General features: G+C 40.7%; 1 long non-coding RNA gene across 1 annotated transcript; it reads right to left on the bottom strand.

Moving 5' to 3' along the window:
- Nucleotides 1–47,488: 47,488 nt before the first annotated feature.
- Nucleotides 47,489–129,237, bottom strand: LOC311514832. Its single transcript, XR_014709948.1, has 3 exons — nucleotides 129,133–129,237; nucleotides 72,807–72,909; nucleotides 47,489–48,064 (listed from the first exon to the last, which is right to left on the bottom strand). It is a non-coding gene; the product is annotated as an uncharacterized lncRNA (long non-coding RNA).
- Between the last annotated feature and the right edge of the window lie 14,942 nt (nucleotides 129,238–144,179).

Raw genomic sequence — 144,179 nt, 5'->3', positions numbered from 1 at the left:
GAGGAACATAATTACAGGTTAAAGAAAGCAGTGGACAGAGCTAGAGCAGTGGGTCTGAAGCTAAATAAATAAAAATGTAAACTCAGGCTCAGAGAAATTACCTGGTTAGGAGAAAAGTTAACTGAAGAAAAAATTAACTGGCTGTATTGATCCTAGCAGAACACAAGCTATAACAAATATGCCATACACAGAAAATAAAAAGGGAGTACAGAGGTTCACAGGAGTGGTTAATTTTGTTGGTAAATTTATGCCTAATTTGGCTTCACAAACCAGCAACCTCCATGCATTCATGCAAAAGAATAGTCAATGGACATGGATTGCTAACCAAAAAGAAACAGTTGATTCAGAATGCTCCTGTCCTAAGGTATTTTGACAAGAAGAAGCAGACCAAATTGTTCACTGATGCCTCCAAAGAAGCACAGAGGCTGCATTGCTACAAAAATATGACCGCCCTTGGAGACCAGCGATGTATGCATCCAGGGCTCTTACGAAAACAGGATGCCACTCTGCCCAAATTGAAACAGAACAGTCAGAAACAGACTATAATCCTCTGATACCATTTGCAAAGAAAGGGGTGGAGGCTACAATGACTGTTTCTCAGCTCCAGTTGTATGATTTATCAATAATATATAAACCAGGAAAAGAGTTAGTGGTAGCAGACACATTGTCCAAAGCATTGGATAAAACAGTAGTAGAAACAGAGGAGGAATCAGACATAGTGAATGTCCACCTGATACTGTCAAACGGTCTGGAGTAGTTCACGACCATGAGTACCAACATCAAGGCAGACTGTCAAAAAGCAGGGCAGAGACTCCAAACTGGTGGTGTGTTCTATAATTAGATTTCACCAATCCAATCATAAATGTGAACTCCTGAAGCATTATAACAGTCTTACCACAGAGTCACAGATAGTCTCCTTGGGCATTCCAATCTATCTGGCCACCCAGGCAAGCTGCACTGAGTAATAAATGGTCATTTACACTAAAGATCACAAAATAGTCAGGTTGCTCCCAGTCTCAAAGGACCAGATCAATCTATACCTTAGATTTCACACCAAAGAGAACACTTGTAGCCAGTCCTAAAGTAAACTAGCTAAGGATTTATTAACTAGGAAAAAGAAATGAAAGAGTTATTTACAGGTTAAAGCAGGTGACATATATACACAAATGAATTGCAGTATATATTTCCAGGTGACAGAATTGTAGTAATCTGTCAGCACTGAATGTCTTTTAGGGCTAACCCATCTTGACCTAGGGGAGCTCTGCTTTCGTTTCCTAGTTCCAGCTCTGTGAGAGTCCAAACAGCAAAGAGATGAAGAGTTTTCACGTCAGCTATCTTTATTTACTTTCAGAATTCAATCTGATGGGACGAGCTTTCTTGCACATAATAGCACCTTTGTGGGTGTAAGAGGGCCATCCACCCAGTGTTTGCAGCTTGATGGTGTATCACCCTGACAGTGGGCTCTCAGATGATCAAATAAAAGGTTCTACAAGAGTTGACTGGTCTTGTCATTTTTTTCTTATTTCTGTACAGCGTCCCCTGGAGTGCATGCACATGTGCGTTTGCACACACACACGCATGCTCGCACACACAGAGAGTCATGTACAAACACACAGAGTCACATACAAATGACAGCCAGATGCAAATTTAGACTCCCAAGGCACTTAGCACCTGCCACACACACACATACCCCCATCTCTGGCATTCTTTTCCACTCTAGCCATTATTAGTCAACCAGGCACACTGCAGATAGTGGCTTTCCATCGCAAAGACATTTATAGTCACCAATTTCTACATTCTTAGGCAAATAAATAACTTCAAGTAACACATTACCTGTCTATGGCATTCAGGTCCCAACAGTGCAACATTCACTATTTGTAAATTTTTACTTGAGAACTGATGAACAAATTAAGTAACTTTACATGGTCAGTACAAGAGGGTAAAACATATTTCACAGAATATGAACATAAGCAATGTTATAGATAGTAGAAGGTCATCTGATCCGTATTTTTACAATCTTTCTAATTTTACAGAGGTAAAATAGTGTCTCCCAAACCACAATACCAAATAACCTCAGCTTCTGGAAGGGCAATATTGTGTTTTAGCACCTACGTTTCAGTAACAGGCTGTCAAGGTTCCTTCCCCACTCTGAACTCTAGGGTACAGATGTGGGGACCTGCATGAAAGACCCCCTAAGCTTATTCTTACCAGCTTATGTTAAACACTGCCACCACCAATAATAACAGGGGAAATGCCCACTTGGAAACGTCTCCCCCTCCAAAATCCCCCCAAGCCCTACACCCCCTTTCCTGGAAAAGGCTTGATAAAAATCCTCACCAATTTGCATAGCTGAACACAGACCCAAACCCTTGGATCTTCAGAACAATGAAAAGCAATCAGGTTCTTAAAAGAATAATTTTAATTAAAGAAAAAGTAAAAGAATCACCTCTGTAAAATTGGGATGGTAAATACCTTACCGGGTAATCATATTCAAAACATAGAGAATCCCTCTAGGCAAAACCTTAAGTTACAAAAAGACACAAAAGCAGGAATATACATTCCATTCAGCACAACTTATTTTATCAGCCATTTATACAAAACAGAATCTAACGTATATCTAACTAGATTGCTTACTTACTTTTTACAGGAGTTCAGACCTGCATTCCTGCTCTGTTCCCAGCAAAAGCATCACACAGACAGAGAGAACCTTTGTTTCTCCTCCCCCCGGCCCCCCCAGCTTTGGTATCTTGTCTCCTCATTGGTCATTTTGGTCAGGTGCCAGCAAGGTTATCTTAGCTTCTTAACCCTTTACAAGTGAAAGGGGTTTTCCTCTGGCCAGCAGGGATTTAAAGGTGTTTACCCTTCCCTTTATATTCATGACACAGGCACAAAACAACAAAGAAGGACAAAGATGGCTTTACTCCTTTGGGAAACCTCTAGGCTGATTGGAGGCCAGTACAACCTCCAGCACAATTTAGAGCACCATCCAGAGGTGCTGACTTTCTGATTTGCCGGGGGGTGCTTGACCCTGTCTCCGCCCCAGGCCATGCCCCCACTCCATCCCATTCCCCAAAGATCCACCCCTGCTCCACCTCTTCCCACCCCTGCTCCACCCCAGAGCTCACCCAGCCCTTGGTTTGCCTCTTCCTGCCCCCATTCCTCTCCCTCCCCCCGAGTGCCTACTGCTAAACAGCTGATCCTCAGAGGGCAGGAGGCATTGCGCGGGGGGTGGGGGGAAGAGAGGAGCTGACCGGCGGGGCCCGTCGGTGGGGGGAGGGGGGAAGGGGAGGAGCTGATTGGCAGGGCCCGCTGGTGGTTGCTGAGCACCCACTATTTTTTTCTGTGCCCCGGAGCTCCCACAGAGTCAGCACCTATGGCAACATCAGAAATAGCTCTAAGTCACCTGGCAGACTCTTGGAGAGACTGGGTTTCCAGGGTCTGTGGCTCTGGGCAGACTGCCCTATGCTCAGTGACACCAGGGCTTGATGACTCTCTGCTGTGGAGCTAGGTGCCCAGAAGCCCTGGGAGCCCTGGCTTGAGATCCGGCTTGCAAGGCTTCTAGGCTCCACCTCAACTCCATGTTAGCAAGCCGCGCTGTCTCCAGCTCTGGGAGGGTAGTACTGGGCAGTCATGACTGCTGGCTGCTCCATCGGATTTTTTGGGGGGGGAATCAAATGGAAACATTTTATTTTTTCCAAAATGAAATTGTTTTGGAATTTTCCTTCTATGGGAAGTTTTGAAATTACTAGCTTTCATTCTAGTTCAGAACAAAATCTTTTTCAAAATGTCCTAATTTCCTGTGGAGCAGAAAATCCAAGTTTTGACTAGCTCTGCTTGTGAGTGTGCGCTCATGTCCTTTAGTCTTTGCAGCTTTGGGCCCTAATTCATATAACTCATAGATGAGGGCTCCAACATTTCAATGCAATCTGTTTGCACTAAATAACGCCTGCATCCTTTTAGAGGACTTTGAGAGTATTTATTTGAATTACAGTAGTGCCCAAAAAACCCAGGCAGAATTAGGGCACCATTGGGCTAGGTGCTATAAAAACATATAGTAAAATAGTGTCTCTACACTTACAGCATAAAAAGGGATTTATGGTGGGACTTGACTCAGAGGTTTCATCTCGGAGTTTTTTTGCAGGACTTGATCCAAGTGGCATTGGGAAGCAATACATGATTTAAAAAAACAGTTTTTAAAATTTATTTGACCCTTTATCTAATTGTCACTAGGTAACTGATGAACAAATTAAGTAACCTTACATGGTCAGTACAAGACCCAGTGCCTTTACTACTGCTATTTGTAATGTTTCTTGTGTTAAAACCTTGCCTATTAAGTTTCTTTTTGCTATTTAAAACCTAGCCAATTTTCTTTGTTTATTAGCTCTGTGTGACCCTATACCTCATTGCGGTTTAATATTTATGAACCGACATCTACTTGTTTCTATTCCTTTTCTTTTTAGTTACTAATTTATTAATTTTTCCCAGTTTTGTTTTTAACTTTTAGCCCTAGCCTACCTTTTGCACCCTCTCCAAGGCAACAATACCCTGCTAGATAGTTCATTTCCCCAGTAAAACCCAATGGTCTGTGTGTGTGTGTGTGTGTGTGTGTGTGTGTATGTGTGATTTTTTTTATCATACATTATTATTGCACAAAAATGTAAACTTTTTCTACAGAATTCACCGAGACCTAAATAATGAAAATAAACAAATACATAAAAAAACAGGAAGCAATTTTTGTCAGTCAGACTTTGTGAATTGAAAATTTTGACCCACTCTACTGTTAAGGGAAGAAAAACCAAAGAGTTCTTTTGGTAGCATTTCCCTTACATAGTTTTGTCACATAGGTGGCCTTTTTCCTTCCACAAAACAGACCATGGATCTGCCCCATCACTCAGTGGATTCTGGGGGACCTACAAAATGCCAGAGAAGTCCAAGAAGAGACTCTTTGCCTCTGGACTGGCTGCAGGTCCTCTGACAGTAATGCTCTAATTGAGACCTGGTATCATGGACCCCCAGGATCATGACTGTTTCCAGCATCTTCTTTGAGAGAGGTTCCCAGCACAAAAGTCAGTGGGATAAGTAGTGCTGTTTGAAGCAGTATTCTCTTTCTTGGGAAGCTGAGGTGCCAGTGAGATATGGGGGACAATGTGCACCTGCCACTCACTCTGAAATCCATGTAAGCCACACCCACTGTCTGCTCTTGTCTCTAACCAGTGCCCATCCTCTCCCCACATGAAATCACAACCTGGCAGAGGTCTCAGTCCCGGTGAGGAGGGTCAGGGGAACAGGACCACAAATTCAGCCAGCACCTTCCTCCCACCACCTTCCATGGAGTCGGGGATGAGAGCTGCACACAGAGGGTCACTTCAGAGGGGTATGATCTGGCCCATCCTTCCTGTTGTGTGGTATCCAATAATGTACACTATACCAGAAAGGGCCGAACATACTCACTAAAGAAGTGGATCTAATAAGACCCAATAGTCCATTTTTCTTGGTTTCTTCTTTACAGTTTATACTTAACCTTAGGGGTACCCTTTTCCTTTTGTCCATATAGCTCCATCACACTCCTAACATCATGTGAATAGTCAGTTACGATGATGATTGGTACAAAACCAATATGTAGATAGTCTGATAGCCCAATATGCAGATAGTTCCTGTAGTGAAAATATCCCTAGATGTACCCAATGATCCTTTTTCAGAGGGTTCATCAGAATAGCAGCCATGTTAGTCTGTAGCCGCAAAAAGAAAAGGAGTACTTGTGGCACCTTAGAGACTAACAAATTGATTTGAGCATAAGCTTTCGTGAGCTGCAGCTCACTTCATCGGATGCATTCAGTGGAAAATACAGTGGGGAGATTTTATATATACAGAGAACTTGAAACAATGGGTGTTACCATACACACTGTAACAAGAGTGATCAGGTAAGGTGAGCTATTACCAGCAGGAGAAGGAAAAAACAAACAAACCCTTTTGCAGTGATAATCAAGGTGGACCATTGCCAGCAGTTGACAAGAACGTGTGAGAAACAGCTTGGGGAGGGGGGATATAAACATGAGGAAACAGTTTTACTTTGTGTAATGACACATCCACTCCCAGTCTTTATTCAAGCCTAAGTTAATGGTGTCCAGTTTGCAAATTAATTCCAATTCAGCAGTCTCTCGTTTTTGAAGTTTTCTTGTTGAAGAATTGCCACGTTTAGGTCTGTAATCGAGTGACCAAAGAGATTGAAGTGATCTCTGACTGGTTTTTGAATGTTATAATTCTTGACATCTGATTTGTGTCCATTTATTCTTTTACGTAGAGACTGTCCAATTTGGCCAATGTACATGGCAGAGGGGCACTGCTGGCACATGATGGCATATATCACATTAGTGGATGTGCAGGTGAATGAGCCTCTGATAGTGTGGCTGATGTGATTAGGCCCTATCATGGTGTTCCCTGTGGACACAGTTGGCAATGGGCTTTGTTGCAAGGATAGGTTCCTGGGTTAGTGTTTTTGTTGTGTGGTGTGTGGCTGCTAGTGAGTATTTGCTTCAGGTTGGGGGTCTGTCTGTAAGCAAGGACTGGCCTGTCTCCCAAGATCTGTGAGAGTGATGGGTCATCCTTCAGGATAGGTTGTAGATCCTTGATGATGCATTGGAGAGGTTTTAGTTGGGGGCTGAAGGTGATGGCTAGTGGCGTTCTGTTATTTTCTTTGTTGGGCCTGTCCTGTAGTAGGTAACTTCTGGGTACTCTTCTGGCTCTTTCAATCTGTTTCTTCAATTCAGCAGATGGGTATTGTAGTTGTAAGAACGCTTGATAGAGATCTTGTCGGTGTTTGTCTCTGTCTGAGGGGTGGAGCAAATGCGGTTGTATTGTAGAGCTTGACTGTAGACAATGGATCGTGTGGTGTGGTCTGGATGAAAGCTGGAGGCATGTAGGTAAGTATAGCGGTCAGTAGGTTTCTGGTATAAGGTGGTGTTTATGTGACCATCGCTTATTAGCACCGTAGTGTCCAGGAAGTGGATCTCTTATGTGGACTGGTCCAGGCTGAGGTTTATGGTGGGATGGAAATTGTTGAAATCATGGTGGAATGAGAAGTGGCCCCCCAGGATCATGACTGTTGTGTGTACAGGTCTATCGTGTGGCTTGATTCTCCTTATCACTTCTGAGATAAACTCCTTTATACATTCTGAACATTTCTGAAAATGAGGTGTTAGTCATTTTCTGTTACCTCTTTTTCCCCCACTCATGATTTTTTTAATGTATGCAAAAACTATCAGAGAACTAAACCTGTTGTTAGAAAACCAGGCAAGATTAGAGCTCTGCCTAATCATTCATAGCAAAATCCTGTGTAGGTCTGCATTCAGAACCCAACACTTGGCCCAGGTTCGCTAAGGTCTGCAGGACGAAATCCTACCCTGTACTGATGTCAGTGGGGTTAGGGTATCACCCAAAAATGTTTTGACAAACCTGTGGCAACGTTTCAGGCAAACATGTCTCTGCAGAAGACATAATTTCTGGATCAAACCTTAAATTCTGTGAAAACAGCCTTTTTTCCTTCAAATCAGGCATGACTCAACAGTTTCACTCTGAATTTTTGGGTTCATTCTAGCTGGCAGTCTAACTGAAAATCAGGAGGTGCGAACAAAGATAAGGATTTAAAAAAAATACATTTTTGCATTGACAGTGTGCCTTTAAAATAAGCCTGCTATTTTGGGCTTTATTTCCATGCTCTAAAGCTCTGCACCCAGGCTCTTATTTACACTGACAGCCCGATTATTGTTTAGACATTTAAATGGGTGCTACAGTATGCCTTTTTGTCTTCAAACCTGTTCAGTGCTGGTATAAGTGTTTTCTTGATTTGTACTTGACCAAGTTTATATGAGGACGAAGGGTATGACTAAGCTGGAAAAAAAAAAGAGGCAGCTAGCCGAATTGTATAGACACGAAAAATTGTTGTTTGTGAAGTGACATGAAAAATCTCAGTATACAATGCTGTCATCTCTCATCATTTTTTCTGCTCTACCAGGACTAACTTTGGGATTTTTTTTTGTCTTTCTAAATTTGAGGATTTGACAACTCAAATTAATACAATCCCTTGAAGATTACCCATCCCTGGTCTGCTGTTGTGGGCTGCAGTAACTCTTTACAATGCCAAGAGTTCACATCCTTTCTGTGGTGTGAATCCTCTTTCACTTCAGCATGTGTCTTCAGACACTGGTGCTCTTGAAAACACATCAGGATAACTTTAATTGCAAAAACATTCATAGTGAAGAAAAGTAAACCTACTGTAGCTTTTCATGCCAAAAGGCTTGAGAAAGCCACCTTCATATTAATGGAATGGTACTGTCAAGAAACCGTCAAACAGGATTTCTGATGCGGTTAATGTATTCCTTTTGTGTTAAGGAAAAACTTGTAACTATGCATCTTAAAGAAAAGTACTTACTAATTCTGCTCAGCACTTTATTGAGAATTAGTTCTGTTAATTGCCAAAAGCTCTTCAGGTCAGGACTTTTCTACCTTGGTCTGATAGGAAACTATGGAATGTAGTGATGGACTGGAAAGTATGGGCCAAATTCTGATCTGATTTACATCCTCATGCAATACCACCGATGTCAATGGGACTGCTCAAGTTTTAAGACAGTCTAAAGTTTGGTCTTATGTATCCTATCTGTTAATCAGATACCTTTCAATATTTACATGGATATTAAAGGGAAGAAACAGTGAAAGTAGCTTAATAAAATACTGAATATTGTCTCACTAGGCTGATAATAACTGGGTTTATTGAAATAGCAATATAAATGATACTTGCTTAAAAATTAGCTATTCACATGTGGAACTTATCTGAACTGAATATGTCATGCTTGAATTCCAGTATTTATGAGAATTATTGGAATGTATAATATCTCATAAAAGTGTCTTTGGATTCAAAATGCTCTCACTCAGAATCCTATTTTCTTTTGCACAACCTGCATACATTTTCCCCACATATTTTATTAATATCCATAGATCTCTAATGAAGGAAAACAGAGAAGAGGTTGTGCTTAAAGGGACACTGTCAACTTAAGAATCATACTTCTTTCTGAAAGCTTTTTATCTTTTATGTCTACAAGTAACATCTCATATTATTATAACCGAAAGAGAGAGAAAAATAAAATATTGCCCCTTAAGTCCTCCCCCTCCCCAACAATTTTTTATTTTACCCTCTGTATTTAATAGCGCTCTGGGCCTGATCCATAGTCCCTTGAAGCCAATGGAAAGTCTTCAATTGATTTCAGTGGGGTTCGGATCAGGTCCTTTGTGTGTAGCCCATTTCATCCTTTCCTTCCATTGATTCAGTCATCTTCTCCTGTTTGAGAATCTTTCACAAAGCTACTGGAAAGATCCTTTTTTTAAATAGGAAAATGTGAGTGTAAAAAGAAAACACTTCACAATAATTAGCACGAGGGACTCTGAAGCAGGTGTAATATCCAGTACAACTAAACATTTTTAATTGAACAGATTTGTTGTCAATGACCGTTTGCTTTCCTCCTATACTACTGAGTGCTGTTTTTTTGTTTGTTTGTTTTTTTCTATGAGAATGAGCTAAAACATAGACTGTCCTGGAAAGAAGCATATCCCACCACACTCACACAGTGTGGCCTGACACTGTTGCTAAAACACAACTCCTCCAACAGTGGTAGCATCAGCAGGAGGGCTCCTGTAGACAAAGGACTGGTGACCTCCAGCCTTTGACCACCACATCTAAACCTGCTTTAAGGGCTAGATGACTTGCTGGTTAAAAAGCTGCGGGATCCTCATCTACACTTTGCTATCACCTTGTGAGACCTTTGCTGAGTTCCACTGAAAGGTTAATGGAACATTATGGCTCAGATTATCTGAAACTAATTTAGTTCATTTTACCTTTAAGTATGTTTTTAAATGGCAATTTAGAGTAAATGAAGGCAAGCCCCAGCACCCTTGTACAGCCCCATTGATTTCAAGCTGTGAAGAATGCATTTCTGGCAGAACTCTAGATTGAATAAACTTTGTGTTATGATTTGAGAAACTTACAGGATTTGAGAAGATTTTTACATTACCCGGCAGCTGTCTGAATACTAATGAATAATATCAGCCTTCAAATCATGGTGAACTAAACTGGGCGCATTCAAAGAGCCATAAGAATCCATTTATTTAATGTTTGCCCAGCTCTACTGAGGAAGCTTGAATATATGCCTGGTTCCTGTTACCAGTTTAAATGATAATATACTGTTTGTAATTATGCATGGTGTCAAGGTTCCTCCCCCACTCTGAACGCTAGGGTACAGATGTGGGGACCTGCATGAAAAACCTCCTAAGCTTATCTTTACCAGCTTAGGTCAAAACTTCCCCAAGGTACAAACGATTCCACCCTTTGTCCTTGGATTGGCCGCTACCACCACCAAACAAATACTGGTTACTGGGGAAGAGCTGTTTGGAAACGTCTTTCCCCCCAAATACTTCCCAAAACCTTGTACCCCACTTCCTGGACAAGGTTTGGTAAAAAAGCCTCACCAATTTGCCTAGGTGACTGCAGATCCAGACCCTTGGATCTTAAGAACAATGAACAATCCTCCCAACACTTGCACCCCCCTTTCCTGGGAAATGTTGGATAAAAAGCCTCACCAATTTGCATAGGTGACCACAGGCCCAAATCCTTGGATCTGAGAACAATGAAAAAGCATTCTGTTTTCTTACAAGAAGACTTTTAATAGAAATAGGAGTAAATAGAAGTAAAGAAATCCCCTCTGTAAAATCAGGATGGTAGATACGTTACAGGGTAATTAGATTCAAAACATAGAGAATCCCTCTAGGCAAACCTTAAGTTACAAAAATGATACACAGACAGAAATAGTTATTCTATTCAGCACAATCCTTTTCTCAGCCATTTAAAGAAATCATAATCTAACACAATCTAGCTAGATTACTTACTAAAAGTTCTAAGACTCCATTCCTGGTCTATCCCCGACAAAAGCAGCATATAGACAGACCCACAGACCCTTTGTTTCTCTCCCTCCTCCCAGCTTTTGAAAGTATCTTGTCTCCTCATTGGTCATTTTGGTGAGGTGCCAGCGAGGTTACCTTTAGCTTCTTAACCCTTTACAGGTGAGAGGAGTTTTCCTCTGGCCAGGAGGGATTTTAAAGGGGTTTACCCTTCCCTTTATAGTTATGGCACATGGTAAGATGGGCATAATCAGATCTCAGGCTTCAGGTCACTGGAGGGGTCAAGTAGGAATTTTATGCCTCACATATAGCATTGCACAACTACATGCGTGCATTATAATTTCTCTTCACCTTTCCCAGAAGCATTAGTCATCGGCCTTTGTTGAAGGGAAGATACTTGAGTGATGAACTAATGGTCTGATCTACTATGGCAAATCCTATGTTTCTAATATAAACTCAGGGGAAGGATTATGCTAAGATAAAATTAACAGGTGTTTCTCACATTTGTCCACATGTGAAACAAAGAAAAGCAGAAATGTTTATTTCTCCTCTTCAATTGTATATTGCAAAAGGGAGAGTAATGAACGGTTGTGAAATAAAAGAAGAACAAACCTCATATTTCATCTCCTACTTTAACTCTATTTTGTACCAAGTGATAAAGACAAGAGAACAGAGAAATAAAACATTTTATAAGAAGTATATTTGTTTTAAAATTCAGTTACTGCTTAAAGGTTTGCTGTGACCATTGGGAAACTGATATAAAAGCAACAGCACTTTTGCTATTTCCCCCCCCTGTGTTTTTGAGGCACCGTAAAAGATTTTCCAGTTGTGAGAGACCCAGCATATTAAAATGAAATCTGTGGCCCCTGCAGATGCCCGCCCATAGCACACATGCAGAATCACAGCTATAGGTTTGTCTGAGATACAGTTTTCTTTTTTGAAACTATGTAGAATAGAGAAGAAAGAGTCATTCTAACACTCTGAGTGTGGGATTGTCAGCCATGAATTTCTAGTTCTAATGCTAGTTCTCATACTAACTATAGCTGTGGTCTAGTACAAATAATTTATTCTCTCTGCCTCAGTATCTCCATTTGTAAAATGATGATAACATTTACTTACTTGTCTAGCATGTTGTGACTGAGATTCGGATTCTACGTCTTCAGAGATTTGTGACTAAGTATTGTTCCTGGGTCAGATTTTGGTCTTTCTCCCCTCTCTCTATATCAGAGGCCTGAACAGCCCAGTGGAGAACTCACCTACTGCAGAATCTGCACAGGGCATTCACATCCCTACACCATTCCCCTCACAGCCCCTCATATAGGGCATGCCAAAGGGAGGGGGAGGCCAGAAGGGTAAGCTCACAGAATTACACTCCCTTTGAACTGTGCTCCAAAGAAACATTCTGTCCATTTCTGCTAAAGTACTTTTATGAAACCAAGTCCACTTGGCAAAATATAATCCAAGGTGAATACATAAAGACTTACATCCTTGTAAGATGGAGAAACCACGGGAATGTGTGTAAGATTGCTAATCAAAGCTATGATAGAACACTGCACAGAGACTCATAGATTCTACTGTCAGAAGGGATCGGTGTGATCATCTACTCTGACCTCCTGTACAGTAATGACTGTAGAACTGTCCCAAAATAATTCTTAGAACATATCCTTTTGAAAAAACATCCAATCTTGAAAATTACTCTCACTGTTAAAAATTTACACTTTATGTCTAGTCCGAATTTATCCAGTTTCAGCTTCCAGACACTGGATCATGTTACACCTTACTCTGCTAGACTGAAGAACCCATTATTAAACATTGTTCCCCATATACTTATAGACTGTAATCAAGTCACCCCTTAACCTTTGTTAATAGATTGAGCTATTAAGCTTATAGATTGAGTTCCTTGAATCTATCACTAGATTCAGCCTGTTTTTTCATCCTGTAATCATTCTTGTGTCTTTTATCTGAACCCTCTCCAGCTTATCAACGTCCTTCTTGAGTTGTCGGCACCAGAACTGGACTCAGTGTTCCAGCAGCGGTCACAGCAGTGCCAAATACAGAGATAAAATAACCTCTCTGCTCCTACTTGAGAGGCCCCTGTTTATGCATCGCAGGATCCCATTAGCTCTCTTAGCCACAGCATCACACTGGGAGCTCATGTTCAACTGGTTATCCACCATGATACCCAAATGTTTGTCACAGTCACTGCTTCCTGGGATAGTTCCCCATCTTGTAAGTATGGCTTACATTCTGTGTTCCCAGATCCATACATTTACATTTAACTTTCTTAATATGCATTGGTTTGCTTGTGCCCAGTTTACCAAACAATTTAGATCGATCTGAATCAGTGTCCTGTACTCTTCATTATTTACCACTTTCACCATTTTTGTGCCATTTGGGTCATAAATACTTCTGTAACTGCTTGCACAGTTTATTTAACTTAGGAAATTTGAAGTACTTTAAAGAGAACCAAACATCTCTGCAGGAAATCTCCTCTGTGTTAGAACCCTCCAAGGCACCACAGAAAAGAGAGATCAATATTTTTCCTATTTCTACAAAATGATTTTCATAACTCACTGTGTTGATGATAGCTGACTTAAACTTTTTCCCATTCAGCTTCTTTTGCTTCTCCTTGACTTGTTGTCCTAGAGTAAGAACCCAATTGTTACTAACCCTTAACCAAACACTAACTTCAATAGTCTTTACAGCCTTTGCCAATAGGGCAAGAAATAGAAGTGAGTTAGGTAGAACCTTCCTCTCCTTGTCAGACATAAGCATCTGTAGCCCTCAGATTGTTAGGTTAGGCCACTGCCTTTGAGTCTTTTTAGACTCTTCAATACTACTGATTGCCCTAAGAGCCTTGGCAGCAAAACTTACTTATTTCCAAGTGTGACTTACCAAGGATTATACCCTTCCTATGGAGCACAAATCTGGTCACAGTAACCCAGAACTAGGAATGCAGCCACACACCTTGAAAAAAACAGGTACAAAATGCAGCAGCTCATTTCTCTTAGTGTCACCTTTACTCTTGGTATTGTTTCCTCACTCACTACTGAGTTTGGCTCAAGGTCTCTCCTGAATTTGTGTCCCAAATCAGGCTAACAGCCCATCTATTCCTTTACCCTGCTTCTGGCAATGTCAATCACCAGGCACTTAGGGGGCTGGTATAGAGACATTATAATAGAGAAGAATGTACTAATCTGTCCATAAACAGATCTTCTCTACCCCCTGTCAGTTAGTGGCTTCTGTATGTACTGAAGCATGAGAGTTTATTGCTCATTTTTTATAAATTCGGTAACTGTGGATGTTCTTAGAACTGGTCAGAAAATGTTTTTTTTCTCAACCTTAGAAAATTTAAATGAAAACAACAACAAAATTGCTTTCAGTGAAAACTCCCCCCCCCCCCCAATTTTTAACTTTTTAGTGAAAAATTGAAAACCAAATAGTTCAGATTGGAAATGCCACTATGATGCTTCATGGGAATTGTAGTTGGGGTGCCTCATAAGTCTTCTATGGGCCATGTTCCTAGTTGGACTACATTGTCATCTCCCTTCTCAATGCATTATGGAAGTATCATGGCTGTGGTGCATCATGGGAGATGAAGTCTGATTGGCAGCATGGCCCATAGAGAGAATGAGGATAGGAGGCAATTGAATTATAGCTCTCATGAAACACCACAGTGACAAAGTTGTTTCTAAACATTTCAGTTTTCAGCAATATATTTTAGCTGAAAGACACTTAGGATTTTAAATAAAAAAAAATGAAAAAAAATCCATGAAAAGCAGACTTATTTGTAAATCCAATTTTTGTTAAAAGACAGTTTTGACATAAACATTTCACCCAGCACTACTTATTACCCATACAAATATATAAACTTTTTTCCCAATTTTGCTAAGTTTTTGACATGAATAACATTATGTGGCAGTGGGTTCCAGAGGTTCATCTTGCAATACCTTGCAAGAAAAACTGTCTTCTTGTTTAGGAAGTGCCTGTTAAAAAGTCATCTTTCTTTAAGCCAGAAGGTTAACATTAATTCATTTTTAGTTTTCCATGCAGACCTTGGCTGCCCTTATAATCTTGCATGTTTCCACATGTTTAAAATGTATTTTTTCCAGAATAAAATTGTAAAGTGGCCAATGAGTATGCATTCATTTAACATTCTAACAATATAAATTGTTATGAGCTAATTTTCTATATGAAAGAACAAGTGTTCCTCTACTGTAATTCTATTGTTATTTATTATTTCATATACAGCAAATGCACCATTACACTGAACATACTGTCCTTAATTGAAGTGTTTGTAAATGTCACCATTTACTAAGGGCATGCCAGGAGCTAAAGGTGAACCCATGATAGATGTGCTAATATAAAGGTATTTAATTCCCTGTCAAACTGTACTGAAAAGTTCGTGTAAGTCTTTTCCACTCACTCACCACCATCTCTGAATGTACAGTATTGGACGTTTAAAGGTCTATATCCCTATTCAAAAATGTAACTGCCCCCTTAATCTTCTTCATCCCCTGTTCCCAGCTAGCTGGTGTCAGGTCACCAGATCAATCTTTTCCAGGCTTGCTGCTCCCACAATCATTCCATATCCACTTCATCTCCTGCTACACAGTCTAGCCACTCTTTTCTTGTCCATTCTCCTGTTCTCTGCCAACCAACTGTAGTCTCAAATGCCTCCTGAATAGGATTCTCTTCCTCCATCCTTCATACATGCCTATACCATCTCAGCTTTCTCTCTTGCATCTTCTCTTTGATACGATACTGCAGACCTTGGTCTCACTACTGATGATATTATTCCACCTGTGGTCCAGAAATGTCACCCCCTCACTTCCCTAAAACATGTCATTTCAATGGCTTCCAGCCTTCTCAAGTGCCTCTCTTTGGTTGCCCATCTCTCTGATCCATACCAAAGATGTGGTTTACCATCATTTTATGTAGTTGTCTCTTAAATAGTCCAGGCACCACTTATCATAAATCACTCCACTTATCTTGCAACAGACGTCCCCCATGTTTAGCAGCATTGCTTGCATTTCTTTGCTGTTTTCTCCCTTTGCTGCTAACCAGTCCTCAAGGTATTTAAAAGCAGAAACCTGATTTAGATGCTGACCCTTGACATTGCCTTCTAAAGGCTTGCAATGGCCTGGGTGTGAGGATGAGCAATAAGTCTCTATAAAAATGATCCAGATGGCCAATGTAACACATAGCCTGTGAAAACTAAATTCTTACCACTTGCCTTCTCATGGCAGAGGTGTTCCAATGAAAAAGTGTGGGTGTGAAAGGCAAGTGTCTCTCACCATAAAAGAAGGCTGCTCAGGGCAGGTGGGGCTTTTTAGTCGAGGCAGACAACTCACTTAGGAGAAGCAAATCTCTGATTTTGAAACCCTCTGGAGATGGGAGAAATGTTCTTTTAGAGTACTGGGCAGCAGCAGGAGCTCTGAAGACACAAGCAGTAGCTGCATATACATGCCAGAGAACCTACTGGATTGTGCTGTGCCCCACAAAAGTGAGAAGTTGCTGCCAGGCCATGGGTCTTGTCAGGCCTTCCAGCTGAACACCTAATCATGGTGCTTTGTGACATGCTGGATCTTTGTTCTTTCTCAATTTGCACTTAAAGGATGAGAGTAGTTACTGATTTTAAGGGGTAGCTAGTCCAGCCTACATATTGACCCACCAGGAACTCTTGTAAATGGTGGGTAGGAGGGCTGTTTAGCTATAGACCAGAAGTTCACCCACCTCAAGCCAGACAGCCCTGGGCCAATAGGATTACCAGTGGCAGCGTCTGGTAGAACAGCCCCAAAAAGTGAATTACCAGATGAAAAATCTGATTCATAAAACAAATGCCTAGGAAATCTTTGCAAGTTGCCACTCTCAATTTGTTGTTCTTAACAGGTACTTTGCACTGAGAAAGGTATGACAAAATTGTCCTTTCTACTGTTCACAAACAGATCATAATTTTCTCAAATGTATTTGAAATTATTCACCACATTTCTGCAAATGACTCTTGATCCATAATTTCATTATTATTATTATTATTCATATTCCAATAGCACAGAGAGGAACCAACTAGAAGCATGTGGGAAATTTTATGATATAATAGTTTTTCATCCAAAACACGCTTGTTCATTGAAATTTTGACAGAAACCTGCCTGATTTCTTGCCAGCTCATCTGCCTACATGCCTGCCACCCTTCCCAGGCTTTCTGGCTCCTTAGCACTCTACCTGGTCGGCTATCTGGGCATTGTGAGCTTCCAGGTTCCAGGCTCTTCAGCAGCCCATCTGGAATACTCCTGGGAGACCCACAATTTTCACATTGCTGATTTTTTATAAAAATAAAAATCTTGTAATTTTTCATGGCTAAGGAGTTCCATTTTCTGGTCCACTCTAACCCCAACCAAGATTGAGGCCCCATTACACTAGACACTGTATAAGTATGTAAGGGAAATTGACCTATGTGAGTGAGGCCTGCTATAAACTTCAATTCAATTTAGAATGTATAAACTATACTTCTATTTCACTTAAGTGGGATTTAAGTTAATAGAAACAGAAGCAGCTCCGTCTCCTAGCTTTGCTGTTGAGAACAAGGTGACCCTTTACTCAGTCAAGCAACAAACTGCTGGTACTCCTGTTCTTTACTGGTAAATGGACCCTAGGAATATTTTAAGAAATGTTGAGAGGGTTAAATGTATAAGAAGTACGTGTGGATGAGGGATAGTGACAATTCTTATGAGGTCATAATCATATCCAGAAAGTGTGTGGGCGCTGAGCAATTGGGTACCAGTTGCCCCTCCAACTGAACTAAAAGGAGGAAGGGTTGAAAATGCATCTGTGAAGTCATCTCCTGTTAATACCATGATTTTTATATTTTTAAAATATGTGCTAACCCTGGGTGCTTTTCCTTTGCTTGTAACATTTAAGCTGGACCTCAAGAAAGTTATTTTGATACTTAATCCTTATAAGTGGTTCTTTTTAACATCTAGCAGTAGTCTGAGTTTTTTAGATGCATTTTCTTTCTTTTTTGTTTTTAATAAAATTTATCTTTTTAAAGAAGAGGATTGGATTTTATGTCCTAAAGATGTTTGTGCATGTTGTTTAATTAGCTGGTGGCAACAGCTGATTTCCTTTGTTTTCATTCTCAGCTCTTCCCTGGAAGGGGGGTGGGGTGAAAGGGCTTGAGGGTACTCTGTAGGGAGGAATTCCCAAGTGTGCCTTCTTGGGTTTAAAGGGTTTTGTCTGTTTGTTTGTTTGTTTGTTTTGCATTTGGGTGGTAGCAGCATCTACCCATCCAAGATCAGAGAGAAGCGGTAACCTTGGAAGTTTAATACAAGCCTGGAGTGGCCAGTATTAATTTTTACAATCTTTGTGGGCCTCCACCTTCTGCACTCAAAGTGCCAGAGTGGGGAATCAGCCTTGAAAGGGGCTCTGTCAGGGGTAATTCAACTGCAAGATTGCAAACTATGTGGATAAGAGCTGGGAGAAAGGAAGTATTATTTCATTTTCCTAGATGGAGAGCTTAGGCACAGAGAACTCAAACATCTTGCCAAAGTCATAGAGGAAGTTTGTTGCAATATTGCAAGCCAGGGATTGAACTCAGTTCTTTTAATGCCCAGGCCAGTGCTGTATCCACCATCCTTTCTCTCATGAGTAGTTTATTGCAAGTATTGGATAGTCAAAGTTAGAGCTGTTTCAACTGAAGAAGCAGTTTATGGTGGATATGTTTCTCTTTCTGATTAGATTAACATAATTTGCAGCACAAATATTTGCAAGTATCTGTTTGAAATTCACCTTCTGTGAGTTTTCTGCAGTGTTTGCAGAAAATATATGATATTAGCAAACATTCCCAGTTGTACGCCCAATTGATAGAGTATTCACAAAAAGTGAACACAAATAGTGTGAGCACAGTTTAAGCAAATTCATTTACAAGTTTGAATATTCATGCAACTTTTCAATTTATGAGTTAATCCTTGATTAATTTAAAATGTATATACACCTTTAAAATATATTTAATTTCAGAATAGAACATATTGTTTGTGGCATGAAATCACATGAATTTTATATATCACATTTATACATGTACAAACATTGAACTAAATATGACTGAACCATTTCCTCATCCCAACCCCCATAATTTGGATAAGAATTAGGGTCAACCTGCTCTCCATGTCCTAAATTTTCAAAAATGGAGGTTCAGAGCGTTATGTACACAAAAATGCACCCAAGATTGCACAATCATAATAGTGTGGGGGAATTTGGGTGATTATATATGCAGCCTACTAGTCAGGTGGCTAACTAGCCTTTTGCTCGTGCTTTACCTTATGTTTTGTATGCATGGATATTTGCTTGTAGAAACGTGTGTAAGATCTCCTGGGTGGATATTTTAATGAGTGGTAAGCATAGCAAGTTTAATGTTTGGTTTGTAATACAGATTGTACCCAATATCGATATGAAGCTCAAAGGGGCCAGCTCCCAGAAGTAAAGTTAAGAAAGAGAGCTGGTGGACTAGTTAATCTATAGGGAGAAAATGAGCCCTGAAGTCTTCACAGACTCAAGAACCCTTCCTGTGTATCGTCAATCTCCCTTGCATGGGAGAAATTGATAAGATTAAGAGGTGAGCCAAATCCTAGAGGTTAGATGTGAGGGATTTAACTTTGAATACTAGCTATTTTGCATGAGGCCATTTAACACTGTACTGGACCCAAGTAGATGCCTAGTATTTTGGAAGTAGGGTTTAGCCTCCACCCCATTAAAATTGATTTCATAGTTATGGCTTTCTACCTTGAATCCATCCCACTGCCTATGTCTCATTCTTATGGTGGCATGATCAATCCCAATTTCAGTTCTTTACTGTTTGTACATTCATAACCTTAACATTGTATTCACATAATTTTTTGTATTTAATATGCTATGTACCTGTCATATAGTTTAAGCAATGCTCTCATTTAAATAGAATGATAAAATGGGAACTAATTTAGCCTAATATATTTCTATATCTGTTCATAATAGATGAATAGCAAATTTTATTCAGGAGAACCTGTTTAAAGCTTCTCATTTGGCAAACCTTTTAATCTAAAATGTGCAGATGTTAGTTATATCTAATTGTTTGACTCCTCCATCACAGGGCACTCCAGAGCCTGATCACTGTCTGCTGCTTGCCTGCATGCCTTGTGATGGCTTCAGCATGAGTTACTGTATTATGTGTGGGAAAATGTAATTGCTTTCTCTCATCACAGAAGTGCAGCCACTTCTAGGGTGCAATACGGTTGCTGTTCAGGAGCACACATATAATTGCTAAATGATAATTTAGATTAAAAAGTGGAACCTTCTCTGCACTCGCCTCTCCCCACATTGTACACAATTGAAACTGTAGGGGAAATTTAGGTGGGTACAATGTTATTCAAATTTGAAGTTGATGAGGTAGCAAGACCTATATATAGACTCCAGCAAAGAATGATATGGCATTTTTAATATTGAAAGTGGTCAGGGCCTCTGTTTTGTATCATACTTGAAAGACTAGATGTATAAAACAATCTATCGTCCCTCTATAGTCATTGAAATATATTTCAATTCAATTCTGATAAATTAGAATATTTTATTTTCCAGCAGCATCCATGCAAATGTATTGATTCTAATACATTTATAACTTCATAAATTAGTATCTCAAGTCACAAATGTTTCTTTATAAGTAATCCATTAGGGGTTAATTGTCTTCTGTTACAGAGATTGTGCATAAATAAGAGTAAATGGAGACATTTCCGCTATATCTACTGAAGAAATACTACAGTTATTTTCTGTTTGCATACATTCCTTAAAGGTGGAATAGTGAGAAAGAGGCTGAGAAGTCAGGGGAGATATGCAGGATTTACACCAGCTGAATATTGGTTCCGTAATGTTTAGGAGACACATGAGCTTGTGAAAAGTTCAAACCAGAACCAAATAGCCAGGCCCCCCATATACTCTATGGGATCAAGTACCTTCTCAACTCCTTACCCCCACCCTTCTTTTATGGCAAGATCTCCTAAATTCTGCCGCAGTGTTAGTTTATTGTATCGCCATGAAATATCCTTCATTCCAATCCTGCTCACATCTAAACACAGCCATCCCCTACCAAAGGCGCATAGCTGAAAATACTCGTTGGTGTACAATTTGTCAAGATAACCTCAAAAGGGCAAATGGAATGTTACTGATGCCTGAGCTTGCCAAGGGCCTGAAGCAATCGCTCTGAAAAGTGTGAATTGCTTCAATAATCTAACGAAGGGACCCAGGGACTCTGATTCTGCAGCTGCAGAATTTGCCGTTTTCCCAAGTTACCACAGACTTCAGCATTTTTACGGCATAGGTCATTATTGTGCGGCAGCCAGGCAGCCAGCATTTTGTTTTCTGTCTACCTGCCTCATTAGGACCCCCAACACACAACCACCCTCCCATAGTTACTTGTTTCTTTGTGTCTTTCCCCACAAGAGGTCATTACAGTACATGCTTTCTTCAATGCTGTGCAGAATCAGGGAGGCAGAACTAGAGACCAGCTTGAAGTGAGGGAATGGGGGGAGCTAGAAGTATAGGCTGGGCAGGTAGGCTGCCTAGAAAAGAGAGCAATAGCCAAGGCCTAAGGAACTGAAAGATAATAAAACTCTCTTCTTCCTTTCCTGAATGAGGTGGCAGAAAAAGATTTTGAGCTGGATTATCCAGAAAACACTGTAACTGCTGAATTTTACACAATTGGTCCATTTGGAAAACATAGGGAAAAAATCCAGTGTTGAAAATCATGATTCACAACTATCAAAAATTATAATTTTTTTCAAATAAAACTGGAACATGCTCCTGCAGCAAGGGGAAAATTCTGTGGCAAATTCTGTCTCAGAATACATAAGGCCCTGCATACAGCAGATCTTGCTGGTATTCTCTCGAACCTTTTAAATAATGCCCAGAGTCCAAGGCACACACTGATCCCTCTAAACAGATGTTTGTAGATCTTATAATTGAGAAGGAATTTGAAAGAACTGATGGGGTTTGAATCTCTCAGGGAGATGGATCAAATAAGCAGGATAAGGAATTTTAGAAAACATGTTAAAACTTTTCCTTTTTGGGCCACACTAGTCTGGCCAAAGTCCTGTTCCTAGGAAAATAAGTCTTCTTCAGGATTATATGGATGCAGATATTGCATTTAATTTTTTCTTTGCATGTTCATACAATGTAATTGCGGGTGCATGTGAAGTTTTAATTGTGAAGGGGGCATTCAGATCCGTTTGGGTTATTTAACTGCTTCTTTGCAGGGCCATGGTATGGGACTTGGGGGGTTGCAGCCAATTGCTTTTCCAAGAATTCTCCCATCCCAAGAAAATAGACCAATTGTATTTCATTTACTGGTGTGTCATTTTCTGTCATCATCACAAACACTACCAGAGTAATTGCACAGGTGCTATTAGCTGTATAGTTTGCAGTCGGATTCTTGTCTAGCTTGTCTCTGTGAGAGGACTCTGGTGAATGGTTTTAGAAATTTGAGTCATCTCCTGTGGAAAACAGTGTTCCATCCCATAAAATTAACATTTCTGGTACCAATAAAAGTTAGGTTTAAAATCTATTCACTTTCAATGCAAAGATGTCACAGGGTACCTGGCCCCTTTTGGGGAGATGAGCCTCAGTCCTACCTATGACAAGATCTGCTCACCTCTCCAAATGGGAAAAATGGAGAAGGCCATGTGACCAGTCAAGCCTGGGGTATATATCAAAAAAGGCCAGTGGAGAATGCCTGGGGTCCTTTCCAGGACAAGAAAGCCAAATTCCAGGGCAGGAAGGCCTGGGAATGCCTGGGAGGAGAACAGGAAGACACTCTCAAGAAAGACAGGCTGTGCCCAGAAGAACAGTGCACAAACTGTGAACGGAAGACAGCATCTCAGGGAGGAGAGGTTGGGCCCAGCCTGATACTGGGGTGAAGACTCTTTTGTTTTGATTTTCATCTGTTTTATGCCACCGCATTGGCAGGAGGTAACAAATTGGACTTTAGATGTGGAGTCTTTTAAATATTGTTGGAATGTGGTGTGGAGGGTTTAAGAAGCCCTGAAAAAAGGGAAACTGAAGCAGGGGTCTGCAGAGCCACCACAGGTCACAAGGGGGTGCATGTTACATGGCAACCCATTTACAAAGGGCAAAAACTTCAATTCACTTTTCATAGCTACTTATGTAAGTTAGACATATTGTTGCAATGTTCAGAGAGAACAGAAAAGAGGCACCCAAACAACATAAACAAGTTCATTTTAAAATTCAAATAAGTACTTACAGAACAATTTTTTCAATATTCATCTAGTTGTAGTTGCATAAGCAATTTTAAGCACAGTGTTTGGAAATGTACCACTCAAACACAGTTTGCTTTAAGGCTCTTAAACCTACCAGTACTGAATTTCTGCCAAACCCATATGTTTGGCCCTAATAAATATGGTATTAAGAAGGCAAGTATTTGGTTGTGATTGAAAACTATACACTGGGTAAATCCTTCAGCTGTTTCTTCACTTAGTATTTCATATTCATATACAATGTGACAAAACCAGTATTCAAATATAAACATATTTATTATGCATTCAAATTAACTTCTACTTCAGTTTTCCTGAAATACAGGAAGGCTAAAAGAATTATATTGAGACTATTACTGCTGAAATGCAAGTGTGAAGTCTTTTCATGTTGCTAGTTTACTATCAACAGCATTCAGATGGTTTTTGCAGCTTAATTCATTTTGCAGTGAGTGCACTCAAAGTAATAAAGGAAACATCTAAATAATGCTCCTTCTAGGCTTTACACAGTCACTTTCTGGTTTGTCTTAATAACAAATGTTTTTATTATTAATGCATATGATAAATATTAAGGGCCACATTCAACAGCCTTCGAAGTAGATGGAAGAACAGCCCCCGTATGAACAGAGTACCTAAGTCTATAAAAGATTATAACACTGGGCTCCTTTGTCTTCGAATATGGCTTCTTTTCCCCTGTGCCAATCAATCGGTAATTTGCTTGTCCATTATGAGCAAAGTCTAAGCTTGTATCATATGAATGATCTCACTTATCCATTGATTCAGCATTTCTTTTCCCATGCTAACAAAATTCTACTACTATTGGTGGGTTTGCACACGTTTATGGTCAGCATTATGCCAAACAAGCAGGATTTTGAATCCTGAAGGATGACTGTGTTGGATCAAGATTTTCAGAAATGGGTAGCTTAGGTTAGGCTCTAAGACCTCACTTAGAAACATGAATAGGTAGCCTGATTTTCAATGACCTGAGCACCTACAGCTCCCTGTTAAATCAATGGGAGCTGCTGGATGCTCAGCATGTTTGAAGAAACAGGCAACTTATTTAGGTGCTTAAAAATGGATTTAGGGTTTATTTTTATGTATTGAGCCAAATTTACCCTTAGCGGAAAATGAGCATTTTTTTAATGTCATCCTGCAGTGGGTTAGACAATGCACTTCTTCCAATATCTCTGATTTGGACCAGATATCTATAAATTGTGGAATAGCTTCCAAAGGAACTCAATTCATTGATTTGTTTAAAACTGGACAGTACAAATACACAAGACTTCCTAAGGTGCTGTAGTGAACCATCTTTCTTTGGCTGGGGTTGGACTAGATGACTTAACTAATCTTTTCTTAACTTTCATTTCTGTTATTACCTCAACAATAATTTGCAATATTGTATTGAATGGATTTGTGTTTTAACACCTCCCAGCAATGCTGAAATAAAGTACAAATATCTGGAATTTGCCATCTTGCACTGAGTGTTAGATTTGAGTTTCCAATATAGTTGTTTCAGAGTAGCAGCCATGTTAGTCTGTATCTGTAAAAAGAAAAGGATGCATACAGTGGAAAATATAGTGGGGAGATTTTATATACACAGAGAACATGAAACAACCCCCCCCCCCCCGCTCTTCTGCTGGTAATAGATTACCTTTCATAGAATCATAGAATATCAGGGTTGGAAGGGACCCCAGAAGGTCATCTAGTCCAACCCCCTGCTCAAAGCAGGACCAATTCCCAGTTAAATCATCCCAGCCAGGGCTTTGTCAAGCCTGACCTTAAAAACCTCTAAGGAAGGAGATTCTACCACCTCCCTAGGTAACACATTCCAGTGTTTCACCACCCTCTTAGTGAAAAAGTTTTTCCTAATATCCAATCTAAACCTCCCCCACTGCAACTTGAGACCATTACTCCTCGTTCTGTCATCTGCTACCATTGAGAACAGTCTAGAGCCATCCTCTTTGGAACCCCCTTTCAGGTAGTTGAAAGCAGCTATCAAATCCCCCCTCATTCTTCTCTTCTGCAGGCTAAACAATCCCAGCTCCCTCAGCCTCTCCTCATAAGTCATGTGTTCCAGTCCCCTAATCATTTTTGTTGCCCTTCGCTGGACTCTCTCCAATTTATCCACATCCTTCTTGTAGTGTGGGGCCCAAAACTGGACACAGTACTCCAGATGAGGCCTCACCAATGTCGAATAGAGGGGAACGATCACGTCCCTTGATCTGCTCGCTATGCCCCTACTTATACATCCCAAAATGCCATTGGCCTTCTTGGCAACAAGGGCACACTGCTGACTCATATCCAGCTTCTCGTCCACTGTCACCCCTAGGTCCTTTTCCGCAGAACTGCTGCCTAGCCATTTGGTCCCTAGTCTGTAGCTGTGCATTGGGTTCTTCCGTCCTAAGTGCAGGACCCTGCACTTATCCTTATTGAACCTCATCAGATTTCTTTTGGCCCAATGCTCCAATTTGTCTAGGTCCTTCTGTATCCTATCCCTCCCCTTCAGCGTATTTACCACTCCTCCCAGTTTAGTATCATCCGCAAATTTGCTGAGAGTGCAATCCACACCATCCTCCAGATCATTTATGAAGATATTGAACAAAACCGGCCCCAGGACCGACCCTTGGGGCACTCCACTTGATACCTTTCCTGATCACTCTCGTTACAGTGTGTATGGTAACACCCATTGTTTCTTGTTCTCTGTGTATATAAATCTCCCCACTGTATTTTCCACTGAATACATCTGATGAAGTGAGCTGTAGCTCACAAAAGCTTATGCTCTAATAAATTTGTTAGTCTCTAAGGTGCCACAAGTCCTCATTTTCTTTTTTCAATATAATTGTGACTGGCATTAAGTTTTATATTATAGTTGTCTTTGAAAGTTGGGAGGAGTTAATCAACTGAAGAAAGCTAGGATAGAAGACACTAGATGATAAAAGGACAGGATGATAACAACCATTAGATTAGAACCAATAAAAGCGGTTGGGTCTAATTTACCGATAACAGTTAAGGCTGGCTATAATTGGTCTGTCATTTTTTATCACTGCAAAATACATTCCATTCTCATTACAAGACTTGTTGTTACAAGGCAGTTCTGAGCTGCCTTACCTTGATTCATTACTCTGTTGAATTCTATTAAAACCATAACCTTCATCTTCAGCAGAAGAAAAACATAATGGGACAAACGTATCCATGATGTAACTCCTCAGAAGTAAACAGCTGTACCATGGATGCATATGGCCCAGTGTTTCTTAACTACATAGTATCTTCAGAGGATGTAGCTGCATGCCATTCAAGATTAAGAATTGCATTAAGGTTCAAATACTAAAGTCACATACCCATGTTGGAAAACTAATTCTTGAGGAAAGTGTGAGGGGTGGATGAGGTAAGAGAGGGATGGGGTAAGAGAGGGCTTTGAAACGCTTCTGCTTCAATTCTTTCTTTGCTAACAGACATAGCCACTAATTGAACCATTTTTCTCACATCAACCCATGATTTTTTTAAACTTGGCTCCTGTTATGTTTCAGTAACGTGCCAGGCACAGAGAAGACAGCAGAAGCTTTCAGAAAATACAATACAAAGGGAAGGCAGCTGATGTGCTGGAGCAGAGAAACACGATATGTTTCCATCCTGACAATCACCACCTCACCTCTTCATTTAAACAAAAACAGCTTTACTATGAGGCTGTATTCTAATTAAAGCTTTCTGAGAATAACTCACACGGTTGATAGGTACTAAATATTCCCAGTGTTGCAGGTAATTAACAAAGATGCCGTACTGTACAGCAAGAAAGTCAAGAAATCAGGGCAGCACTTGAACTAAAATAGGAATAAAGGGAGTAAAGCAGGTTATCCTGGGCTGGAATTTGAGTCTTTAGGCAAACTTTGCTGCTGAAGCCTCTTGTTATGTTACAACATTCTGTTTGAGATTAATAATGGAACATTACATTGTTATTGCCTGTCATTTTAGTTACTAACTTTTTATTAAAGATTAATAGAATTTTGACAGTTCAGATTATTCTTACATGAGTATTAAACCAGTGGATGAAAAATACCAAAGATAATGGATACAGTGGAGTTGAGACAGCAGGGTGAGGCTCTGAAACTCATGCTGTAAAGCTCATGCTCTCTTTGTCTGTAAATAGGGTCAACAAGCAGCTAGTGGTTGTATTGTTAATTCTGTTAATGTAAGAGGTTTTTGTAGCAGTTGAACTACAGCAACCCAATGCATATTTTGCATGACTTGTTACTTCTACAGTCTCACAGAAAATAATTGGATGCCATGAAAACTTAGCGAGCCTGAGACATAAGGCAATCATGGGATACAAGAATATTCAAGGCTTCACTGAATCCATTTACACTTTGAATTATATGCCTGTATCTATAAAATGCATTCTGGTGGTGTGTGAAATACAGCTAGCAAAAGTGTAGAGCAGGGCAAATAATGAATAATGAATAACATATCTAAAGAATTCCAGCTTTTTTTCTGTTTGTGAATTGTCTGTGAACAGATTGTTTTATTGAATATGTTTATTCCAAATTAGTCCCAGAATACTTTGAGAATAATCCTTGCTCTGTAGCTTGTACACGAGCAGTTCATTGAAAATATTCACTATTCAACACTGTACTATTTAGCCAGGGCACATAGATCAGATGGTACATTTCTGTCCCTAGAAGGGATGACGTTAATTCTGAGAATCAGTGCAAATAGTTGAATTAAATATCAAATTCACTTTCTGATGTTTCTGTGGAAAAAAAAATACTTCCCTTTTTGCTCCTCTGTATATTAGCAGCTCAATTATCAGCTGCTCTCAGCAGCTGAAAATGCTTAGAAAGGAGTACGAAATGGGAATCCTTGGGTGATATAAATCTAAGGTAAGATGGTTCTATGCCATCAATTGTTGTCTCCCCATTGCTGCACAGGAGTGTGTTGAGCCAATACGACACTAAAATATGCCAGGCTGATGTTGGGCCTGAACCAACATCGGGGGAGTGGAAGAATGGCTTAGAGGCACTTTTCTCCCTGCTTTCCTCAGCTGTTCAGCACTAAGCTATGGTAGGAACTGGCCTGAGATTTTAGTCTGTGTACAATAATGATGTCTAAAGGAGCATTTAATTCTGCATGTGAAAAAATAAGTCTATTTTCCCAAGTAAACCCAAAAGTCAGCTGTGTGTTAACAAGGTTATTAGGCCAATGGGGTCTTTAACATAAACTTTACAGACAAAGATTGTTAAGGAAAGAGACATATTTGCTATTTTTAACCTGACACTGTCAGTGAACACAAAAGAGATAGTGTCAATGTCACTTCAACTTTAAGGGCAAGTTACTGCCAATTTGATATTAAAACTTCAGCACAATGTAAACAGAAATGGAATGTCATGCACCAGTAGGTGAGTTACAGCTGAATTATTCAATATGAGTTTGATCTAAAAAGGGGGAGAAATAGTAATGCACAAAATGGTTCAGGAAAAATCCTTAACATTTAGTTATCAGATTCAATAGTTTCAAGCTGTAATAAAAGGGTCTCTTAAAGATAAAAGTAGTGTTTTCCTATGAAACGTGAAAGTAGATATTTTGAAATATCTAAATAAAATATGAAACCCAACATAGCCAATATTATACCAAAAATTACATTAACAGAATGTTAAGATTGCAAAGTCAAGCACTCGAAAGTTAGGAAATGCTCAAATTAAGGCTGCCCGTGCAACCTGAATTTGGCTCCCATGTGCATATGCATTATAAAACAATCTCTGATTACATGATCACAGTATCATAGGTTGCACAAGCAATCTTAATGCTGGTATTGGGGAGAGGGATAGCTCAGTGAGTTTGAGTGGTTGGCCTGCTAAACCTAGGGTTGTGAGTTCAATCCTTGAGGGGGCCATTTAGGGATCAGGGGCAAATATCGAGGATTGGTCCTGCTTTGAGCAGGGGGTTGGACTAGATGACCTCCTGAGGTCCCTTCCAACCCTGATATTCTATGGTTTCCTAAATTCTGACTGTTTGCTTTGCCACCTTAATAATGTTCTTTTTATATAGTGTTTGCGTGCAGTTTCCTAGATTTTTATGGAAGAAAGCTAAATAGACTGAAATTCCATCAAATGGCATCACACTGAAGTGACATAGGTCATCATAAGAACATAAGAAAGGCCATACTGGGTCAGACCAAAGGTCCATCCAGCCCAGTATCCTGTCTACCAACAGTGGCCAATGCCAGGTGCCCGAGAGGGAGTGATCTAGTGATCTCTCTCCTGCCATCCATCTCCAGCCTCTGACAAACAGAGGCTAGGGACACCATTCCTTACCCATCCTGGCTAATAGCTATTAATGGACTTAACCTTCATGAATTTATCCAGTTCTCTTTTAAACCCTGTTGTAGTCCTAGCCTTCACAACCTCCTCAGGCAAGGAGTTCCACAGGTTGACTGTGTGCTGAGTGAAGAAGAACTTTCTTTTATTTGTTTTAAATCTGCTACCCCTTAATTTCATTTGGTGGCCCCTAGTTCTTATATTATGGGAACAAGTAAATAACTTATCCTTATTCACTTTTTCCAGAACCTTTAGATCCACTGCACAGACCTCTGCCACTTGAACTAATGGACTAACTGATAGCAATAGTAGGTTGTCATCCTCTATGTGGACTAGCTCTAGAGGATTCACTTTACCAATGAATTTCACAGCTGAATGCTGATAGCAGAGGAATGTGGCAATTCAAGAGGAGTATCCTCCACCAAGCATAGACTTTTCTGTCCATTTCCCCCCACCGAAGCCTGACCCCTTCTGTTCCATTTCCTCTAGCCTGTTCCTGTTCCAGTTCTGCCGTACACCACATTTATATGCTCACCCCCATACTAAAAACCTAGATATTTAACCTTACACGAACTCTCTTCATTGTAAAACTGTCTTGTAGGCCAGATTCTTTCATGCAGTTTGGCCACATTGCACTATGCCAACAGCATAATCTGGTCCTAAAGCCTGGGAGGGTGATCCTCTGGTAGTGTACAGCTGATGTACAGGCTCTTACACCACTCACCCTCTTTGTTGATGGCAAGCAGGATGGAGGGGTAGTGGTTAGTGTACTCAGACTCTGCATCAGTACTTGGTTGCAGTTTGTTCCCTTGTGGCCTTTGCAGTCTGGCGTAAATTAGGAGAAAGCTTGCAGGAAAAAACAACCCCCATTCAATATTTTTAATGCTTCTTCCCTCCTAAAATTATGGATATGTATTAACTTAAGGGTTACTCTAGAAATTCTTGGGTTTTTGATCAAGTTGTCAAGGCAACTAATAGCCCAGACAAACGGAATGATTTTTTTCCCTTCTAGAAATATGTAAATTTAATCCTAAATGACAGCCATGATTATTAACCAACATTGTTCTCCTGCTTCCTAAAATGGTACCAAAATATCTTCAAAGCTACATTTGCCAATTTCCTAGTGTTCTTTAACTTAGACGCTTTTGCTTAGGAGCTCTGCAGGCCTCTGCACTTGGCTTAGCACCTGTGAAAGTTTGCAGAATTCAGATGTTCTAAGTTCTGTAGTAAGTAATTCCAAAATTAAACACTGCAGCTTTTAGGTTAAAAAAAAAAAAACAGAATATCTGAACCAGCTAAGATAAGAGGGAGAACAGCTAAGGAGCCATTTACTAACAAAGGACAAGCTAAGTTAGAAATGTAAAGAGGAGTTCGAGCGTGGACAATGCATAGACAGAGCATGCTGCACAGGGATTGCTTCCTGCAAAGGCAATCCAAAAAAATGCGTGATGTAATGTATGGTAAATGTAATGAGATGTATATGAAGGGAGAGGGATTTCTGGGTAACTTTGGATGTGTGGTATGCCCTGTACCCACCCCCTTATGCTTGAGTCTGATTAACTCAGCGTAGCTTTGCTGTGCGCCAAATAAAGGAACCCAAGTAATGGAATCTGGAGTTGAATTGAGCTTTTTGGATTCCAGAGAACTGGATGAAGTGTTCTCCCAGAACTGGACAAGGTATTCTGGATAAGCTACGTGGAAAAGTTCTCAAACAGTATATTTAGACATGTGATGTTGACAATTTGTGTTTTAATGGTTATAAAGCTTTAGGTTTTTGAACCTCAACATCTACTGTCTCTAAATAATTATTGTCTGACCCTCTCTCCCCAATTTTCACAACTGTGAAAATGTAATGGATTAAAATCTAAAAATCTGCTTAATTGATATTATACATCAAAATTATAAAAATAATTGAATTTTGCCTAATTATAAGTATACCCCAGAGAAGGAAAACAGCGACAATGTTATCCTCTGTTTTCAGAGTAGCTTTGTCCATTCTTTCCAATTTCAGTATCAGAGCTCTCTTTTGATTACATCAATTACAAAATGTTAGAGTGTGTAGAGAGAAGTGTTCCTCAACACTTCCCTTTATATTTGAAAGGCTATTGTAACCTTAATTATGTGGAGGCTATTGCTTGATCATAATATATCTGGTAATTTCTTTATTGCTGCGTATTTAGTGCATTTTAAAGAGTGGGTCAAAGGATAACCAAAGGAATTTAAAGCTGAAGAAAAAGAAGCCTTACCAACAAAAACAAAATTATCAAGAGTGTTCATTTGTTCTGAACTATATTATCTCCCAGGCAACAGCCTCCCTCATTGCTGACATGAAAGCATTGTTATTGACACTGCCACTTGCTAAAGGAGGTTCTTTGGTCTACGAGGTCAAATCTGCTATCAAACCGAATAGGTCTGTGTTGTTGTCGGTCTCTATCCCTCACACATGGCTTCAAATTATACACCATGCTATATTACAAACACACAGTACAGCTTTCAGGACCAAAATATAAACATTTTCAGCAAGGTACTAAATAAAGGTTTGTCTGCAAGTGACGTTTCCTTCTTTGGTTATGGAAAAGCATTTCTTTATATGGGACAAGAGCTTAATAAATTTCTCAGCTGGTCAGCAATTATACATAGAATCATAGAATACCAGGGTTGGAAGGGACCTCAGGAGGTCATCTAGTCCAACCCCCTGCTCAGAGCAGGATCAGTCCCCAACTAAATCATCCCAGCCAGGGCTTTGTCAAGCCTGACCTTAAACCTCAAAGGAAGGAGATTCCACCACCTCCCTAGGTAACGCATTCCAGTGCTTCACCACCCTCCTAGTGGAAAAGTTTTTCCTAATTTCCAACTAACCTCCCCCACTGCAACTTGAGACCATTACTCCTTGTTCTGTCATCTGCTACCACTGAGAACAGTCTAGAACCCTCAGCCTCTCCTCATAAGTCATGTGTTCCAGTCCCCTGATCATTTTTGCTGCCCTCTGCTGGATGCTTTCCAATTTTTCCACATCCTTCTTGTAGTGTGGTGCCCAAAACTAGACACAGGATTCCAGATGAGGCCTCACCAATGTCAAATAGAGGAGAACGATCACGTCCCTCAATCTCCTGGCAATGCCCCTACTTATACAGCCCAAAATGCCGTTAGCCTTCTTGGCACCAAGGGCACACTGTTGACTCATATCCAGCTTCTCGTTCACTGTAACCCTAGGTCCTTTTCTGCAAAACTGCTGCCTAGCCATTTGGTCCCTAGTCTGTAGCAGTGCATGGGATTCTTCCGTCGTAAGTGCAGGACTCTGCACTTGTCTTTGTTGAACCTCATCAGATTTCTTTTGGCCCAATCCTCAAATTTGTCTAGGTCCCTCTGTAAATACACACCCACCTACCCCAGTAAGGGTATGTCTACACTACGAAATTAGGTCGATTTTATAGAAGTTGATCTATAGAAAGCGATTTTATACAGTCGATTGTGTATGTCCCCACTAAGCACATTAAGTTGGCGGAATGTGTCCTCAATACCATGGCTAACATCGACTCATGAAGCGGTGCACTGTGGGTAGCTATCCCACAGTCCTCACAGTCTCTGCTGCCCATTGGAATTCTGGGTTAAGCTCCCAATGCCTGATGGGGCAAAAACATTGTCGCAGGTGGTTTTGGGTACATGTTGTCAGTCTCCCCTCCCTCCATGAAAGCAATGGCAGACAATTGTTTCACACCTTTTTTCCTGGGTTACCCATGCAGCTGCCATAGCATGACAAGCATGGAGCCCGCTCAGCTCACCGCTGCTGTTGTGAGCATTGTAAACACATTGCGTATTATCCTGCAGTATGTGCAGAACCTGGCTAGGAGCCGCCAGCATGAGGACGATTTGTGGGGAGGACATGGACACAGATGTTCCTGAAAGCATGGGATGTGGCAATTGGGACATCATGGTGGCAGTGAGGCAGGTTGATACAGTGGAACGCCGATTCTGGGTCCAGCAAACAAGCACAGACTGGAGGGACCGCATAGCGTTGCAGGTATGGGATGATTCCCAGTGGCTGCGATACTTTCACATGCGTAAGACCACTTTCCTGGAACTTTGTGAGTTGCTTTTCCCCACCCTGAAGTGCAGGAATACCAAGATGAGAGCTGCCCTGACAGTTGAGAAGCGAGTGGTGGTAGCCCTGTGGAAGCTTGCAACGCCTGACTGCTACTGGTCAGTCGGGAATCAATTTGGAGTGGGCAAATCTACTGTGGGCTGCTGTGATCCAAGTAGCCAATGCAATCACTGACCTTCTGCTAATAAGGGTAGTGACTCTGGGAAATGTGCAGGTCATATTGGATGGCTTTGCTGCACTGGGGTTTCCTAACTGTGGTGGGGCGATAGGAGGAACACATATTCCTATCTTGGCATTGGACCACCTTGCCAACCAGTACGTAAACCGCAAGGGGTTCTTCTCAACAGTGCTGCAAGCACTGGTGGATCACAAAGGACGTTTCACCAACTTCAGTGTGGGATGGCCGGGAAAGGTGCATGACTCTCACATGTTTAGGAACTCTGGGCTGTTTGAGCAGCTGCAAGAAGGGACTTACTTCCCAGACCAGAAAATTACCGTTGGGGATGTTGAAATGCCAATAGTTATTCTTGGGGACCCAGCCTACCCCTTGCTCCCATGGCTCATGAAGCCTTACACAGGCAGCCTGGACAGCAGTAAGGAGCAGTTCAACTATAGGCTGAGCAAGTGCAGAATGGTGATAGAATGTGGCTTTGGACATTTAAAAGACTGCTGGCGCTGTTTGCTGACTAGGTTAGACCTCAGCTCAACCAATATTCCCATTGTTATTGCTGCTTGCTGTGTGCTCCATAATATCTGTGAAAGTAAGGGGGAGACATTTATGGTGGGGTGGGAGGTTAAGTCAAATCGCCTGGTGGCCGATTTTGAGCAGCCAGACACCAGGGCGATTACCAGGGCACAGCTAGGCATGCTGCGCATCAGAGAAGCTTTGAAAACCAGTTTCATGACTGCCAGGCTATGGTATGATAGTTGTGTGTGTTTCTCCTTGATGCAATCCCGCCCCCTTTGTTGATTTTAATTCCCTGTAAGCCAACCACCATTCCCCCTTCGATCACAGCTGGAAATAAAGTCACTATTGTTTTGAAACCATGCATTCATTCTTTATTAATTGAAAAAAAAAGGTGAGATAACTGACAAGGTAGCCCAGTTTCAGTGTGGGAGGAGGGAAGGACAAGGCCACATTTTTGATTTGTAGCCACACTACAAATGAAAACTGTTTGAATGACAGCCTTCTGTTGCTTGGGCCATCCTCTGGAGTGGAGTGGCTGGGTGCCTGGAGCCTTCCCCCCCACCAATCTTGGGCTTCTGGGTGAGGAGGATATGGAACTTGGGGAGGAGGGCAGGCTGTCATACAGAGGATGCAGTGGCAGTCTGTGCTCTTTCCCTTTCCTGCAGCTCCACCAGATGCCTGAGCATGTCCGTTTGCTCCCCCATTAGCCTCAGCATCGCCTCCTGCCTCTTCTCATCGTGCTCACTTAACTCTTTCCTGGCCTCTGTCACTGTATGCCTCTATGCATTCAGCTGTGCCCTATCAGTGTGGCAGGACTGCATGAGCTCCAAAAACATGTCATCGTGAGTGCAGTTTTTTCACCTTCTAATCTGCAATAACCTCTGGGACGGAGATGATCAGGGGAATGTAGAAACATTTGCACCTGCGGGGGGATAAAAAGGGAGAGTAGAATTTAAGAAGATACATTTCTGAGAACAAAAGGGAGACTTTCACAGTGAATCAAGCAATTCATAGCAGACAGCACGTGCTTTAGGTACAAGGTCACATTTTCCCTTTTATATTGAGCTCATGCTGGTATGCTGACACATTACACACGGCTGGTCAACAAAATTCAGTTTCCAGGCAGCCTTGGTAAGCCAAAGGGTACACAGGGTTGGCTTCTTCCGCCTTCATAACATGTGGGAATGGTTTCAAACTGCAGCACCCTCCTTTCCCATAGCAAGCAATGCTTGTTGGGTTTCACATTTAAAAGGAGGGGCTGTAGTTTTGGGGTGAATGTGCAGCACACCCCTCCCCCCACCCCACCACATGGCTATTCTCAGGGATGATCCCTTTTAGCCAAGCGCAAACATCCCAGCATGAATGGGGTCCTTTTACTGTTCCCTTACAAAAATTCCCCTATTTCAACCAGATGACCATGAATGATATCACTCTCCTGAGGCTAACACAGAAAGATAAAGACTGAATGTTGCTTGAATGCAACCAAAACTCAGGACCATTCACTGCCATGCTTTGTGCTGCAATGAGTCCAGACTACTTGCTACTGGCTTGGCATGGTAAAGTGTCCTACCGTGGAGGACGAAATAAGGCAGCCCTCCCCAGAAACCTTCTGCAAAGCCTTTCAGAGTACCTCCAGAAGAGCTTTGTGGAGATGTCCCTGGAGGATTCCCGCTACACCCCCAGACATGTTAACAGACTTTTCCAGTAGCTGTACTGGCCGCGAATGCATCCCGATTCTTCAGGGCAAATCAAACATTAAACACAATTGCTTTAAAACCCTGTAGTGTAGTTACAAATGTGCACTCACCAGAGATGCCTTCTCCGGCTTCAGGGTCCGGGAACCCGCCTTGGGAGGGTATTGGCTCCAGGGTGATGAAAAGGTCCTGGCTGCCAGGGAGAACGGATTCTTTGCTTGCCTGCTGCACATTCTCCTCCTCCTCCTCCTTCTCCTCCTCCTCCTCATCCAAAAAAACCTCCTCCCTGTTGTGTGAGACTCCTCCCTTGCAGATGTTCACCGATAGTGGTGGGGTAGTGGTAGGGTCCCCCCCTAGAATGCCATGCAGCTGATCATAGAAGAGGCATGTATGGGGCTCTGATCCGGAGTGACCGTTTGCCTCCTTTGTCTTTTGGTAGGCTTGCCTGAGCTCCTTAACTTTCACATGGCACTGCTGTGTGTCCCTGTTGTAGCCTCTCTCCACCATGCCCTGTGAGATTTTGGCGTATATATTAGCATTTTTTCTTTTTGATCGGAGTTTGGCCTTCACAGATTATTCTCCCCATACAGCAATCAGATCCAGTGTCTCCTGTTCGGTCCATGCTGGAGCTCGTTTGTGATTCTGGAACTGCATGGTCACCTGTGCTGCTGAGCTTGCCATGCTGACCAAACAGGAAATAAAATTCAAAATTTCCCGGGGCTTTTCCTGCGTACCTGGCTAGTGCATCGGAGTTGAAAGTGCTGTCCAGAGTGGTCACACTGGAGCACTCTTGGATTGCTCCCGGAGGCCAATATCATCGAATTGCTTCTGCACTACCCCAAATTCGACCCAGCAAGGTTGATTTTAGCACTACTCCCCTCACCGGGGAGGAGTAAAGCAGTTGATTCTCAGAGCCCTTTAGGTCAACGGAATGGGGTTGGTTGTGTTGACGCATTGCTTATAAAATTGACCTAACGTGGCTAAATTTGACCTAACCTCGTAGTGTAGACCAGGGCTAAGAAAGATTTATCATAAATTAAGAGGGAAATTGTTAAAATGTTGACAGCACTGCCACTGACATAACAAGAAAACATTGACTGAGGGAAGTGGAAATGGTCCAGTATCATTACATAAATAAATCCCAATGGATATTTACAGATACTTATTTAAAGTAGGAGAAATGCTGTTTTGAATCGCTAATTTTCCAATCTCACTGATGTATATAGCACTGCATGGGAAATGTGTCAATGCAGAGCTTGATCCTATGTGCCTATAAGGAAAGTACTAACCTAACCAAAATGTAACAGTGAAACATTGATAGCAATATTTTGGCCAAAATATTTACATAATGGACTATGTGATTCAGAGGGTAATTATTCATTCATATCTACCTTGGTATGACTACTTAAAATGTAAAGGAGTTTTTTATCTAATCAGTCTTAATGCATAGTGCCCAAGTACACTAAATAAGTTATATTTATAAAACACCCATGCACCATGGTGTCCTAAAACAAAATCATGGACTGAATTCATGAAATGTACAGTTGCACTTTGCCATTATTGCAAAATTAAGTGACTTCCCTTCTTCACCATCACTTGCCCCTTTGTGAAGAAGCCTTCTGTTGGCCTTTATTTTGAATGTACGCTGCATATATGTAGGGGCTGGTCTACACAGTGGGGCAACGTGCTCTACAGGGTATGATTTCTAGAGCGCACTAACATGTTATGCTTTAATTGGTCTGTGTAGATCCTGCTGATGTGCTTTAATGTAGTGCTGTTTGAAACAGCACTACGTTAAAGCACATTAGGGAATCTGAAACTGTGGGAGATCAGACTATTGTTTTTAAAACAGCGGTAGATCCTTGGGATAGCCAAGAGACATGAACACCTTCTGTCTTCACATTGCAAATGCCACAACTGCTGTGTAAAAGTGAATGGATGGGAAGGATACACCAACACAAAGAAAAGTGTGGTCTTTAGCAGTGTATGTGGGAAAATGTGGGGCACATTTCAATGTAGAACTTGATCCTATAAAGAAAATCCCGACCTGAACAAAATGTAGCAGTACCAGTGGAGCAATGATACCAGTACAATTTTTGCCAAAGAGTTTTACCTAACAGAATTCCACTCTCATTATGTCAAATCTTACAAACCTTTAATCACGGGTTTAGCCTGAGTAAGGTTTGTATGATTTGGCCCTCTCCGTATAAATGAAACATTTATTGTAAAGATTTACTAACTTTTTAAAGGAAACTGGCAGTGTGTTTACTTTATAGTCATTTTTAAATGTTTTAATTCCACCACATACAAAGATGGTTTTAGTTTCACTGTAGGGCTGTCTCCTTATGATAGAAAGTGTACCCGAATAGCCTTAGAAAGTGAACAGCAAGAAGCAAATATTTAAATGTGTTACCAGTAAAAGAGGCACCAGATAAATACAGAAAACGGAATCCTTTTTGAAAATAAAAGATTGTAAATCCAGAGGGTAAACTGTTGAAATGGCCTTACTTTAATATCATCCCTGCCCTGGTAGAATTACGTTGTGCTGTAATCTATGTGATAAAAGTTTCACATGAGAGATGAGAGAAAATTATTTTGAAGAAGCAAACTATGTATGCACTGTAGAATGATAATGATAAACTATCATTGTTCATGACTAGATTATTACCAAGAAGTGACATTGGTTATGCATCAAATTCTATTCATTTATATTCATTTATAACCCATAAGTGCCTCATTCATGCTACAACATCTTATAATGGTGTATTTATAGTGGGCTGCCTTATGTGAGAAGTATGAAGTACAACCTAATAACAGTTGAAATAATATGACCATATTAATAAGGATGGTTCTGCTTCTTCTCCATAGTTTGAAGGTATAAGACACATCAATATATTTTACATTCATTGAATAATACAAACAGGTGGAGGCCCAGACTGTATATGCACATAGACCATTTGTGAGTCTAAGTCAGGCCTGTAAAAAGTGTGCACCCAACTGGGTGCACTTAACTTTGACCAACATGTCTCAAGTGTCCACAGCTGAAGAAGGAATGATGTAACTATTGGGTTGCTGCTGGACAGCTAAAAACCTCTTGAAGAATAGACGTTAATGTTGCATTCCCCAAGTTCAGAAAGCAAATGAAAGCAGAGCGTCTACTCTATCCTTTTCCTCACTTGTTTAGAAAATTAGAGACCAAAACTTGTTTTGAAGGATGAAATAAGAAGAAGCCTGTAAATATTCTTGTAAAGTTGTGCTGAATGTCATGGTCAAAGCTGGTCATAAGTATGTGCCAAGTGTGAGTATAGACAGGGTTTGGGGGTACCCGTCTAATACCATCCTTCACCCAATATGCCCAAAAGGGGGGCATTACAAGAACCAATGGCTAGAAGCGGACGTCAAAAAAGTTCAAATTGAAAATAAAATGCATATTTAACAGTGAGGGTAATTAACTACTGAAACAGCAAGTTCCAAGGGGTCTGGTAAATTCTCCATTACTTAGAGCCTTTAAAAATCAAGCTTGGACGACTTCCTAAGAAATATGTTCTAGTTCAACTACAGGTTCTTCGGCTAAATGCAGGAATGACTTGACGAAACTTTATGGCCTATGTTATGCAGGAAGTTTGACTGGATAATCATAATGTTCCATTCTGGTTTTAAAAATATATGAATCTACAACTCAACCTGCCTACTTTCGAAAGACTTCTTACTTTTGAAAGATTATCCCAGCTGTTCCTGAAATTTTCCATGTTCTGTCACCTTCCTGAAGGGGGGACTTCTAAAAACCTCCTATATCTTCTTAAATTACAAGTTTCCACACAGTCTGAGCCAATCCACACAGTTGCCAAACTCTCTCATTTTCCCAACTTTGATATGTTGGTTATGAAAAGCTATCAGTTACCCCGTTTCTTTTTTCAGATGGGGCAGTGCAAAAAAATTTTATCCTTGGTTATTTTACTATTTGTCTTCTGATTCAAAAAATAAAGTTTCTTACTGAATAGAGATGGGCTTCAACTGAAATCACTAAACTGCTCAGTTTTGATAGTTCATCTCAATAGATAAATGAGAAGCCTGATGTGTGTTCAGGAACCCTGCCAAACATTGGTGAAAGAATGACATAGAAATAGTATACAAGAGACTAAGAAACTTTCTAATCTATTTACATCTCTTAGATCATAAGACACTGTTACCCTTCCTACATCATGTAGCAGGAGTAGGCAGCACAATACTACAATAACTTAACTCATTTTGTTCCAGAAGAAAACAGAGAGTGGTGAAGAAAAGTCCTCTTCTTCTCCAAAGGCTTTCACCTGAAAGATTCTGCAGGGATGCATACCACCTCCCCTTCTCTTCAAAGTCAACATGAGATCTCTTGGAGAGATTCTGAGACACTGCGGTCCCTACTGTCAACAATATGTCAAGGATACCCCCTTGTATATCTCAGTTTCTACTGACTCAAGCAACAGCTATGCTAAGATGCAATCAAGGAACTCTGGGTATGGATCAAGCTTCTAGAAATGATTAGACTATACCATAGTCTGACCACCTTTAGGTCATGCTGCAAGGCCTTCATCTCTGAGAAAGCTTTTCCATCATAATATAAAATGAAATTTATAAACAACTTCATCTGCGACTGCCCCATTAAAAACAAGCAAGAACTTCCCATAGGCAGGGGAGAAGAGTGGAAGACTTCATAAAGTCCACTAAAGACCTCGCTATGCCAGTCTATTAACCTGTGTGACTCAGATATTATAATTATGGGTGCTCGTCCAAAATGATAAAGATATACTCTGATGTAACTGTAACACTGAGCAGTTTTCACACAGGGCCTAATTTTCAGAGGTGTTGAGCTCCCACAACTCCAGTTGAAGTTAATGGGGCATCTCTGAAAATCAGGCCTGTAATGTACAGTTTGTGTTTTAAATAGCTACTTAATGATTAAAGCATTGAGCACAGATTAGTTTTGCTTTTGTAGCATCTACAAATACCATTAGGACAAATACTTTTTTATTGACACTTATGAATAGAACCTGATATTTCAAAATAAGACCTGTTTTTAGATTGTTCTTTGCAAGGTTTCTATATGCCTGAAGGCATAAAATAATGTCCCGTTATGAAAGTACTTTTATAGACACAAGGTAGGTGAAATAATGTATTTTATTAGACCAACTTCTGTTAATGAGAATGACAAGCTTTCGAGCTTACACAAAGCTCTTCTTCAGAGATGTACGCAGTGTCACAGGTAAATGCAAGGTGGAACAGATTGTTTAGCAAAAGTGGTCAACACATACTTCAAGGGACCCCATTGGTGAAGTGGTGAGTTAACACCTCTCCAGTCAAGGGGTGGGAGGAGGACAGGGAAGAGATGGGGGGGAATTTTTATAATAAGCCATAAATCCAGCATCTCTATTCAGTCCATGATTTTTAGTATCTAGCAAAGTTATGAATTTAACAGGCTCATGTTTTGAAGGTGTTGTGCAGGTTTCCTTTGAGGCTGAGGAGAGAGAAGTCAGATATAGAGTGGTTGCTTTGTGAAAAATGTTACCCACAAGTGAGGTGGTGTTTTTGTCTTATCATTTTTCTGTGTGAGTTCATTTGAGAATGTAGTTAGAGTCTCGTTTTACAACAAAGTTGTTGTTGGGGCATTTAATTATATTTACAAGATCATGGAGAACCCTCAGATATCCCCCTCAAATACACTGTCAAACTCATCCATAACAATTTTACATGCAACCAAAAACACTGTCAAAAAACCATAGTTACTAGGATGACTCCCCAATATTCCAACCTGTTTATGAACCACCTGGAAGAAGAATTTTTGGAAAAATGCACCACAAAACCAGTGATATGCCTCAGATGCATCAATGATATTTTCATTCTCTAAACAAACAACCTAAACTCCCTCATGGATTTTCATCACATTTTATTAACTACCACCCATCCATTAAATTTTCTCGAGGGCATTCTCACACTAGAATCATCTTAATGATACCATGATCAGCTTCAACAATGGAACCCCACAGATAACTACTATATAAGAAACCTGGGGATCACCACACCTACCTTCACAGATCCAGTAACCATCCCAAACACACCAACAAATCTGTTATCTACACCCAGGCACTCAGATATCATAGAATATGCTCCAAGGACAAAGCTTGGGATATATTCCTGGATACACTCAAAATTGCCTTCACGAAACAAGGACACTCCCCTACAGAGATCTCATCATTGAATGAGCCACCCAAATACCCTGAGAGGACCTGCTTCAATATAGGGGCAGAAAACACTCTCCGACCACATACATCCAGTTGTCACCTATAATACTGAAACCTATATGGGGTGTCATCAAACAGCTACAACCCACACTCAATGGGGACTACATCCTGAGAGAAATCTTTTCTGAACCCCCTCCTTTGGCCTTCAAACAACCCCAGCCTCGCCAACCTAATTAGAAATAAGCTCCCTACAGACCGGGGCACAATAACTCAAAAAGGGACCAGACCCTGCCAGAACAACAGATGCAAAACCTGTAGACATCATTCCACCGCTACAATGATCAACACCCCTCACAACAAATTATCAAGATTAATGGATCCTACACACGCCTAACACAACATGTGGTATACCTCATCTAGTGAACTAAGTGTCTCAACAACAACTAAGTGGGTGAAACCAGACAATCACTATATTTTCAAATGAACTCACACAGCAAAATGGTAAAAGACAAAAACACCACAGCACCTTCAAAATATGAGCCTTGGAGCTTAAATTCATAACTTTGCTAGTTTCTAAAAAATCACGGATAGAATGGAGACAGTGGATTTATGGCTTATTACAAAATCTATAATCCACTTCACCCTCCCCACCCGGTGACTGGAAAGATGTTAATGGGCCACTTCATCTTGAATGGTCCCTTGAAATATATTAACTACTTATGCTGAATAATCTGTTCCACCTTGTGTTTAGCTGTGACACTCTGAGTACATGTTCCAGATCTGAAGAAGAGCTCTCTGAAAAGCTTGCGTCCCTCACCAACAGAAGTTGGTTCAATAAAAAGATATTACCTCACACACCTTGTCTCTCTAATATCCTGGGACCCACATGTCAACAACACCACTTCATACAAGTATTTTTATTGTTTGAACGCTGATATGCCGTATGTTGGATTTCTAAGGAAACATACCTATTTATACTGCTTGTGGCTGATAATGCCATCAGAACAAATTCTATTTACTGCCACATACATGGCAAATGGAAGCTGACACTTCTAGATAAAATTAATTTGGTTCTTGTAAGTTTCTTTACTACTATATCTCTGTGGCAGAAAGCAGAAATGCTTAACAATAAATATATATGAATGTTGAAACGTTATAGTTTAAGGTAATATCCATGTAAAATATAAATTGTAAATATTGTAATTCACAGTATCTCCTGCATCTGATACTGCCCACACATATGCACAGCCAGAGATTTTTTCAAGGTACCTGGCTTTGTTTGCTTACACAGACCTCAGATTACAATCAATACCAAAATATTTTCATTTATGGGTTAACACTGATGCCAGCCCCAGCTGTATTTTCAGTGTAGTTCAGGAGAAATAGGGGTTGCAGCTGATCCAGAAAAGAACCTCTTTGGTAGGCAGCAGTTCAGAAAAGCATTACACTTCCCACCACAACACTGATGCACAGGAGGCTACCACAGCTGGCTTGTTCATGGGGAAGGAGAAGGGGCGGAATGGTTTCCTCAACTGGAAAACCCATTTATAGGTGCAGCTAGGGAGGGACAGCATCCGGGTCTCCACCACCTTACATGTTCTACAGAGCAGGTGGAGACCTCTTTTGTGTCATCTCCACCTGCTTCTGAACACAGAAGTTCTAACTGTAGTAGCATAACAGTACCATGCCGTAGACACCCCATATAACATTTTAAAAGCATCTCAATTACTTAGCAGTCTAACTCCCACTTTCAAAAGTGATATAGGAGCCTTTGTCACTTACCTCTTAATCACATACTTCTGACAATAATGTAGGCCAGAATCATGGTCCACAGTTCAGGATTAAGGTCCAGAGGACAGATATACTATTCTTCCACAGGGGCTCCCACAGGAACCATAGTACAGAAGTTCACATAGTGGAGGCTAGGAATGATATGCTGCAACTCAAGTCAGTAGAGGATCCTAATGGGGGACCCAGACAAGACTATCCAGGTCAGGAGATGAACCAGTGGAGACACAGCTATGGCATCAAGCTCTCTAATATAGCTGCTCTAAGATGATGGGAGAGAGCTCTTCCACCCTTCCACAACTTAATCCACCCTCCATGACTGGTGGTAGCTATGTCATCTGGAGAAGCTCTCCTGTCAACGTAGCGCTGTCCACACCAGCACTTAGGTCTGTGTAACTTATGTCAGTCAGGGGGTCGGCTTATTCACACCGCTGAGTGACATAAGTTATGCTTACATAAGCAGTAGTGTAGAGACAGCCTAGCAAGGGAATAGATGTTAAAGAACACAGAATTGCCAGAAGAAAGGGGAATGCTAGCTAGAGATGTAATCCTCAAAAGCTAGGTATATAGGGTTCTCTGACCTGGAAGCTCAAGATAACCTTCCAGAGAAAGCTGTAAGCCCTGTAAAGGCAAAAATACCACCTTTTTACATGTTCTGTAAAGCATGCTGCACATTTACAGTTCCAGATGTTACCTTTGATCCCACTCCCATACTCTAACTTTATTCTGATTTTAGAAAGATAGAAAATATACGGCACAGCAGGGGCACGCATGGAACTTTAAATTTGACCACTTTTGGAGGGGCATATTAAACACACACAAATGAAAGATTTGCATACCTCCCCCCCATCACCTGCCTCATTTCTCAGGATTCCTGTGGCCGGGACACCCACAGCGGGGAGGCAGCGGTTCCCCGACAGCGTGTCCCTGCAGCCCAGGGCGGGAGGAAGCAGCAGGGCAGCTGGTTACTGCTGAACTCCTTCTCCCCTCACCCCTACAGCTGCTGCTTCTCCTTCCCTGCTGCTGGAGTCGCAGAACTGCTGCCTGCTTTGCAGACTGCCCACTAGGATGAATCAGGGCAGCGTGTGGAAATCCAACAGCAGGGAAGAGAAAGTTGGAGACCTGCAGTAGGAGTTCTGCTGAGCAGAAGTGGTCTGCTGTACGCTCCTCACATGGAAGCCCACAATGGCTATTCAGTTATAATAGTGGTTTAAACAACACTGAGACCTTTCTTCTGAATAGACCTATCTGTCTCTTCATTAGGCTTGTGCTCAAAAACAAACTGTAGTGGCTACTAGTTCCAGTACTTTTTATTCAGAATTATCGAGGCAATCTAGTCAAAACTAACTGCAAACTAATGTACTCTGCTTTAATTCATTTCACAATCATGTAGGTCACCTTAACCCACTCTGTAGCTTTAAGGAAAATCAATTTTCAATTATACTAGATTAATGATTGCAATATTTCTTTGTTAAGAATTTCATTTTCCCAGACGGAAACCAAATTATGAATAAAAAGAAACAGTGTTTATATTAAAAAAAAACCCTTGAGGTTAGTAACAAGCTTCAGGTTCTCAAAGGTATAGCTTTAATGAAGAGTTTATATGAAAGATGTTATATAGAGAGAATTTTGGAAAGAATTTGGTACCATTTGTACTATCAATCATGCACCTAAAATATACCTCATTCTCAAATATTTCCTGTGTGAAGGGAAGTCACCCATTTTAATCCCAAAGTTACTGGCATTCCACACAAGTTTGGGCATGTCACTTTTATTGGAGGTGTAAATAAAGAGTCATTTTAACTATAGGAATGACAATCCCAGAACTGAATGCCACACCATTTTAAGCTTCCTGCCTGGTAATTTTTTTTTCTGTCATTCTGGATCTTTGTCACACACAGTGAATCCCACATTTGTGTCTTGTGCAGCACAGATATCTATTTATAAACAGCACTGACAATTTTGTTGGGAACATAAAAGGAAGTTTGGTTCAATTAAGTGCTTAGTTTCAGATGCTTGTCCGAAGTTTACCTGAGTTATAAAAATGTCTTGTCTGAATCTTGTAATGAACAGAATGTTGTTGCTTCCTGCTTTCAGTTGTGCCAGAAATACTTTTCTGTGGTATTTCAACACTTCTGCTTTGGGTTCCAACAGGAGCCCGAAAGGGCAGAGGTAAATGAAAATACAATGGGAAAGGTTTTGTGAGGTTTTTTGGTTTTGAGCATCAAGAAGAGTTCAGGACAGTTATCCGAATCAGATCCTTGCTCCAAAAATCCCCAGTCATACACAAATTGGGAGATGTGTGTCTTGGAATTCTGGAGGTAAAAACTTTATTAAAACATTACAGATACCTAGCAAACAATTATCCAAGTACACAGAACATACAGTTTCACCTTTTATAGCTAATGGTAGCTAGCTAGCTAGCAGATCGTGGCCACCTCCACACATCTATTTATGCAAGTGAAGGCATTTATCACCACAGGATCTTGAGATGTTACTGGTCTGTACATTGTACAGTGCTGTCAAACTTCAGCAATCAGTGCAAGTTTCAAACAGTTGCCAGTAAGTTGGGCCTGGGGCCATACATTCTAGTTTATTCAGTTTGATCCCTGGCATTGCACAGTTGCTTTATTTACTGAGACATGTTCATCCTGTGTACTGATAGAGGCAGAGGTACTAGGGGAAAAAATATATTGTGTTCAGGACCAGCTGGGGACCTACCCATGACCCTGACATATTTCATCACAGAAGGGGATGCAGAATTTAGGTTCCATCTTTACCCTTAATTTAGCCCCTTTGTATGTATGCATTTTGATACAGTCTTTGGTTATATGGTCACCTACTGCTTTTCCCATATGGCATGGAATGGACCATGCTCACTGAATGAGTAACTGTTCAAGGTTTTGTTTTCTCCTCATAGTTGACTTCTACAAAACAGACCCCAGGGTCTCAAGAGAGACACCCAGAAAATAAGCACATAATTAGTGACTACTGCTGAAAAGTTTGGTTTAATTGGCTTGCCTCACATTCCATAGGAAATCTGGCAGAGGCAGGGATACAATCTAGTTCTCCAGGGCAGTATTCAGCTGTCTAAACCATGAGACCCTCTTTTGTCCTCCTGCAGTCCTCAGCCTCATTCACTACAAATACCCCTGTGAATGAAGCCGAGATCCTACAGTCAATATATGCCATCATGTGCCAGCAATGCCCCTCTGCCATATACATTGGTCAAACTGGACAGTCTCTACGTAAAAGAATAAATGGACACAAATCAGATGTCAAGAATTATAACATTCATAAACCAGTCGGAGAACACTTCAATCTCTCTGGTCACGCAATCACAGACATGAAGGTCGCTATCTTAAAACAAAAAAACTTCAAATCCAGACTCCAGCGAGAAACTGCTGAATTGGAATTCATTTGCAAATTGGATACTATTAATTTAGGCTTAAATAGAGACTGGGAGTGGCTAAGTCATTATGCAAGGTAGCCTGTTTCCTCTTGTTTTTTCCTACCCCCCCCAGATGTTCTGGTTTAACTTGGATTTAAACTTGAAGAGTGGTCAGTTTGGATGAGCTATTACCAGCAGGAGAGTGAGTTTGGGTGTGTATGGGGCTGGGGGGGATGTGAGAAAACCTGGATTTGTGCAGGAAATAGCCCAACTTGATTGTCATGCACATTGTGTAAAGAGTTGTCACTTTGGATGGGCTATCACCAGCAGGAGAGTGAATTTGTGTGGGGGGGTGGAGGGTGAGAAAACCTGGATTTGTGCTGGAAATGGCCCACCTACTGATCACTTTAGATAAGCTATTACCAGCAGGACAGTGTGGTGGGAGGAGGTATTGTTTCATATTCTCTGTGTATATATAAAGTCTGCTGCAGTTTCCACGATATGCATCTGATGAAGTGAGCTGTAGCTCACGAAAGCTTATGCTCTAATAAATTGGTTAGTCTCTAAGGTGCCACAAGTACTCCTTTTCTTCTTCGCCCTGATTCATCTGCAAAGCAGGTCCCTCCAGTGCACCAAAGGAGGCAGCGGTCCTGTTGGAAACAAAATAGCATGTGATAATATGATGAAAGACTGTCATGATTAGAGCTGATTAACAATTTGTTGGAAATTACCCATCAAAAATGACAGGTTTCAGAGTAACAGCCGTGTTAGTCTGTATTCACAAAAAGAAAAGGAGTACTTGTGGCACCTTAGAGACTAACCAATTTATTAGAGCATAAGCTTTCGTGAGCTACAGCTCACTTCCTCAGATGCATATCGTGGAAACTGCAGCAGGCTTTATATATACACAGAGAATATGAAACAATACTCTACTTGCGCTATATTGATGACATCTTCATCATCTGGACCCATGGAAAAGAAGCCCTTGAGGAATTCCACCATGATTTCAACAATTTCCATCCCACCACCAACCTCAGCCTGGTCCAGTCCACACAAGAGATCCACTTCCTGGACACTACAGTGCTAATAAACAATGGTCACATAAACACCACCCTATACCGGAAACCTACTGACCGCTATTCCTACCTGCATGCCTCCAGCTTTCACCCTGACCACACCACACGATCCATCGTCTACAGCCAAGCTCTGCGATACAACCGCATTTGCTCCAACCCCTCAGACAGAGACAAACACCTACAAGATCTCTGTCAAGCTTTCTTACAACTACAATACCCACCTGCAGAAGTAAAGAAACAGATTGATAGAGCCAGAAGAGTTCCCAGAAGTTACCTACTACAGGACAGGCCTAACAAAGAAAATAACAGAACGCCACTAGCCGTCACCTTCAGCCCCCAACTAAAACCCCTCCAACGCATTATTAAGGATCTACAACCTATCCTAAAGGATGACCCAACACTCTCACAAATCTTGGGAGACAGGCCAGTCCTTGCCTACAGACAGCCCCGCAACCTGAAGCAAATACTTACCAACAACCACATACCACACAACAGAACCACTAACCCAGGAACTTATCCTTGCAACAAAGCCCGTTGCCAATTGTGCCCACATATCTATTCAGGGGACACCATCACAGGGCCTAATAACATCAGCCACACTATCAGAGGCTCGTTCACCTGCACATCCACCAATGTGATATATGCCATAATGTGCCAGCAATGCCCCTCTGCCATGTACATTGGTCAAACTGGACAGTCTCTACGTAAAAGAATAAATGGACACAAATCAGATGTCAAGAATTATAACATTCAAAAACCAGTCGGAGAACACTTCAATCTCTCTGGTCACGCAATCACAGACATGAAGGTCGCTATCTTAAAACAAAAAAACTTCAAATCCAGACTCCAGCGAGAAACTGCTGAATTGGAATTCATTTGCAAATTGGATACTATTAATTTAGGCTTAAATAGAGACTGGGAGTGGCTAAGTCATTATGCAAGGTAGCCTGTTTCCTCTTGTTTTTTCCTACCCCCCCCCCCCAGATGTTCTGGTTTAACTTGGATTTAAACTTGAAGAGTGGTCAGTTTGGATGAGCTATTACCAGCAGGAGAGTGAGTTTGTGTGTGTATGGGGGTGCGGGGGATGTGAGAACCTGGATTTGTGCAGGAAATAGCCCAACTTGATTGTCATGCACATTGTGTAAAGAGTTGTCACTTTGGATGGGCTATCACCAGCAGGAGAGTGAATTTGTGTGGGGGGGTGGAGGGTGAGAAAACCTGGATTTGTGCTGGAAATGGCCCACCTGATGATCACTTTAGATAAGCTATTACCAGCAGGACAGTGGGGTGGGAGTAGGTATTGTTTCATATTCTCTGTGTATATATAAAGCCTGCTGCAGTTTCCACGATATGCATCTGAGGAAGTGAGCTGTAGCTCACGAAAGCTTATGCTCTAATAAATTGGTTAGTCTCTAAGGTGCCACAAGTCCTCCTTTTCTTTCCATCAAAAATGCCAATTCATCTAAATTGAAACTGTTTGTGGAAAAGGGTTAGGTTCGATAAATTTTCCGACATGAAAAAATGAGAAGGAAAAACTGTTGAAATGGTCAGAAAGTTTCATTTTGACTTTTCTAAATTAAACATTCTAGTTTTCTAGTCAAAATGTCTTTTCATTTCAAAATTTATGCTAATTAGACTGACAAAGGGCCAAGTTGAAACAGTGGTTTTGATTGACCTGAAATAAAAACAAGATGAAAAAACAAAAAGGTTTTTTTTTGTCCACAGATATTTGATATTAGAAGAGAACACAAATAATACTAGCAGGAAACCCAGAGAGTTTCTGTAAATAATATAGTTCATAGTATAATATGAAATATTTGGCTTCTACCTCTCTATTAAACCTCACTGTGGGGATTTCACCATGCATTAGCATATCTGGATGGTTATGATATCAGCAAGTGTATGCCTTCTCTCATGGTAAGGCATCCAAATAAGGGACAGGGGAAGATACTATGAATGCACAATGCTTGGAATTTGTATTTGGCGATGTTTAGTTAATTTTAACATTTTACACACAAAATAGAAGAGAGTTCAATTAAGACATTTCACATAGCACAAGATATAAGACCGGAGTAGAAATTAAATTAGAAAATTGAATTTATTTTTTTCACTCCCACATTTTAATGTAACCGTCAAAATTAAAACACTCTCCAGAAAAACAGTTGCTTATATCAATTAATGGATAATTTCCTATATCATAGGACCAAATAAAATACAGCAAACCTAAACTTGTCACATTTGCAATCAAGTCTAACCAAATCAAATTCTACAGAGTCATTTTCCAATTTTGTTGAAGTGATTAATATTACTTCCTTCAAAAAAGCAATTTACATTTAGAATAGGTATTCCTATCAGGCCATCCTGAAAGATCCCCACCAGGCCCAGGTACCCCATGATTGCCCTAGGGCTAGTCTGTCACACATTCATATTTGGTTTGATACAGCTACTAATCAGGTCAGACTCTCATATGGAGAGCCAGTGGCACCTACATTCACTTATAGTTCCATTCGCTTTTGAGTTTGTAATCATCTCAAATCCAACAGCGTTTTAGGTAACTGAGTGGTGATGATATACCATTGCAACAAGCACCCTAGAAATACCTAAGCCCCAGTTCTACAATGAAATCTGCATAGGCAGGCCCCTGCACTTGTGGGAGCCCCAGTGACTTCCTCAGTGAGGTCTGTGTAAGGCATGCACAACAGGGAGTGCACAAACAACACAAAAAGGAGTGCACAGTGGTTGAACTTTCTGGACAAACTACCCTCTGCCACCCTTCCCCCCCCGGTGTTCCCCAGAGGAGGAAGTTTTTACACACTCCCGGCAGTTGCTGGTTGGGGTTGCTGTGATATGGGGGTGGATATGTTTTCTGGAGCTCTCTTTTCCCGCAGACCCCTGACACTCTGCTCTGTGCTGCAGGCGTGTACCGTACATTTGTATTGAGTAAGAATTAAAAATCCTGTGTTTTCAAATGACAGAATCTGCCCAGAAGAAGCTCATTGAGGATCAGGGCTTAACACAGATATTGGCCCTACAAAGGGAGTCAGAGCAGTTCCCCAGCTCTCAGTCACAGCTACATTTTATAAGGCGTTCTGACTTGTTCTCTACAGGTAATTACAGCAGCCTGGATAAGAGAATTCTCTTACTATTATTCTATCATTGGCTTATGCTTCATAGCTCCTAACCCATGTATATTTTTAAAAAAAACTTTTCTTTTTTTGAAGGATCAATGAGTTAGGGGCTCCACAAGTGGTGGAGAGCTCTTGCATGGCAGTGTGCCAAGCCCAGCAGACAATCTGCCGTCACTAGTGTCAACAACTACGGTTTGTGTTCCAAGGAAGTTTTAATTGTGTTTGCAGTAGCTGAAGAACAAGCTGTTTATAATCTATTCAAAGATTAAAGACATGCAATATCTCTGCCTGGGAGAGAAGAGAACAACCTGTAATAAATGGCTGGCGTATAATGAGTTGGTGGGGGCATTTTTCAAAATCTGTAGTATCAGTTGAATAGCATTTCTTGCAAGAAAGTGTAATATTACTGATTCAGCTCTGATGGTGTTTGGGTAATGTGAGTTTACTGACAGGTTTTAACTCCTTTGAGTCCAGTACTTTTGTGCTATTGGGTCTAGGCTATTTTATATTTTGATGATTTGGTGCTATATTTGGAATAACACCAAAATCAGTTTTGTAAGGTTATTTTAATAGAGGGTTTTTCCTTTGTTTCCAGTGCTTTATCAGTGTCTATTCTGCTCACATGAGGCCCCCATAGAGGCAGTTGTCCCACTGAGGTCAATTAGGGTGACTAGACAGCAAGTGTGAAAAACTGGGACACTGGGTTGGGGGTAATAGGCGTCTATATAAGAAAAAGCCGCAAATATCGGGACTGTCCCTATAAAATCAGAACATCTGGTCACCTAAGGTCAATGGAAGCAATGCCTCCATCAAAGCTGAAGGATCCTACCTAGATGGAAAACAGAACTTTGTTTTTTAGCAATTTGAGAAAATGGGCCATTTATTACAGGTTGTTCTCTTCTCTCCCATGATAGCTCATGATAACATGAATGATATTCTTCACTGCAGTAACAGGGCTTGGATTTTTGGAGCCAGTTTGGTCCATCTCTAGTTCTAAGGATCAGTTTCAATAAGCCCCTCTTAATTGTTCCATCAGAATTACTACCACATTGAACACAGCCCACAGAACAGTTAATTTCCGCAGTCAGATATTTACATAGAACAAAAATGTTCATCTAGCTTTATTTGTAATAGTGGTAAATGGTTTCAATGAAGTAGGGTTTTTCAAAAGTGAGAAAGTAAAGGATATTGAAAATACAGATGTCATCCTATGAGACAGTAGGTTCTTTCCCCACCACCTCACAGCCAGCAAAATAAAGTCACTATTAGAATCAACATGCAACCCCCATAAGCCCTGCCCAATGTTAATGATACCTAAGAAGGAGCCTAGCTATCCTTCATGACAGCATCAATGTGTGCTGAAGAGGGGAGAGTAGGAAGTACTGAATGAAAACACCTAAGGTCTCTTCAGCTAGTCTGAGATTCGGAGATAATAAGATAAATCTCTTTCAATCTCATTTACTCTTCCCCAATACACAAAATCTTTGCTTGTAAGTAGTACAGGTGGGAGAAAATCAAACTTAGGAAAGAGCATAAATTCAGACTTCAGATGTTTTTCTGCAGTCCTATTTTTATATCGGGCGGCAACAGATGATTGGACCTTGCACATCAGTTTTTCATTGGAGGAGAAAGCAACACCATGGAGTCTGCATATTTCCAGAATAACTTTATTTATAAACATACATCACTCCTGAAACAGAGTTAGTCACCAACAGTACTCAAGCAAACCCCTTTTTCGGGGATATCAGCCCAAACACAAATCCCTAGTTCCACAGGAGCAACTCTGCCTCAAGATTTGACTACTGTACTTAGAGATATTACATCAGAGAGCAAACTCCCTTGCTGCTTGCAACAGTTCCCATCCAAATAAACTGAATCAGAAAACAAAAACAAAAACCCTCAGCATTTTCTTTTTAAGCTAAAAACTTGCTTGCATGCTAAAAAACTAAACACAACACAACAGAAAAACAGCCTGCTGAGCTAAGATGTAACATCACCCTTTGGTGGCCCCTGTCATAATATGCATCTCTGGAAAGACTAAATTTCACCATTAATTTAAGGGTGTGAAAAGGGGTTATAATGGAAAGTGTTTAGCAACTTTGACCACAATAGTTACCATCAGCACCTGTTACAAAATATATATTGCAATACACAATCAGTTAATTTAAATTTCAAAAATTCAATGAATAGGCCTGGAAAATGGGACCACACCAAACTTCTGAGTTGTCCTGGATCAACAACACAAAATCTATATTCCTTCAAAAACAGCCTGCAAATTGAATTTAATATAGGAAACATACAAGAGTACCGTATCATGTAATTTTTTTAACAACTTACAAGTGAACACAGAGAATCAAATTAAAATGTTTTTTTTTTTTGCCTTTTTTAAAGGGGGCATTGCCTCTTTTTACCATTACAAGAAAATTCACTCAATATATATTTTATCTGATGCTTCCACCATTGCAACTCTACTGGGAGGTAATATCCATAACTTGAATTGCATCCCTGACAGAGGACCGGATCATAACTATGGCCTTGATCTTGCAGCTGAGCACACGGGGTCTGTCTGAGCAGATATCATTGAAGGGTCATGTCGTATGTCATCATCTCCTAACTGAAAGCCTGCAGCAAAGGCGAATACTGATAAGACTGAATAATTTTAATATTTAAAACTCTTTAACAATGTTTACTTATGTGTATTAATTTTACAGTCATGGCAAAAGGCATAAGTTATATGCATGTAGTTCTAATGCCAATAAATGGCAAAACAGTAATTATTATTTTTGTACTCAAGTGCTTCCTCATTCTGTCTTCTTTACATGTATGTTTATAGAAGATGTCTTCCTGATTTTCCCCAGCAGTAATAATGGCTGTATTTTGAAAATCACTGAAGATTCTAAATATGGTCCTAAAGTAGATTGCAACACTATAATTCCCAGAGCTGTTTATTTAAGTAAGAGGAGATTCCAGATATTTAGTAAAGTCATCCCAGTTTTCCCTTTCCCCTCCTCATGACAGGATTCCTAACTTGGCCTCAATCCTGCAAACTGATGCATTGGGGCAGACCTCTGTACCTTTCTGGAGCCACTTTGAGTTCAGTGGGACTTTCTGTGCATATAAAGGTCCACACTAGCACATCAAATTGCAGGACTAGGACTGTAGTTATTTTTTTAAATATTATTTTATTTGTTGTTTAAGAGATCACATTAAATGATCAAATTTGTCCTTTTTGAGAATATATTCAACATGAAAAGGCAAAGAAACACATGGCTCGATGAGTTACAATGACTCTTCTTTAGTCATAATTAAGACAACAAAGCAGTTCACAAGGGCCTCAATCCAACCTATAAAACTGCACATGTAAATTGAATCTTACCTACATGCCTCCAGCTTTCATCCAGACCACACCACATGATCCATTGTCTACAGCCAAGCTCTACAATACAACCGCATTTGCTCCAACCCCTCAGACAGAGACAAACACCTACAAGATCTCTGTCAACCGTTCTTACAACTACAATACCTACCTGCTGAAGTGAAGAAGCAGATTGACAGAGCCAGAAGAGTACCCAGAAGTCACCTACTACAGGACAGGCCCAACAAAGAAAATAACAGAACACCACTAGCCATCACCTTCAGCCCCCAACTAAATCAGTGCATCATCAAGGATCTACAACCTAACCTGAAGGAGGCCCATCAGTCTCACAGATCTTGGAAGACAGGCCAGTCCTTGCTTACAGACAGCCCCCCAACCTGAAGCAAATACTCACCAGCAACCACTCACCACACAACAAAAACACTAACCCAGGAACCTATCCTTGAACAAAGCCTGTTGCCAACTGTGTCCATGTATCTATTCAGGGGACACCATCATAGGGCCTAATCACATCAGCCACACTATCAGAGGCTCATTCACCTGCACATCTACCAATGTGATATATGCCATCACGTGCCAGCAATGCCCCTCTGTCATGTACATTGGCCAAACTAGACAGTCTCTATGTAAAAAAATAAATGGACACAAATCAGACGTCAAGAATTATAACATTCAAAAACCAGTTGGAGAACACTTCAGTCTCTCTGGTCACTCAATTACAGACCTAAAAGTCGCAATATTACAACAAAAAAACTTAAAAACCAGACTCCAACGAGAGACTGCAGAATTGGAGTTCATTTGCAAACGGGACACAATTAATTTAGGCTTGAATAAAGACTGGGAGTGGATGTGTCATTACACAGAGTAAAACTATTTCCCCAAGTTTATTTCCCTCCCCCCCGCCACCCACTGTTCCTCACACGTTCTTGTCAACTGCTGGAAATGGCCCATCTTGATTATCGCTTCAAAAGGTTTTTTTTCTCTCCTGCTGGTAATAGGTCACCTTACCTGATCACTCTTCTTACAGTGTGTATGGTAACACCCATTGTTTCATGATCTCTGTGTATATAAGATCTCCCCACTGTATTTTCCACTGCATGCATCCGATGAAGTGAGCTGTAGCTCACGAAAGCTTATGCTCTAATCAATTTGTTAGTCTCTAAGGTGCCACAAGTCCTCCTTTTCTATTTGGGATTGTATGTTAAAACCTGGCTGCTGCTTTCATTCGGGCTGGAAGCCATTCACTTTGCAGTGAGGATTCAGGATAAATTACTTGAGTGCTAATAGTCCTCCAGTGCCTTCCCATAACTCCTTCTGTATGCCAAAAAAGATAGACAAGTTCTCCCACAATTCACTAGGACAGAATAAGTGACTCATCTTACTGCAGCACAAAGAATTATGAGATATGCTCCCAGAAGTACTAGCGACACACATTGGGAGTGTAGCACCAGTGAGGGCACAGCAACTGTAGGGCTTTGGCTAACCCAGGCTAGGCTAACTAGTTGCTGTTCACCTAGGCTAATGCTTCTGTGAAGAATTATCCTCACCCTCACTACAAGGTACATGTCACATCACTGATAGTAATCATCATCATAGAGGTCACTATTGAAAAGTAGTTTGGTTGAGATTGCTTGCCCAGATTGCTTGTTTATGCTATGGCTAAACTTGCTTGTAAAAGTGAACATAACTTTCCTGAAATACAAGGGCAATCATTCATAAATGGCTCTGCATAATTGCTAACATTTGGAGAACTCTTAGATATGCTTTAAATCAGTCCATTGAGAACACAGAGTAAAACTCTCCCATAGCTATTGGTTTCTTTTAATGTAAGACTGATTATTCACTACACCCACCCTTATTGTTCACTGTGATTTTTTTTTGTAGCCAGTTAGTATGCACCCAGTTTTCTAATGTGAGGCTTTCATTGCAGAGTATAAATATCCCACATTTGGATATTTGTTTCAACCTGTAGAATAGACATTTATACACCATGCCCCGAAGCTGCTCTGAAGTCGACATTTGGGTACCTAAATAGTGGCCTGACTTTTTGAAATGTTGAGCATTCATTAACTCCCACTGATGCAATGCTAGGCATTCAACACATTGGAAATGCTGATCACTAATTTAGTTGCCTAATTGTGAATTTGGGAGCCAACTTTAAACCCTTGTTTATTTTTAAAAATCCTGCCCTTAAACTGTATTATAAGTACCCAAATGTGGTATTTGGATGCCCTGTTTTAAGGATGCCATGCTTTAAACCTGGGCTTTGCATATAACCCAGTTGTCCTTGTATGTTACATCAGCTGATTCAAAACTCCCTCTTGTTCAGTCTGGTTGGTAAAATTGTTCAATCTTATCTTGTCTATTAGTGATACATTAGACCCAAGATGGCTTTTTCTGATAATTAAATTCTTCAGCTTTATCCTTTCCAGATGAGTCTTGGCAAGCTCTACTAATAGCCATTTGAAGATTAAAGGTCTCAACTTCTTAAGTTATTGTTGATTTGTCCTTATAAGCATACGTTTCTTAAGTCTTTCTACAAAGATCGCAATCTCATAAGCATTTATGACATGGGAATGGGATTCAAACAACTGGACTTTTCCTTTTTCAAAGTTAGTTGTTTATGAAATGTTTTGGTTCAGTAGCCAACCCAAAGAAAAAAAATGTTTTGTAATGACCCAAAAAGACTTATTTTTTTGGCAAATCAACAAAAGTAAAAGAATAAAAATTATTTCGGATCAGATGAAAGGAATGGTTCATTTAGTTTGACAGGTTTTTTAAAAAACCTTTCTGCATTCTAATAAAATTGAAGAAAAATTCCAAATGAAGAGTCTTCAAGTTGTAAAGCTGAAGCAAAACATGTTTACTTTTGGAATTTTTGGAGGGGGCGACAGAAATATTGGGCAATTTGACATGAATTCACAAAGTGTTTCAGTTGACCCAAATGTTCATTTATTTGGAGAAAAAACAATCGCCTGAAAAAATGTTCCCAGCTCTGTTCAAGAAAGACTCCTAGCCCAAGAGCAAATTCTGCCTCTCTGCATGGGCATGAAAACCCATCATAGATGTGATGTAATTGGCATGGCTTCATGAGGATTGGCAAACCTATACAGGGAGACTACACTACCAGAACAACCAAGCACAGTTCTATGAGCACTCATGACATACATGGACAGTAAGGGGCAAGAGGGTGCAGGGGAAGAGAAGTATTCAGGGGAAAGCTGGTTGAGAAAGATGTAAAGCTGGAGAAACCACAACTCATTGCAATTGTTTACACCAAGACAGCAAAACTGCTACAGAGTGGGTCCACTGATGCCACACAGCTTGCTGGTAATGATTCTTGCCCTTTCCACACTTCCTGCTCCTGCAGCTCCTCATGCTACGCAACCTAGTTACTTGGAAACAGAATTTACTTGCATGTTAGAAGTTTCCCAAACAACCAGCAGTGAAGAGATTTCCATGAAAGCTCCCTTATTTTGCTATGCTATCTGCTGAGAGTTACAGAATAGAGTGGCTTCCCTTTCCTAAACTGAAAAGTGTTACGAAATTTGGCGTAACAAAAATTCATGAAATCCTGTTAAAGCTTTGTAAATGTTAAAAAAGGTATTTAATTGTGAAAGACAAACTGGGAACAAGAACGTCCAACTTCACAGCATTTCCTCTTGCAGTGTAAGAGCAAACTAACAGGGTTTGCTCTTGTACAGTGCATGTGCGAAGTACTGCATTTTACCATATGCTTAAATGTGCAGTGATCCAGGACAAGGAGTGCAGGGAAACCTTGTTTTGTATTAATGAAAGCACTGCTGATCAGTTGCCAGATTACTCAGAAGTAACATCTAGGGCCCTAATTCTGCAAGTTACTCCATGCATGTAGATCTATGTCCCAACGTGAAGCCTATATGACATCATTAGGACTCTGCAGATACAGGTGCATGCCTGCATGGGGTAACTTGTGAGATCAGAACATAGAGAGAGCGGCCTTGTTAGCTGTGTATTGGGGCTAAAAAATAATTCTTAACCAACCTGGAAAGTATGTGTGTGTTGGCGGCGGGAAGGGGGTGGAAATAGCGTGCAGTTCTATCTCCATTTTACAAATGGAAGGGAAAGGTTAAGTGATTAGCCTTGGAGGTCCTGCAGTCCAGGAACTGGACTTTCACCAAATCTGAAAGCCTACATTCTAGTTCTGGTCCAGACACTGATTTACTGCTTAAGCTCTCCACGCCATAGTTAACATCTGTAAAGTAGAGATAATACTGATTTAGCTGACTACTTCATTTGGGAACTGTAAGAATTAGTTAAGCCCAGATTTTCTCCAGTCCCAAAGTGCACTTGGCCCAGTGTGGGAGAATTAAGAGAGCCAGTTGCCTATAGGCTGCTCTAACTTACACTAGCTAGTTATGGCCCACAAAGCACCATACATCGTTTGAGAGTTGGAAAAGTGTAGGCATACCGACCCCTTTTGACAGGATGCAGAGGATAAGAGGGCATGTGGTACAGGAGATGGCTACACTGGGCTCACGTCAGGTGAGACGTGTCCCATGGTGGGGAAGTGACTGGTTAAAATCAAGTCCTAGGCTTCGCACCACCTCAATAGACCAGGCAACCGGTTTCGAATGAGCATTCACTGAAAAATGCAGTTTGTAGAAACCAAAACTTTCTTCAGATTCAGCACAAAGTTACTGAATAATTTCAGAAAAAAAAATTCTTGGCGATAAATTCACAGGCAGATTTGGGTGCTACTGCTTCTCCCCCTTCTTTGTGCCCTGTTGCCTCATGGCTGGAATACTCCCCTGGGATGTGGGAGTCCTGGGTTGCAGTCCCAATTCTGAGTGAGTGCACTGAGTGAGGCTATAGAATCATAGTTCCACTCTCGGAGGCCCAACGACTATTTACGCAGTGTTTACAAAATAGAGCAGCGTCAATAGGAAAGATTTAGAAAGACCCACCCCAGAATACCCTATAGACCAGTACTTGGATCATTCACCTCCCAGGGGAGAACCCTAAATCCAAGTCCCTTTTTTGAATCATGCTGAGGGGCGGGGAGAGGGGAGGACTTGCACCCAGGTGGTTGTTCTAACTGCGGGGCTATAGGGGGCAGTGATACCACTAGTTTTGTGAGTGAGTTTCCAAATTTCCTTTGCTTTAATAATAAAGCAGGTAAAAATGCCTGAAATAGAAACAGTACTTTGTCAGCCCAGAATGAATTCTTTTGTTCTGCTGAACATTAGTTGCAGATCGATCCAAAACAATGTATTTATTTAACAGTTTCACCAGTGAACTGGAAAACAAAACAAAACACAGTTATGCACTTAGCTCTGCACCGGAGGAACACAAAGTGGCCAGAACAAGGGGAAACAATCGGCCACTTAGTGTCTATGCAGTGCTTTGGAAATATAAGGCAAGGCAGATCTGTAATTAAGAGCCCTCTGCACATTCGAGACTCAGAGAACAGCATTTTAGAGGAAAAAGCAAACAGCCAATCCTGTATCCTGCCTCTATTGCATTTCACTGAGCCTGTAGCAAGTGGTGTGAAATTCTCAAAACATATAAGCTGAAATGCAGTGGGAGAGTGTGTCAGGAAGAGTGAGGGTTTGGCAGAAACATTTTTAGCAGAGATAGAAGTTGCTTTAAAAAGAGGAAACACAGAGTTGCAGTGAAGCTTTTTTGATTCTTCTGCATGAGACGGTCTAAATACCAGCTTTTAAATATATAGTCTGTTAGGCACCACATCTTCCAAACCTAGTAGCATTGGAAGTCTGCGCAAGGGTCCTGTTGATTTCAGTGGAGCCAACATATTACCCCATGGGAACATTCTCAGAGTCAGGGTTAGCCCCAGCATGACTGCACAGAATTTTCTTTACCCACTGGGGGTAACATCCTGGCCTTCAACTGGCTATTTTCTCTATCTCAGAGACTGCTGAAACTCAGTTATGCTGAATGTATATCGTTTTTGAAAAAAAAAGTTAATATTGTACTCATTCTCTACACATATGCAATCTTAATATGGATTCCCACAATCAGGAGTGCAGCTTTAATTGATGTCTACCCAAAAAACTGGTTTAATCCAACTGGTTTAATGACTGGTAATGACTTGTTTAATTGCAACAACATAAATTCTGCTCAATGAGGTAAATTCAGCTAGTGTCAAATAGTTAAATGAAGTAGGTTTGAAATTCTATTCTCTTTTCCTATACAAGCTGCCAAACAAAGTGTTAGGGGCTCCCCAAAAATAATCTCTCCATCTGTGATAATGGCTGTGTACCAGGTGCATGTGTTTATGAAGGGGAGTGAGGGACTGCAGAACCTATTAATTTGTCTTTCCTGTTTAACCAGAACACTCAGTCAAGAAAAGCAGAATAATTACTTTGCAAACAAACATTTAAATATGTACACTAAATCTGTTTATAGCTTCCTCCTAAAAATTATAGTGTTTGTGTATATTTATACACATTCATATATATAATGGTATGTGTGTGTGTGTATGCACACACATACACAATACTACAACAATTGAAGTGGTTGACATTGGATCAGGACCTCATTAAGACATCCACTCTTGGGAACAGTATTGAAAGTTCCGATCTTCAGACTGCACCAAGAGCCAAGCAACTTGCTCTTCAATAAGTATGTATAAGACTTGCTGGATGTGTTAGCAGCATCCAGACAGGATGAACTTCAGAGGCATGAATCAGGAATTTTAAACAAAGGATTCCCATGGGCCTACTCCAGACTATCACTGGGATGCTTCAGGGAATGGAAGTGACAGAGGCTTTCATCTTCAGTCCACCAGTTAAAGAATGGCTCAGCTTGATAAAGGTAACCCTACCAGATGCTTCACCATATGAAGTGAACAGTTGGTCTTGTTCAACAGCAACTGGAATAAGTGCCCATAACACACCAAAAATTACTACAAACAGTATTTAACTCCCTTTCTAGGAGCCTCAGCAGAGATCAAGAAGAAGGATTTGTTTGAGTTCCAAACTTTGATTAACCTTTACGTAAATAATCAGCTGAGATGTCCCCTGGTGATTTTAATTTGCTAGGAAAAAATTGCTCCCCTCAATCCATTGAGGTGAGGGATTTCAAAGCCACAGTATAATTAGCTATCAGTATTAGAGTAGCAGCTGACCAGCTCTAAAAATAAACTAAATTACCCAGGGGATCGCACGCTTCTTAGCTTCTGTAGTCTGAGTGTAACACTGTACGGAATTGTGAGACACTTTATGTTATTATTATTAATATCAATATTATAAAATTGCAATTACTCATGCCAGATATGCCATGTAAGGTGTCAGTGAAAATCCTGTGATTTGCCAAGTTTGGTAATCTTGTTTATATGTTTGTATGACCTTTGTTTTGTGAGTTATAGATCTATATGGTATATCTGTATTTCAATTCTTGTGCTGTGTTTCTGGGTGACACCCCCAGACAGAGTGGCATCCACATTAAGCTTCCTGAAGGCCCATCAAGGGACATCAGCTGTACAAGAAACCCATTGAAAAAAGCCTAGGGCTACACCTTATGAGTCAACAAGAAATGTAAGGGCATGCCTCTGGATAGAATTCTAAGGCTTTTCCAAGCTGTGTGCTGTGAAGCTTGTGTTTGGGACAAAGGAAGTACAAGCCACATGGCAAAGGATATAAAAAGGTAGCTGTATCATCTCCATTTTGTCTTCAATCCTGCTTCCTACCTCTGGAGCAACTTCTCTACACACTGAAGCATTCAACAATGGACTGAATGATCCATTGAAGGTGTGGGTGTGTTCCAGAAGTACTTTCAAGCCAGCAAATTCACCAATACTGCTAAGAACCTGATATATGGACTTTGAAGTCTTTTGTATGTATTTGATTGCTATGCCATTTAGCAACTCTCTTATTGCTCTTTCTTTTCTTTTGTAATAAACCGTTAGTTTAAGACACTAAAGGATTGGCTGGCAGCATGGTATTTTGGGTAAGATCCAAACTAATAATGAGCTGGTAATGAGGCTGGCCTTTGGGGTCAGAAGAATATTATGTATAGTGAGCAGAGTTTTTAAATAACTTCTCATTGTACTGGACCTATGTGCTGATTGGGAGCCAGAGAACTGGAATGAAATAAAGGGGGCCGTGTGATTTCCTTTTTTAGCTTCTTGATAACCAGTGTGGGGGATCAGGAGCACAGTTTGTGACTGGTTGGTGCAGTGGTAATCCACTCGCATGCCGCAAGACAGTTTGTTTACATTGACCGTCCACAGGCACAGCGACCTGCAGCTCCTGGTGGCCACGGTTCTCCATTCCCGGACAATGGGAGCTGAGGGAAGTGGCGCAGGCTGCAGGGACGTGCTGGCCCCCACTTCCCGCTCGTCCCATTGGCTAAGAATGGCAAACCGCAGCCACTGGGAGCTGCAGGGGGCCATGCCTGTCGATGGTCAATGTAAACAAATGGTCTCGTGTCACACGGCCTGCAGGTTGCCCACCGCTGGGTTAGTGAGTCTAACTTGAGTGTTAACCACCAGTTTTTGGGAGAATCTGCTCTCCTTTTTGCAGCCTGCCCTCACCTTGGCATTTTCAGTGAGGACTACCTCAAGTACCAGGGCTCACACCAGCAAGTCCTTGAATTCCTCCATTTCCCCCACAAGTCCCTCATGCCATGGTCTCTATGCCTCCCATTCCCTCCTCCACATCTCAATTCCCTTCCCCAGGGGCCCATTTTTCTTTTCCCCCTCTCCATTCCACATCCCTGCAACTATACCCATGCACCCAGTTTTCCCCTCTGGGTTCCTGTTTACCTTATCACGATCACTTCCAATCCCTTGCACGTCTCTGCTTCCTCCACCATCTTTCTCCCTCCTCACAACTTCTTGCTTCCCCCAGCACTACTACTCTATCCCTCCAGTCCCTGCTGATTCTCCCTACCCTCACTCTTTCCCCACTCTGCTTCCTGCCATCCCCTATACAACTCTTATTGCTAACAGAGTCCAGCCTACAGACACTATCTTCACAAAGCAAGTTCAGCCACTGCCTCAGATATGTTTGCATATCAGCAGCAGACAGAGATTTCTCTGTCAGCAGTCTCAGGCAGTCTATGGCTTTGACCCTCCTATGAATTAGGCTTTTCTGGTGTTTCAATTTGCACCAAAAATCAATACAGTTGTGCCCACTGATGCCTAGAACATTCCCTGGAATTTTAGAATTGACCAAATGCAGCATTCCAAAGGTTATAAATAGATGCCACTGCATGTCAGACATTATCATTCTGCATCAAGTAACTAACAAAGACTGGACCCAGTTCTTGCACTGAGTGGGTAATTACTTACACCCATATAAAGTGAATTCACCAGTGGTAGCATTTTACACAGGTGTGAATACTTAAGTTACAAGACAGTAAAAAATCAGGCTAGAACAGCTTTTAGTGAAAGCTCAGCACTTGCTGCATACAATGAAACCTCTGACAAGATCCAAAATGAGGACTGAATTTGTTTCCCTTTCTCAGTTTTCTCCTGTTTGGGATATTAAACCAGTACATTGTTGCAAGATTATGCGGTGCGAAAGTTACACTCTCCAACATGCAGAGTCACCCCAACAGCTGCATTTCCTGTGTTTGCTGACACCTGGGTAAACCAAGCTGGTGTCAGAGAGCTTCATTCACCCCTGCTTAAAATAGTAACCAGGAATGCCAACTGAGCATGCTTGGCAATCTTTTTCAGTTGCTTATAACTTTATTGTTCAATTAAATTTCAGACTTGATAGAGACATGGGGCCTGATCAAATGCTCTATTAAGTCAGCTGAAGTCTCTCTGCGGACATTAACAGGGCTTGGATCAGGCCTATATTTCTTACATTTAACTATTTACCAGCCACATTTTTAAATTCAGTCGGTCTTGAATTAAAAGTAAGAAGATTAACCAAAGTGAAAAAGTACTTTCCCTAAATTTAAACTAAAGTGTGGCTGAAAGATTTTGCATACAAGGGGGAAAAATAAAATAAAAATTAAATTGTGTGGAAAACTATTGCCTGAAAGGTGAACACAAATGATAAGAGACTCTTTTTTCAGTCTTAACTATAACAATAGAATAATAGATATGAGGAGCTGGAAGGGATCTCAAGAGGTTGTCTAGTTCTACCCCATGCTAAGACAGGACCAGTGCAACTATTATAGTACTGTTATGCTGAGAGGTATTAGTGGCTGCATGAACCACAAACCCCTTTCAGATTGGGTGTGAACACACCCTTAATTAACATAACTGTGAGGATAAATTATGCACAAGGTGCTCCCTTCCCTGCCCTATGATACAAAAGGGTAGTGAACTCAGCCAGCATTTTGGACTCAGTGGGTGAAGGGGTGTGGCTGAGTATTTTAGGTGTGTGGAAAGGCAGAACAGAGAGAAACTGAAACCAGACAAGAAGAAGGAGAGGCAAAAAGCAAGAAAGCCAAGCAATAGCTGGTGAGTTCAGTGTCACTCTGGAAAAAGCTAGCGAGAGAGCTTTTGCATATGTTGGCTAGAGAGGCTAGGGGTAGTAAGCTAAGAAACTGCTGTGGTGGGATCCCCTGGGGTGCAGCCTGGGACTGTAGGACCACTGTGCTCCCTTTAACTTCCTCCAGCCTGGGCTGTCTCTCACAGTGCCTTGCTAGTGACCAGCGGAAAACCCCTTCAGATGCTGTTATCACTCAGAACAAAAGCATGTGGAGCCCCACACCCAGCTATATTGCATGAATGCTCCCAGAGCCACTCATGAATCACACAGAGAAAGACACCAGAGCCAAATTCCCCTTAGCACCATACCTCAGGAATATACTATCTTGCACTGCTCAAGATGGGCAGTGCAGATTTATTAATTGGTTCACCTCTTCAACAGTGGAAAATGGTTATACACCAGCCTTTGTCAAACCTGAGCAGATTTGCCACACACTTCATACAAACTCACTGGTAAAGATAAACCATGAAACAAATGTATTGACTATAAAAGATAGATTTTAAGTGATAGGCAAAAAGTCAGAGTTCGTTACCAAAAGAAACTCTCAACCCTATTAGACTGGGCAACTTCTAGATTAAGCAGTTTTTCTCACTTCACTGGATATTGCTTAATATACAGGTTTGTTCCTTAAACCTGGGTCAATCTCCTCTATTGGAGCCTTGTCTTCTCAGTGTCTTAATTGCTTGCAGCATAGGTCGAGGCAGAAGAGTAGGCCAAGCCTGGGCCCCCTGTGTTCAATTTTATATCCTCAGTCCATGTGCTTGTAGAACAGAAGTCCAAGTATGTCTGGGAGGCATTGCTGAGTTTCCAGGCAACATTGAGCAATCCCCCTGGTGTGACCTCATGCAGGTGAGTCATTGCATTGTAGCTCCCTTGATGGACAATGGTTGTTGATGGGTTGTTTCACACCCCGTCTGGGTATTGGTTACTTTCCTTGCTGTTGCCTCTGGGGAGCTAATATCTGGCTGATTCCCCAACTTACAGCATGTTTTAGCTACAACCATAGAACACAATTCTCATAACTTCACATGCAATAATAATACATATATATGGATAGAGAAATGACTTTCAGCAAATCATAACCTTTCCCCCTGATACCTTACAAGGCATGCTTTATATGTAATATCACAATTATATACAGATGAGGAATATGGAGGGTTACAGGATGCTCCCACAAGGTACGGAACGTCACAATTGCTCCTTTAGATCGTGGTTCTTTCTACATTTGGAGCATGTATGTTCCTTATAAATAAACCAGATTGTATCAAAGGAGATACCAAACTCCAACATTTTCTACTTCCAGGTGGAACATCCCCAGACCCCAAACGTTGACTAGCTTATAACAACCCACCTATAGCACCTTTCCCACCTCTGATTAATACAAGTAGGAAAGGAGGGTATAACTACTGCTGCATGAAACTGCCACTGTAAGATACATTCAGAATCTTAATATATAGCCCCCTCCTTCTCTACAGTATGTAGGTTGTCCTATCAAAAGGAACTGTCTGTTCCAGTAGTGTGACAACTCTTTTCTTCAGCACACCACTCAATCACAGGTAACTGCTGATTTTAGTTGCTAGAACTGTATCCCAAATTAATAAGAAAAGATCTTGTTATATAGGCATATTGCATGTCTTGGTTCTGCAGCTCATTATAATGTATTCATTCTTATTTAGGAATAAGTGTTTCATTATATTGTACTGTATTTTAGAAACAGTAGTTTCTAAATGGCTGACCTCTGAATTTTCCATCTTTATAGTGTGCAGTTAATTAGGATGGTTGTGGAAGTCCTTACCTAACATCTGCTAGTGGTAATAGGAAATCTTATAGCCACTGTGTTGGCAATTTTTGTGGTATCCCGTCATCATTTTAAGTATAAAACTACACTGTGACTATTTTAAGGAAATACAGCAGAATTACTTCCTGTGTATATAAGAGAGATCTACAGATTTTGACTCAGTTTACAGATCCACAGATCAAGATGCAGTCCACAGTTTACACTTGCTTCTCTTGGTCTCTCTAGTGGTGCCATCTGTGGAGGTTATACCACCTATTAGGCAGGAAACTCTAGCAGGAAGAGAGATGGGAGGCAGATCCAAAGACACCCACACAACATGATGCAAGAGAAACATTGAGACATGATAGGAGAATAAGAGGAAGTAGAAGTTAAAAGAACATATTTAACCAAACAAAATACTTTTACACAGGTCAAAATTAAACGGCGGACCTCACAGCACCAAGATAGGGGCAAAGATTAGAGCGGGACTTAAAAAAAAATAGTTATTTAGAGGGTTAGGACTATTCACAGTTACGCAAAGCCAAGATAAAAAGGATCAGGAAAATAAAGCCTGACACTTCTCGACATTAAGCAAATATTTACTGGCTGGATTAATAAAGAGCTTCTTCAGCATGTATCATAGCAGGCCAACATACACAAAAAGGCCTTGACATTGGAATTCTTAAAAAAAACAAACCCCTCTTCCTCAAGGTTTTGTCCTCTCAAGTGTACGTGTTAAGAATGCAACTTCTTCCCCAAACTGGTAACGAGTCTCACAATTTATGCCAAAGTCTTCCATCATTTTGGAAAAACCTACCCAAGACCCTCTAACTCCCTCCACAGTATTTCCTCTATTGAAGGCAGTTTATATCCTGCCCTCTTTCCCAGGATTCCTTCTGGATGAGTGAGAGAGACAGGGGAGCCTGTCCTTGTTCCCTCTTCAGGGCTCTACTTTCAAATCCTAGCTAGAATTAGCAGCCTCAGTCCACCATCTGTTACTTTGCAACTACTTCCACTGTCTCAGTAGTTGTTTCCTTTGTTCTCCATATTCACATTTGTAGTGAAGAATCTGGAGACTTTACCCCTTGGTCTTAAAGGGACAGTATATCATTACAGGCATGTTATTGCATAAGGTTTTCATGAACTTCTGTTGCTCCTTTTAGAGGAGTTTCCTCTTCCCCACCCTGTTTTGCCCATCAGAAGAGCCAGCTTCTCATGGTTTGGAAGGAGGAGCCAAGAGTTGTGTGGAAGCCCATTGGTTTCCATGCAACAGAAGGGGCTGAAGGCAGCTGTCCATCAGGCTGAACAGATTATGGAAAGAAGGATAAATGAATCGTACAAATTATTGTCAGATGGTTCCCTTATGAATTAAGTTAAGGCCTAATCAGACCACATCCCTTGTGTCTTGTCTTTCTTCCTGCACATCTGGAATAATTTCTGTCTATTCCCTTTTCCTTGAGCAACCCTGGCATTTCCACACACAAAGCTTGTCTCCTGGGAGTTAGCTCACAGCACAGCCCCTATGTGGTCTCCTGGGACTTGTATGCCTCAGAAAGCTCTACATATTTTCAGCAGGCTGGGCCAATAATGGTGGAATAAAGCATGCCTTCTTTTGTTGTTCAACCATTTTCACTTGTATAATGATGTGAAATGATGATGAAAAGGGCTTTGGGTATCAGTTTGATTTTTTTGTCTGATGAGCTGAATGATTTCATCAGAATACTTTTTAAATGAAGCCCAAAATGAAAAAAAAAGGACTATTAAATTCTGAAAGGTAAAAGTTTGAAAATATGAAAGAAGGTCTCTGACTGTGATTGGGATAGGGTGCACCGATGAGAACAGATGCTCTCAATGACCATGTTCTATGTGATTTCTGACCTTAGACAAGCCCAGCACTGTTATGGAAATAAAGATAAATTATTCTAGCTATCTTTGTTGCAGTCTGATGTGCAACATCAAGGATCATCTTTCATGAGTTTTGATGGCTTTTAAGTTTATTACCACTTGATAACTGAGAACTGTAGCACACCAGAACAAGAACATCATAATATTAACAATAATTAGCTATACGGAAATGTTTGTTTGAAGCTCAACTTTACTGGGGATTATGACTTCTTGGATTCAGTATTTTACATTGGAGCTAAGTCTATTTCATCTGAAAAATAGCCCAGCTGGCCATCAACTGATGTACAGTAATGTAGAGTAGTAAAGACCTGAACATTTTACAGTGAGAAGAAAACTTGAATATAAGCACTAAACTATAATATTGCAAATCTCTGTGGGAGGGCGCGTAGTATAGCTGCATCCAAGAATCCCATAGGGATTGATGTGACATTGGTATCTGCTATGAAGCAGAGCTGTAGGAGCTTAGAAAAAACCTGCCTGGTGAGCAAAAGCTCTTTAATAAAATAAAATTCTCAAAGCTGTTAACTAAAGAGAGTATAATTAAAGATACATACTGTTAATCTAAAATATACCCAGTCTTTTTATAGGCACAGTATGTCAAAGTGGGAATCAGCATATTTTAAAGTGATAGGTTAAAAAAAAATAACACTCAACTTTTCGCCTCGCCCACCCCAGCCTAAACTGTAGGATTCCAACACCTAGGCTCCCTTTGAAATTTAATAAACACATTTAAAAATGTCCTGCTCTGTCTATGCCCCCTAGCCAGACCTTTTCTCTATATTCTCCTGTTTGAACCACGGGGATTTGTAAGAGCAAAAATAGTGGGCCTGATTCTCTCTAAATTATACTGCTAAGTATCAAGAGTAACTCTATTGAAACAAGTGTAAAAACAGTAGTAGTGAGAAGAGAAACAGGCTCAATTAGAAGATTATGAATCAATAAATGGTATTTCTAATCATTAAAGTTAAAAAGGCAGATGAGCAAAAATATGTGTTGACAGTTTATTAATGTCAAGTTGATTTGGTACCAGTGTCCTATCTGTATTGCAATTCAATAGTTATCACTAGAACTACTCCTTTTGTTGTGTTTACTTTTGAAGTTTATCAGATGTTTGGCAGCAAGGCATATTAACCCTTTAGAGCAGTAAGGAGGAGAGCATGTTGATAAAAACAAAACAGATATGGGGCAAAATTATCTTGAGTTTACCCAACTCTATTCTACAACCCTCCTATACATGCTCTTTCTAACATATATATGTAGAACCCGACATGTTGCAAATTTATGTTAGGGTGCTTAGAGTACTGGAACTGAAATATACTGTGTAGATGTGAGAGAAGAATTCAGCCTGTGGAATGGAAGGCAACACCCATGCTGAAAGAGAATTGTGGAAAGCCACTTTAATAAAAGTGGAAATTGTCCTTGATCACAGGGCCAAGGGTAGACCATTAAGACAGAAAAATTCACCCTGGGCTCAGCTTTCTATTCTATTCTATTCTACAGAGGTTCTTATGCCACTCTCATCACCACAGTATATGAGCACTTTCCAACAGTGCATTAAGCAATATGGCTAACATCTGTCATATATTTCTCTCACCCTCTCCCTAGGGAGAGAATTGTCTGTGTAGTGGAGTGTTTGGTTTTTGTAGAGATTTTTTGTTTTATTTTGTTATGTCTTGTTTTATTTGCTTAGCAAATGTATACACTGCTGCATGTTTGTGTTAGAGAAGGCAAAACCGAAGAACTGCACTTTGCACTTGGAGTGGAAGGCGGTAGTTTTCCATTCTTGTGGGAATTCCACTGTCTTGGGCCAGCCCCTCCATGTCTCTGTCTTCTGCACAGACGAGCTTTATCCTGATGGTAGAAGGTTCTACTGTGCCAGAGGACCGGAATTGCTGACCACTGACTTCATCCCAAAGCTTTAGTTAATCTTTAGATATCCTTGGTCCAGGCCATTGAGCACCATTAAGACTAAGACTGAGACCTTGAATTTGACTAAATACTATATAGGAAGTCAGTGCAGAGAGGGTAGGGCAGGGCTGATAGGCTTGGGGTAACTTGCACTGCTGAGAAGAAGCATTGCAACATTCTGTATGAATTAGAGTTTCCTAAAGGCTAATATATCTGGATTTATGTCCAGATATATTGTATTGCTGTAGTCCAGCTGGGAGATGACAAAGGTGTTTATAACCAAGGCCATGGCATTGGTCACCAGGATGGGAGAGAGTTTACAAGCAAACCAGAGATGGTAGAAAGTATTATGCATAGATGCTGCTGTGTAAGAGCTTAGTGTCAGCAAGGAACCCAAGAGCACTTCTAAACTACAGACAGAATTAACCACTTGTGGGTGTGTACCTTCAACCAAAAGAGAGTACACTGTGGCTGCAAATTCTTCAAAGTGATTTCTTCTGTTCATCAGTATAACCTCTATATTGTTTGGATTAAGCATCAAACAGCCATTTTTCATTTCCAAGCACTGGGTTATCTGATGGTGGTGATATGGTTTTATGTAATGAAGGATAGGTAGAACTGTGTGTCATCTGCATATTGACACAACATTCAACATTCAACTGATGCAATCATTCTCAACTGATGCAATCACTGTCACTTACTAAAATGTCAGAACACCTACAGGAAATCAGCTCTAGGATGAAGAGCAGCTTGCTCAAGGCAAGACAGAAGGTATGGTGGTTGGAAAAGGGAAACACTTTGAAGTAGTAGCTGCAATGTTAGCTCCATCTTCCATTGAAAGCATACTGTCCCCATTCGTCAGATTGGTGTGAAGCCTCAGTGTTCTCTTGGACTCTTTACTAAGCTTGGAGGACCAGGTAGGATCAACATCTAAAAAATACCTTCTTTCAAATCTAGCTTGCTAGGAAACTTTGTTCCTTCCTCCTGGACCAAGATCTGGCCAGAGTTATCCATACATTTTCTTTTCCCGGATGACTACTATACGTCACTGTGTCTAAAGTATATGTAAAGACAATGCACAAGCTCCACCTCAGAATGTGGTTGCCACCTTCTCTATGGCGTAGGCCAGCATGAGCACAATAGGCTCATCCTCAAGTCCACCCGCTGGCTGTCAGTCAGTTTCTGATGCCAGTGTAAGGCTTTGATCCTCATTTTCAAAGCAATGAATGGATCAAGACCCATATATATTCAAGACTGAATTTTGATCTATCAAGCACCATCTGTGCTCCTCTGGGACAACACAGATCTCAAAACCCAAGGTAAAGTATATGAGTGCTGGGAATAAGGCATTCTTGGTCAAGGGAATCCAGCTATAGAAGAAACTTTGAGGAGATTATGTAAATCCAGAATTGAACCATCTTTAGTAAACATGGCAAAAGCTTCCTCTTTGAAAAAGCCTTTCCACCATAAGAATGAGACTCTCAATGTTGACATTCCCTTCATGTCCCTTCATGCCCCTGCCAAATAACCCAGAGAGAGAGAGAATTAATAGAATTTTAAAAATCAAAACCAAAAACTGTACCCAGCAGATATTTTATTTCTAAAAGGGGGAAGTGTCTGAGACTCTATGAAACCTATTTGTGACTTCGCTATGACTATTGATTTTACATGGAAGATGCCCAGATACTATGGTGATAGGCAGTAGTAGAAAATCCTGAAATAGATCAATAGATAGATATTTCTGGCAGCTGAGTCCATGTCATCTTACCATTTTACTTAGTGGCTGCATGTTGATGTTGAATAGGAGCAGAGAGAGAATTTATCCTGATGGAGGAGATTCAGTTTTTCATCACTGATCTTTGGATGCATCCCTGCAGGAAGGACATAAACCATTTTAGCACATTTCCCTGGACACCTGTCACCTTTTCAGACAGGACAGCAGTATATCATGTGCAACAATGTTTAATACTGCAGAGAGGTCCAGGAGGATGAATAAAAGCCAGGCAGTCAGCAGGCAAAGGTCAGTCAGTCAGTCAGTCAAGAAAATTAGGAGCAGGAGAAGAAGAAGAAGGAGAAGTCAGAGGACAGAATCATAAGAAGCAACTGCAGGGTCACAGCAGTAGCAGTGCTGCTGGGACAAAGCAGAAAGGGCCCCTGTCAAAGCAGAGGGAGAGAAGAGTGCAGAGAGTAAGCCTGCTAGCTTTAGTGCAAAATACAGATAGAAATAGGAGTATGTGTCTGTATTAATGAGTATGTGTATGTATGTTTGGGTTAATAAAGATGTGTGTTCGGGTTGTGACTGTTACATTGCTTCATATGTATAAAGTTTAAGATTGCTGTCAGCAACTGCAGGTGACTGATCACCGCATACAGAATGCAGCCGCTTAGTATTGCTTGAACTATATATTTACGGTTTGGATACTTTTAACCTCAAGAATTGTGCTAAGGGATTTATGTTTATGTTTTGATCTATGTTAAAATTAATTGTGTCAGGGAAGATGAGTTACACTAACTAAAGAAAATACTTTGTTTTGGAAGAATACTGCCTGGATGTCAATCAATTATATTGGAGGGCTGTATCCAGGGTCCTTCCAAGGGTAGCAGGTCTAAGCTGTACTGTGAAGTTTTTCCTAAAAGTGTTTCATGCAAAGCTCTGGCAATTTCTCAGGGGGAGCAGATAAATGGGACAACTGAAGGGAACCTCTGGTAAACCCAGGAAGGCATAATAGGTGAGCTATTGTGGGGGTACTGTGAATTTGTTTTGTGGGGTAACATGGCTAGCTTCTCTATGAGCTTGCTAAGGAACAGAAGCTTTGATACTGTGTGGCAGCTGGCTAGAACAAACATATCCATACCAATATATTCTTCAGTGTTGGTTGGACTACTTTGTGTTTAAAGGAGGAAGCGAAGATTCCTTCCTGAATGAAGCACTGGCTATTTCAGTCATGAGTGGCACCAGTTGTTCATGACCATCATCCACCAGTGAGGAAGGACATGGGTTAGATTTACAAGTCTTGAGTAGGATCCTGTAGGGTATCCAGTGCTTCCTGAGGAGTGAATGTACTGAACTCTGGGAATACAAGAAGTCTGGTTTTTGGCCATTGTAGGGGAAACAGATCTATGCTGTTTGAGAAACTTTCATGAATATGCATGATCTATATAGCAAAGATGATTGATCTTCACAGCATTTGGTGCTTGGTTCAGTTGCAGGCTGTAGATACTCAGGATTGATGAAGTGGTTCACCATGCCAGATAACTCCTTAAGGCAAGATTTGGCAGGGTCTCTTTCTCGAGACACATCCTCCTCCTGGATTAAAGTGTGGTCAAAGCTTGAGAGTCCTTCCATGGAGCACCAAATAGTAATATAACTAACAAAAGGTTCAATTTCTCTTTTTTTTAGTTTGCAAACTTGCCCGCAAGATTTTCATAGTAAAATTCCACCCCATGTAATCAAATCTGGAAAATCTGTTATTTTTCCAGTTTTGCAATCAGTTTTTCAATCAAGAGTAAAAGAAGGCAAAGAGAGGAAACTTTTCCTGTCTGTAATGGTGAGACAACAAGCGGCTGCGTGTTCCTGTTCTCAGTGTAATAGAAAAAAGTATGGCAAACAGCAACATCTCTAAGAAACACAGATTTTTACGGCAGGGGTGAGCCTTGAACCGCCATCCTGGAGTGATGAAGTAGATGGTTTCTTCCTTTAATTTTAATCATACAAAACTTTTAAACAGAGACATGACATTGTAGAAAGGCAGGTGTCAGGCACTTGGAAAAAGAGACAGATTACCAACTGGAATTGAAAAACGTGATCCTCAGGCATGGCCAATGAGCAAATGGAATTAAACAATTAATCTTATATCTCCACAACCTGTTAGCTGTACCAGAGGTTGCAAACAAAGTAACATTAACTGACTGGAATTAAAATTGTGGGCCCTTCCCACTCACAATTTGTAACTAAAATCTAAAAGGGGGGCAACCCCCACCTCACCCCAAAAAAATGCCAGACAGTTGACAGCTGATACTTTAGGTGTCGTTTTGTTGAAGGCACAAAACAGACAGGGCCAAAATGAATCAGATCATCACTTGGTGTAAATAAGAATTGCTCCATTGACTTCAAAGGACAGTGACTAATTGACACCAGCTGAGCTTTGGCCAAGTACCAAAATGAGGTTTATGAGGAGTGGAAATAAGGGCAGAATTTGATCCAGAGATTTTCCTTATGCTTCCTTGTCCTTGCCTTGTGATACCTTTCATTTGCTCAGCCACTCTTACAGAAATCACTGTTTTTTGTGGTTCTGTCAGATACTGCCCAGCCACATAACCACCTCCAAAGTAGTGTATCTGTAAAAAGTTCATTTCACATTTTCTTTTTAATCAGGGAAATAATGAATAATAAACAACGAATAATGAAGAGTGAAAAATACTGAATTGGGCCCACTGTGTACAAGGTTCATTTAATTCATTATATTATATGGTAAGGAGTAGCGCTGCAGTTTCAATTTATATAGACAAAATACTGTAAGATCTAATGGCTTTGATCCTCTAAATAATGATTATGGCTTTTATGAGCCATCAGCTGGGCCCAGTTTTCATGTCTAATCTATATGAATGAGCTACCATCTCTGTGAATCAGATCATTAGTAGAGATTTATACAGATAATATGATGATTTATTATGGTGCCATATAAGATCTCTAGGTGTAGTTGTTGCCTTGATTTCAGGCATGAGTGGTGTCAATGATTTGCTTGAACTAAATAGTTTGTCACAAGAAACAAAACAGAGATTGAGAAACTGGGAAGTTTATTGCGAGTAAATTAATCTGATAAGAATAGATCAAATAAAGCCTTCATGCAAAGATTCTCCATTGGGGTAAAATAATTTGTTAAATAAGTTCAAGAAATAATACAGAAGATATCATTCAGTATATATGGAAATAAAGCACGCTTTATCAATGAAAAAATGCTGCTAAACGTTGCATAGTCAGCTAATATTAAGTATGTTACAGTTTATTATTACATCAACCTAAGAATAAATACACACTCAATCTTGCAATTAACTGCATGTGTGTGCATTCCTTTAGCCAACTGCAGGATCACATCCTAAATGCCTACAGTTTGCATCAGTGGTTAGCATCTGTGGGTATAACTACACTGCAATAAAATACCTGTTGCTGGCCCATCAACTGACTCAGGCTCACAGTTGCTGGGCTGCGGGACTGTACAATTGCAGTGTGGACATTCAGGCTTGGGCTGGAGCCCAGACCCATGAGTGGGAACAGTGCCAGCATCCAAGCTCCAGCCCAATACCAAACATCTACATTGCAAATTTATAGTTCCGTATCCTAAACACTGCAAGACCAAGTCAGCTGACATGGGCCATCTGTAGGTGTTTTACTGCAGCGTGGACAAACCTTGAGAGTGCCAGCTGTGGGCCTCAAGCAGTTGTTAATGCTGGGCCCAGTGCTGCATTATTTACCCAAGCAAAGTTTTCATTGACATCAATGGGAATTGTGTCTCGGTGAGGACAGGAGGACTGAGCCATTGATGCACAAAGGGATTTTCTTCTTTCTACTTTCTTCTTCCTCGAGAGCCCTATGTTGGTACAGGACTGCTCACTTTCCAGTGGGAGCAGGATTCCAGAAATATAGGCCTCATAAATAGAAAAGCATTAGCACAGCACATTAAAGATCTTTGCATTTCTTAAATTATACCTGTGAAATACCATGGTTTAATGGGGCACATAGTTGGTATGTTACTCATTTCACATTAAAATGGGATGATGTACAGTTCCTGATTATCACTTAAATAATACAAGAGTCTTATAGCTTTGTTTTTTTTAAGCACAAGAATTCTCATGCATATTGGTCACCTAGAGAGAGAGTGGTAGAACCAGAATGGGTTGAGACTCTGATATATCATACACTTTAGGTGAGTAGAGGGCCTGGCTTTGCTTAGGTCAGACAGACATTATTAGTTACAACTCTGCTAAACAAAACTAATGACAGGTTTCAGAGTAGCAGCCGAATGCATGCATCCGATGAAGTGAGCTGTAGCTTACGAAAGCTTATGCTCAAATAAATTGGTTAGTCTCTAAGGTGCCACAAGTACTCCTTTTCTTTAAACAAAACTAAGCAAATATTCTGGTTCTGATTTCTTGCATTTCAGCAGTATGGCATCACTATACAAAATCCACTTGAGGTGTAATTCTCCCCTGTGCGAAGGACCACTGTTGTGATAATTGGGCCTACAGATTTATCCTAATTGTAAACTCATTTGGTGAAAAGTGGCTAAAGGTTCATGAATTGTCATGATAATCTGTGATATACAACTGTTTAAGAAAAAATGCTAGAAGGAGACAGAGTCTACTGTTACCACTCAAGGACTGTGTTAAGATTATGAGTGGTAAACAAGAGGAGCAGAAGACTGGAAATCAAGCAACCATAATTGGTGTATTAGAAATTAGGCCTAATTGGTGGACAAAATAACGAGAAGATGGATTATTTCACCCATCACCTGTTTGGGGCCCTTATAAAGAGACTTTGGAGAGAACAGATTAAGAACTATTGCCATCACCATGGCTGCAGGAAGGATGTTGCCATGACACCAGACCTTGTCGGGGCGCAGATGCTTGACCATCATCACTGAATCGGCTGGGACCCCAAAATGATACATGTGAGATCCTTCCCTCTCCCCCAGGTGCTCATTTCTGCTGCATATCTTCCTCTTGTCCTATCTCTCTCTTTCTCTCGACTTTTCACCTGACCCTGAAATCACTGTACTGCACAGCACCAGCACAGTGAAATGAGATGACCCGTCCAGCTCTGCACAGCTGGAGAAGGACAAGTGAATAAGGGGACATGGCCAGACCAACCAGATGATGTCCCTAATCAGGGAGGTGAGCTGGGGTCCAGAGAAATAGCTGTTTTGGCCAATCTGCGAGCCCAAAGCATATTTCATGACTGTCCATCAATCAATTTCAGTTGTAATGCTCTTTACCTCATTTTGATTCTTTTTCTAAATATTAGAAATGTATCATTGTTTTGTGACCTCCCAGACTAACTTCTTCCCCCCACCATTCTTCTCCATTCTTAAAACGTTTGCTCATATATATAACATTCTGCATTCAGCCAATTTACATGTGGTGGGAATACTGGATGAGCTGGTACTCAAATAATCAGCGTTAAGAAATGGTTTATAATCACCTGTACTAGTGTCCATAAGGATCATTCTAGGACAATTGTCCTTCCTGTTTCAGCTGGCTTATCTACTATGACAATTACAATGGACACATTAATCATATCTAACAGATACAGTTGGACAAAATACAATACTATCTGGCCCCATAAGTGCCTGGTTGTAGCAATCCAACTATGTGCTCTATACTCATTCCTTCCCTCACATTCTCATCTCATATTTTTATTTATACTATTATACTATCACTAATGTAAGCACAAATTTAATTTATACTCTTTCCAAATGTAAGCATATAATATAATGTAGTATATAACAAAGCATCTGTCTTAAGATGCCCTATTAAGAAACTTAACAGCCAAATTTATTTGCAATGTACATTAGACTAACTGCAGTGTATATATTATCTTGCTTGATCTTTATACTGATTTTTTGTGTGAAAAATAGTACAGAGGTAAAAATAAATGTATTAGAGTGATATTTGTTTTAATATATGCATAATTGTTATGGCATTCAGACTACCAAATGATTACATGAATGCAACCACATTATTTTAGTGGATGAAAGCATCTGAAAAAAAATGTGACTATATGATCAGTGGCAATAAAGTTACTTCTCTTTGCCTGTATTAATTGCTGTGTGCAGAACTGTGTACTTGTCTAAAATCTGCTCCTGTTCAGCAGCTGTGTAATCTTTCATTTTAATTAAATCACTTCGAAAAGGTGCAGAACAGAAGTCCATAGCACCCACTTGAGTATATGAATCAGGCCCATTATGATGTGCAGTGTGCTCAGACACTCACATGCTCCTTATCTGATTCCATGGGATAACAAGAATTATCTGTAAGCACAAGACTCACTTGGCCCTAAGTCAATATGAATACATGAAATTTTGTAACCATTGCATTTATTTCTAGAGTACTGTTGAAGTTTTACATCTCTCCTCAATAGTGTAATTATTATATCTATCCAGAGGTGTCTTGTGAAAGCTAAAAAGGGCTGTATGGAAAGTGTTATCAAAACCAAATGATTTTTCCTCCACTCTTTGTGGAAATATTCTTTAAAAGTACAGAAAGGCTGCTGAAGATCATCTTTTGCTATTAATGGATAAATAATTATGTTCAGATTTACTGTTTGCTATTTAAAAAAACTAATTAGCTCATTGTGAAAAAAAATAAGCCTTTAAAGTGTCTCTAGGTAAATGATGCGAACACATTATGTAAATATTCATCTATATTTTTAAATACATTTGATTAGATTGTGATTCCACAATTGTGCACATATTCTAGTAGATACATTTGATGGTAAGAATATTTGTCAAAATAGTGCATTTTAAGCAAATACTATAGAATATTACAGAGTGTGAAAAGTGAATTCCCAAACCTGAATTACACTCAGCCAGACAGGGCAGAGAAATATACCCACGTGACCTGCAAGTCCAATCAAAACCAACTTACAAAGTCTGATTTTTGACTGTCAAATTCTTGTAAAGAAATGCTTATGAACAATCTACAGCCTGAGAATTATTTGGTCAATGACTTTTAATAAAGAATTCATTTGAGGGATGCGCCTCAAAAATAAAAAGTAGAAAAATGTCAAATTATTCACTTCAAATTACTTTCCCATCACTATTAGAAAGCACATAAAAGGAAGAACGATATGTGTGCTTTCTTCTGTCTTCTTTTTTTACTAGCAAGCAATCCACACACTTCCTAGACTTCTTGGTTTTTCTTTCTTTACTTGCTATCTTGAATACTTAAAAATAGTCACTGAGTCAGAGAGAGAGATTGAGAATGATTCAATAGCCTACTGATTAGCACATTCTCCTGGGAGACCTAGATTCCAGTCCTTGCTTCACTGAATGTTTAAGTAATTTATTAAAAAGTGGAACAGTATGAACAGGAGAGATTAAGAGAGCGGTCCTAGAATAGCCTATAGCCCAGTGGTCAAGGCACTCACCTAGAAGATAGGAGGCTTCAACTCCTTCCTGTGAATCAGGCAAGGTGAGGATTTGAACCAGGTCTCCCCCATCATGAATTAATGCACTAACTAGTGCAGTATGGGATGGGTGGGTATGGCCCTACTACCTCCTCCTGTGATTTATGCAGAACCTGATCTGGTAGGCATGTTCTTAGCTGCGTCCAATCATACCTGCTGGATTGATCCCCACAGGGAAGATAAGTGGAAGAACAGCTAGTTTGAGTAAGACTGCACCACGCCTTTAAGCAGGCGGGAGGATGATTTGCCTGGCTGGCCAATGAAAGGTACAGTGCTTTATGGTTGGGGGGTGGGAGGATGAGAGGAAAACTGCTGTAAAAGAAGACAAGGGGCCAGCATGGCGACACTGACTCATCCCCTGGGAACCGGATGCGTGGGAGAGTTTAAAAGGGGCAGCCCTGTGTCTGAAGCCCCCTTTTACATGGAGCAGGCTGAGGCAGCACCCACCGTTCCTCCCCTGTAGGCACTGAAATACCAGGTTTGGCCAAGACCTGCTGTGGGCATTACACTGGCTGCCCCTTTTTTGGGAAGGAATTTTTCCCTTCCTACCAGATTGGCCTAGGAGGAGTTGGGTTTTTTTGCCTTCCCCACAGTGGGTTAGGGTAGGGCTTTGTTGAGGTGTGGCATGAAGGGCAGTAGGCTATATGTCACAACTCATTTTGTAAGTTTAAGGTGGATGTCCAGTGCAGGTACTCCATAGAAAAGGTATACAGTGACCAGATAGATGGCTTGGAAAAGGACTTAAAAAGGAGGTGTTTGTTGAAGGAAAGAATGGTGGTGGGGAGGCTTAGGGGCTCCTATGAATGGTACATGAAGGAGCCAAACCCCCTTTCTTATAGCCTGCTTTAGCCCTCCTACAATGTGGGATGGATGGTAAGGTCCTAGCAATGGATTGGCTGGGGGGACCTGGATGGAAAAAGAGGGGGAGCTGGTGGAATCCTCCCGGATAATTATGGAATAAACATGGGGTTACCTGCACTGTACTTTTATCTGCCAGGTAGTCCCAAACATCTAATAATAAAGTTGCAGACTGATTAAACCCATATCAAATGTCTCCTGTTCTTTCAGTACAGCTGGACAATCATGCCTGGGTTCTAGCACTGAGCAGTTCAGTGGCATTAGGATTTAGGAAGGTTTGCACATGCCACTGGAAGAAATATAGGTGCCTATATACTGGTGGAAATGTAGGTCCCTACAGGGTTAGGCGGCAGCTGAGCAGGTGTTTTGAGGATATACATTTTGGACTTAAAGAAAAGGAGTACTTGTGGCACCTTAGAGACTAACCAATTTATTTGAGCACAAGCTTTCGTGAACTACAGCTCACTTCATTGGATGTATCCGATGAAGTGAGCTGTAGCTCACTAAAGCTCATGCTCAAATGAATTGGTTAGTCTCTAAGGTTCCACAAGTACTCCTTTTCTTTTTGCGAATACAGACTAACACGGCTGTTACTCTGAAACTTGTCATTTTGGACTTAGGTGCCTAAGGTGGCAGACAGACACTTAAATCCCTTTGTGGATCTAGTCCTAGCGAATTCCATTCTGTAAAAGGAAAAAAAAATTAAATCCATAAGAATGGTGCCTTGGATGGAATTAATCCCATGAATATACAGGGCTGCTGCTTCTCTAAAGATTAGGAGCCAAATCCTTCAATCTTTATACAAGCATATCATCCATTGATTTCAGTGGGAGTGCTGCCTGCATAAGGACAAGTAGGCCCAGTCTGGCTCCTATCAAAGTCACAGTATACGGGATTAGGGACTAAGTAAAGATTGCGCTAACAGGAATGAGATCAGTAATGGTTAATATGTTGTATATTGGGTTTTACATTGGAAAACTTTAAACTTCAAATATAATCAACTTTTTTGGACAGTTAATTAGCTAGGTAAGGTCATAACTTAAGTGAAAAGGTGTTGCTCACTACATCCTGGCCAAATTCCAAGGTAATAATAATCAATTAGATAATTAATTCCTCACTACCCAAATTTTCCCTTGTAGGTTCAGTTGAAGAAGTTATTCTTCTCATCTCTTAATAATGATCATGCAGCATTGCTGGAATAGAAAGGCTGTTATTTTGCACCCAGAGGTAACTGCATTTCAATTGTGTGTGAATGATCCCTATATAAAATACAATGTGCAAAGTTCTTTGGGATCTTTCAAGATAAATGGTGTTATATTTATATGAATTATTTATTGTTATAATTAACTTAGGGTTGTACAATTCGAGATGACATCATAAAATGTTGAGAAAGATTTTAATAGGATTCTACATGGATTTTTAGGTGTTTACATTATCTCCACTAACCTTTCTTCTGGACTAGATTTATGATTTCTTTTTAGATTATCATTTGTAAATCGATAAAATTTATATTAATATTATAATATGCTACACAGCTACAGGAAAATAATGCTTTAATAAATTACTATTATTGAATCACCATGGGCCAGGCATTTTTTCTGGGTAAGTACTACAGCCTTTGTCCCTACAAATACATTAATAATAATAATTAATAAGTTTTATTTGGGAGGAAATTATGGCACAGTATCTTTGATGGAATCAAAAGGATGCTGTTGGTAAATAGGGATATCATTTTTTGTTACCTTTCTTCAGTTTTTTAATTAGTCGTTTCTACACTAGATAGATATATTTTAGAGCTATTTGGCCTAATTCTGCCCTCACGACCATTGACAAAACCCCACTGGAGTTGTAGAGTCACACAGGTGTAGCTGAGGGTAGAATCTGGCTCTTAGTATTCTATTTAGGTTATTAATTACCTTTATAACCACTGACAGAAATTCAGAAATGGTATGTCAGGAGACCTCCTACTATCAACGTAGACTCCTTTAGACCTGGTCTACGCATATGCAAAGGACTCAGCACAGATTACATGTTGAGGATGTGGAAGAAGAGGTAGATTACAGTAAGGCAGGGGTTACTTTAATTTACAGCTCCTTCAGGTTCTTCATTGTGTTTCACCCAATTATGCACTCTTACACTTAAGTAAAGCATGGCTAAGGAATACTAAAGGGAGTACTGTGAGTGTAAGATGGGCCAATTTACACAACTTTGTGCACCCCATTCTGAATTTGGCTCATTTACTGATTCAGTTTAAATTTTTATGTCCAGTACACAGAAGAAAGTTAGGTTTCAGAGGAAAAGCCAGAACTTTTCAGCTGTGAAAAGTGTCCAATTTTGTCTGCACCTTTCAGATATTTTACATTTATTCGTATAAGATTAAAACCAAAAACAAATCTTCCATTTCATGCAGTTTATCATACAACTAATTTATGATTTCAGAAAGAACTCAAGATTATTTCACCATGGAGCCTGATCCTGCTGCTCTTTTTCAAACAGGCAATGATTTCATTAACTGATGTTAATCGGGGATTTGATGGCAAAGACTAATGGACTTGTAGGTCAACCAGACCTTTTGGGGGCACAGCACAAAACCTCACTCTGTACTAACAAAGTGGAATGTATTCAGCAAAAGACAATAAAAATTACCAGTGGATTGAAAAGAATGAATTATGAGGAAAGTACATATCACGTGTATAAGAAATAGCTAATGTGGAACATAGTATAATACTCTTAAAATATTTGACGATTAATTATTTAATGTGGTACACAGATACATATGGGAGTAATGGTACAAAATTATGGGCTGAAAAACACCAAAAAACCTCATGAAAAATCCTCCTGACTTGTAATGCACTAGGCTAGGGAACAGTCTCACTAAGACAGTAGAGAAAGTCCCCTTGCTTGGGACTTTGATAAGAATATTGGATAAAACAATAAACTATGAACTTCCCTGGTCTTGTATATATTTAAGGCACTTATCACCTAAATATATGTGTTGAACATTTTATTGTAGTAATAAATTGTGCACTAGCTGAAGGATGGATTAGATAATCCACACATGTCCTGGGTGTGGTGGTCTGTCCCATGTAGTGGCACCGAGAGAGAGAGTTAAATGAGTCCAGTTGGCTTTTAGCTCATGCTGTAGCAGCTCATGCACTAGGCTCCACAGGTCCCAGGTTCAATCCCGCCTGCTGACGACTGGGGTCTGTTGGTGTTACAAGTGGGGGCTTGCCGGGAATTTCAACTGGGAAGACTCTGCAGCTCAGGATGCAGGTCTTCAGCTAGGGGAAGTATGTAACCCACACACCTCTCAGGTTGGGTGTTCTGTCCCATGTAGTGGTGCTGAGACCACTTAGAGAGTTAAATGAGTCTGGTCTACAGCCTTAGCTAACAGCCAGTTGGCTTTTAGCTCATGCTTTAGATGCTCATGCACTAAGTTCCAGAGGTCCCTGGTTCAATCGTGCCCACCAGCTGCCAGGGTCTGTTGGCATTACATGGGCCTTCCCATGTCTGATGTCTATACTTTTAAGATTATTTGCCCTCTTTGCAAGAGCTTTTGGAGATTTTAGCCCAATATCCTGGCAAAATTACAACTTGGGTAATTACATTGTGTGCACAAATGTTCCCCTAATCATTTCAGTAGGAGAAGTTTTTTCCTGGCTTTCTCTCTTACAATCACTTCTTTGTAGCATTTCAAATTCAGGACTGTTATATCTCAGTGTAAACTGAAGGTATCCTCAATGGCCAACCCTTGACCATTCCTCCATGTCCGTGAAAGGACATTGACAAAGCAGAACTGTCACGGTTTTCCTGCAGAGAGAGAGAGGGTAGGTAGGATTTTGGTACTAGCTACATCATTCATAGAGGGGCTTGGGAGCAGGAGTAGTACAGGTCCAATGTGTCCATTATTAGATAGGTCCCTTTTGGTGGAGGTATACATTAGCTGTGGAGGATACTGCAACACATCTCCTTCCCTGTCCCCAAACCCTTGAGTAAATCCCCATAACACTCCTCTTCCACTTGGACTATGCTGTAGTTCCAGGATTTAGTCCTGCATGCACAGTCTGTAGAGAATATTGGTACCATTCTAGATGAAAGTCATTATGTACAAGGGGAGCATTATTATTTTCAAAAGCATTACTTTTAAAGAAAATGAAATAAAACTTTGAAAATAGAGATCAAGGGGCTGAGGTTTTGGGAGAAAATGGAGAACACCATAAAATAATTTATTTCATTAAAAAATATTAGCTGAGCTGTGTGGTGCTGCAGATTGATCAGCTGTGGGTTGTGTGAAAATAGGATTGCCTGGAATGAAAGTGTAAAATTCAAACCATATCTCTTATTGACATGCAATCACTCAGTAAATATGAAATACAGATGAGTTCTCTGTGGTATCTCCTTTTCTTTTCATACTTCTCAATTTATTTCTTAGTGCCTATTTCTCAAACCTTTCTATCCAAATATGTTTCATACAATATGTTATTGTTTTCTCCATTACGTCTGTTCTATTTCTCGTTTGCTTTTTTGATGTTGACTTTTATTTTCTCTCATCTTAAAAGTGCCTTACTTAAAAAATGCTACTCTAATTTCATGTTTTCAAAACATTATTATGCTACAAAGGTAAATGAGCATGTGATAGGGAGGGCTAGGCAGTAAAATGCCCACTTCTATCTGTAGGTACCTAAAATTATTTCTGCTCCCTGATAATCTGTCTTGATTATTTGGACCACCAGTTGTATTACCTACCAGCTTCTTGGAGTAGCTGGAAGGTTGAAGAGTGAAAGGAGGATGACTCCTGTAAATCTCCAATGGAAAATGCTGACACTTGAATAAAATAAAGTGAATTTTCCTGCTGGACATAAGCCAAGCTGTAATCTGACCCATTATTCAGGGCTACATTTTATCTCCGAGGCCACCCCTGTCTGCCAACTTGCTGGGCTGAGAAGGAATCCTATAGGTACTGGAGCCTGCTTCGCTCTCTGTCGATGCCCATCTGCCTGCCTGGAATAGCCTAGAGTTTTAAGATTGTGGAAAGAAGCCTGGAGCTGTGTTATCTTACATCCATTGTATTACTCCCCCACTTGACCTCTATCCCGGCAAAGTAGAGCAAGTATGACCCATTCCCTAAACAACCACTCAGCCACCAGTACAGGGGATATATGCCTCTGACTGACACAGAATTTGTGAAGGAGCCTCTGTTAATACCTGAGCAGCATACCACTTGGTGAATCCTGCCTCCATTGGAGTCAGTGGGATTTTTGACATCCACTTCGCTGAGGCCAGGATTTCACGGGCTTTCTCCAGCTCTGCTCATCTTGCCACAGTTATTCATTTTTGTAGATTAAAATAGCCCTCTTATCTTATCCAAGAGACATCCCCTGGTTGTCCCTTGCTGGCAGAGGGAAAAGGAGTTCCTACCTTCCCTACACTTAGAAACCCCAATCTGGAGCCCAGAGTATGGGCAATTGCACCTCCCAACACCCCTCTACAGCCTTCTCAAGATCACTTTTTCTCCCTCAACTCCCTTTCTATTATGCTTTTGCATGCAACATCATTCCATCAGCTTCTCTTTTTAGCTGTGCTACTTTAATCTGCAGTACAAACAAAAGGAGACAGAAACTCTTTCCTGAGGCAGTGTTAGGTGACCTTCCCCTGGAAGAAGAGAGAAGGAAGAATGACATGACCTAAATTACTTTTGTTTTAGATAACATTGACAACTCTTCTGTCCACTGTTTAACACTTCTTTCTGTCTGGAGTTTGTCACAGGTATCTCTTTTGTTTCCAGTCTCAGATGGGCAAGAAATTTTTTAAAACTCTACACATGGCTGACAAAAATAACTAATATCAAGTTGATCAAAAGGGGCTTGATCCTGAACCACTGAAATCTATAAGAGTTTTGCTTTTAACTTCCATGGGAACAGGCTAAAGACTTAAATGTCTTTCCTCTTTACTATCATCATATCACATGACAGGATGGTAAGATCTCCTGCCATCCACCTCAGAAAGAGGGGTATTTAATGAGATGGAAGGTTTATTGTCAATCAGTAAGCATTGCAAAGGGTGAAATGTCCTTTATTTTCTCTAAATGTAGATGGTCACTCTCTCCATCAGCTTCTCTTTAACTGGCAGTGATTGCTTAGTATTCTAGAGTCCTTTAGGCAGGCAACATTACTAGGGACACACTGGTGTGTGTCTGGATCACATATAGTAGTAATCCAAATATTAAAACAGAAATACCAAAAGTAGTTCACTAAATAATCAGTCAACTATTTCTATTTATTTATATGGTTCCCATCTTTGTTGCATCTGAGCACCTCACAAGCACTGATTAATTTATCCTCACCACGCTCATCAAGTAGATCGTAGTAGTTTGCCCATTTTACAGATGGGGAACTAAAACTCAGTGAGTTTGAATGACTTGTCTAAGGTCACACAAGAATTCTGTCGTCTAAGTGGGCACTGATCTAAGATACAAGTAGAGCTGGGTGAAAATTTTTCAGCAAATAATAAATTCACCAGAAAGTGGGAGATACTGAAACTATTTATGAATTTGGGTCATATTCAGTTGAATGATTTTGGCCAAAGGAAAAAAAATATTCAAAACAGACAAACCACTTTGACCATTTAGAAACAATTTATTTGGACCATTTCAGAATGAAATGTTTCACTTTTTCATTTAAAAATATTTTGTTTTGAAATTTAGCAATTAAAAACAAAGAGATGAAAGAAAAGTTGGTTTGAATGAAAAGTTCAAAAATGAAAAGTCAACACTTTTTATTTCAAAATGACTGAAACATTTTGTTCGACCTGATATGACCCTCTATTTTTGTTTCAGTGAGAAATTTTTAAAAAAAAAAATCAGTTTTGGTTCAAACTGAACCAATTTTTTTTCCAAATGTTTCACCTCAGCTCTCATCAGAAAAAAACCAATTATTTGCTCAGTTTTAACCTGAGTCTCAGGCTGGTGTCTTAACCATAAAGCTGTCAACCCTCTCATTACCTCCTTTACTTAAAAAAAAAAAAGTCCATATTTTCTGAAGTTAAACTTAACCTTTCATTCTTAATTTGACTTGTGAATATAAAGCACATACAGTATCTAAACCAGGTCTAAAGGAATAGCAGAACTTTCAGCACTGGTAACATCCATTATATTTTTCACAATTAAAGCTTTTCATAACTGATATGTTCCTTCATTATCATACCTGTTACTTATTAATCTTAATCACAGAGAAACAGATTTGCTTACTTAAAAAGCAAAATATTCATAATGTAATGCAGGGTTTTATTTGCCTCTCACTATACACTCAAAAATAGGTCCATTTTTGTGGAAAGTTCTTCTCTGGGGCTCATGTTGTTCAAGTGAAACAATTCTTTATGCCAAATAAAAATGGACTCCTATGCCGATGGGCTTCGGAATTAAAAAAATTCAGTACATTTCATTTTTGTATGTTTTTAGTGTAAAAATATACATTGTTGCAAACTGTGAACAAACCAAAATTCGAGGAGTCATAGAATCATGTGATATGAAGCAGTGGCCACTCTTATGAGAATGAAAACATGAAAATCGTGGGCCATACTCTCAGAATGGGTAAATCAACATAAATCAGTTTACAGCAGCTCAGGATCTGGTCCTGTGCATACTGCCCAGCTCTACTCATACCATAACACCACAACACATATTCTCTTCCCATCTAACAGCTCCTTTGACTGTCAATATTCCCAGTGGTCTTTCAAGAGCTGTGGCTCTGGTACGTACAAAAACTAATATTCCTTCTTTTATATAAGACCTTCAAGCCACTGCAATATCCATTTTCTCATATCTAGCAGCATTACTGTTTACATCCAGTTTTTTTTCATTTTCCCAGTCTTCCTGCAGAAAGTTTCCAGCTACCAATCAGGAAATACTATACTATACTATACTATACTATACTATACCCCTACTATACCTTAACCCTTTGCCAGACCCCACACTGTTACACTCATTCCCAATTTCCCAAGACATACCAATGTACCCTATTATCATAATGACATGGTCCCTTTCACATAATGGCACTTAGCAAGCACTTCACACTAGTTTTAATATGCAGACAAGTATTCCAAATTGCAGTATACGCTGCATTCAGATTGATGAATGCACTAGGGGACTTCCAATATGAAGTGTGCATAATCCAAATACAAAGTGACAGTACAAAAAATGGTCATGGAAGCCTAATTAGCTAACAAATTAGGTATTGTCAAGACAGTTACTGGTAAAATGAATATTTCAGTAATAGTCTCTTTTTCTACAATTCAAACTCAAACAAACTAAAATTAGCATATTGTTCTTTTCATGCTGGTCATTGGAATTCTCTAGTCTTGCATAAGTGAATACAAAAGCTAGAGAGTTTTTACTCTCTTCCTTTAAGTTATTGGAACTGTTGTGCTTTGCATCAGGTCAGTCAATAAGGGGATGAAGGAGTCAACTCAAGGATCATAGAAGTGTAAAATAATTGGCCAGATTCCAGTCTCATTTCCATTGGCGTAAACCCTGAGTAATGCCATCAAGTTCGGTGGAGTTGCTTGGGATTTTCACTGGTATAACTATGATTGGAATTGGGCCCCTTAGCTTTCTGACATATTTTATAGCCTTTTTATTAACTATTACTAACTATATCGTTCTGTAAACTAAGTTTAGCCATGTGGAAAATCACAGCTGAAGAAGGGAAACTAGAAGAGAATAAATGATATTTAATTCAACAAAGTATAAACAGTACTGTGTAGAAATAAGAGATAATGGACAGTGGGGGAGTAGGTTTCAGGCATTTCCAGTTGTTCCTCACCTTTGTACTTATCCTTTTCTGTTAAATATATTTATAACCTTTTCACATGAAGACAATAGCTTCCTTTTAAGTGACATTTTTAGACCAAATTCTGCAGATGTCCTTCCTCCTTGTCTAAAATGAATGTCATGTTGCCATAAGTACAGAGATGTTAGCCGGTTTTGCTAAGATCAATATATAAATTGCCACACCAAAGAAAGCATTAAAATGAAAATTCATATAGACTACTATCAATAATCAGGAATACACATACTACTTGAACAGGGATATGCAGCATGTGTATATTTTCAATGTCCAGGTGAGATCCTGACAATTGTATGATACTTCAGGTTCAATGAACAACCTTGACATTCAAGAATCCCATTTAGTCATCAGGTGGAATAGTCAAAGTCACAAGACTGGAAACATGGAAAACAAACACTCTTTGTTGTAGTAACTAAGTATATAATATCATATCATAGTTTTACAGAATTATACAATAATATATTTATATCAAACAATTTGGAGGACATTTTATGCTATTAGATAGAACAGTTGGAAACTCGCTATATTAAAACAACATTAAGAGTGAGAAATCAAACACACAAAAGAAGCCAGCAAATTCAAATAGTTCCACTATTGGTGTAAGTGCATTAACTCAGCTACAATGCACATTTAAGACAGTACATGGTATTTGCTAATAAACAGTAGCAGGCCAGATTCACTTGGAATCTATACTGTCTTCCACCTGGGTAGCCCTACTGTAGTGACCCTGACGGGGGCAAGTCCTGTATTGGGGGGCGTATGTGTTGAGACTCAGAATGACTTTGGTTAAGGATGCAGAATCAGGCACTCAGCAATGCAGTAATAATAAAAAAATTGCAGGCTGTAATTTCTGTAGCATAACAAAGGATATTTTTAAAACAGGAACCCATACAACTTAGTCAATAGATCTTTAAAGCAGTCTGGAAACAACTAGTAGATCAGAGGCACTGTAATGTATAAAGACAGAAAATTCAATACAAGAGGTGTGCAATCTTCCTTCTTCCAAAGACATGCTGTCTTAAAGTTCTTGATCTTAGATATGGGGCAGTTAACAATTTGAGGATATTTGCTGTTTTTGAAAGTGTCACACTGTTGACTCATATTTAGCTTGTGATCCACTATGACCCTCAGATCCTTTTCTGCAGTGCTCCATCCTAGGCAGTTATTTCCCATTTTGTTTGTTTGAAACTGATTGTTTCTTCCTAAGTGGAGTACTTTGCATTTGTTCTTACTGAATTTCAACCTATTTACTTCAGACCATTTCTCCAGTTTGTCCAGATCACTTTGAATTTTTATCTTATCCTCCAAAGCATTTGCAACGCCCAGGTTAGTATCATCTGCAAACTTTATAAGTGACTCTCTATGCCATTATCTAAATCATTGATGAAGATATTGAACAGAACCGGACCCACAACTGATCCCTGTGGGACCCCACTTGATACGCCATTCCAGCTTGACTGTGAACCACTTAAAACTATTCTCTGAGAATGGTTTTCCAACCTATTATGTATCCATCTTATAGTAGCTCCATCTAGGTTGTATTTCCCTAGTTTGTTTATGAGAAGGTCATGCGAGACAGTATCAAAAGCCTTACTAAAGTCAAGATATATCACATCTACCACTTCCCCCCATTCACAAAGCTTGTTACTTAGTCAAAGAACGCTATTAGGTTGTTTTGACATGTTTTGTTCTTTTCACCTTATTATCCTCTAGATATTTCCAGATTGATTGCTTAATTATTTGCTTCATTATCTTTCCAGGTACTTGAAATTAAGCTGTAGGTCTGTAATTCCTTGGGTTGTCTTTATTCCCCCTTTTATAGATGGGTACTATATTTGCCCTTTTCCAGTCCTTTGGAATCTTTCCAGTCTTCCATGACTTTTCAAAGATAATCCCTAATTGCTCAGATGTCTCTTCAGTCAGTTCCTTGAGTATTCTAGGATGTATTTCATCAGGCCATAGTGACTTGAAGACATCTAACTTGTCTAAGTCATATCATTTGGAACATGATAAAGCTTATCAGCTCAGAGCTCAAGTATGAAACTGTAGAAAAACCTGAGTGTCTCTGGATTAAGTTTAGAAGTGTGAGCAACAAGGGTGATGTTGTGGTGGGAGTCGGCTATAGACCACTGGACCAGGGGGATGAAGTGGACGAGGCTTTCTTCTGGCAACTCACAGAAGTTACTAGATCGCAAGCCCTGGTTCTCATGGGAGACTTCAATCACCCTGATATATGCTGGGAGAGCAATACAGTGGTGCACAGACAATCCAAGAAGTTTTTGGAAAGGGTAGGGGACAATTTCTTGGTGCAAGTGCTGGAGGAAGCAACTGGGGCAGAGCTCTTCTTGACCTGCTGCTCACAAACTGGGAAGAATTAGTAGGGGAAGCTAAAGTGGATGGGAACCTGGGAGGCAGTGACCATGAGATGGTTGAGTTCAGGATCCTGACACAGGGAAGAAAGGAGAGCAGCAGAATACGGACCCTGGACTTCAGAAAAGCAGACTTTGACTCCCACAGGGAACTGATGGGCAGGATCCCCAGGGAGAATAACATGAGGGGGAAAGGAGTCCAGGAGAGCTGGCTGTATTTTAAAGAATCTTTATTGAGGTTACAGGGACAAACCAACCCGAGGTGTAGAAAGAATAGTAAATAAGGCAGGTGACCAGCTTGGCTTAACAGTGAAATCCTTGCTGATTTTGAACACAAAAAAGAAGCTTACAAGAAGTGGAAGATTGGACAAATGACCAGGGAAGAGTATAAAAATATTGCGCAGGGATGCAGGAATGAAATCAGGAAGGCCAAATCACACCTGGAGTTGCAGATAGCAAGAGATGTTAAGAGTAACAAGAAGGGTTTCTTCAGGTATGTTAGCAACAAGAAGAAAGTCAAAGAAAGTGTGGGCCCCTTCCTGAATGATGGAGGCAACCTAGTGACAGAGGATGTGGAAAAAGCTAATGTACTCAATGCTTTTTTTGCCTTTGTCTTCACGAACAAGGTCAACTCCCAGACTACTGCACTGGGCAGCACAGCATGGGGAGGAGGTGACCAGTCCTCTGTGGAGAAAGAAGTGGTTCGGGACTATTTAGAAAAGCTGGACGAGCACAAGTCCATGGGGCCGGATGCGCTGCATCCAAGAGTGCTAAAGGAGTTGGCAGATGTGATTGCAGAGCCATTGGCCATTATCTTTGAAAACTCATGGTGATCCGGGGAAGTCCCGGACAACTGGAAAAAGGCTAATGTAGTGCCCATCTTTAAAAAAGGGAAGAAGGAGGATCCTGGGAACTACAGGCCAGTCAGTCTCACCTCAGTCCCTGGAAAAATCATGGAGCAGGTCCTCAAGGAATCAGTTCTGAAGCACTTAGAGGAGAGGAAAGTGATCAGGAACAGTCAGCATGGATTCACCAAGGGCAAGTCATGCCTCACTAATCTAATTGCCTTCTATGATGAGATAACTGGCTCTGTGGATGAGGGGAAAGCAGTGGACGTGTTGTTCCTTGACTTTAGCAAAACTTTTGACACGGTCTCCCACAGTATTCTTGCCAGCAAGTTAAAGAAGTATGGGCTGGACGAATGGACTATAAGGTGGATAGAAAGTTGGCTAGATTGTCGGGCTCAACAGGTAGTGATCAATGGCTCCATGTCTAGTTGGCAGCCCGTATCAAGTGCCCCAAGGGTCGGTCCTGGGGCCGGTTTTGTTCAATATCTTCATAAATGATCTGGAGGATGGTGTGGATTGCACCCTCAGCAAGTTTGCAGATGACACTAAACTGGGAGGAGAGGTAGATATGCTGGAGGGTAGGGATAGTATACAGAGGGCCCTAGACAAATTGGAGGATTGGGCTAAAAGAAATCTGATGAGGTTCAACAAGGACAAGAGTCCTGCACTTAGGATGGAAGAACCCCATGCACCACTACAGACTAGGGACCGAATGGCTCGGCAGCAGTTCTGCGGAAAAGGACCTAGGGATTACAGTGGACGAGAAGCTGGATATGAGTCAACAGTGTGCCCTTGGTGCCAAGAAGGCCAATGGCATTTTGGGATGTATACGTAGGGGCATTGTCAGCAGATCGAGGGATGTGATCGTTCCCCTCCATTCGACATTGGTGAGGCCTCATCTGGAGTACAGTGTCCAGTTTTGGGCCCCACACTACAAGAAGGACGTGGAAAAATTGGAAAACATCCAGCGGAGGGCAACAAAAATGATTAGGGGAACACATGACTTATGAGGAAAGGCTGAGGGAAGTGGGATTGTTTAGTCTGCGGAAGAGAAGAATGAGGGGGGATTTGATAGCTGTTTTCAACTACCTGAAAGGGGGTTCCAAAGAGGATGGATCTAGACTGTTCTCAGTGGTAGCTGATGACAGAACAAGAAGTAACAGTCTCAAGTTTTAGTGGGGGAGGTTTAGGTTGGATATTAGGAAAAACTTTTTCACTAGGAGGGTGGTGAAACACTGGAATGCCTCTAGGTAGGTGGTGTAATCTCCTTCCTTTGAAGTTTTTAAGGTCAAGCTTGACAAAGCCCTGGCTGGGACGATTTAGTTGCGGATTTGTCCTGCTTTGAGCAGGGGGTTGGACTAGATGACCTCCTGAGGTCCGTTGCAACCCTGATATTCTATGATTCTATGATGATCCATTTAGATTTGGGATCAGTAAATTAGACAGATGAATCATTTGAGACAAATGAACCAATGACTGAGCAGCCACAAGGTGCTGTAGAACCCAAAAGGAATTGTCTTTAGTCAACCCATGAATAAAACAGATTTTTCCAAGACAAAATGAACCACTTGAACGCACAAGGAGGAAAATGCTGAACCTGATTCTCTTTCACTTGCATGGGTTTTACATTGGTGTAACTTCATTGATTTAAATGTAATTGTTCCTGGTTTACACTGCTATAAGGGAGATTAGAGTCAGGCCCAGTACAAATAATGATTAATAATGATGGATACCAAACCAATAAGACAGTCCAAACAAGTTTAGCTGCCATGGGATGTAGGCAGATCCAGCTGTAGGCATAAGCAGACTAAGTAATTGCTTACAACCCTGAGCAGCGACAGCCCCCCACCCTCATTAAGTATTAGTATGTGTTTTGTCGGAGTAGGGCAAAAATATTCTTGCTTAGGGTCCCCTAATGGGCTAGCACCCACTGGAAGTAGTGGAACTCACTGGGACAAGCAAATCACAGGTTTCAACAACAGACAGTAAAGACAGATTTTCCAGTAAATGTTGCTGAAATATCACTTATAGGTAGGATCATTCAACACATAATCAGATAAAGTGAAGACAGAAGGGCTAAGCTTGTCCTTTAGACACATTTTTATATTTCAAAGTTCATCAGTTTGTATCTACGGCAAGTGTAGTGTAAAATAAGTGGGAATCTCAGTCAGACAACTAGGTTACTGCCATTCTGGAATGCAAAATCCATGTAAAGTACAGGGACACATGGCACCTTCACTGGGGAATAACAACATGGAAGGGTTAAACCCTGGGGATTAGAAGTAAAAGAGTTAAGGTTATATTTGTTTCTGAAATATTTAGGCCAGCACAGAGTGGGAAGAGGTGTGTCGTTGGTAAAACTCAGCTGGTACAATATAGATCAGCTGAGGAGTCCAGACAAAAGCAGCTGGACCCCAGCCTTTCTCCACAAAGGACCATTCCCTCCACTGTGAGTCTCTGGCCCAACCTCTCCCCTGGCAGCACAGCTCCCTTTGGCACTCTGGATTCTGTGCCCGCTCCCTATTTTCATATCAGAGGGATGTCAAATAGCAAGAGTGGATAATACTGATGCTACTAATTACCTTGTATGAAGACAGTCTGCAGCTAAAACCTGGGAGTGAGCTTAGAAAATTGCAGTGCTATTTTTGCCTCAGATACAGACTTCTCTGTAACGTTGCGCAGGTTACTTCACTACAGTTTCCCCATCTATAAAAATGGGGCTAATACTTACTATAACTCCAAAGGATGTTATGAAGGTTAATTTCAGCATAGCAGGTGCAGCATAAATAACTTACGTTAAGGTTGCATAATGGTTTCCAATTTAAGCAAGCAGTTTTAGTTGCTTATAACATGTTCAAGTGTTGATATTTTGGTCTAAAATTTTCTAATGTTGTCTCTGCCCAAAATGATTTTGTTTTACAGTTTAAGACAATATATAATTTTTATGGAAATTTTTGAAATATTTTCTGGTTTGGGTTTTATTTTTATAATTTCATACCAAAAGAACCTCCCAATTTTTCTTTAACTGGTAAGTGAGGACAAGAGGGAGAGAAAGGTTGAAAACTGAAAGAAGGTTGGTTGTTAAAAATCAAACCCTTTTTGTTTTATAGTCTTTCATTAAAATTAAAATGTCACAGGTATGTGTAACAATATATTTGATTACCTTGTCATGTGTTTCCACTAAGTATGTAAAGTTTGCCACTAAGTGCATGTCTTCATTGGGGATCTTTGCAACCCTCTTGTGTGGACATGCTGTACTGGTGTAAAAAGTGAGTTGCACCACGGCAATTTACCCCAGATAAGAAAGGGTACATCGGGATAAGAGGTGCAAGTCACTTTTTATACCAGTCCATAACCTCTACACTAGGGGGCTGCTCTGGTGTAGTTACATTAGTTTAAAAGTAGTGTAGATAAGCCCCAAGGCAGGCTGTGGTGTGCCTGCTGTGTGGGTTTCCTTAGCCTTGAATCAAAAAGAGTAAAATGAACCTCGTACAGTGCGAAGGTTGTGGGTGGGCTACTGTGTAGTTTGTAAGGGGCTTCAAAGAATGGCTCCCTATCATAGACCTAAGGAACTATGAAAAGCAGCAAAGCTTCAGAATCCAGGAGAGTGAAACTCTCCCTTTTATGGTTTTTCTTTTCTCCCATCTTTTACTTTTTAAAGTAATATAGAAAATCCGTAGAAAAGCCATGTTAAGAGAGTTCATGTTTCATGCACAACCTTAGCTCCATCCCCTATGAACGTGAAAGAAGGATGGTCCAAAGCTCACGGCAACAGCCTGGCACTTGATGGGGCCACTGGTTCAACTGCATGCTTCCAATGTCATCTTGCTCAAATCTTCTACTGTCTCCATACCTCAGTTCCCTGTTTTCAGTTCCTCCTCTTTGTCATCCTCCCCAAATGCCCCAGGAACTTGAGGCACTCCAGCCCCAGAGAAGCCTGCACTGCTAGACCAGTGGAACCAGAACCCTTTGGATCCTATGTTAGTACTTGTTACTAACGGCAAATCCTCGTCCCTGCATGTAGCTAGGCTTGTCTTGAGAGATTTCATAGACATTGGCAGGAGAGCCACTCCATCATAGAATCATAGAAGATTAGTGTTGGAAGAGACCTCAGGCGGTCATCTAGTCCAACCCCCTGCTCAAAGCAGGACCAACACCAACTAAATCATCCCAGCCAGGGCTTTCTCAAGCCAGACCTTAAAATCCTCTAAGAATGGAGATTCCACCACCTCCCTAGGTAACACATTCCAGTGCTTCCCTACCCTCCTAGTGAAATAGTGTTTCCTAATATCCAACCTAGACCTCCCTCACTGGAACTTGAGACCACTGCTCCTTGTTCTGTCATCTGCCACCACTGAGAACAGCCGAGCTTCTTCCTCTTTGGAATGCCCCCTTCAGGTACTTGAAGGCTGCTATCAAATCCCCCCCCTCACTCTTCTCTTCTGCAGACTAAACAAGCCCGGTTCCCTCAGTCTCTCCTCGTAAATCATGTGCCCCAACCCCCTGATCATTTTCGTTGCCCACCGCTGGACTCTCTCCAATTTGTCCACATCCTTTCTGTAGTGGGGAACCCAAAACTGGACATAATACTCCAGATGTGGCCTCACCAGTGCCGAATAGAGGGGAATAATCACTTTCCTTGATCTGCTGGCAATGCTCTTACTAATGCAGCCCAATATGCCATTAGCCTTCTTGGCAACAAGGGCACACTGCTGACTCATATCCAGCTTCTCATCAACTGTAATTCCCAGGTCCTTTTCTTCAGAATTGCTGCTTAACCAGTAAGTCCCCAGCCTGTAATTGTGCATGGGTTTTTTCCATCCTAAGTGTAGGACTCTGCACTTGTCCTTGTTCAACCTCAGCAGATTTCTTTGGGCCCAATCCTCCAATTTGTCTAGGTCACTCTGGATCCTATCCCTACCTCCAGCGTGTCTATTTCTCCCCACAGCTTTGTGTCATCTGCGAACTTGCTGAGGGTGCAATCTATCCCATCACACAGATAATTAATAAAAATGTAGGACAAAACCGGCCAAAGGACCGACCCCTCGGGCACTCCGCTTTACACCAGCTGCCAACTAGACATTGAGTCATTGATCACTACCTGTTGAGCCTGACAATCTAGCCAGCTTTCTGTCCACCTTATAGGCCATTCATCCAATCCATACTTTTTAACTTGCTGGCAAGAATATTGTGGGAGACCGTATCAAACGCTTTGCCAAAGTCCAGATATATCATGTCCACTGCTTTCTCCATATCCAGAGAGCCAGTTATCTCATCATAGAAGGCAATCAGGTTGGTCAGGCATGACTTGCCCTTGGTGAATCCATGTTGACTGTTCCTAATCACCTTCCTTTCCTCCTAGTGCTTCAAAATGGTTTTCTTGAGGACCTGCTCCATGATTTTTCCAGGGCCTTAGGTGAGGCTGACAGGTCTGTAGTTCCCCAGGTTCTCCTTCTTCCCTTTTTTAAAGATGGGCACTATATTTGCCTTTTTCCAGTCATCTGGGACCTCCCCCGATTGCCACGAGTTTTCAAAGACGATGGCCAATGTCTCTGCAATCACATCAGCCAATTCCCTCAGCACCGTTGGATTCATTATATCTGAACCCATGGACTTGTGCTTGTCCAGCTTTTCTAAATAGTCTTTACCCTGTTCTTTCACCACTGAGGGCTGCTCACCTCCTCCCCATAAACGGCGTTGCCCAGGACAGCAGTGTGGGAGCTGACCTTGTCTGTGAAGACTGAGGCAAAAAAAGCATTGAGTACTTCAGCTTTTTCCACATCATCTGTCACTAGGTTGCCTCCCCCATTCAACATACCTGAGAAAACCCTTCTTGTTACTCTTCACATCCTTTGCTAGCTGAAACTCCAGTTGTGTTTTGGCCTTCTTGATTACACCCCTGTGTGCTCGAGCAATATTTTTGTACTCCTCCCTAGTCATATGACCAAGTTTCCACTTCTTGTAAGCTTCCTTTTTTGTGTTTAAGCTCAGTGAAGATTTCACTGTTAAGCTAAGCTGGTCGCCTGCCATATTTGCTATTCTTTCTGCACATCGGGATGATTTTTTCCTGTGCCCTCAGTAAGGCTCCTTTAAAATACAGCTAGCTTTCCCAGACTCCTTTCCCCCTCATATTAGCCTCCCAGGGGATCTTGCCCATCAGTTCCCTAAGGGTGTCAAAGTCTGCATTTCTGAAGTCCAGGGTCCATATTTTGCTACTCTCCTTTCTTCCTTTTGTGAGGATCCTGAACTCGAACATCTCTTGGTCAGTGCTGCCCAGGTTGCCACCCACTTCTCCTTCCCCTACCAATTCTTCCCTATTTGTGGGCAGCAGGTCAAGAGGAGAACAGTTCCTGGTTGGTTTCTCCAGCACTTGCACTAGGAAGTTGTCCCCAACACTCTCCAAAAACTTTCTGGATTTTCTGTGCACTGCTGTATTGCACTCCCAGCAGATGTCAGGATGATTGAAGTCATGGCTAATGTAGCCCAGAAGCTGCAGTAATGTCTGGTTATCACTGCAACTTGAGAATAATGTCTGTAGAGTAGTGGAGTGGTGGACCCACTCGTTCTGCCCCAACTTCTCTGAATTTTCTCACCACTCTGATTACACTTCATTGGGATGTAAGGGGGTTATAAGGGCACAGTGCTCCATGATGCTCCACAGGAAGGAACGCCGATGGTGAATCCCAGATATCCTGTGTTTATCTGCAGCAGAACCTGACCATTCCCACTGGGTCTGGGAAACCCTTTGAAGGACGGGAAGATTTTGTCTTAAAAGTTTCTTTAGGTCTAGCTGTTTTTAGCCATTGATCAAATGTGTATGAGATACTATCGAAATATGAGTGAAGTATTTATGCTAAGAAAAGATTTAGCTCTCCTTGGAAAAGAAAAAAGATAGCAATTTTAGGACAGTTGAATCTCCATCTTACATAGAATGGTGGACTTATACTGACAAGTTCAGGTAGTTGGCACTAACTCTTGTGTTATTAAATGGTTAAAATTACACATAATTTCCACCCGAACATTTTGAAACTATTGTTTGCACATTTTGTCAACACATTATCAATGACTACTTCAAGTACAAGAGGCAACACATTGAATGGCATATGCCAAAGGGACCTTATCTGTCATAACATGCATAATCCACTCTCTTTACCAGGCTTTATAGCTGCATCATGTTTTTGCAATGCCAGACATTTAATTTTATGGCTAGAGCATCTTCTGTTAACTTTCCATGCGCTAAAAGCTCAAGGGAAAAATGGGGGCAAATTCCTTGCTATATTTACCTTGATTGCTTCTGGAGGACCCGGGAAAATGTTGTGGACATTTTTACTATCAATTTGTGCATGGCTATAAAGTTTAATGGTTGATTTACTGAAGGGAGTGTTCTCACCAAGAATGAGAGTATGAGAGAGAGAGAGAGAGAGTGCATGAGAGATAGAAAGTGAGAAAGTCCACATTGTACAAATGTGCTGCTAATTTATTTTCCATCTCACTAACAATGTGCTCTATAATATTGCTGCAGCTGTAATGAGGAAAATGGATGTTCTCAACCTCTGCTCCATTTAACTCCTGCAACTTAGAAAAGTCACAATGTATGGGAAAAGACTTTATTAGTACAAACTATATTTTATCCTGAAGTAGCATTCAGCTTCTGTGACTGAAGTAGCTTGCAGCCCATTTCACGCACAAAATCTGCCAAAATTCTTTCCTCCTTTCCTCTATCACTTTCCCCACAGAACAGAATGTGCCTCTGAGTCATCATATTCATATATCTTCCCTCTTAGAGCTGTGGAGATTTGTAACTGTTACACTTGCCTTCATACAGTCCAGGTTAATAATCAATGTACCATTGACTTCAGTGGAGCTATTCCAGTTTGCACTGGCTGAGAATGGAGCCCATTGGGTTGTACTATGAAATGATTACAAAGGAAAACAATGTGAGGTACTGCATGTAAGGTTAGAGACATTTTAACTCACCTCTGCATGGCATAATTAAGGCATCACTGGAATACTGTGTACAGTCCTGGCTAATTCACAATTAAGGAGATAGTGGTAAAGTAAAGAGAAGGAAGAGTAACAAGTCTGATGAGAGTGGAAAGCTTTGGAAAGGTTAAAAAATGTAAAATATTATGTACAGAAATAAAGAAAGAGGGAATGCTTAGTACCCTAGATTTGTCCTTGAGGGAAAATAATATAAGAAGGGAAGAAATATTCCAGGACGACCAAGGATGTCTGTCAGGAAGTACGTCTTTAAAGTGGAGGAAGGCAAGTTTAAATTAGATAGGAGGTTACTGACAGCAAGAGCAATATGACAATGGAAGAGATGTCTGCCAAGAGACGTTTCTGAGGTACCATCAATAGAAGTGTTCATCAAAAGATTCAGTTAACACTATGGGGAACAGGGTAGGGGATAATCTGTTCTAGGTGCAAGGGTTTGGACCTGATGACATCTGAAGTCTGTTCCAATCCTAACTTTGATACATCTATTGTATAGGTGAAATACCCTTAAAACCCCCAAGCAGGCTTTAGAATTATTCCTTTTGTTATAAAACCAAATCAAGAACATTAAATAACTTTTGGTTTACTTTTTAAGTAAAGATTTTGGTGAAGCGCTACTGAAATCCTGAACTACGTGGGCCACCTGCGGGGATAAAATCACCTGCTTTAAAATTGAATTGTTTACATGGCTGTAGCTTTCATGTGAGTTTTACTCATTACCAGATCCTCTTCACTACAGTATTATATCTTATTATAACAGATCCTGATTTTGGTTTTTAATGATAGGCGGAAATATAAAAAAAATCCTTCTGCAAATGGACTGTAGAAATTCATCGCCAGTCTGATGATGAAAAAAAGTAGCAGCTATAAAACCAAGACAGATGGTAGAATGGGGAGGAAAGAGAGGAATGTATTGGCTGGTGTCAATCTCCAAGCTGGATTCCTTAATGATATTGTTTGAGCTTAGCTTTTTCTCTTTTTTAATTGAATTTAGTGCTGGCGAAAGATGTCAGATCAACAGCCATGGAGAATTAAATTCTCTATTTGGTCCTGATCCAAAGCCCACTAACATCAATGGAAAGACTCCTACTGCCTCCAGTGGGTTTTGGATAAGGTTGCTTATCCACAAAGCAGGAACAAGCAGATGCTTCCTTTCTGTGCCAGTGCAGAGAGACTCAACTCTGACTAGAAGGGAACCATCTCTAAGGAGGAAAGTATAGTTCACACTCTAGGCCCATTGAATCCTTTGTTTCTCTTCTAAAGTTGCTGCTTAATGCTAATTGTCATGGAATATTTTGGTGGACATGTCTCCACTAGGAACTGGATTGAAACCAACCACTCATTTCACATAGGCCTCTGGACAGATATCATAGCTAACTTTTGCTCACTACCAGATATGGCTAAGCAAACATTGAAGAGTGCAATTGTAAAACAGACTCTGCAAGGGCCATTCACAGAAATAGGCAGTGAGTCAGTAAATTCTAAATCACTAGGAAACTCAAGGACTACAGATTCTGAATCTCCAACATTTTTTACCAATATCCTCCAGGAGCTACTATCACAACTGGTTCCTACTTATGCCGCATAAGACACTTAATATCCTTTCCACCACATAAGAACATACGAATGGCCATATTGGGTCAGAACAAATGTCCATCTAGCCCAGTATCCTGTCTTCTGACAGTGGCCAATGCCAGGTGCTCCAGAGGGAATGAACAGAACAGGTAAACATGAAGTGATCCATTCCCTGTCGCCCATTCCCTGCTTATGGCAAACAGAGGCTAGGGACACCATCCCTGCCCATCCTGGCTAATAGCCACTGATGGACCTATCCTCCATGAATTGATCTAGTTCTTTTTTGAACCCTGTTATAGTCTTGGCCTTCAGAACATCCTCTGGCAAAGAGTTCCACAGGTTGGCTGTGAATTGTGTGAAGAAATACTTCCTTTTGTTTGTTTTAAACCTGCTCCGTATTAATTTCATTTGGTGACCCTGTGTGCAGTGGGGAAAATGCACAGGCTGGCTCCTCTTCCTCTCTGCCGCTTTATGGTAATTGACACCCCTGCATGCACGGAGGAAGCAGTCCATGAGTTTCAACTTTCCCTACTGTGATTGTGACTGACCCTAAATAATTACACAGGGTGCAAATCGAGAGCCCAATTTTGCCACCTTTTGTCACATGGAAATCAATTTGAAGGTACTATTCAGTGAGTAATGCTAGCAAGATTGGGCACTGAATTATCAGTGTGAGCAAAGGTAGCAAGATTGGACCTGAATTAACGAATATGCTTAGCTCTAAATAACTGCATGCTGCAGCAATTACAATGCAATTCAACAATAAGCAGTAACTTCCTTCCATCTCATTTTCAATATTTTTTGGCATGAAAAACACAGTCACACTGTATTAACACTTCACACACCTTAATTAAATTTATAGTGTGTGAAGTGGTACAATCAGTAAGCCAACTGTCAAAAAAGGATCAGTATAGAAACAATATATTATTGTCAGGTGGAAGGCAGCACAGCAGACATTTATTTTCCATAGAGCTTTATAAAAATGGGCTAAAACGAAATCTATGCACCCTTGTCTGCTTAGTCCCATCAAACTATTTCCAGGAAAAACCCTATATTTTGCTGTATCTCAGCCTGTGTTGCTTGAGACATCTTTCATTTTCTACAATTTCTGCTTTCTTTTTTGCATTTTCAACTGTCTTCTCTGATGTGCTTACAGTCACCTTTTACATGCTAATGTGAATATACGTAATCTACAGAGAGATCAAGCAGCACTGCAAAAGCATGTACTCCCTTGGTTTCAGTACAGCGGGTAGTTAACTATGATTACTCTTTATTTATTCTGCACCTGGAAATAGGCCCCAATATTTGTTTAAAAAGTCTGAAATAGTATGTAATTAGAAGACTGTCTAATTTTAATGTCATACTAAAGGGATTGTATTTCATTTGTATAATGCCTCAAAATAAAACATTCATATATATCTTTGAGTTCTCTGAATACAGCAGTTTTTAAATGTAATGGTAATTATGTGGGCAGAATCTGGCCCTGTGTATTGGCAATCTGAACATATACATTAGCAATATTACAAGATGCAATAAGATAACAGAAAAAAAGTCCAACAAATGTGGATGAAAGAAACCCATCCACCAGAGTCTAAGCAGCTTGCTGAACCTAAGAGGAGCCTCTGTTGAGGATGGATAGAGGTGGAATCAGACATATCCCCAAAAAACAAAATTTGTGGTCCTGAGTCCATTGAAGGTAGTGAGAGTTTTGCCATTGATTTCAATGGGAGCATCAGTGGGCCCACAACTTAATTGCGCTGTCTGAAGGCATTTGAAAATGTAAATGCAACTTTTTGCTCTGTTTATGCTCACTGGGGCAGAGACAATATCTTTGCTATGTGGGTGCATACAGTGTGTGAAGGACAATGGGGCTCACTGGTACTACCACAATATGACAAATAATAACGGAACACCCTACATCAGAAGATAACAAAACAAAGCAAACAGGTGCCTTTGCCTGCCCTGGGCTACTGCACCTGCCTTGCACGTAATATCACAAATCTGGGATGTATCTAGCAAAGCTCTTTCTAGGAGGCCTCACCGGAACATCTTGAAATTTGAGTGGTATCAAAATCTGGTCCTGTTCTGAATGAGCAATTACTCTCATAAAGTAGTTCCAGTATGTCAGAAGCACACTTGGAAAAAATTCTGCTGGGCTTTCCCCATAGGGCACTGTTGTGATTGTCAGCGTGGTCAATATTGTACTTACCTTTAGCAACTGAATATTGTAGGGTTAATGTTCAGAAGCCTCATGTCCCTTCGGCAGGCACAATAAGCACTTGTGAAGCAAGCACCTTTAGCTAAATTGCAATGTATATCCAAGTACTTGTACCTCTGCTTACTGACTACAGGGACAAATTGAGACACAAGACTGACATTTTTATTATCTTTTTAATCTTGAATGTCTCTCCTAGGTGGGTGCAAAAATGGTGGCTCAAGTTGTGCGTGTACAAATTCTGGGCTAGATTCTTGAGTGTCAGTCATTGTAATATCATTGACTCTGACCCTCTGCCTTTAAAAGTAAAACAGGAGCCTTGTGAGACTGAGATATGGATCTGATTCTCCACTGCCTTGGACCTTGCTTAGCAACTGTGCAAAGTAGGTATCAGATCAAAATGATAATACCTTATACTCCTCTTGTACACACTAGCCTGGTTTTAAATGACTACACAGACTGCAAGGCCATGCAGAATCATACTCTTTCATCTTACACTGTCTTGATTTGTAAACAATATGGGCTAGAGTTACACTGATTTACATCAGCAGGGATCTGCCTCCCCATCCACTTATTTTTAAACTGCGGGCTCTAATTACTTGTATATTTACATTACCAAATGAATGTGGGGCGAGCATGCAACTGCAAACTCAAAGATTTTCTTTTGCAGCAATTATGGACTCTGGTGCATAGGAGGGAAGCCTTTGTTTGAGTTTGCATATTGCTCTCTAATCCCGGTCCTAGTGTACTCCATTTATTTTAAAGAGCAGCATGAAAGCAGGATTTTTAAAATGTCAATGTATATTGTTAAATGCTAATATGATGGAGCAGTAAGGAACAGGGTGTGAAAAAGGAAGAAAGCGAAGATTGCACATACCTACTTCAAAACACAGATGGGAGTTCAAATGTGCGATGTTTTAAAATATCTTTCTAAAGTGCATAATTTTTCTTTTTAAAGAAAAAGTCATCTGATGCCTAATGTCACCCCTTTCTCTATAAATTCAAAGTGGTACTAAGAAAAAAAATCTGTCCCTCACAGATGTCTTATTGTACTTATTGACTCCCATATCAGCCTTTTTTAGTTACGAAGGCAACCTGTCAGAAGGAGAGGAATAGAAACAGTCATGGATATTCAGGACACTTGAAAAAAATGCACCTTTCCATTTGTGTTATGAGTTGTGTCATAGTAGAATGTTGTGGCCATGTGATTCAGTGAGAATGCTGCTCTGTTATTTGTGGCCCTACTGCATGTGCATTCGTGTCTCTTGTGTGTGGGTCACACATCTGCCACTACCCACTGGGGACATATGCTTAGGGCCATTATGCCTCCAGCTTCTTCATGCCTCTTTTTTTAAAGGAATGAGGTAGTTTTGAGTATGTTTATGATATCATGTTTTTCTACTCTGTTCCTTTGCATTTGATTTCATGGCTAACTTAACTCCAGCAATAATGTGATACTATGATTAATCTCCCTGGGTGAAATCCTGGCCCCATTGCCTTCACTAGGGCCAAATTTCATCCATTGTTTTCAATGTTCTTTGTGAGATGTGTGGATGGAAGTGTTTGATACATGAACGCTGCATTTGTCTCTTTGTTCTTTACTCATCACAAGTTAGGAACAGCTTTATTTCATAGTATACAATAGCTTAAACTGAAACATAAACATATTTAAGACAATATAGCATCATGCCATTTAGCCATCTATTCACCTTAACCACACCTTATTTCTACAGTAACTTGCTAACATGGTTCTATTGCAGTTCTCATCTCACAACCTTTTCCTGGAAGTGGCATCTTACCCCATAGATACTGTATTCCCCCATACATGATTTTCACTATCTTTTTTAAATGTTGGATGAAATCATGGCCATATAGTGTAGCATAGCATAATATAGTGCAATACAGTATTAGTGTGTGTATGTGTTACACCTGGATTAATAAAGATGTCTGTATGTGTGTTGATTGTAGGGGGAAAGAACATTTTACCTTTTAAAAATTACTTTCAGCTACCTGTGAACAACTGATTACTGTAAGCAGGGAGCATCCAATTAGTATCCTTTTAACCTGTAAGGCAGGGGTGGGCAAACTTTTTGGCCTGAAGGCTGCATTGGGTTTCTGAAATTGTATGGCGGGCCAGCTAGGGAAGGCTGTGCCTCCCCAAACAGCTAAGCATAGCCCATCCTCCACCCCTTATCCGACCCCACCCCCCGGCTTCTCACCCCCTAACGGCCTCCCGGTGACCCCTGCTCCATCCACCACCACCCCTGCTCTCTGTCCCCTGACTGCCCCCAGACTCCCTGCTCTATCCAACCTTGCCTCATCTTCCTGACTGTGCCTCCAGGGACTCCTGCCCCACCCAACCACCCCATTCTCCCTGATTGCCCCCAGACACCCCGCCCCTAACTGACCCCTGCTGCCCCATCCAATCCCCCCTCTCCTTCCTGACAGCCTCCCCCCAGGACCTCTGCCCCCATTCAACCCCCCTGTTCCCCGCCCTCTGACCGCCCTGACCCCTATCCACAGCCCCAGCCCCTCACCACCCCCTGAACTCCCCTGCCCTCTATCCAACCCCACCACCCCGCTCCTTGCCCCCTTACCATGCTGTCTGGAGCACCAGTGGCTGGCGGCATGGCTGCACCAGGGCAGGCGGCTGCACCGCACAGCACAGAGCACCGGGTCAGGCCAGGCTCTGCAGCTGCGCTTTCCCAGGAGCTTGCAGCCCCGCCGGCCAGAGCATTGCGCCGGGGCGCAATACGCTGAGGCTGCGGGGGAGGGAGAACAGCGGGGGAGGGGCCGGGGGCTAGCCTTCCAGGTCAGGAGCTCAGGGGCTGGGCAGGACGGTCCCGTGGGCTGGATGTGGCCCGTGGGCCATAGTTTGCCCACCTCTGCTGTAAGGCAATATAGTTTAGGGTGCTCTTTAGCTTGTTATGTTTTTATGTTTTATGTTTTTTATGTTATGTTATGTTTTAGCTTGTCTGTGTTTTATAACATCAATGAGGGATTTGTGTGAGGGATTTATGTTATTTGTGTTTTAGATTATTATTGTATTAGGGATTATTATTTGCACCAATGAAAAGGGTAATGCTTGTGTCAATCATTTATCGGAAGGCTGTAGTTGGGTCCTCTGGGAGTAACAAGTCTGAGCTGTTCTTAGAAGTTTCTAAAACATGGAACCCCTGGCAAGCCCAAAATATTCCTCAGTCACCCTGGAGACCCATCCCTTAGGAGAACAGATTGGTGGACAAGTGGGCTGTTTTTGAGGGAACACTTGGTAAGCCCAGGAGGGGGTAAAAGGCGAGCTATTCTGGGGGGTATCCTAATTCTGTTTTTAGGGTAACAGTTGAAGCCCTTTGTCTGAAACTCCCATTGAAGACAATGCGGGATCCATGCATGGAGGTCTAACAAGATCAGTGCAAAACACCTAAACTACTATCCAGGTTCTTGTGCAAAGCCCAAAGTATATGAGGGTGCTGGGGGCATGCCTGGGGCTTATGGGAAGGAGGTGGGGACAGAGTGCTCTGTTATGCTCCAAAATATTCTTGGCTGCTAGACCAGCACTTTGTAGCCATAGGAACTGAAGTGGACTGATCTATTTTTTTCTGGGGGCTTGGCCCTTTGCATCTCCCCCAAAATAAGACGAACAATGCGGGTGTAAAGCCATCTTTCCTCATTACTCTTCAGATCCTGTTACACATGGAGTTTGTACAGAGCAGATAATCGAGCCAGTGTTTTTTTCTGTGATGCAAAGAAGGACCCATAAAGGATTTGGGTGGTTGAGACTACCAAGTATTGTACAATGTTAGCCTATATCTAAAGAGGCAAAAAGGCACACACAAAAAGGCCATGATATTAACCCACTGTGTTATCTAGTTCTATTCACCACGTTGTACCAGTGCTTTTTTACAGCCCTTCTCATAACTTCTACAATTTACCTGGACGCATCAGACTTACCAGTGTTGTAGGGGAATCCCCTTGCTAGCAGTGAGTTCCAAACTCCTACCCCTTGCCTTGGATGGAGATCTCTCCTACTGCCTTTTTGGGAAGCAGAAATTCACCCAGGAATTTCTCCAGCACCATTATTAGTAACAAACACTCATCAATGGTTACCTTGTTCAGAAACAAATACTCCCAGTGCCCTCAGTCACCAGCTGGGGGGGCCTCCTTCTCTTTGGCCCCTGGCTGACCCTCATATGCAGCACTATACAGGTTCCTTGGGGTCACATGCTCAAGTTATTCTCTGGGGCCATGCCCCGACAGTGAGCTTATTCTCAGCCTGTCATGTTCCCCTGCAGCAACCACCTGGTGCTCTCAGTGCTACATCCTGCCCTTCCTTCCTAGGAGTATTGCAACAGTAAGTTGGGGTGGGATTTCTTTTCATCTCTCTACCCAACCAGGGCTCTGCACATGTGGGGAGGCCAGTTTCTCTTCTTTGCTCATCCCCTTGCCAGCCAGAGCCCTGAATATAAGAACATAAGAACGGCCATACTGTATCAGACTAATGGTCCATCTAGCCCAGTATCCTGTCTTCTGACGGTAGCCAATGCCAGGTGCTCCAGAGGGAATGAACAGAACAGGTAATCATCAAGTCATCCACTTCCTTTGCAGGAAGACCAGCTTTCACAGCACTGCTGCTGTTCTGTGGAATGGAGCTTTACACCTCCACACTTGCGTTTTGTTTTCTTGATCAAACTGTTGCCATTCTGTTTGACAGGAAAATTGTTAGTCTAGATACAAGGGGCAAATTACAAACATGAAATATTTTAAAAGTGCCCCTTTCCCCTCACTTTGTATATATGTTATTGACAAAGGCAAATAGGACAATGTGGGCACTTTTCTAGCAGAGACTTGCAAAAAAAAAAAATCACCAAAACAAACAAAACCACATCCTAGCACTCAATAGCTTGTTTATGTGTCTGTCATTCTGAATCATCAGCTGCTCTGCCACATGCTCTGCCATTCTTTTGTGTATCAAGTTGTGCTTCTGAGGGATAAAAGAAAACAGAGCTGAAAATCAAGCTGATGGACAGAATGTTCACAGACAGTATGGACAGAGTCAACACTTGCAGATTAATTCTCTGAAATGTGGAGGCAGATGAATTAATTAAGTGAAGGGTAAATCAAAAAGGCAGGCTCTAGTAGTACATTACTAGCAAAAATAGTCTAATTTTCCTGTAGATGAGGGATTTTATATTTTAATATTATTAAAGCAACACTCTATTTTCCATCATGTATTTCATATAAATTATCATAAAAAGCTTTACTCAGTGAAATAACACAATTACAGAAATAGAAAGTATCAGAGGGAGTGAGAAATCAAGTATAGACAAGAGAAAAGGGTATCTTTCCAGTTCAAACTTGAAATAAAATATGAGTAAATAAAATACAGAAATACTGGAAAGCTTATTCCAGATGGTAGGAGTTGCAGAGAAGAAGGCAATCAGAGCAGCAATGGAGAGAACCTGCGGAGCTATAAAAATGAAGGCAATGACAGATAAGGGTGAGTAGAGAGAGGTAAGAAGTACGCCTGAGGAAATCCATGGAGGGTATTATTATTATCAATTCGATGTCCAGTCAAACATGGTTGAACCTATATATTATATTGATACTTAAAAACAGTAGCACTTGTAAGAGGAATTATATACACCTTTACAATGAATAGATGTGTGTGGGAAAGTCTCACACATAAAGTATGTATAAAGATAGATTGTAGTAGTCATGCACCAGAACTTGAATACAATTTCTACAGTTAAAAAAAAAAGAAAGAAAGAACACAGGATTAAACTGCATTACAGAGAGTATAGGAAATGAAACAATGATACCGTTGCAACAGACTTCTCGAAAATGAAAAAAAGTAACAGAAGGATAAAGTAAATATTACCTGTTGGTTTTATTATCCTGTACTGAGACTATGCATTTATCATGCACTGTAATTTTCAAATCTACAACTTTTTTGCAGCTTCATTATAGGAAGAGTTGCTAGAACTGCCTATTAAGGTTGCCTGTGATAAGGTAGGGGAGATAATACTTTTATTGGACCAACTTCTGTTGATGAAAGCTTTCAAGGTTTACAGAGCTCTTCTTCAGATCTGGGGCAGGTAATCAGAGTGTCTAAGCTAAATACAAACTGGAACAGATTGTTTATCATAAGGGGTTCACACATGCTGTAGGATATCACTTAAAATGAAGTGGGCAATTAACAGTTAGCAGGCAATGGGGGAGGGGAATTACAAAATGTTGTAATGAGCCAGAAAAAAACAGAGCCTCTGTTAAATCCATGTTTTTAGTGTCTTGCAGAGTTATGAATTTAAGTTCTCCAGTTCAACTGTTGAAGGTGTTGTGCAGGTGTTCGTTTTGTTTGAGGATGAGGACTGAGATCCCTTCAGAAGTGTTCACCCACCAATGACAGGGTGTTTTTGTTTTTTGCCATTTTTCTGTGTGAGTTCATTAAAGGGCATAATGATTGTCTTGTTTCTCCCACATTTTGTTGGGGCATGGAGTGAGCTGGATGGGGTATACCACATACTGTGATAGGCATGTATAGGACCATGGATCTTGCCAGATACGTTGGGGGGGGGGTGTTGTCCATTGCCCTCAGGGTTTGCATCTGCTATTCTGGCAGGGTCTTGTGCCATTTTGAGTTGCTGTGTCCTGGTCTGCGGGATACTTGCTTCAGATAATGAAATTGAGGGAGTTGTTTGAAGGCCAGAAGAGAGGGTTCAGGAAAGATTTCTTTCAAGCTGTGGTCCCCATCAAGTATGGGTTTTAACAGTTTGATAATACACCATATGGATCCCAGTGTGGTGTGCTAGTGACAACTAGGGGTGTGCAATCAGTGGGGTTTTTCTTCTCTCTCTCTCTTTTCTGTATGGAAGCAAATTCTCCCAGGATATTTGGGTGACCCATCCATTATGTGATCTACATTTCTGGCGGTGTGTCCTTGCTTAGTGAAGGCAGTTTTAAGTGTGCTTAGCTGTGTATCCCAGAGTTTTTCTCTTGAGCAAATTCTGTATTATCTGAATGCCTGGCTGTAGATTATAGATTTCTTGGTGTGTCAGGTGTGGTTTCTGGACCTCTGGAGGTAAGTGTCGAAACCATGGGTTTCTTATATATAGTAGGGTTTCGTAGTTGAAACAGATTGTGATGTCCAGGAATTTGATACTGATCTGGGAGTGTTCTAGAGAGACTTTGATGGATGGGTGGTGGCTGTTGAAATTGTGTGGAAATCTTTGAGGGAATTTATGTAGTCTGTTCAGAGAAAGAAGATATCATTGGTATATCTCAGGTATGTATCATTGGTTTTGTGGTGCATTTTTCCAGAAATACTTACAGAAATACAGAAGGTGGGACATGAAGAAGCTGGCATACTGGGGATCCATCCTAGTGCCCATAGCTGTTGATAGGGTTTGGACAAAGTGTTTGTTTTAAATGTGAAGTTGTTGTGGGTGAGAATGCAATGGATGAGTTTGATGATGCCTTTAGGGTGGATTTCCAAGTGTTGAACATTATCTTGGAGATATTTGAAGAGGCAGAGATTCATCATTGTTAGGGATGTTGGTGTATAGCAGTGGTTCCCAAACTTTAACAACCTGTGAACCCCTTTCACTAAAATGTCAAGTCTCGTGAACCACCTCCTAAAAATGAATATTTCCAGGGATTTTCTCCTTTACCTGAGTATAAATTATAAAAGCAGTGATCTAAATAAAATTTAGAATATAAAATTTGTTTTTATGACATGCTTATTACACACTATTTATTATTTATCATTACAAGTATTTTTATTACATCATGAAAATGGCAACACTCTTCCAAGATTTCACTTTCATAGCTTGTATCACGTTGAATAAGCCTGTTATAAGACAAGGCTCCTATGTTTCATCAAGGAGTATCAGATGTGAAACAGCATGAAGCTATTTAAGAAGCCAGCTCAAAGAGTTCCTCCTGCACAAGCATTCAGGTCTTGAGCAGTCCAGGCAAACAATGCATGTTAAAACAAAGCTTAAACTTGTTCTTCATAATAATTTTAAAAACAATACTAGCTGCCTATTTAATTTTAAAAACAGCAAAAAATATCCACCTCCCTTTCCATTTCTTATAAGGTATCTTGAAGTTTAAATCTCCTCAGTGTGATAGATATGCTTGCTTTGATGCTCTTGGAAGTCCACGGAATCTGGGCTGCTGGCCCCATGCTGCTTGGGGTCCCCAGGGACAGCTCTGTCCGCCATTAGGAAATTTTTTCCTAAGAACCCCCTGTAATATTCCTGAACCCCCTGTAATATTCACGAACCCCAGTTTGGGAAGTGACATCCATGGTGGCAAGGGTGGTTTTCTGGAAGAAGTCAATAGTTCTTGGAGGAAGCTGGCTGACATGGGATTCTCTACATCCCGATGGGATGCCTCTTCATGGCTGTGTCTGGGGAATAGTTCTGCCTGGTCTCATGCCCCCTCCTGTCTCTCATTTGCCCTGCATCCCCACCCATGCTCCAGGAGTTCCAATGCTTCCTATTTATAAGTCAGGATGCTCCCTCTTCATGACCTGGCCAGACTGGTCAGGTCACTATAGCTTTCTCCATCCAGGCTACCAAAGTCTTATCTGCACTGGCTGACTGGGTATAGTTCCCAGTCCTCCAATTCAAGGCCATGCCACTTCCCCCGTGGCTGGTAAGAGAACCCAGGCCCACCCACTACTCTGGGATCCAGCCTAGGGACCCAACAACCAGCGGCCAAGCTCTGTGCTGTCCTAAACATTATTGATGTTTCCCTGGCCTTTTCCTTGTCTATCTCTATCAGACTTCTGCTCCACCACCCCTCTGGGTAAACCATTCCTTCAGGACCAGGATTCCAGGGCTTCTACTCTCCTCTGGGTTTCCTCCTTTCCCTCTCCAAGCCCAGAGAATGACTGCAGGTTTCCACTCTGCAATCCTTTTCTTCCCTCTCTTTCTGCCCTTAGTCCAGGTCCACCTGTTCCTGCTCAGCTAGGCTCCATCCTCAATAAAGAATTGCCTATCAAGCCTAACTCTCCCTCAGGTATGTCTTATCAGGTTGCTTAAGTCCCCTCTGAGCTGCATTAGCCCTTCCCAGGCTTGTGTGAGGTGAACATCCCATCACACTGACCCTTTGTGTGGTGAGTGGTTTAAACATAGATTTTATGAGTCCTGATATTCCTTCAGTAAGAATGGCATGGCCAGATATGATGGGTCTGCCTGGGTTCCCTTGTTTGTGTATCTTCATGTAGAAGGTCCCTAGGGTTGGCTCATGGGAGATGAAGTTGTAGAGTTTTTCTTGGAGTTGTTTGGGGGAAAATTTGACAGTATCTTTAAATTCTTGTGTGAACTGTGGTGTGGAGTCTTCCTTGACTCCATACCACCATGGTAGGTGGTGGCAGAGAGCTGTCTGTTGGCCTCTTTGATGTAGTCATCATGATTAAGGACAACAATGACACCCCCTTTGCCTGCTCATTTGATTGCTATCTGGTGGTTGGATTTCAAGGACCGTATAGCTGTTTTTTCAGTGATAGAGAGATTGTGGTGAATGTAACATTTGTTGAGGATTTCACAGTGAATTTTTTTCCTGAAGCAATCTACGTAATGATCCAATGTGTGTTTTCATCTACTGCGGGGTGTGTGTGTGTGTGTGTGTGTGTGTGTGTGTGTGTCCAGTCAGATTATTCTATTTTCTTATGACAGTTGATGGGTATGTGGTAGTTGTGGATAGTCTTCTCTCTGTTGTGAAAGAATTCCTTGAGACGAAGGTGGTGGGAGAATTCTTCTAGTTCTCCACATGTTAGTATGGAAGTGGTAGGGCAGAAATTTAGTGCCTTGGAGAGTAAAGATCTTTCAGGTCTGGTTAGGGGAGTCTTGACAGGTTGATAATGTTGTGGTGTCATGTAGTGTCTGTGCGGTGGGTCCTGGAGTTGTGCTTTCTCCTGGGGGTGGTGTTCTGTTGGTTGTCCTCCTTCATGTTTGAAGTTTCCATTTTACATAGCTAAATTCAATATCTTCCATAGTTGTTTGCCATCTAGGACACATTATACATACATTATATAGGAGTGTTGTTCTTAGTTATTTGTATTATACTACATCATACAGGATTCAAATGATCAGGGCTTTACTGTTCTGCGAGCTGTATGAATAAGTAAAAGGAAGACTGTCTCTGCCCCCAGAATGTAGGTATCAACTGCTTTAGAATCTGAGAATATCTGAACAATAAAAGGTTCATTACTGTACCTTAAAGTAACAAAATATATACATATATGCAGATTTTAAAATCCCCACTAGTTTCTAGTTATCAGTTATAGATATTTGGTTAGTGTATTCCTGTACAAACTGTGTCTAAATCGATGCTGGAATAAACAAGTAGGTCTGGATGAAATTTTTCAGTGGAAACGTTTTTTCAGCCAACACTTGAGATTCAGTGACACCTGAATTCACAAAATGTTTATGTCAATTTCACTTAATTGTTGTGGTTGAATTCCCTCCCCCTCATCTACCCCAAAAAATCCCCCAAAAGTTAAATTTTTGTTTTGACATTTTTTGAAACAAAATGTTTTGATTTTTCAATTCAAAATGACTTTTTATTCCAAAAGTCTCTTTAATTTTATATTTTTAAAAAAATAAGAAATGCCAAGAATCAAAATGAAATGGGACAAATTAAATGTTTAGTATGACCCAAAATGATTTTGTTTTTGATTTTTCAGAATTGCCAAAGAAACAAAAAAAACCTCTTATTTTTATAGCTTTACAAATGATGGCATTCTGGATGCAATGTTAATGTACTAGGGAACAAACTAGACTCAAATACTTTGGATGTATGCTAAAGTAGTAAAATGCACAAAAGCTGCAGGATCAAGCAAAGGCTGAGAAAGCCAAGTTAAACAGTACAGTGTGGAGAAGGATCAAGGAGGATAAAGCAAAAGGAAATGCTGTGTTGGGCAAGCTGGTATTCAAATACCTATAGCTGCAAAAATAGCACTGGCAAAGTAAAATCAATCTGTAAAAATGTTCCCATTTATTTAAAGCCAACACAGAATGGAAACCCCATTCTAATCCCATTTTTCCATTTATTGTCATGAATCTATAAAACCAAGCAAGAATCTATAAAACTGGTTTTAATTTAGCATGCACTTTCCCTGATTCTGCTTAAAAAAGGAAAAGTGTCAGGAAGGATTCAATGGCTTACTGTAATCCACTAAGCCCTGCTTTTTACCAAATTAGTAGTATCTCTTTAAAGGAGATCCTATGAAAACTGAGTTTACTTCACAATGGAAAGGAGGACTTGTGGCACCTTAGAGACTAACAAATTTATTTGAGCAAAAGCTTTCGTGAGCTACAGCTCACTGCATCGGATGCATTCAGTGGAAAATACAGTGCGGAGATTTATAAACAGAGAGAACATGAAACAATGGGTGTTACCATACACACTGTAATGACAGTGATCAGGTAAGGTGAGCTATTACCAGCAGGAGAGCGGGGGAGGGGGGAAACCTTTTGTAGTAATAATCAAGGTGGGCCATTTCCAGCAGTTGACAAGAACGTAAGGAAGGGCGGGGGGGGGGGGATAAACATGGGGAAATAGTTTTACTTTGTGTAATGACCCATCCATTCCCAGTCTTTATTCAAGCCTAAGTTAATTATATTGAGTTTGAAAATTAATTCCAATTCAGCAGTCTGTTGTTGGAGTCTGTTTTTGAAGTTTTTTATTGAACAATTGCCACTTTTAGGTCTGTAATCGAGTGACCAAAGAGATTGAAGTGTTCTCTGACTGGTTTTTGAATGTTATAATTCTTGACGTCTGATTTGTGTCTATTATTCTTTTACGTAGAGACTGTCTGGTTTGGCCAATGTACATGGCAGAGGGGCATTGCTGGCACATGATGGCATATATCACATTGTTAGATGTGCAGGTGAACGAACCTCTGATAGTATGGCTGATGTGATTAGGCCCTATGATGGTGTCCCCTGAATAGATATGTGGACACAGTTGGCAACCGGCTTTGTTGCAAGGTTAGGTTCCTGGGTTAGTGGTTCTGTTGTGTGGTGTGTGGCTGCTGGTGAGTGTTTGCTTCAGGTTGGGGGTCTGTCTATAAGCAAGGACGGGCCTGTCTCCCAAGATCTGTGAGAGTGATGGGTCATCCTTCAGGATAGATTGTAGATCCTTGATGATGCGTTGGAGAGGTTTTAGTTGGGGGCTGAAGGTGATAGCTAGTGGCGTTCTGTTATTTTCTTTGTTGGGCCTGTCCTGTAGTAGGTAACTTCTGGGTACTCTTCTGGCTCTGTCCTTCTGTTTCTTCACTTCAGCAGGTGGGTATTGTAGTTGTAAGAATGCTTGATAGAGATCTTGTAGGTGTTTGTCTCTGTCTGAGGGGTTAGAGCAAATGCAGTTGTATCGTAGAGCTTGGCTGTAGACAATGGATTATGTGATGCGGTCTGGATGAAAGCTGGAGGCATATAGGTAGGCATAGCGGTCAGTAGGTTTCCGGTATAGGGTGGTGTTTATGTGATGATCGCTTATTAGCACCGTAGTGTCCAGGAAGTGGATCTCTTGTGTGAACTGGTCCAGGCTGAGGTTGATGGTGGGATAGAAATTGTTGAAATCATGGTGGAATTCCTCAAGGGCTTCTTTTCCATGGGTCCAGATGAGGAAGATGTCATCAATGTAGCGCAAGTAGAGTAAGGGCATTAGGGGACGAGAGCTGAGGAAGCGTTGTTCTAAGTCAGCCATAAAAATGTTGGCATACTGTGGGGCCATGAGGGTACCCATAGCAGTGCCGCTGATTTGAGGGTATACATTGTCCCCAAACATGAAATAGTTATGGGTCAGGACAAAGTCACAAAGTTCAGCCACCAGGTTTGCCGTGACATTATCGGGGATACTGTTCCTGGCGGCTTGTAGTCTATCTTTGTGTGGAATGTTCGTGTAGAGGGCTTCTACATCCATAGTGGCTAGGATGGTGTTTTCAGGAAGATCACCGATGGATTGTAGTTTCCTCAGGAAGTCAGTGGTGTCTCGAAGATAGCTGGGAGTGCTGGTAGCGTAGGGCCTGAGGAGGGAGTCTACATAACCAGACAATCCTGCTGTCAGGGTGTCAATGCCTGAGATGACGGGGCGTCCAGGATTTCCAGGTTTATGGATCTTGGGTAGCAGATAGAATACCCCTGATCGGAGTTCTAGGGGTGTGTCTGTGCGGATTTGTTCTTGTGCTTTTTCAGGGAGTTTCTTGAGCAAACTCTGTAGTTTCTTTTGGTAACCCTCAGTGGGATCAGAGGGTAATGACTTGTAGAAAGTGGTGTTGGAGAACTGACTAGCAGACTCTTGTTCATATTCTGACCTGTTCATGATGACGACAGCACCTCCTTTGTCAGCCTTTTTGATTATGATGTCAGAGTTGTTTCTGAGGCTGTGGATGGCGTTGTGTTCTGCACGGCTGAGGTTATGGGAAAAGTGATGCCGCTTTTCCACAATTTCAGTCCGTGCACGTCAGCGGAAGCACTCTATATAGAAGTCCAGTCTGTTGTTTCAACCTTCAGGAGGAGTCCACCCAGAATCCTTCTTTTTGTAGTGTTGGTAGGAAGGTCTCTGTGGGTTAGTATGTTGTTCAGAGGTGTGTTGGAAATATTCCTTGAGTCGGAGACGTTGAAAAAAGGATTCTTGGTCACCACAGAACTGTATCATGTTCGTGGGGGTGGAGGGGCAGAAGGAGAGGCCCTGAGATAGGACAGATTCTTCTGCTGGGCTAAGAGTATAGTTGGATAGATTAACAATATCGCTGGGTAGGTTAAGGGAGCCACTGTTATGGTCCCTTGTGGCATGTAGTAGTTTAGATAGTTTAGTGTCTTTTTTCTTTTGTAGAGAAGCAAAGTGTGTGTTGTAAATGGCTTGTCTAGTTTTTGTAAAGTCCAGCCACGAGGACATTTGTGTGGAAGATTGTTTTTTTATGAGAGTATCCAGTTTTGAGAGCTCATTCTTAATCTTTCCCTGTTTGCTGTAGAGGATGTTGATCAGGTGGTTCCGCAGTTTCTTTGAGAGTGTGTGGCACAAGCTGTCAGCATAGTCTGTTGTGGTATGTAGATTGTAATGGATTTTTTACCTTCAGTCCTTTTGGTATGATGTCCATCTGTTTGCATTTGGAAAGGAAGATGATGTCTGTCTGAATCTGTATGAGTTTTTTCATGAAGTTGATAGAATGGAGTGAGTACTGACATGTTGTGTGCTCCAGTCTCAGCAAATCCTGCCCTTCTTCCATGGCTGCAGAGGCTCTAGGTACAGTGGAACAGGTATAGTTCTGATACACAAGGGAAAGAACCTGGAAAGACCACATGGGGGTTATGGACCCTTTACAGACAGCAGAGCACAGCTCTGTAGCAGATAGATGTGTGCAGACTCAGATAGTGCATCCTCAGGTGTGAAGTACCAGACATGGAGTATCTCTGCAGACAATGGGAATGAAGGATTCCTTTCCCCTTGCCCTGTGCAAAGTATGGCTCCTCAGCCTTGGCACATAAAGCAGGGGTTAGCCAGGACCGATTACCATATCTTCCACCACATATTACACAAGGATTTAAAGTATTCTCCTGGCATGAAGACATTTTCTTTTTCCTTTTTTCTCCCCCTCATTATATATCTTATTTTTGTTATTTTTAAAAGGGAGCTAAAGATAGATGTGGGAGATACATAAACAGAAACAAGGCTATTCACATTAGGTGGAGCTGTGCCAAAATGGAACCATACTGGAATACTGCTAGGGAAATGATCTACTGAGGGACAATTTGTGTCATATAGCCACCTACCTGTGTAGGGGAGATGTGAAACTGCTACTTCAGGGGAGCTGGACAAAGCCAGGTCTGGTGAGTGGAGGGAATGCATAGGCTTTACCATCCCTGGAGAGGCTGCTAAACAGGTCTGTTAAACTAGTCACACTGACTAGCCCCACCTCCTCACCCATGCCCCTCTATGGGGGGGGGGGGTGAGGAGGCAGTTCCAGTATTTCCCTAACCACAGCGGGATTATAAGTGGCCTTTGGGCTAGGTGTGCAGGAAATCATTGGAGGAGGCCTTTGAAGGACCAAGCCGTCTGGCTGAAAATGGTGGACATTGTCCCTGTGATTACTGATAATCCAGTTCTGTCAACTCTTGCAATTTTATCACGAGTCTTGTGATATTTGGTGTTTTCTTAAAGTCTTAAGTCCAGGAGCCCTGTGATTACAAAAGAGTCTCACCTTTCATTTTTAAGTAAGTTGATAGCCCTCAGTTGTGGAGAAAATCTTCAAAACGTTGCTCCAAAAGCCCCAAAACTAGAAATAAAAAAAACCACAACTTTTTTCTGAATCTCATGATTTCTAAACCAATCTCACAATTTTGGGGACCTGACTCAGGATTTTGGAATGCTTGAGGGTGAGCAATAATGTAAATGTACCAGAAAGATATTATAGGACTGCATAGAAGCTTATTCTTTTTAAATTGCCCACTTCATCTTAAGTGGTCTCTTAACATGTTTGAACCTCTTATGCAATTTGTCCCACCTTGCATTTAGCTTGGACACTCTATTTTCCTTCTGCATATCTGAGAAAGAGCTCTGTGAAACTGAAAAGCGGGTCCTTTTCATGAACAGAAGTCGGCCCAGTTAAATATATTCGCTCACCTACCTTGTCTCGCTCATATCATGGGACCAATACTGCTACAACAACAGTGCAGACAGCTTATGAAACAAAGCATTTGAATTACTGGGTAGTTCTCTTACAGCATTTTCTCTGAGGAGGACACAAGAGTTCTCCAGGTATAACTGAACCAAAGATACTTTCACTCCTTCTCTCCTGGGTACTGCTTCTGGAGACTTGAGACTTATGGGACTTATGGGATAACAGTTCCACGGTGAATGAAGAGGATGGCAAGATAAAATGACAATATAAAAATTATTTCCTATTAAAATATATTCCATTGTACTTTTCCCCCAATTTTTGCTTGTTCTTTATCTTGCTATTCACCTGTATGTCTGTTAGTTAAGCACTAACATTTTCTCAGCTTGCCCAGAATATAATAGCTTGCCTTGTTTTGAGTTTTGCTTCCATTGATTTTATTTTATAAATGCTTTGTTATAAAATGTCAATCATATAACTGATTTTATGTTCCTTAAAAATACCTTCTTGCCAGCAGCTAATAACATTACATTCTCTCAACATTGCAGAAGTTAACTCTTCCAGTTTTAATTACTTTGTACAGAAACACTTATCTTCTGAGGGTTGGAAACATGTCACACAAGCATTAGATAATTCGTATTAGTTGGGCCTCCACTTTCCTCACACCTGCTTAACCAAGGAAAGAGGCAAGAGGACCCCAATGGACTTTGAGAATCAGCAACTAATTAAATAGACCTTGTTGAAATGTTTTTGTATGAAAGATTTCTTGGTGAAAAATGCAGTTATGTAAAAACTAATATAGTTCAAAGGAAGGTGTTAATGCCAAACAACAACAACAACACTTTTGCACGGGAAATGTCAAAATGAAAATTTGAAACAAAATTTGAAACAAAAAAACAAAATATTCTTCTTTCATTGTGTTTCAACTTAAAATTTTGTTGCAGTTTCTTGATTTAATAACTGCAAACGAAGTGTCTATTCAAACAAATATTTGTTTTGAATCAGTTCAAAAGTTTCTGTGAGAAAACCAAATTTTTTTCAACTGAAAAATTTTAAACGGATATTCTAATTTTCCATAGAAGGATAAAAATTGCAGGAATTTGACCATAAAATGTTTTCCTTTTATGATAGTGTCCTTTCTATGTAGAAAAATAAAATGTTTATACACCAGAAAACATAATGGAAAAATATTCGAAAGCTAAGGGACCAGAGGCTTCAACTAGTGTAAATGGATGTAGCTCCATTGACTTTGACAGTTGCACCAGCCAAGGGTCCCACAAGAAAGTTAACTTCTCCATGTTGCAAATCCTGTATATTTTATAATTTAAACAGCAATACACTGAATTGTGCATTTATAAAGACAAAGAGTAAGGAAATAGTCCAGCCACCTCCCAACTGAGCTGGGCTCTCACCTTTATCCCTTCCCTCCAAGCCTGACACCTCTTCCAGGTGTGTTGGGGCAGGGCTGACTGAGCCCACAACAGCTGGTTAACCCTTTTCTGGGCAGTGTGGGGTTTTAGTGAAATCTTGTGTTTCAATTTGGGGGGTTATCTACCAAAAAATATAGAGGATTCCCCCCCCCACCCCACACACACACATTAGGACAGCTTTGCATTAATCTACCAGCTGTCCTAAAGCTGTCTGAGCTGGCCACGTTTAGGGAGAACCTTGGCATTAGAGACCCAATGTAACAGCTCCCTTGCCATATACCCCCTTGGTGGCACAATGGGCATAGCCAGGAAAAAAGGTGAATGATTGTGATGTTCCTGTGCCTATCAGTCCCTGCTTGCCATTACAACACTTGCAAACACTGAGGAAATAAGCTGGTATTGGACGGGCCCAGGTTGGGGAGAATATAAAGGTAGCTTGAATCTACATTTGTACATATATCCCCCCCCCCCATATACTTGAGATGCCCAAGAGCCCCCTGGCCAGGGAAGAAGATCAAGGTCAATATCTCTAATAGAAAACAATATGGTATTATTAAAATAAAACTTGTTTTTCTTTGGTTCTGAGTTAAACAGTAAAACATCTAGGTCCATAGTCTCCCCCATCTTTCCTCCATTGTGTAGAGGGAAGCAAAATCACAGAAATGCCCTAGATGGTCTATGCTGAAGGTCAAAAGTCTACACAAAATATTCTTCTCTTTATGCAGTCTTCACTTGCTCCTCCTTTAAAAAAAAGCATGTGGTTCATTGGCCTCATTTGATAAAGGAGAAGTAGCAAGGAAATGGGTGTTGGTTGCAGTAGGAAAAGTCAGGTAACAGCTGTTCGACATATCATGTCTCAATCTTCAACATTATGGACTTTCTACCTACATAACAGGGGAAATGAATGTTCTATGCTGTGAGACTCCCATCAGAGAAGCCACAAACTGTAAGCAACTAGAGGCAACATGGCCACTAAGCAGCTGTTCTGATAGTGCTTGAGGCAGCCCTTGAATGAGACAAAGGTGAAGGGGATCTCCCGACTGGAGCTTAGTTCCATGGTGTATGCAATATATATTCTCACACATGTTGGTCCTATACTGTTCATGTTATGGAGAGAGCACACTTTGTCCACTGTGCCAGTCCATTGGGCTATCCTCTTTGCATGGACTATCCAGTAAATCTCTGGGACAATCAAATTCATTTAGATTTCTGGGTAAATTTTCCCGTTTCGTGGATTTCTGTCTGGGAGGGGCACATATAGGCCACAGCAATTTTACTAGCAGAACTCTTTATTACCAGGTCAGTCACTCACTTTCACACAATTGGCCATTAAATGGAGGCAGCGAACTCTTGGAAACAAGTCATTAAAAAAGATCTTAAGGTAATTAAGTATAGTACCGGTAAATCAAATAAAAAAGTAATTTAGCTTATGTAAAGTGATTTATTGGCTCTTCTTTTATACTGCAGTCATTATGAATGTGAAATTTTCCGACAAGTTTGCTCACCAAGGACACTGACAGTACAAAACATCATAAATATTCTTGTAATATTTTCTGCAGTGAAACATGTCTCCCAACTGTAGGTGCCACAAAAGCAGACAAGATGCTGATAGGCAATGATTACTATGCTTTGAATATGTGCAACATATGATAAATTATTTATCAAAAGGAAAATGGATATGATTATGCATTCCTAAAATGTGTTTTCTCTTCATCTAAATAGCAAATTGAATTTAAAATAAGGCTAACAGCACATAGAACAGCGTATCCGAATACAGCACTGTGGACAGAGTAGATGTGTAGGTACAGTATATATTTAAAATTACAAGTCTGGTAGTGTTTCCAGTATTAACTGTGTTTTATACAGTTAAAGGGTTATAACTTGACAGTCAACATTTGCTCTGAGCTAAAAACTCACTCAACAAGTCTTAGCCAGGGACAACATTTTACATGAAAATTGTACAGGGAAAAATGGTTCTTGGGGTGATAAAAGTTAACAAAACCATGTTTTAAAACTATCAGTCATTACATACCTAAGATGGATATATGTGTATCGGTCCTGCATCTAAGTTATATTTCTCAATGAGCAGAAACAGTTCTACAGTAAATAAAGCTTCAGAAAAATCTTGTTTATTATAGTAGTTATTCGACTGGGAAGCCAACAGTTCGGAAAAATCTTAATATGAATTTTAGCCTCTTTCCTTAACATTTCCTATTGCCATATGTTTTTCATCTTAAACCAGCACTACTTTGAATCACAGATACAGTACCAAGATGACATTCTTTAAGAGATAATATATTGAACATGTACTGTCCCATGTGGAAGAGTCAGCTAAAGTAATTTCATTGGCAGACTTTGATACTTAAAATATTGCTTCATGTTTTCCAATGAAACATGGGATTCATAACTTCTCCAAGTGATTTTTTCCCCCTGGTACAGTAAGATGCTATTCATTATAGAGGTAGCTGTTGAAAATAAATAAATAAATAAATAAATATGAAACAAATGGAAGAAACAGGACATTGATAGCAATGAATATAAATCAGAAATTAAGAATTGTAGAAAATTCATAAGCGAAACCAAGAGACGCAAGGACAAAATCAATGGTCAGCAGTTAAGGACAATAAGAAGGAGCTTTTTAAAAATATATTTGGAGCAAAAGGAATCCTGAAAATGGTATTGGTACATAACTCGATGGAAAGGGTAAAATTATCAGTAATACTACAAAAATGCAGAAGTATTCAATAAATATTCCTGTTCTGTATTTGTGGAAAATACAGATGACATCGTCTCATCATTTGGTGGTGATAACTTTCTTTCCATTCCACTAGTATCTCAAGGGGGTGTTAAACAGAAGCTACTGAAGTCAGACATTTTTAACTAGTAAGTCCAGATAACGTGCATCCAAGAGTTTTAAAGGAGCAGGCTGAGGAGTAAATAAACTTGCTGGACAGTAAATGTTGATTTTCAATAAGTCTTGAAGCACTGGGAAAGTTCCAGAAGACTGGAAAAAAGCTAATTTTGAGCCAGAAAGATGACCTGGGTAACTCAAGGCCTGTCAAGCTGACATCTCCTGAGCAAGATAATGGAGCGGTTGACATGGGACTTGATTAATAAAGAACTAAAGGAGGGTAATGTAATTAATGCAAATCAACATGGGTTAATGGAAAATACTGATACAATTTGCAGATGACCCAAAAATTGAAGAAGTGGTAAATGATGAAGAGCACAATTCACTAATTGAGAGCAATCTGTATCACTTGGAAAACTGAGCACAAGCAAATAACATACATTTTAATGCAGCTAAATGTAAATGTATACATCTAGAAACAAAGAATGTAGGCCATACTTACAGGATGGGGGACTCTCTCCTAGGAAGCAATAGTTCTGAAAAAGATTTGGGGATCATGAAGGATAATCAGCTGAATATGAGCTCCCAGAGTGACACAGTGGCCAAAACAACTAATGAAATTCATGGATGCATAAACAAGGTCATCTCAAACAGAAGTAGAGAGGCTATTTTACGTATGCATTGGAGTGACCACTGTTGGAATACCGTGCCCACAATTCAAGAAGGATGTTGATAAATTGGAGGGGTTTCAGAGAAGAGCTAAGAGAATGATTAAAGAATTAGAAAATATGCCTTCTAGAGATAGCTTCAAGTAGTTCAATTTAGCAGAGAAAAGGAATAACATGATCCAATTGCTGGAAGTTGAACTTAGACAAATTCAGAGTGGAAATGCATACATTTTTAACGTTGAGAGTAATTAACCATTGAAAGAATTTACCCAATGTAGTAGTAGATTCTCCATCAATGACAATTTTTAAATCAAGATTGCTTGTTTTTGTAAAGATACGATCGAGGAATTATTTTGGGGAAGTTCTCAGGCCTGTGTTATACCAGAGGTCAAACTAGATGATCATAATGGTCCCTTCTGGCCTATGAATCTATGTATTATTATTATTTTATTTATTGTATTGTTGTTGTTGTTGGACCAGAGTGCCCATGACTTCAATGTGAATGCAGCCTAAGCAAGGACTGAGTATTTAGCCCACTATTATTGTTACACACATTTCTAAATCAACATTTTAAATTATTATTAGCAATGTGTGAAATATAAAGGTTTAGTTATGGCTGAAAACATGTATTTAAATATATATTCATTTAATATAGGTCCTTAAATGCTGTTTTGGTTTTATTTCCCCCCAAAACAAGGCTTAGTGAAAAAAAGGGGGGGTTCACAGTGTTTTTCTTAATGTTTTATGCATCACTGATTTCTTACTGATTACTGGTATTGCTTACTGGTTGTTGGTTTGCTTTTTAGTAAAAAACAACATTTGAAAAAAAAAAACCCTACAGTCCTCCTTCCTATTGATGCTAATGGGAGTTTTACTTGCATAAGACTGCAGAATTAAGTCTTTCTGTTTAAAAAAAGCTTTTTCCAAATTAAAATTAATTTAGTCTCTCAAAAGCTACTGTAGCGACAACTCTTGCTATTTAATAAAACATCTGTCTCACAGGTCAATGTAAGAAACAATTATGGGCTGAACTCACTTGAAAAGTCAGGCACCTCTGAAAATAAGGACTAATGATGCTGTCATAATCATAGGGCTAGCCTAAATTCCTCCTTACCTGTAAAGGGTTAGAGAAGCTCAAGGCAACAGGAACCATGGGGACAAAGGAACAATGGGGACAAAAGATATTTTCAAATCTGGTGTGGGGGCAGGGGAGGTTTTATTTTGGGTTCCTTAATTTTCTGTGCCATTCACCCTTGGGACTAAGAGGGACCGGACATCAATCCATGTTCTCCAAATCTTTCTGAACAAGTCTCTCTTATTGCAGAATTGTAAGTAACAGCCAGGCAAGGCATATTAGTTTATCTTTGTTTTCTCAACTTGTGAATTTTCCCTTTGCTAGAGGGAGGTTTATCCCTGTTTTGTTGTAACTTTGAAACTAAGGCTAGAGGGAGTTCCTCTGTGCTCTTTGAATTTTCTGATACTCTGTAAGGTTAACTACCAGCCTAAGTTTACAGAGGTGATTCTTTTACCTTTTTTTCTTTAAATAAAATCCTTCTTTTTAAGAACCTGACTGATTTTTCCATTGTTCTCAAGACCCAGGGGTTTGGGTCTTTGATCATTTTGTAACCAATTGGTTAGGATATTATTCTCAAGCCTCCCCAGGAAAGGGGATGTATCGGCTTGGGGGAATATTTTGGGGGAATAAGACTCCAAGTGGTCCTTTCCCTGATTGTTTGTTAAATCACTTGGTGGTGGCAGTGATCCCAAGGCAAGAAGGGAATCTGTGCCTTGGGGAAGTTTTAACCTAAGCTGGTAAGAATAAGCTTAGGGGTTCTTTCATGCGGGTCCCCACATCTGTACCCCAGAGTTCAGAGTGGGGAAGGAACCCTGACAGATTCCCTGGGGATAAATTAGGTACTTTGCCTACCTGACAGGTGACTACTGATAAGTTGGATTGTTATTATCAAAACTGCAAGCCCCAGTGTGAGTCTTCATGACTAACATTTTACTGTTGACCAGCTTTGTAATGAGATAGCCAGAAGTGTCAGCATTCCCAACAGCATTCTCAACCAGCACTTTAACATGACATAAAAGCATTGCAACCTCCTGGCCAACAACCATCTAGACCAAACTCAGAGGTAAGTTGAGTATTTGGGGGAAGGAAGGAACCCTGGATTGGAGGTTCAGTTACAGCCTTGAATAACTGTTTAAATTGGTGGCTGTACCACAAAAAGAAATAAATACTGATATGTGTATTTAAAGAAAAAAGGCAACAGCCAACCAGCAGAGGGATGAGATACCAAACAAAGAGGTGACCCAGTCACTGTAATCTGTCTCTGGGGTATTTTCTGAAATAGAGAACAAAGATGATTTTGTGACTCAGTGATGAGGAAAGGTTAAAGGAGTTCTGATGGGAAAAGAGGAGAGACTGAAGTACAGTGAAGCCTGCACATGAGACCATACTCCTGTTTGATGTTACTGCCACAAAGTAGCCCAGAATAATACAACTCAGATCCCCCTTTAAACAAAACCCACTTCTGTTAATTAATCACTATATATATTGCACTGGAATCTATAGACTCCAACAGAGTTGGGGCCTCATTGTGTTAGGCACTGTACATATAAAGAGTCACAATCATGAAGAGCTTTATAGTCAAGACAGACAAAAGGAAGGAGATAATAACACTTCCTATATCCTTTCTATAGTGGGGAGACTGAGGCACAGAGACATTAAGTGACTTTCCCAACTTCACACTGAGAACGTGTACCAGAGTTAGGAAATAAATTCAGATCTCTTGAGTCAGGGCTTCAACCATAAACGTAGCCTTCCATTCTAAGCAATTGATTTTTGACAGTCCTTTTAGTGGTCACTTAAGACAGGGCTCACTGTAGACATTTTCAGATGAAGAAAGGGATAGATGAAAATAGAGATTCTTGTTCCTTCTGGCAAGGTGTTCAGAAACGGGCCTAATGAAAAAATCATAAAGCTAGGAATAAATAGAGAACTCAAGAAGAATTAGTTCTTGAAAGAGATACTGAACTAAGGCCAAATTCTCTGTTCAGATGTGTGCTTGGCTCTCAGTGCATTCAGTAAAAATATGATAAATGTACAGGAAAGTAGGATTCAGACTCAGTAATAAATAAATACAAAGCGTATGAATTCAGGAATTAATTCAGGGAAGTCCTGTGGCCTGTGTTACACAGGAGGTCAGACTGGATGATCACAATGGTCCCTTCTGGCCTTGGACTCTATGAATCTATGTCAGACAAATGGCCTTTTCATGTTGCTAAAAATGTCTTCATTTCACCAGCAAAGCATTATGCTGTTCTACTGCTGTTCAATCTCATCTTGCCCAAAGTAGCTGAAACTACATCTTAGTGAGGAGATGTGACACTTCTGGAGGGTACCTGTAAACAAGGATTTTCAGATCCTAAAGAAGTGGTAACTTAATTGTTTATCTCCAGGTAGTGTCAGGAATAAATCAATGGGGACACAGCTCCTCTGTCGGATAAATGGTACAAACAAGAGTGCTTTTACCTAAAAATACACTTTCATTAGGTCTCAAGCACATACACACACATATGCTGTAGCAGTAAGTTCAGAATACCCCAAACATTTTTAGTTACCGAAAATCTGAGATGTTTTTGAGTAATCGACAGCCAGGCTTCTGGGGACCCTCCTTCCACTCAGCTACTGGGGAGTTCAGGTGTCAGCTCCTTGCCTGAAGAAAAGCTTCCTTGGACTGCTCCAAAGTGTATTCTTTTGCTTAATCTTTTATAGCTAACTTAAACCAAGCACATAACTCATAGTGACTCCTTGAGGGTCACCATAGTAACCCCTAATAGGTCACCAATTCTCCTAATTTCAGCAAATTACTCATTATCAAAGCATGTCTGGTATTTCTAGTCATAATGAGAATAAAACTTATATGTCAGGGCTCTTAAAACCAAGGTCAGATGTCCAAACATTCCTCCCATTCTCATGATACTTTAACTCTCTGTCCCATCCTCCCATTCTGATTAGCAAAACTGAAATCATGCAGCTGTTTGGCCATGCCTCTCAGAGCCCTAAGAATATTGCTAGCTATGTGGTATTTGGTTTTCAGCTAGCAGTGGCTGGACAAACAAAATCGTTGACTGCAGTAATGCCAAGTTCTGGGATTACGTACCCAGGGTTGTGAGGCACCTTGCTATGACCTGCCCTTAGCATGAGGAAGCCTTGTTTGTGCCTACCAGAAACCATCCCCCTGACTCCACCAGCCACAGGTAATAAAAGCACTCCCCTATAGGCCTGAGCAGGCCCCGCTGGCTCTCTACAGGTTTACGATAGGCACAATCCAACCCTTGAGCCCTCCAAGGAACTCCCTGAGTGTCCAGCTCCTGATCCACTGGACACTTACAGTATTCAGAGATTTACTGCTTCCAAAGAACCTGTACAGCCCACCAAACTAGTTCCACCTCAAATCACTGCTCTGCTTAACACACAGTACTTAGATATGTTTATAGTAAAATCATATATAAGTTTATTTTACAAACATTCAAGTAATAGCAAGTTAATGTACTGGAAACATATAAAATAAAATCATAACCCATTCTAGAACCTAGACTTAATTAACTAGATGCTCTCATTCTTGTAGAATAATGCTCACCCAAAATCCTTGCAGCATTTTACAAGCAGGCTTGGCTGTGATTCGTCATTCATGAGACAGACAGGCAACCAGCTTGTCTCCTAGGTAAAGGATCCAGTGTGTTCCTTTGCCTCCCAAGCTACACAAAAGTCTCACCAGGATACACCTCCTGATGTTTTGTTTCTTCCTGTAGATTTTCTGTCTTGTAGATTTTGCAATCTGTGGACTGTCCCCTGCCTCACTATGCAAATAGGTTTCCATTGTGAGGCAGACAATACAGATATGACCAGACAGGGAGATAAGTGTCTGTTATCCTCTGTTTGAAGGGAACATGTCTGAGGCATGTCACCTCCTGGTGACGTGCCTTAACTCCAAGACCTTAAGAATATAATTTCCAGTATAAATACATAACTCCATAAATATTATCTGTACATACATATCACAATTGTTATGATGACCAGTGCAGTACTGGCTCTTGGTAAAGACCTTACATACCATGCTCTAATGAATTATTATGCATATATCTGATCCATGGAAACTCTGTAAAACCCTGTGCAATCCCTGTGCCATCTGCCAGTTGGCAATAAGAAGTCCCTGGACCATAGGATAAATGTAGAATATTTACTTTCTTTGCATTAAAAATGGTTTATAAAACCTATACCAGCTATGAGCTAAAAGCATTTCCTGGCTAATTAGTAACATCTTGGGAAATCCAATGATTCAGCAGGAGCCCATTAATCCTCAGGAAATTAATGTCCTATGCCAAGGTCATTATTGCATTAAAATACTTTCAGATCAAAAATAAGAAATCTTGTACAACTAACTTACTAAGCTTATTGCTTACATTATAGAACTGGGGACATATTCTCAAATTACATTGATGCAGTGGGCATCCATGAGTCATTGGAGTTGCACCAATGTAGGTGAGAGAATTTGAACCCTGAGCTCCTCCTAGTTAATTCAGTGTCAACCTGTAAAGCAAATGTGTTGTTCAGCTTCCCATATTTAGGACCTGTAGATAACTGCATGATTGGAAAATAGAGCACATGATGGACTGGAAGAAAGCAGGGATAATCCTCCACCAGCAATTTCAGTTGTTGGAGTTGCTCTTCCATAAAATAAAAGCAATGGGAAAAAATCTCTGCTGATGTAAACTCTGGAGCTCTGGTGACTTCAGTGAGTCTTCTTCAGTTTACCCCAGCAGGGGGCTTGCCTCATTAAGTATAGTATGTCATTACTTTGTTTTCAATTAAATGAAATCCCATAACATTGTAGAGTGTTCTGTGATACTGCACATTTTAAACCAAATCAGCAAGTGCACAGTAGAAGCTCTATTGCAGCCCATGGTAGGGTCAGTGCAGACTGCTACTCTTCCCTAAGAGCCATTTTGCCTCAGGCAGGCACAGGGCCTCTTGGAGTGAAGGGATAGCATAGCTCCTTGTCACTACTCTATTGCAGCTTGCAATTGACCCCTAACATATAAAGACTTGATATAAAATGTACACTACTATAGACGATCATATAATTGTTTCTGATTTCAATTAATTAAATATAAAATGTAGGTTATCTCCACCATCTACTTTCATGTAGGGTGTCTGCCATCTACATTCTCATCTCCCAATTTAGGAAGGGTTAGCAATGCAAGTGGCACTATTCTGGGACTTTAAAGGAGCCTGAGGGAGTTAAGTGCCCAATTCCCATTGACTCTCAATAGGTGCTGGGTACCTAGTGTGGTGGAAAATTAACCACGTGTTGTGTTTGAAATCAGAATTGTCTGAGGTTTTATTCAGGTATACATATACAGGGCGAGTCAGCCATAGCTGCTCTGTGTAAGCAGAAAATACAGGAGTTTATATAGCTAAAAACCACAATTTGTTAAGCACACATCCTTTAACAGCATTTTCCCTTATTTGGCATATAGTGCAAGCTTTTAACAGTAGCTTTTCTTATTTGGGATATAGTGAAACAAGCTTTTCCTGTTATTGACAGGTTGTTCTTTGTGGTTAATGGGTCTTTCCTAATTTCTAGCTGTTAGGGTTACATTTCTTAAGCTGTGCTGTTGCAACTGCCCCACAATGGAATTTTTCCCAGCCTTTTCTTAGGCTTTTACACACACAGTTAGCTTGACCAAAGCTTTAGGCCTACGTGGGAAGTTTAGGCCTACTGGATTTTTCCTCCACACTAGCTTCCTTAGGCCCTTTTGAAAATCCCAGCCAAGTAGAGCAAAGAATTCACATAGGCTAGTCCGATGTGCTGAGGGTCAAAGAGACAGCAAGGGAGGGTTCTTGTCACCATGCACCCCCTACCTTCTGCCACATCTGTTCATGCCTCAGCATAATTTAGTCCTAGATGTTCAATGAAATTCAGTCAAATTACAATAAAGGTTATCTTTTAACTAAATGGGAAACAACCTAAAGCATACAAAATGGATCCGATGCATCCCTAGAGTAATTTAATTGATTTCAGTAGAGTTATTTAAGGGATTACTCTGGCACAATATGTTTAATAATGAAGGTTCTGTGCAACTGTTCATAATTTTTTATAAAGATTATGCTCACATACTTAACAGTACAATACCCTCCATTTCTTGGGAGGCTAACAAGGATCTCTCAGTGCTCATTGGCTCCTTCTAGTGTAGTTTTCTGAAAGAAGAGCATTAAAATTTAATTCAGTCACAGGCTGGTGAGATATTCTAAATAAACCTATGTTGAATACTAAATTTAAATATATATTCTCTAAGATAAAAAGAAAACACGTTGGAAAATAAAAAGATCAAACAAAAAAGTGGAAAAACAACAAAATTTGGTTCTAATATGAAATGCCCCCAAAATGGGCACACATAGATATAAAAGTAACATTTCTATGCAACTGGCTACTAAAAGCATATAGTCTAATTGATAAAGCACAAGGCTGGGAGCCAGAAGGTCCTTCTGAGTTCTGTTCCCAGCTATTCTGTGATACTAATTGGCCTTAAGTATGCTGCAGTGAACTGGCTAGTGTTTAAAAGTACTATTACTTTTTATGCATTAGAATAAGAATTGTTTGACCAAGATCTAAGTTATGAGAAGAAAATTAAGGAGTTGCACTTACTTTCAATGGGAAGAGAGAAAAACTTAAGATAACCTAGTAAAAACTTTCTAAAACATAAAAGGGATTGATAAAATTGATTGGATGTGTTTTTCACACTGGTAAGGATTTCAAGGACAAGGGCACAAAATATGCAGAATCATGCTCAGATGTGGTAAGTACACTTGACCCGACATGCGGTATAGACGTATTAGACTGTACAAACAGAGCTCACTCTGGAGCTCAACTCAGAAGAGCGCTCCATTTCATGGACACTGTAAAGTAATGAAACAGCTGCCACACACTAGTTACCCAATAAGATTATAGTCCTTCACAGTACTTTCCAGTGTATTTCTTATTTCTTACCCAATGCCTGACACTATTTTTAATCTATTGTCTTTCTTCGGGTTTTATAGCATTCAGTGTTATAAAAGCTAAGGTTTTCCAAGAACATGTATCTGTAATAGACAAAAATGTCACAAAATAATTCCCTTTAAAAGGAGGCTAAACTGAATTCTGGTTGAAGAATTTTTGAACTTTTAGAGCTAGATTGTGAGCAGTTAATCAATCACATGGGGCCTGCTCATGCAAGTAAATGACTTGCTAAGGACACATTCTAGCCCTCTAGCACTGTGCTTTTCATTACATTCTTTCAAAACCACCGTTAGAATAGTTTAGGGCATTTTCAAATGCAAGTGCTAAGGTGTGCCCTGTTTTGTTTACACATACACTTTCCAATGTGTGTGCACAGTTTTGCCTGCACATATTGAAATATTCACAAGCAAATTAGGGTTTACATGCATGTTTGTAAGCATGCATGTCAGGGGCAAGCAGAAGTATCTGATTTCATTTGGACCACATTTTGCAAAAGGCATCAGTCCTTCCCAGTTATTTTTGGTGTACATTGTTGTGCATGCAAATTACGTGTATCATTTTTTGCACAGTACCAGTAACGAACAAAAATTATGGAACTTACATACACAAACCCATTTGTCACTTATTTGCATTCAATATGTATGCAATAAATGTATGTAAAAATGATTGCACACACCAAGGTGTTCAAGCACAAAATGTGTTTTTATTGGCTATTTTATAAAACATGTGTGTGTGTGTGTGTGTGTGTGTGTATATATGTATATGTTTTGCTACTGACCTACATTTTGTTACTTTTTCTTATTTTATTTCCACCTTCATTTCTGACTGTTAGGTTCTAAAAGAAATCAGGTTGTAAACTTTGTTTCCTCCCTTCCTCCATATCCATAATATTGTGCAGCTGATGGTTTAAAGATGTAATTAATTACATCTACTATATGCTTAGAATAATTTTAGCATCTTTAGCAAATTGTTTGCTCCTTCTCTATGAAACCTGTAGCAAATGTATGCATTCTCTCTGGTTGTCAAACGAGTATGTGTGACTGGATCTTCAGCACGAGCTTTAGTTTCTAAAATATGCTGAGGAAAAACTTTCAAGGAGACACAAACGAGATGACATTTTGTATATGAATGTATTTCAAAATGCATTTTAAATAGGATGTAGAGGAGCTGCTAATCAAATTGCAAGAAAAACTTTACACATCTAATGTAGGTGCAAGGAGATACTTTACATCATCATAAAATTCAGTGTTGGCCCTTTGTGCCAATAAAAGCCTAATGCAAAGAATGTTAGCTACAACTTAAAGCCTACAAGAGTATATCCATAAAATGCATCCCATTGTCCCTCAGGTAAAAAACAAATTAATCACAAAGGCACTAATCTCCTTATAAATATAGATATGAAATGTAAAATAGTATTGGGTGAAGTTCTTCATAAGGAACCTACAATAAAAATAGAGATATTGACATGGCCATTTTGCAGCAGATAACAAAAACAACAAAACACTGGAAAACAAAAGCACTTAAAACTGGGCAAAAAGGTTTAGAGGAAAGTTAAGAGAAGCTAGAAAAATTCATAGGAAAAACCTTTCCACATCTTATGATTAGTAGTGACTGGCTGCACATTTCACTGTGGGCCATCCTACAGGGGAACAAACGAAATAGCAAGGCACATCACATGAAATGTTGTGCAAATGCGTAATTAGTATGGAATCAGAACCAGAATGGAAAAACAGGATAGTCTGCAGTTTGGGGTCTTCTTTACAGTCAGAAAGCTTTTATTTAAGAAAATAACCTTGGAGATCGCAGTGGAAATAAAATAGGTACAGTCAGGGTCGGCTCTAGGTTTTTTGTCGCCCCAAGCAAAAAATTTTCTGCCCCAAGTTCCGAGAGAGCAACTGCCCAAGCAACAAAGAAAAAGAAAAAAGGAATGCCGCCCCTGGAATTGTGCCGTCTCAAGCACATGCTTGCTTTGCTGGTACCTAGAGCCGGTCCTGGGTACAGTGCTGACACAGGTTAGTAAATGCATTATCAAGAATTCATCTGACCATGTTACTATGAATTATCTTTGCTTTCAATGTAGTTACCATGTAGTTACTGTTTTTTTTCCCTTTTATGTGTCAATTTTAAAAATCAGTCAAAATATAAATAATGAAAAATTGAAGAAAAATTAAATTTCCCACTAATGAATGTCTAATTCCTTGTCAGGACAGAATATTAAAAAGAAAGAAAATACACAAAGTAAGTGAGCAGAATTTAATATGTTGCTTGATCTTAATTATGTTTCAGTCAGTGTAATTTATAGTCAGAAGGTCACTAGTATTGTTTTGGAGAATGCAAAACCCCAGAGAACCAACTGATAAGTATGAGACTACAGAACAGGCCTATTCTTGATCCCACTGAAGTCAACGGGAATTTGGCCAGTGACTTCACTAGGATAAGGATTTGGAATATTACTGTGAATTATTCTTCATAAGCAAGTTTTTCTGGTCTGAGTGATTACAGTATTTAAAATCAAATAAATGAGAAAGCGAGTAATTCCTGATTAAAGGAGGCCTTCTAATAGTAGTCAATTTATTTCCTGTTTAAAATATTGAGTTACAGATGTTTCAAGAATTGAAACAGTTATTAAAGGTGTAAATTCCTTATCTGATATACAATCAAGTGACACTCCAGAGTCATAATGTCAATGTAGTAAACTGTACTGATGTTAAGGGAAAGTGCTCAAATTAACACATGGAAAAAACCTGAAGTAATATTACAAAAAGAATTTTTTTTTTAGATGAAGTGATTTCAGTTTTGTGGCTGACTTTCCAAAATTCCCTTTAAAAAGGAGAATTACAAACAATGGCACAATAAAGGACATTATACTGAAATGTGCATCTTACATAAATCAGATAAGATGGAGCGACTACAAAGTAGAAAGTTCTGTGGACTGTCTGTGACCTTGGCAATTGATTAAAATTCTAAATTCAATCTTATTCTAAGACGCAATCAAGTAGGCTTGGTACTATATTTATGCACAGGAAGTGATTCTGAGACTGGCTTTCTCTGAGTGTTCATGTGCTTTTGCTGTGCTGCTGAGACAAGATTGTGTATCTAAAGCCTTGTAAATAAAACGTGGTTAGTGTACCCTATCCTGTGTGGATCTCATTTTTGTGTGCAATCTAAATGAAGATAATATATGGTGTCAGAATTAAAAACAAGTTAACTATGGCATTCGTACAGAATAATAAAAGAAATGTGCTGCCTATGGACTTTGAAACTGGAAGGACTGCAGAGAACTGGACTAGACTGAAGGAGTTACTGGAGCGGATTTTCAAAGGATCTGAGGCAGTCAAGTGGTCTGCAGCCCAGAAAGCTGCTAACTTTCTAACATATATTAGGCAAAAGGCAGGTATAGCGGCAGAGCATGAGTCTCTAATGCAGCAGTTTGCAAACTTTTTGAGCTGAGTTTACGATTTTTGTTTCCATCCCCTCCCCCAACCCAGACAAAAATAGACATATGCAAAAGTATGCTTGATAGCCTACTCATAAACCTAACAGAGACCTTAACACAACTTTAATTACATTACCTATACCTGTAAGTTTCAAATACACAGATACTTACCAATGGCATGGCCAAGGCTTCCTCAGCTGGGGGATGGTTGTACCTTGCCGCCAGGCTGCACTGCCAGGGACAAAACCTGCCCGTCTGCACCTCCCCACTTGGGTTTCCAGGGTAGGGGAAGGCAGGTATGACTGTCTCAGGGGGAAGAGACAGTGCTGGAGACAGTGCAGCAGATGTTGACACTGACCCACAGGCTGGATGGCTTGGTGAGGAGAGTCGGGGGGTGGAGTTGGTACCCCCTCCCAGCCCCCTGTAAGGGTTAGCCTGGGTCATGCCACAAAGGGTTGGCATGAGCTGCCTGGCATCACTGCTCGCCCCCCGAAAGTCCCTTCATGCCCCCCTAAGGGGGCGTGCCCTACAGTTTGAAAACCTCTGCTCTAATAGAAAGCTCTCTGAAGCAGACAGCTCATACAGCCTGTCTGGATTTCTCCTAGATGAGACCTATTGCTTTTCATACAAAGGGAAATTTTCTACAAGAGAAATCAGAGACCTATTGAACAAATTTATAAGTGCTTAACCCAGCTATAGTTGATAACAGAAGAATGTGCTTTCACAGATAGTGCTAATATGCTGAAGGATAGGATCTTAATGGGATCAAACGCACAAGAAATACCAAAAAAATTACTAATAGAGGACACTTTAACATTTGCAAAAACCATTAGAATAGCCTGAACAATACAGGCGTTAAAAGAACAAATGAAAGTACTTCCTAACTTCTGTCACAATGTGCAGAGAGGTACAACCAGCAGTCAGACATGCACACAGCAAAGAGATAAGGGTGCAACAGCAGGGCACCAGCCTTATGCAGCATTGAAAAAAATAGCATGTAACAAAGACACAGACACAACGAGTTTGCTACAGATGTGGATGTGGATTGCATCATGCAAAGCAAGAGGAATGACCAGCACTTGGGAAGATATGCATGATGTGCTACAAAGGAAACCATTTTGCACAAGTATGCCATGCAAGCACAGAAAAATACAGGGCATACAGTACCTGCAACTGGAAAAGGACAAAAGACACAGCATTCTTTTAGGCTATAATACAGAATAGGGAAAAGGATAGTGATAAAGCGTATTTAACTATCTTAATCAGTCCATGAAATTCAAAATTGATACTGGGGCACAAGTAAACTGCATCCCTGAGACAGAATGCAGGAAATATCCAGCCTACTACCATAACACTAACACCATCTGTATCAGTGATACTGGAAAGATATGGAGATTCAATACTCCTCATAGAGGTGACATGCAATGTTAAATGCACGTACAAGAGAAAATGTTAAAATCTAGATTTCTATGTATTAGATATGCCAGCAAAACCAGTATTAGGACTGATGATTTTAAAATCATTAAACTTGATAAAAATCCAAAGGGCAGTGGAATCCATAAAAGGACCTCGCACAGAAAAGGAAATTTAGAAAAAATGTCTGGACGTGTTTGAAGGCATGGGATGTCTACAAGGATATTACAAAATCAAGCTGTCTACAAATATAATGCCAAAAGCACTGTGACATTGGCAATAAAATGCAGCATGGAGAAGGAACTCTAGGATGGTACAATTGGGTATAATTGTAAAGGCAGAGGCACCATCAGAAAGGATTAACATCATGGTCGCAGCAGAAGAAAAAAACACTGGTGCAATCCGGATATGCGAGACCCTCAAGACCTAAACAAAGCAATAATGAGTAACACTATAATCAACCCATCCTAGATGACATCACTCACAAGCTATCTGAAGCAAGTGTATTCAATGTACTAGACGATCAGTCTGGATATTGGCTGATCAGACTGGCCAAAGAGAGGAGCAAGTTAATCACTTTCAACACTCTGATTGCAAAACGGTGCTTCAGAAGAATGTCCCAAAGGACATCTGCATAAGAGATATTCCACAGAAAGGTACAGGAAATACTACAAGGATTGAAAGGAGTCTAAGTCATTTGCTATGACATTCTTGTACATAGCAGCACCAAAGAAGAGCACGACAAAAACATAATAGCACTACTCACAAGATACAGAAAGTGCAACATAAAAATGAATCACAGGAAAATGCAAATCAGTGTAGAGCAAGTGAGTTTCTTCGGTCATATCTTAGAAAAAGGAGGCCTCAGACCTGATCCAGATAAAATGAAAATGCTAAAACATTAAAAGCACCAATCTCCCAAAGGGAACTGGAAATAATATTAGGGATCGTGATCTACCTAAGAGATTAGCAGAAATGAGAGCATGTCTATGAGAATTGGGAGAAGGGAGGGACCAGGATAGCAATCTGGACAAGACCTTCCAAAACATGAAGGATGACTTCAGCATCAAAACAAAAGAAAAATACTACATTGAAAACAAGGAAATAACACTACAAGCAGCTGCTTCACAAGAAGCAATTGGAGCAGCATTGTTACAGGAAGGATCTCCAGTGACATACACATCAATTGCTTCCAATGCACCATAATTATGCTCGAATAGAAAAAGAATTATTTGCCATTGTCGCGGGATGGCAGATATTTAATCAGTACCTATGGCTGCACAGTAAAAGTCAGAACCAATCACAAATTCCTAGAAAACATTATAGACAAACCTCTAGGTTCTGATTTCAGTGCATGACCTTAAAGCTGCAAAGGTGTGATTTGAAAATGAAATACAAGCTGCGAGGAGAAATTCCTGTAGCATATCTTCTTTCCTGCAATCTTGTAAGCACAAGATGCAAAAGAGGAGTTAGACTTGGAGGAACAGGTGAACATGATATACAGCACTTACCAGTGTCTACAAATAAGCTATATGTAAAAATGAGAGAAACAAAGAGTGGTGATGTGATGAATCCTTTAAAAGACTCAATAAGATCAGGATGGGCTGCACAAAAACTACAATTCCCATGACTATCAGAGTCTTTTTTCATTCCAAAAGAGAGTTTTCTATGGAGAATAAACTAGTTCTGAAAGGGGAGAAAAAAGTAATTACAAAGAAACGGTGTCTGGAGATACTGAAAAAGATTCATGAAGGACACCTTGGTATGGTACTATGCAAAAGATGGGCAAGAGACACAGTTTATTGGACCAGCATGAATGCACAAATAAAGGAAGTGGTCAGTGATTGTTCAACATGTGCAAAGGACCACAGACAAAACTGTAAGGACCCCATGACATTTTGTAACACATCTAACAGAGCTTGGCAGCTGATGTATTTGAACACAAAGGAAACCTCCAGCTGCTGATAGCTGGTTATTATGGTCATTTTTTCAAGGTAAGTCAACTACGAAACATGCTGGCCAGCACTGTAGTGAATCCCACCAAAGCAATAACTTGCTAGACTTGATATTCATGATGAGCTCATTTCAGATAATGAATCACAATACAAACAGGAATTTCACAGATTTGCAAAATACTGGGGTTTTACACAGATGTCTAGTAGTCCATATTACCCACAGTTCAATGGTCCAGCTGAAAAGTCTGGAAAATAGCCAAGCAGATACATACCAAGGCATTTGAAGACAGTCAAGACCCTTAATTCAGCTAACTAAACTACTGAAGCACAGCTATGGAATCAGAGGCTTCCCCCAGATAGATGTTGATGAACAGTATGTTAAAATCATATGAGACAGTATCAAAAGCCTTACTAAAGTGGAGATATATCCTAGCTGTTGTTTCTCCCCTACCTACAAGTTTTGTAACCATGTCAAAGAACATGACCTGTGATGCTGCAATAGCAAGTAAAGAGAACACTAACTGTATATCTGTTCAGGGGACACCATCATAGAGTCTAATCACATCAGCCACACTATCAGAGGCTCGTTCACCTGCACATCTACCAATGTGATCTATGCCATCATTGTCAGCAATGCCCCTCTGCCATGTACATTGGCCAAACCAGACAGTCTCTACGTAAAAGAATAAATAGACACAAATCAGACGTCAAGAATTATAACATTCAAAAACCAGTCGGAGAACACCTCAAACTCTCTGGTCACTTGATTACAGACCTAAACGTGGCAATTCTGCAACAAAAAAACTTCAAAAATAGACTCCAATGAGAGACTGCTGAATTGGAATTAATTTGCAAACTGGACACCATTACATTAGGCTTGAATAAAGACTAGGAGTGGATGTGTCATTACATAAAGTAAAACTATTTCCCCATATTTATTTTGTCACCCTACTGTTCCTCACATGTTCTTGTCAACTGCTGGAAATGGCCCATCTTGATTATCACTACAAAAAGTTTTTTTTCTCTCCTGCTGGTAATAGCTCACCTTACCTGATCACTCTCGTTATAATGTGTATGGTAACACTCATTGTTTCATGTTCTCTGTGTATATAAAATCTTCCTACTGTATTTTCCACTGCATGCATCCAGTGAAGTGGGTTTTAGCCCACGAAAGCTTATGCTCAAATCAATGTGTTAGTCTCTAAGGTTCCACAAGTACTCCTGTTCTTTTTACTAAATGTAATAGAAACAAGCCCTTAGAACTGACAACCAGTCAGAGAGAAGAGACAAAACAATTACAACTGACACAAGCACTATCACCAGATGACACTATGGTTGTGCCTACAATACAAGAAGCAACACTCACTCCAGGTATGGGAGAAGATTTCAATCCAAAGAGTGGAAGGACTGTGACACATCCTAATGCTGTTATTAAGCAGGAATATTAGTAATGGCATCTCCAGACTTTTTTTGGTGATGGAGGCGATGTATTATATTCATGTATAGTTAAATAACTGCTGCACAATCTCTTTAAGATGGGCATAGGAATTGTCCCTAAGACCAGCTCTCTCTGAGTATGTGTGTACTGAGCTGTGCTACTGAGAGCACCGTATGTATTTGAAAGCCTTTAAAATAAACCCTGTTTCGTTCACCCTATCCTTTGTGGATTTTCGTGCCTATGAACAGTCTAAACAAACACAATATATTTACAGAAATTAGATTCACAGGCCTGGATCCTCAAAGGTACTTAAGCACCTAACTCGCACTGGGGTTTAAGCACTTAAAGACCTTTGAGGATTTGAGCCAGAGATAGGGTTGCCAGGCATCCGGTTTTCGACTGGAATGCCCGGTCGAAAAGGGACCCTGATGGCTCCAGTCAGCACTGCTGACTGGGCTGCTAAAAGTCCAGTTAGCAGTTCTGCGGGGCTAAGGCAGGTTAGTCCCTACCTGTCCTGGCTTCGCGCTGCATCCCAGAAGCGGACAGCAGGTCCGGCTCCTAGGTGGGGGGCCCCCGAGGCTCTGCATGCTGTCCCTACCCTGAGCACTCCCATTGGCCAGAAACCACAGCCAATGGGAGCTGGGTGGTGGTGCCTGCAGGTGAGAGCAGCACGTAGAACCTCCTGCCCTTTCCCCCCACTGCCTAGCAGCTGGACCTGCTGGATGCTTCTGGAGTATAGTGTGGAGCCAGGACAGGCAGGGAGCCTGCCTTAGCACCGTTGCACCACTGACTGGGAGCTGCCTGAGGTAACCCCGAGCTCCAACCCCCTGCCCCAGCCCTGAGCCCCTCCAAACCTGGAGCCCCCTCCTACACCCAAAACCCCTCATCCCTGGCCCCACCCCAAAGCCCACACCCCCAGCCCAAAGCCCAGCCCCCTCCTGCACTCTGAATCCCTTGTCCACACACCCAAGCCTGGAACCCCCCTGCACCCCAAACCCCGCAGCCCTAGCCCCACCACAAAGCCTGCACCCCCAGCCGGTGCCTTCCTGCCCCAACTCCCTGCCCCAGCCTGGAGCCCCCTCCCGCACTCTGAACCTCTCATTTCTGGCCCCACTCTGGAGCCCACACCCCCAATTAGAGCCCTCTCCTCCTCCTGCACCCCAACCCCCTGCCCCAGCCCAGTGAAAGTGAGTGAGGATGGGGGAGAGCGAGCTACCAAGGGAGGAGGAAAGTAGTGAGTAGGGATGGGGCCTTGGAGCAGGGGCGGGGCCTCGGGGCAGGGACAGGGCTAGGGTGTTCAATTTTGTGGGATTGGAAGGTTTTCAACCCTAGCCATAGAGTTTAAGGCCAGAAGGACCATTCGATCATATTAGTCTGCCCTCCTGTATGTCAGCAGCAAAAAGGGCCATGTTCAATATCTAGGGGTTCCTCTTAACATTACAACACAGAACCAGCTCAAGCCCCCACCCAGTAATCTGGGAAAACTTAACACCACCCTCGGGCACCTGTAAGAGGCCAAACTTCCCCACTCGCAAGTCACTGAGTATAACAAAAGAAAACTTTTATTAAAAGGGAAAGGAAACCAAGCATTAGTCTGGGAAAGCACCACCGGCACGTTCAAAAGTATGCAGTCATACCATGCAAACATCCACCCCAGAATATGTTGGGTAGTGTCTTTTGCCTCTGTTTCTTACCTTGTGGTGTGAAAGTCTGACAAACAAATGTTCTTTTAACATGCCATTCCCTTCTCCTGCCACTGCACCCCACTCAGAGTTGCTGTCCTTGGTCAGAAATGCCCAGAGTTCAGAGGTGCATTCACATCAGTTCACCTCCCACCCTGGGGGGGAGGGGAGAGAGGAGGGGCAGGGGTTGAACTATACCTCAGCTGCAACTGCCACTGCCACAAGTGGCTTACAGTTGCTGCCATTCACTCTGTGTCACTGCCCACTTCACTGCCATTCACTCTTCCACCATTGCCCACTGAGCCATCACTTTCTCTGCTGTCACCTGCCTCTCTACTGCAACCTCTACAATGCCACATCTTGACGTCCCACCCCTTAGAATCATAGAACCATAGGGTTAGAAAGGGCTACAAGGGTCATCCGGTTTAACCCCCTGCCAAGATGCAGGATTTGTTAAGTCTAAACTAGGGCTGTCAATTAATCAGTTACCTCATGTGATTAACTAAAAAAAATTAATTGTGATTAAAATATTAACCACGACTAATCACAGTTTTAAACTGTTAAACAATGGAACGCCAGTTGAAATGTATTAAATATTTTTGGATGTTCTTCTACATTTTCAAATATACTGATGTCAATGACAACACAAAATACAAAGCGTACAGTGCTCACTTTATATTA

The sequence above is a fragment of the Lepidochelys olivacea genome (genome assembly GCF_965140295.1).
Source record: "Lepidochelys olivacea isolate rLepOli2 genome assembly, chromosome: 1".
Lineage (NCBI taxonomy): Eukaryota > Metazoa > Chordata > Testudines > Cheloniidae > Lepidochelys > Lepidochelys olivacea.
The sequence above is the reverse complement of the archived record's forward strand: the minus strand, read 5'-3'. Positions and strand labels throughout refer to the sequence as shown.